This window comes from Cornus florida, unplaced genomic scaffold, assembly GCF_030987335.1.
Source record: "Cornus florida cultivar Cherokee Brave unplaced genomic scaffold, ASM3098733v1 CherokeeBrave_3.0.0_Hap2_Chr10, whole genome shotgun sequence".
Classification (NCBI taxonomy): domain Eukaryota; kingdom Viridiplantae; phylum Streptophyta; class Magnoliopsida; order Cornales; family Cornaceae; genus Cornus; species Cornus florida.
This window is the reverse complement of record NW_026775580.1, coordinates 91,108,158-91,216,774: the sequence shown is the minus strand read 5'-3', so window position 1 is coordinate 91,216,774 and position 108,617 is coordinate 91,108,158. Positions and strand designations below refer to the sequence as shown.

The window sequence follows — 108,617 nt, the reverse complement described above, 5'->3', positions numbered from 1 at the left end:
AGTGAGCATTACTGCTAGTTGAAATCACATGAATAGATATCTTAAATACAAAAGAGTGGGTTTCAAAAAGGTTGTAAGCTCTATAACAAATTGGGGCCAGGATCGAAGAATTCCAAATGTTTTTCAGTCACCGCAGTCAGAATATTGTAATAAATACTTACTTACAGTAGACATAAATTGCAAATTCAATTTGGACTATGAAGGAATTGAAAATGAACAAAACAGCAAATTCAATTGGGATAGTTTTTTTTTTTCTCAAAACATGAATTCAGAATGAAAAAACACAAAACCAGATACAAAAGGTGAAAAATACAAAGGGGCAAAATATGATTTCACAAACAAGGGACTAATCCAGCATGAATTCAGAAACTATCAAAATATAATTTCAAAAACAGTAAAGTCTAAACCCAGCTTCACAAGAAATCTATCCATGAAGAAATTAGAGACCCAACAAATTTAAAGAGCAGATACACAAGGTGGAAAATACAAAGGAGCAAAACATGATTTCACAAACAATGGACTATAAATCAAGTATCAATTAAAAAACTATCAAAATATAATTTCAAAAACCCTAAAATCTAAACCCAACTTCACAAGAAATCTATTCCTGAAGAAATTGTAGAAACTTGAATAACAGAATAGAGACCCAACAAATCATAAATGGTTTATGATTCTTAAAACCCTGAATGACTTCACCTAAATACAGATCTAAATCAAAAGCAAGATAAACAAAACACGATAACAAGAATACTTACCAAAAACAGTTCTCTCACTCCGTCTAGAGAACAAAGTGCAAAGGAGATCATTTCTTTGGCAAATGAAAGACTTCCCAATACCTACTATAATGCCTATAAAAGATATTTATACTAATATAGCCACTCTATTCTGGGATCATGTTTCTGCCCACCCTCTAGTCCCAAATAAATATTTGTCTTTAAATAAAAGATACATCACTTAAAAAGATAATCGGTATAATTACTTGCATTATAGACCATATTGCAATGCTTCGGCTGACTCCAACTAGGGTAGTTTAAAGGCTGAGAAAGGGCACTCTTTCCCTGACAAACACAAAGAACAATGCCGACCAACATAATGATAGTAGCCTGTTACTTAATCCACAAAAGCTACAGAATTGCTCTTATGGCAAAATAATCAAAATTAGGCTGAACCAACATAAAAAGCATTGACATGCTCAACTCAAAATCACACATAAAGCCCAAAATTAATATCGATATTCAACAATTCAAGTAGGATCAGCTCTATAACAGTAACTCTACATATTTGTCAGATTTAGTGAGGGCTGAGAAAATTTTGCAAGGTTTCGACCGACTCCAACTAAAGTAGTTTAAAACCTTAGAAAGACCACTCTTTCCCTGACAAACACAGAGAACAATGACTCATGAACCAACATAACGATAATAGCCCGTTACATAATCCACAAAAAATAAAGGAATAATTCCAAAAAAATGGCATGTTGGTGGTCAAATGCTAAAAAGATGGAGTCACACCCAAATTTCCAAATTAATGAAGTTTTATCAATTGCTGACTTGGACATGGAAATTTACTGTTGATTTTCTTTTAATTCCTAAACTGCCCTATTACGAAACGACCTAACTACCAATTTAATAAGAAATTTCCATGGAGCCCATAGCTGAAAATCTCAAACACGTACCTAAGACCATCCGATCATCATCACAAATCCCAATATCACATTTGCAACAACAACAACAATTTGCATCATTTCTTTAAAGCCCACACGTGTCCCTAAAAGCTAGAGTCCTTTGTGAAATTTTCAGCAGAGTTGCATTTCAACCCCTACCTGAAATTGTCAAAGAGGATATCACGCTCTCATATGGTTCTCCGATGGCTGCAGCAAGAGAGGAGGTGGTGCCAACAAGGTGATGGCAAATGATTTAGCATTGGTGTTGGGTATGTGGTGGTTTTGTTGGGCCGGCAAATCAGTGGTAATGTAGTTCTGTTGATCATTTTTTTTTTCTTTAAATTTTGATCATTTTTTAGTATTTTTTTCAATTTGACCCTAGGGTTAAGATTTTTGTGGTATACACTAGATGGTGGTGATGATGGGAAGAGAGAGAGAGAGAGAATGGGGACAGGTGGTGATAAGATAGATGGAGATAGAGTAGAGAGTGGCAGCGATAGTGGTGGAGTGACTATGTTTTGGGTTTCTCGTGATAATAAATCATTTAAGACAGTGTGTTTCTGAGAAAGAGGGAGGGGGTAGTTTAGTACTTCAAGGTCAAACCCAAATTCGCCTCAGGGCAGTTTAGGAATTAATAGAAAATCTACTGTAAACTTCCATGTCCAAGTCAGCATTTGATAAAATTCCATTAATTTGGAAAACTTGAGTTTGAAATGTTTTTTTTTTTTCTTTTTGTTATTATTATTATTATTTTTTTGAATTGATTTGTTTTATTAAAAAAATGAAATAAAAGTACACATAACATGGCATTAGCTCTCACATAACAAATAAAGCAAATACAAGAGTGAGTAGACATGGCTACTCAGATAAAAGAAAACAAAACAGAGTAATTGTTTGCTTCCTCAAGAGCGCGAAGAGGACATTCCTTTGAAAGATCAAATGCTTCCGTCCTTGAACCTCCATGCATCCTTTGGTTCCTATCGAGTCATGTAGCTTGCACAATAGTAGTAAACAGCATTTTGCTCAGCTTGTTCCTCGAAGCTTTACCTCTCAAATTACTGAAAAACCAATCAACAAATGCATGAATTTTGAATCGGAGGAACTCCATTTTATAAGATTGTTAAATCATTTCCACACCGATTTAATAAAGCTGCAATTCAAACATATTTGCCACATGTATACTGTCACTTTTTGTTTTTACTGGAAACTAGCAGTATGACCATGGATGTACGCCATTTTTGAGAAATTAATTTTTTTAATTAAATAATAATCAACATATTGTATGTATAAATTAGTATACATCATATAGAAACTCTATTCTTTTCAACAAACATAAAGAAAAACACCATAGTTGTCAATTTGAGACATTGAATGCCCTCTATTAAACAACTTCCATTGTATACAACTGAACCCTCTTGCTTAAAATCTCAACAAAATCAAATCTATGACTGGGATAGTAAATAATAATAATAATAATAATAATAATTTGAAACAAAAACCCAATTACAATATGACAAAAAAAAAAAAAAAAAAATTGAGTAAAATATCTCGATGGTTTGTTCTAGTGGGAGATGTTGATGGTCCTTGTCGGTTAAATCTGAAACCAAGGATGAACGTTGGGTGCCTGAGAGGAAAACTTCAACATATATAAGAGGCCGAACGTTGTATTGGCAGAGCAAGAGTCTTGACGTATTAGGGTTCCAAAAAAAAATTGCCTTTTATAAGGACACATTTGGAATTTATTTTCTTAGTGAGTAATAAAAAAGGTATGCTTGGAATTTTAAATGTTTTATTAAATCATCTATTTTGCTTCCCTTGTTTTTTAGGAAAAACGTTTTGGAGAAGCTGAGGGTATCAGCTTCACCAAAACGCTATTCTAAAATCCAAAAGCTCTTTTGAAAAACTAGCCAAACTCTACTCAAAATAACTTCCAATCTCAAAAAGCCAAAAGCAGCGTTTGAAAAGCCAATCCAAACAGGGCCTTAGGGTTCTTAACAGCCCTATTTAGACTTCTTTGTTGGGCGGAGATGAGATGCAGATTCAAATTCCTGTCTCAATAGCTCAGAGTATCTGTTTATTGAAGTTCATTAATCCAAATCAACGTATGCTGATATGGTTCAGGACCTACTTTTCTCTTTGCACTTGTTCAGAAAAGTGACTAGTAGTTGAAGTGAAGAAAGCTTAGGAGATGGTGAGCCATTCTTTGGCTCTTCCTCTAGGAGAGTGTAATACCCTTAGTTTTAAAAGGGTTATAATTGAAATTCTAATATTTATTTTATTGTTTTCATTATTTATTTTATTTGTTTTTGGTATTTATATACATGGCTAGGTGTTTTTGCGCATTAAATTAAGTGTTGGGTGAATTTAAATGTTTATGAATTAAATTTATTTGTTAAGTGATTTTAAATGATTTATGTGTTTATTTATTTTTCTGTAATTGAATTAAATACATTTGTAATTGTTTAAATGTTTTGTGAGTTTAGTTAAATAAGTTAGTTAGGTTTAAATTATTAGTGCATTTAAATTGTAATGTTATTAATTTAGGGTATAGTCTTTTACTACCTCATGTCGACTAAACTGGGCCTCAATTAGGTTTTCCATGGTGGATTAGGGTTTTGATTAGTGCCTATATATATACTGTAGTATGCCTTCAAAATGGGTTGAGAACCTATACACGTATAGAGAGAATAATAGAGAGTTATCAGGAGAATTACAGAGAGAGATAAAGGGAAGAAGTCTAGGGTTTTGTCTTAGGCTAGGGTTGAACCAAGGAGGAGGAGGAGCAGTGGTTGGCTCGTGGATAAAATCAAGAGTAACAGAGGTGGAACAGTCGTCGGAGAGGTCATCGAAAAATTCAAAGAAGGTTAAGGCAAGTTCTTTTCTTTCTCTCTCCCGTTGCTTGTGTTCTGTGCATCCTTAGACTATCTCTAGGGTTTTAATGGATCACTAATTAAAGTTTACATGCTTGTTATATGCCAATTCAGATATCTGTATGCATGGAATTGTTCTGTTTTAGTTCTTGTATCTTTGTGTTTTAGTCTGCGTTAAAAACATGTTAAATTGGTAACGACTTTAGTCACTGTAATTGAATTGAACTATTGTGAACAAGTCATAGGGATGTTATTGGATGTTTCTAGGACTCTTAAGACCAGGTTTAACAAGCAACAGAGGGGTAGGAAAGGGTCGGAGATGGAACAGATCGTCAGAAACGGCGAAGAAACAAACCGAGGCTCTCAAAGGAGAGAGAGCCGGCTCTCCTATGGAGAGAGCCGGCTCCCCCTTGTGGGAGAGCCGGCTCTAGGCTGATTTGAGCCTACTCCAGGATTTTAGAGCAGGTTCTGTGGTTTTGGGTGTTACAGCGTGTGTTACAGAAGCTTAAAAAACTTAGAGAAGGCTCTTGAAAACTTAGAGAAGGCTCAATCCACTTACAGAAGGCTCTTGAAAACTTAGAAAAGGCTCTCCCTTAGTTGGAGACGTCTCTAGGTAGCTTAGAGCCTTCTCCAATTTTTTTTAGAGAAGGCTCTGTGGTTTTGTGCATTACAGAAGTTTAGTTACGCACTGTTGGTTCAAACTGGGTTGTTTTCAGCTGTGTTTAGGTTACTGTGATGGTTTTAAACCTTAAGTCATGGAGTATTAAGGGCCTAGGATGCATTAATCTATCTATATACTAATGTTGTAAACTATAGGAAAATCTAAAGCAAGCCGGAGGCAGGTTACGGACTTAACGGGTCGGAAGGATGTAATTGTGCAAACTGTGTCTAGCAACCAAGAAGGGTTGGAACATGGATTCCAAACATTATATCATGATGTATTATAGCCACTTTTAATAAATTAAGGTCTTAGTACTCATGGATTTAACCGTAGGAAAGTGTACCACAGTACAGGTGGTTAACGGATGGAAGGAGTTCAATTGCCTAATTTAATTTTAGCAATTTAACGGAATATGTTTATATTTTTAAATCTTGTTTTGGTTGCTCACTAGGATTATTTAATTAACAAGTTTGGTCTGTGTATAATTGGATATTAATGGTTAAAATGCTAAATTCCTTTCTGTAATGCATGGATTTAAGCTTGGAATTTTATTTGTTGTAATATTAAGCATTACTTGGATTAGGGTTTGGCATTAGATTGACAGAACCTATTATCAGTCTAATTGGATGTTGGCTTGGAATTAATTGAAGAATTAAATATATATTTTCTGTCAATTACCTGGATGGATGCTGGAATTTAACTTGACGAATTAGTAAATTTTGTCTCGTTTAATCACATGGATGGATTCTGGATTTTTAGTGGATGACTTGTTTCAAATGCTGTGTTTATCAACTATATGGATAATGTGGACTTTATTTGGTGTACAGTATAAAATGTTGCATCATTTACGGATCATTTGTATGTATGCACTGGTATGGGACGGTGTCATACGGAGGGATGGATTAGGTCACAACGCTAATTCCTACCCATTCATACATATGGAATGGATTAACTAAAACAGTTAAATCCTACATGGTTTTATGTCCTGTCAACTAAAATTGTTGAATGACATACTGGATGGTTCTTTATATTTCTATATTAGGAAAGATAGGGATTTAATTAAAATATTTAAATCATGATTAAATGTTGTGTCTCAAGCGACGAACGGTTGAGCGGCACTACATTGGTTTGGAATAAGGGTACGGATTATAAAAACATAATTTTCCTTATATTTAAGTCTGTGCGGTTAAGTTAAACGACTTACTGGATCTCTTATATAAGTCTGTGCGGTTGAATAAGCTGAACGACTTACTGGATTTCCTATGGATGGATAGGAATGGATTTAAAATATATTATTATGGTACCGCGAAATCTGAGCTTGAGTCTCATAGTCGACGGTTAGGGTGTGTATATGCAGTAAGATGCTTAGCTAGTTATGTTGGTTGAGGTATACCCTGTTAGGCTTAGGTAGTCATGCCCACTCAGGTGCGTATTGCATGTTGCCTTCTATTCAGGTTGAGACCCTCAATATAGTTTAGTGAGAGTCCTGTAGTGTGGATATATATTTATCTATTACGGACTATATAGATATGGTTGAGATATCTAGGATGTATCTGCGTATCAGGTCTCTGTTTGGATTGTAGTTAGGATAGAACTTGTTTGTGGGCCTGACCTACTATTATTTTTCAGGTAACGGACGGTTCCAGGTCTTAGAGCTGGTTTGTGCTGAGCAGAGACGACTACTCATTCTACCGACGACGTAGGAGGTTTCTTCATGGTTTAGCAGTGGACTTCTTTTCAGTTGTTCGTTTTCCAGTATTTGCTTTGATTAGGGATCCACCAGATAGATTCCCGAGTTGTATTAGAATTGGAAAAGTTGGATGTATCAAATTAATACTTTATTTATAAAATTTTATTTTGAGGTTTTCAGTTTTGGATTATCATTCTAGTTTCTTTTCAGCAGTTTTATTTATTCCTGTTTCCTTAATTGTATTCTGTGTTCGTTTCTTACTAATTGGTTTGATATCCTCGGGTAATCGGGCGTGGGCCTGGCCAACCCGCATCCGGAAATCCGGGGGTATCACAGAGAGGTTGTTTCCCCTGCTAGTATTATAGTGTGAAGCATACAGTTTCACTTTTATCGGACAGTCCAGGGACTATTGCTGAGGAACAGAAGACACTTTTTGACTTTGAAGTGGAATTTGACAAAATACTGGTTGCCTTTCAGTTTGGCCAAGATTAAATCCATCCCTGTTGATGTGTGTCAAAATATACCACTCGCAATAGTACGAATCTTTGTAGGATAAGACTATATAGAGGGTGTTGATCCCACAGAGAAATGAGTATTACTTGTTCTATTTATAATTAATCTGATTTTAATTCAAAGATAACTGATGTTTTGATTGATTATTTGTCACGAATATAAAATAAAATAAAATAAAACTAAATTAAGATAAAGAGATCAGAGAGAAAGAGTCTTAGGGCTTGACTTCACCACAAACCTTATACTATTGTCAACCATTCAACCTTGGGATTTCAACAATTTATATATCATATGAATTGAACTCAATAACATTCATTTAATTCGGTTTTAAAGAAAGATATATCATAAATTTCAATTAATTATAACTTATCTGCGGTTAGCATGAACTATCCACCTACCCACTTCTAACTAATTTTGCAATATAATCCATCTTTCCTAAGCGTAGCCTATAAAAATATTCAGTAATGAAAAACGTTGGAACACCATTGTATGATCTTCATTCTTATGTCTGGTAGGCCTCCACCAAATTCCATCCAATAAGAATGGGTTAAAAATAATTTAAGAACGATTATATCTAAGACAAGGTAATAATTACTCAAAAATTATTATTTCATTAAAATACCAATTGATGTGACTCAATTGCTCATCATTATGCAATCAAAATATATAAATTATTAAATTCCTGAAGTTAGAACAATTAAACTATAGTACTTAGATCGGGTTACATCAATGCCATAAGAGATGAATTAACTACTTATGACGACATAAGTTATCATCTGTGTTGTTGTGGTCTTCATCGTCACAGACTGCACTTCTCTTCTCGGGATCTTCACCTTTTAGCACTACAGAAACCTTAAAAGCCGCCACTACAATATGAGAGGTTTCAGAATAAATTGAGAGAGAGTTTTTATGTAGCCTTGTGCCTTCTTTTATAGAAAATTTAACCTTTATAAAGGTTCTGACAGGCTTTTAGGTCTTTTGGTATCATATAGGCCCACCTTGGATGAAATAAGATTAATAAAGACAAATCCCGCATCTAAAAAATCCAATTTGTCATTGAGAGCTCGAGCTTAAAAGCTTAGGTTAGAGCTTTTTGGAACAGGGCTCGAGCTTTCAGGTAGAGGGCTCGAGCCTTAACTTCTATACTTAGCCAAATTCCTTCAAATATTTTCCGAAGCGTCTTTTTCATCAACACTTAGAATATTTTTGGATTTCTTCTTTAACAGTGCTCGATCATTCCTTCATGGTGCTCGAGCCCTAAGTTTGGAGCTTGAGCTTCTTAAATGTGGGCTCGAGCTCTGTGGAACAGTGCTCGATCCCTTGGCACGAGGTCCTGGAAGCATGGTTTTTCTGAAACAACCTTTCACATTCCAACGCCTAATGTGCTTGAGCTTTTAGGTAAAGGCTCGAGCACTCTAAGGTTGGGCTTGAGCTATGAAGATCAGGGCTTGAGCTTTCAGATAGAGGGCTCGAGCTTTGCTACCTTAGTGGTTTTTTTTTTTTTTTTTTTTTTTTTTTTTTTTTTTTTTTTTTTTTTTTGTGCTCGAGCCATGGAACTGAAGCTCGAGCCTTGGCACTTGAATTCTTCCAAGTTTCACCATTTTGACTCTCGGCTTGCTTTAGATGATCGGCAACGACTCTGTAAGCTTCGATATCAGTCTTTTCATCTTAAAGTCTTGATTTTAACCGTTTCTTTGGGAAAGTACCTATAAACACGAAATAAACATAAATCAGTTTAAAACTGGATAGAATTATCACTTAAGTTCTTAATATACGTATATTTAGGGGCTCAAATATGCAATATTCAGCGCTCATCACTTGTGAAGAAGATAACGAAGAGGTAGAGTAGCTTTATATCGGTGATAAAGAAAAGTGGAAAACAGTTCATGAAGTTCTGTCTCATTCTTTACTCAAGCCGAACAAACAAATTGATGGGAATTTGGATCGAACCCGTGCAAATCCCAAAAGTTCAAGCTGTTGGGTAGTGTACATACATACCATTTATACACCTTTCAATTATATCTAATGTGGAACACACTTGTAACATTATTTACCACTCGAACCTACGCAACGCTTTAGTTGCGGTCGGGCCACCCTGTTTACTCAGGGAGCATACTTGGGATAAGTCTCATTTGTAACATTTTTTCCCACTTGAACCCGCGCAATGCCCTAGTTGGGTCGGCCACCCTGCCTACTCGTGGGGCAGACTTGGGACAAGTCCCACTTGTAACATTTTCCCCCACCTAAACTTGCGCAGCGCCCTCATTGCTGTCAGGCCACTGTATCTACTCAGGGAGCAGACTCGGACGCCTCCAAGCCGAGCGCTTGGCGTGACTCCTGATCAAGAATCGGGTCTAGCTTTAATACCAACTGTAACGGGTGGACGCTTGCCCATCTACCAAAAAACTCAAGTTATTGGGTAGTGCTGCATACTCACCCATTTATACACCTTTCAATTCCCATTTCCATCCGGATTCGATGTGGGACAAGTCCCACTTGTAACACTTATATATTATACACATCTTATAGTAATCACGTGTTAGCTTTTTTACTTTGTCCGATACAAGGCACATGCACAAGGGGAATGCCACTCCCAAAAAGAGGTTTGTGGAGCCTATCGGCAGCCATGAAGGTATTCAGGAAGGTTGTTAACATGCCTTGGGTATGCATAGAGACATTTTCGTAAATATGCCGAAAAAATGAAGTTTGCCTCTGTACAGTTGGCTTTGTTTTTATAAAATTTCACTTTCCCAAAAAAAAGAAGATATATATATATATATATATATATATATATATATATATATATTAATGAGTAATGCTTTTAAGAAGCCATTTTTATGATAAGAGTCATGATTCTTCTTATTTAATTATTAGATAAAATCATTTTTTGAGATGTATGAAAAGTTAAATCAACAATTTAATACATCTGAGTTAAAAAAAAAAAAAAGAGTAGCTCGTAGATTTTCTCACCAGAGAGTCCCTTTGAGAGTATTACTATTTGTTTGATAACATTACATAAAAGTAAATGCTCTAGAATTATAAAATTCAGTGAATGTAACACATAATTCAATCCAATTGTAGTAAATGTAATGAACCGAATTGAAACTTGTGAAAACACTTTTGTGAAATGATTAAAATAAATATTATATCCAAATGACAAAAAAATAAATATTTAAATTTGAAGCAACTCACCATTCTTTTTACCATGACAAGTCTTATTTTATGGTCGTAAGATTTGTTTGATTTCGTTTGTTAAATGCTAACACCATTCTAATTATTTATGAACATCATGTGTGATGCTTTCAAAAAGCCGTTCACATTTTGTAAATATATTTAAGATTTGTGTGGCTCTTTATATTTGTGACCAACATAGTCAGTCGGGACAGAGTCAGCCCCCGCCCCATGCCCATTAGAATTTTTTAGTTTTTATATATGTGTTTAGTAAATTATAGAAAATGCTCTTCCTAAATTTTCTTGCTAAAAACTATAGTTTTTAGTTTTTATATCTATAGTTTTGTAAATTATAAAAAACTAATTTGGATAATCCATTGCCTTGTTACTTGTTTCACCATCCCTAGCAAGACTTTAAAAAGTAAACACAGAACTATTATGTGGTGAGTTCCACAAAAAAAAAAAAAAAAAAAATTTGTAATTGAAAAAGTATCATGTTAATTTAATTTATTTTTTATATTTTTAACTTTGTTGTTTTGGGATAAAGAAGAATTACAAACTTGGAGCAACTTACCTCTGCTCCATCTCATTTTCATTTATTGAATGCATTGTCAAAAAATAATACAACGCTCTCAAGTTACAATTAAATTATCATAAATATTGATGAATCAAAACTTGCTAAAAACTTAATAAAATGAATTAAGCAAATCAGTCAATTACCTTTTCTGTTTTTTAAAAAATAAAAAAAGGACATACTGAGTAAATTTTGGCATCTTTCATAAATTAAATTCTGAACATTTTTTTTTTTTTTTTCAGAAATTCTGAACATTCACCACCAAAATCAATCAATTTGATAAAAAAAAAAAATTTAATTTACCAAATGCTTGATATATTTTTAAGTTTACTAGTAATATTTAAAAAAAAAAAAAAAAAAAAAAAAAAAAGAAAAAAAAAAGGAGGTTAATCGTTATAGAATTCCCGGCCAATGAAAAAACCTAGTTCTGTTTTCCTTCAACCCGGGTATATGTCCATTGAACTTATTCATGACCACTTCCTAATCATCATCTGACATGGACTGATATGCTGACATGGTGCATACCTGGATGGGTGGGTCCCAAAGACATCGTCTTCTCTCCACCTGTTCTTCATTCGTCATCTTCTCTCTTTTTCGAGCCATTGTTGTTCAATTTGTGGGTGTAGTATATATGAGTATATATCATGTTGTATAGAATGGTAAAATTCCCAATTCTCTTGAGTTCTTAATTTTAAGTTGATGATTAATATCGGATTAGGTTAGAGGTATCGCCAAATCAACATGGGAGGTTTCGATTCGTTGCTAGCTAAAATCTTAGAGTTCCTCTGTTGTTACCGATTCTGAGAAGTTAATGCAATTGCCTTTTCAAATTAGGGTTTCGGTCTGTGATGAAATTTTCCCTCTTTAGATGGCTTCGTTGTCTTCAAATGCTTTTCATTTCTTAGTCATTCAAATTCTCAACCTCTTACTAATAAACCCTAATTACTTCCCCCAATTAGGGTTTGTTTCGGCCTCAGTTGACCAATTTTTGATTGTCAATTTCGATTCCGATTATGCTTCCTATTCATTTCAAGGTGATTATTCCCCGCCATCCCCACCACCTCCGTCTCCGCCACCGCATCCGCCCTCAGTATCGTGCGAGGAGGATTTGAAGGGAATTGGGTCGCTTGACACTTCCTGTGAGCTAAATTATAGTTTGAATTTCACGGATGATGTGTACATAGAGGGAAATGGAAGCTTGTATATACTTGGAGGTGCAAGATTGAGTTGCCCAATAGCGGGATGTTCTATTTTGGTTAATATCAATGGTGAATTCAGGTTGGGGAGGAATTCGGAGATTGTAGCGGGGACAGTGTCTGTAACAGCAAGGAATGCGAGTTTGTTTGATGGGTCTGTGATCAATGTTACAGCGTTGGCAGGTTTGCCTCCTGAGCAGACGAGTGGAACACCTGGTGGTGTACAGGGTGCAGGTGGAGGGCATGGTGGGAGAGGTGCTAGTTGTGTAATGGACAATATGAAGCTGCCGGAGGATGTGTGGGGTGGCGATGCATACTCATGGTCATCATTGGGTGAGCCGTGGAGTTATGGTAGTAAGGGTGGGACGACCAATAGAGAAGAGGATTATGGTGGGAAAGGAGGTGGGAGGATTCGGTTCGATGTAGAAGGTGATATTGAGGTTCGTGGGAATCTTTTCGCTGATGGAGGTGATGGTGGTACCAAAGGAGGAGGAGGTTCTGGTGGCAGCATCTTCATCAAGTCCCATAAAATGTAATCTCGTTTTGATTGTAATGTTATGCGCTTCATATGTTCCTCATGTTATAATTTTCCATGTCTTATTGTGTGTGCATGTGTGTTTCATCTTTAAGCTACAAATGCTAATTTTCCTCGACATGTCTTTGTGCAATGTATAACATGTAATTGCCTTTCACCTTTTAAACTGCTGCATTTATGCATAATTGCATGTGACATAAGACATTTACATGTGCTTAATTTCCACTGGTTTGCATGTTATGGAACAAATAAGGTTGGTACTACGAAGCTTTTTCAGGGAATGTCAAGTAAACATTAAGATGTAAATGGAAAAACGCTCCTCATAGACACTAGAATATATCTGGAATTGTGGAGTAAAATTTTGGTGCAACCTAATAAGAAAAGAGTCTGAAGTGAGCATGCATGATAAAACCTTAAATTGACTGGCGTCACTTTGAGTGAAGCAAGTGAATTTTTAGCCATTCTGGAGGGTTCGAGTTTGAGGCCCTATATGATGGGTTTGACTCGTGGTTATAGGATGTTCTGTGATTCAAGTAAATAGTACTGATATTTTCTTCCCTTGATAGAAAAGAAAGATAGGTTATAGAGGTGAGGAAGAAGTACACAGTAAGGACAAGTTATCCTTCAACGGACAAAATGGAAAACGAAAAAAAAATAAACTTACTAAACATAGACAAAAGAAACCAAACAAGCATAATCAAGGTGACTTGGAATTTTGTTTAAAGTTCTCATGTACATGGGCCTTGTCTGTCAGAAAATCTGCCTGACTATTTTTGGAACAATTCACCAAAGAGAATTTAATCCACATCTCAATAGAAGTTAGCCCCTATGTCATGTAATGGCAAAACTTCCAACTAATATGACTGCTTGACTTTTCTGCTTAATTACCATTAAGAATCTCTTTCAACCAAAAGATTCGTATAACCATTCTGCTTGACATACTGGAAACCATATAAGAGAGCACAAAATGCTGCCTAATTAACATCACCTCGCCCAAAAACACTGGAAAAAAATTGAAGATAGCTCTTTCACCATTTTGAAAATTACTCTGAATCCTAATGCCACAAAAATCACCCGATGAGCACCTGCCGAAGGTGTGTCTAGTTCTTCCCAACAGGGAGAATACCAAATTTTCTAGCTTGTCCTTTTACTCTGGAGGAGCATGCTTGATCAAAAAAGAGGAATACCTCCATTTTTCTTGGTTAGGAAATCCCACAAAGGGGCCATGACATGAACTATATAAGGAAATACTGTCAACATTTTTTTTTTTTTTTTTGATAAGTAAAATTGTATAAATACTGTCAACATTTTTATCTTCAAAAACTCTCGCATTTCTCTCCAAACAAATATCCACCTCTTGCAATTCTTCAAATACATCACCATGTGTTTGGGGTTAAAGCCTTATAGGGCTTCCTCCTTCTGAACATGCAGAAGGTATTCATTAGACTCTTAAGATCTAGAAACTTGCCATTTTGGTACCAGAAGAATGAACTATTTGGCATTCAGATGAAATAACTGAAATTAAGCAAAACGGCTCAGAAGTTCTAAATGGACCATAATAGCAAGTGCCATGGATTGAGGTGTCACTCGTACCATTTTCTTAGTGAAAAGAAATATTTCTGGCTTGTTTTGCCTGAAATGGAAATTGGATTCAAGTTTTATTGTTTATACCTTATAAATTATCACCTCTCTATAAAGATTCAAGTTTACTTTCTATAAATACAGTGTGTTTCTCATGCAACCAAATATATTTGCTGAGTATGTATTCCACACTGTTATCCACATTTGATAAAAACTGATAGACTACAAGAATAGCTGAGGAAGTTTTTAGATTTTGGTTTATGCCCGACGGTTGATCACTTAACAATATGGAACTTCTAATGAAATTTAATGCCAGTCTACTGGCTACCAGGCCTTGTAAATTGTGTATGCAGATCTTTCCTTGACATACCTAAATATATGGATGTTGATTTATTCACGTGCTGCTGCATTTATGATGAAATTTATGAATATTGACCTGCTTTTTGTTATTCCATACATCCTTTAAGTCATGTTTTTAAGGCAGTGTACTGGCTGGAAACGTTTTTTAACTATAGTGATTCCTCTGTGAACAACAGGATAGGCAGTGGCAGAATAAGCGCTTCTGGAGGTAATGGATTTGCTGGGGGTGGTGGTGGAAGAGTTTCTGTCAATGTTTTCAGTAGGCATGATGATCCCAAATTCTTGGTTCATGGTAGGACTTCTTCTTATAAGCAAAGTCTTTCATCTAGTGTTCTGATATCTTAAACACGCATGGTGACTGATGTTTTAAAATTTTTGCATGTGCTGATAAGTTTGCCATATGTTTGCTTATACTTTCTGTTCTTACCTCTACATTTTCTCTTCTAAGACCCACCACCAACCAACCAATTGCCCAAGTGCACAGATGACAGCTTGTCATTGCCATTCAACATTACCTTGTTGTTATGTTCCTCTCCATCAATTGTCTTTCCTCTCTCTAATCATAAAAACCTCATAGCCACTGTCAAACCACCATTTACCCACCAGTACCCATTGACTACCTCTAAACCCTACAAGTCCAGTTCTGTCTATACCATAAACCCTGGTTCCACCAGGTTGAACTCGAGCCATCATCTCTCCTTTCTTATCTCCCTCTCTCATGATCTCATCAGAGCAAATTGCTGAATCACCATCAACTTCTTCCATTTATTCTCCTCTATGCTAAACGACCCATTGACCAGGTAATCACGGATCAGAACAGCCTCTTAACATCGACCAAACATTTCTTAACAGCCCCAAAACCCTGCAATATATTATATACAAATTTTATGTTTTAGTAACTTATTATTCTATAATGCAGCTAATCTATAAATAATTATACACGTTGATGAGTTGTTTCTTTGTACTAGTTTTACGGCTTTGTCCATTTGGTAATTCTTGTTAGGTAGTATCAGTAGTCATCCTGTCCAAAAGTGTATAGCTATCTTCATGGCTGAGTATATTTTGACACCTTAATGTTTTGACTCTTGTTTGACAAGTGGTAGGTTGAAGGCTGTCATATTTGTTGGCAGTTGATATTGCCTTACCAGCACATTCTATATCCTCTTTTTCTGGAATTCTTTTTCAATTCAGTTTTAGCTTCTTCCCTTGAGGAACTCAATATGATGTTTCATATTCCATTTCTTAATGCTTTTGATCAGAACTTTGTCAGGTTTTGTTTTTTACTAGATAGCTAAGACAATGTTGGGTGATGGAACTACTTCAACTTTTCCTTCAGGAGTCTGTCACTGTTGAATTTGTGACCATTTGATTGTACTTGGATGTAAACATGTTAAGTGACCACATGCTTGTCCTCCTGTTTGCAGGGGGAAGGAGTTTCGGTTGTCCTGGAAATTCAGGTGCTGCAGGGACATTTTATGATGCCGTTCCTCGGAGGCTCGTTGTCAGCAATCACAATATGTCTACTGATACTGATACACTTCTTTTAGACTTTCCTAATCAGCCGCTTTGGACAAATGTTTATATTCGAAATCATGCAAAAGCTACTGTTCCTTTGCTTTGGAGTCGGGTGCAGGTTGGTGAATTAATAGTATGGAGTCTTCCTGCTTTAATTTGTTCTTTGCTTATCATTTTCTATGCAATGATTAGTCTATTATTGAGGCAAAATATCTTCTGTTGGAAAGTGATATCCTAATCATGCATCAAAATGTTCTCTTTTCCCCAAATTTATCATCCTTTTCAGGTCCTATATCTGGTCAGTGATACATTTTATTTGGGAAATATGTTCCAATAACCTTAGTGAGTGCAAGTAGAGGTGTTAACACAAGTAATTTGTTGGAACTACTGGATATGTCATGTGTGCTGGATGGTAAGTGTTGATGCACAAATCTGCATGGTCTAGAGCCAGGGGCATTTCTTGCAAGACAAAAGAAGTGACGACCGGGATGGTGCCGGCCGGGTGCACTCCGACGGTCAAGTTAGTACTTGTCGATAAATGGGGAGAAGAAACGACACTTTAATGAGAATTGTGTCATACCTTAATGAGTTGACTGACTCCTCCTTTAATAGGGGGTCTAGGTAGTAGTGTCCTCTTACGGAATTAGTCCCCTGGACTTCTTAACCAGACAAATATGCCACATCAGTTAGTGATGTAGGACATCTCTTTCTCTCTCTATTGATGGTCAATATAGTAGAAATTTCTCAACATGGGTTGAAACCAGTTTGGGACACTTTCAAGGATTTCCAACTATCGCTAATGGATTCTATAAATTTTGTTAATTGGTACCAAAAAGTGAACATTTTTTGTTACCTAGGCTTGATTATGCATAGAGAGGGGAGAAATTTGAGATGGTTTAATTATAGAATTAAAGCATGATCGGTGAAATTGCGGAGTGCTTCTGGCATCTCATGTGATCAGCATCTACCTCTAAAATTGAAAGGTAAAATAATAAAATTTATTAAAAAAAGGTATCAAACTACCCATACTTTTTGGGATAGAATTTTGGGCAGCTAGCAAACAACACCCCCCTCATAAACTAAGGTGCTGTTTAACAACCCAATTCAGCACTTAATTCTGAACAGATTAATTTTTTTGTAATTAAGTGTGTTTGATAGCTCAATTTGACTATCACTTTAAAAGTTAAGCGCCGCTTTTAATGGGGAAACAAATTGAAGTGACTGTGATGTCACTTATCACTAAATGTGGAACACTTAAAATTTAAAAAAGATATCTAAAAAAATCTCATTTTTTATTACCACTTAAAAATTTCAGCACTTAAAATTCAGCTTTTAAAATTTTCAGTTTATTAAACAGCACCTAAGTGAAATGTGAATGTTGAGATGGATGTGTGGTATTCTGAGATGGTTGAAGTAGCACCAATTGGAGGTAAAATGATAGAGAATCGATTAAGAGGGCTATGTGCAACAACGCCCAATAGATGCATGGTTAGGGAAAGTGATGTGGTTCTTATGAAGAATAATGTTACGGGAGGGAATGACCAAAAGTGATGTGGGTTGAGATAGTTGAGAAATATATGATAGCATGTGGTTTACTTGAGACTATGACATTAGGTAGAATAAAATGGCGAAGAAGGATTCATGTAGCAGACTTTGAATAGTCGGGGAAAAGATTTGTTAAGTTGAGTTGAGAACTAATGGAATTTCGTTCTGGACTAATAAGTACGCCGTGCTTCATTATTTAATAAGTCATCATGATATGATGCTTGGGATTACATATGGTTCATGTTGGGGCCAGGTTTTTTGGGAGTTAATTATCAAGGACAACTGCCTATGTATGGTTCTCTTTTACACATGTCACTTATGAACATATAGATAAAAAAGTTTTCTGTAGTTGAACATAGAAAGCTAATTCTTTTGGCCTAGGTCCATATCCAGCTTTGGCATGTGACACATTTTGGGAATGTGAGGATTAAATGAATGTAAACTGCAAAAAATAGATCACGGGATAAGCAGAGCCAGAAGGAATGTAGTAATCAATATATTGATTATCTGTAATGGTGGAATGACTGATTCAAATTTTAGGGGCTTCTAAGGAGAAGATACCATGTAAATTCAGGACTTGTCCTACATTTGATAGCTAATCAACTAGGGGTTTCCTTTGCCTCCCCTTCCCTTTTATTGGTGAGCCTTTCCCCCTACCCTTTACCGGAAAAATTAAAAGAGAAAAAACTGTTGTAGGACAGTAAAGAATGGTTCAGGACACATTTGGGTCTTCATCTTTCCTGTGTTTAAGCTGGTATTTTAAGTCTTATGTTGTCGAGTTTTGTTTTCCCCTTCCTAAAAGAGCAAGTATCCTCTTTTCCATTTTTTCTTCTGTTTGTTATGCTCTTATTCAGCCTTTGACGCCTCCCCTCCTTTCTTTTTTATGTGTTTTATTATTCGTTTTGATGGAAGCCTATACAACTATCATCTCTTCTATTATTGCAGGTGTATTTGTTCATCATATGCTCTTATAAATGAACTTTTCTTGTTAGAAGTAGTTAATTCTTTTTGTTACATCTCTTGTTAGTTAAAATTTGAATTTTGTTTTTCTCAGATGTTTTTCTTTAGAAACTTTTACCTCAGTTGCTTTTTAATTTTAATTATGTTCTCCCTGAGTTCACGGCTTTCTTCTCTCTGCAACTGTTACCAATTCTGTTATATTACTCATGATGTGTCAAGATGATCTATTTATTCCAGATCTTAATATGCTAATTCAATATATAGGTTCAAGGACAACTTAGTTTATCATGTGGCGCAGTTTTAAGCTTTGGGCTTGCTCATTACGCCTTATCTGAGTTTGAGCTAATGGCAGAAGAGCTTTTAATGAGTGACTCTGTGATCAAGGCAAGTGTGATGGATCATTATCCGTGTGTATTTTCATTTCCATTCTTTTGGTTGTAACCTGTTGCGCTGTGAATTTTCTTGTATATTTTGGCTTTGCAGTTTGATTCTTATTCAATTAAAAGAGCTTTCTTATACAAGCTGAATTATTTTTACAATGGGGGTTAATAGATGAACCTATGCTTCGAATGTTTCATAAATATGCCAAAACATCTCATCCTCTGTTCAATGGCCTCTCACCTGACAAATAATAAACTTTTGGAACCTCTAGAGGGTGTCACTTTGAAAACCTGACATTCAGACTTTGACTAAATATTATTCTATATAATTTCAATGCAAACAAACTGCTCCAGGGTATGAAGTCCATACAAATTACTCTAGGATGTGGAGAATACATAATTTACAGTCACTTTCACAAGTCTGTATCATCACAAATATCTGATTATTCTTGCTCCAATCACTTGAGAAAAATGTTATATATATATATATATTTGTTCCAAAGGATGTGGCTGTCCAAGGTAGTTACTGTAATGTTAATTTTTTTTCGGAGTTAAAATTTATTTATTTTTGCGTAAGTCTGAAATAAATAATTTTATCTCTATGTTCTTTGATTGCCTTGCTTGATTGTTCATATATGTTTTTCCCAATTTTCACTTTACCATGATCAGTTGTTCAGTTTTTACCATGATTTTGAAACATGCTGACTATGCCCTTACAATAAGGTTGTGTTGATACACACTCTTGTGGTGATGCTATTTCATTTGCCTGCTGAATTAATGAGCCGCCTTGAGTCATTAGTAATTTTTACTTAACGTGTTTTAAAAATTGCCTATTCCCATTGTCATATGTAATAAGTGCAATTTAATTCTACCTTTTTGTGTATTTTTATGTTTCTTACTGTTTAATTTTTTTTTCTTAATTGGTACTCACACACTCATGCTTCCACCGAGGCTCGAACTCCTGACCTCCCTTTGGGAAGTTGAGCCTGGTAGGAGCCTGTTTCTTACTGTTTTAGTGGTAACTCGTGTATTATGCCCTTGTTACTATTTTTCCAATTTAGGTATATGGGGCTTTGCGGATGGCCGTCAAAATCCTTTTGATGTGGAATTCCAAAATGGTTATAGATGGTGATGGTGATGCAATTGTTGCAACTTCCTTGCTTGAGGCCAGCAATTTAGTGGTTCTCAGAGTAAATCACTCTACTCACTTCTATCTGCAATTTTTGAACTTCAGTTCATGTTGCTTTCTTGTGTGACATGGTTGACGGTTTTTGGTTGTCAGGAATCATCTGTGATACATTCGAATACCAATCTGGGAGTTCATGGACAAGGTTCGTTGAACTTGTCTGGACCAGGAGATATGATTGAAGCTCAACGTTTGGTTTTATCATTGTTTTACAGTATCAGTGTAAGCCAAAGAGTTCTCACTTACTTAAGGTTGCTTTTTTCTTCAAAGGCTACAGCTGACAAGGATTTTGCTTTCTTTTATGTATATAGTTATAGGTTATTGGCAATTTAATTTCTTCCTGGAAACTAATGTGATTAATCAAGAACGAAATAAATACATTTTTGTTTTTCAAAGTATTAAGTTTGTCTCTCTTACTAGCTTTTGTTAGTGGGATTATCAAGATTCAGGACGATAATATGCAATCAACATGCAAATTTTTGCATCTAATGAAAGGATTCCCCTTTAAATTGTATCAAATTGCTATTTTGCTTATTTCTAATTACTCAATGAGAATTGGGATTTTCTACCCATCAAATACTGTCTATAGTGAGCACATATATATATATATTCCTAATTGATACTCACACACCCTCCCCTCAAGGAATTGTTTGCACCCAAGAGGGTCGGTTTGTTTCAGTTCCGTTTCAGATGGTCAGTCTTAATCTGGTTGTGGGTTGCAGAAAGAAAAACTGACCTGTGGTTCGTTAAGTTCTATTTTTAGGCTAAATCCATCCCATTCAGACAGAGTCTCACCTTTAGAGTCTTGTTTTCATCTCCATGAGAATTTTGGAATCCGTTGGCAGCTATGATCATAGGGCTGTGAAAAGAGGAAAGGGTGTTAACCCTGGACAGGAGTTGAGAACCATGAGTGGATTGGAGTGCCTTTTCAGTCTCCGATTCGTTTGGGATAGACTATCCTTATTTGGAACAGTGCATAACAACACATTTTAGTGCTGTTCTTCCGATCCTGGTGTGGAATAACTATTCTACTTTACTAGTTTAGTGCATAGAGTAGAGAAAAAGCTTTAATATTTGCTCTTCTCTATGAATTGTGCTTGCTGAGACCACAGAATACACCATAGCTGTCAATATATTCATCAGTCTTCATGTTTCAATCACGACGACTCCAGAATACACCGTAGATATTTGTTGACTTCTTCTTCTTCTTCATTACTCTGTTTACTAATCACATTTCCTAAATTTTTAATTTTGTTGACATGATGTATTGACTGATTTTAAGTTTTAAGCTTATCATTTGGCATTATTGATTTGTTTGGTTACAGTGTGAATCTGTTCATTTTTACCTGCAGGTTGGGCATGGGTCAATTTTGAGAGGTCCCTTGAAGAATGCAAGTAACAATTATGTGTAAGATTGATTATACAATATTTGAATCGTGATTTGTGCTCATGTTACAATTGTTTGTTCAGTTCATTATAATTTGATAAATGGTAGGACACCAAGGCTCTACTGTGAACTCCAGGATTGTCCTAAGGAACTGCTTCATCCACCTGAAGATTGCAATCTGAACTCTTCATTGTCCTTCACTCTTCAGGTTTTCCACTGTTAATATCAAACACTCAGAAGATTTTTCTATTTTATATTTTTGTTAACAGTTTCTTATCTTGGCCAGAGCAGTGCATGTTTGAGTGTGTCGTGATACACTTTGCCTTTCTTTGTAAATGGTCGAATTGGTTTGCTTCTGCAGATCTGTCGAGTTGAAGATATAGTTGTTGAAGGAGTTGTAGAAGGATCTGTTGTTCATTTACACTGGGTTAGGACTGTAGTAGTCCGACCCTCTGGATCAATAAGTGCATCTGGGCTGGGTATGCTTCTTTTTTCTTTGTCCCTGTTAAAAAAATTCATAACAAATAGCAAACAGCAAAATCGAGGTTGAAATGGGGTAATGAACAGTGGATATGATATATTTCCTTCAATCATATTTCTCTAGTTCCATATTTTCTTTTATTATTAAAGCTTGTTAAAGTGAATTTTACAATGATACAAAACACATACTCTGGCTTTAAATAATGTTTTTTTAAATTTTCATTCGGTATGTATACAGGCTGCAATGGTGGGGTGGGCAGAGGAAAACTTTTAAGCAATGGTTTTGGTGGAGGTGGTGGACATGGCGGCAAAGGTGGGGATGGATACTATAATGGCAGTTTGATTGAGGGTGGTGTTGCATATGGGAATGCTGATTTGCCTTGTGAACTTGGCAGTGGAAGTGGAAACAGTAGTCTAGCTGGTGCAACTGCAGGTGGTGGTGTCATTGGTAAGATTTTTAATATAATGAGTTGAATTATATATATTTTGTCTCTTATTTATTTGTCGTACACTTAGACAAGAAGGATGAGAGAGAACCAGTTAAGATGGCTTGGAAATGTGCAGCAATGGCCAATAGTTGCACCGGTTAGACAGGTGACATAGTCCTTATTGAGGGCAATGATAGGGGAAATGGAAGATTAAAACTAATATGGGTTGAAATACTTACGAAAAATGATAGCATGTGGTTTAGTTGAGGCTATAGCCTTAGACAGTACGGAATGGTGAATCAGGATTCATGTAGCTGACCCCTATTGAGAAAAGCCTTTGTTGAGTTGAGTACTTAGACAAGGCTGAAAGAAAACAACAAGAGGTGCAGCCTTAAGGCTCAGGTTGTTTCTCAAATTTAATGAAGGAAAGGGGAAAAAAATGGTAAAGATAAAGGAATGGGAAAATGATTTTTCCTCACATCCTCTTTCATGCTTAAAATGAGATTAGAAATTAAAATGTTCTCAAAATGGTTGATAATAAAGAAAAAAAAAAAGAAAAGGAAATAGACATGTATAATTAAATACTTCTCTCTTACTCCCTGACATTTTCTTTTCCTCTATTTTGCATAATAGCTGAACAAGGAAATAATATTTCCTTTCTATTTTCTTTTCTTTTCCCACACTAAATTTGGAAAAGCAAATGGAGCTTTGTGGTTCAAATCCTTTGAGGCTGTACCTTAAAGCGTGTCGTGTCACTCATTGGGCACATGATCTCATGTTGCGAGGTTGGACCATGATGATTAATTCTATGACAAAATGGCAGAAAATTTAGTTAAAGGTTCATAAAAGAATTCCGTTCTCTTTTGGATTTTTTGTTAATATTCTGCTCTTTTGTTTAAAAATAAAAAATAATGAAAAAGAAAAAAGTGCATATATGGAAGAATGGTTTGGCCGCCTCATATTCAGTTCTCTTTCCTTTTTCTTATGGGCTAGTTATAAATTGACATGTGTGCTATGCTTGACAGTTGAAAATGGCGCTTCATCTCGTGGAAGAGTTCTAACATTTTGCCTCTTCCTCTTGCATTTAAAACCATGGTCTTTGCCTCATTGTGATACTCAATGCTCCAATTTTTTGTTCTATTATTTTATCTATGCATTTATCATAGTAATGAATCTTTAATGATTGTCATCTTGGATTTGAAGTTGCTAAAAACCTTTTATATATATCTATATATATTCCGGACTTTTTGTCTGTAAGTAGCTCTATTCCTTATAATGAGGGACAGGTGTTGCTAAGTCCTTGAGTGTGATGCTGCTGGAGAATTTGTGGCATAACGAATTGTTGTGATTTTTATTGTTCCCAAGCTCTTATACTGGAGAATTGACTGTTTCATTCACCATCTTTTATCTTTTGAGCATTTTTTTGGAGCCGTCATCTCAATGACCCTGTCCAATTTTATATTTTGGTTTTACATCATTCTGAATTGATGGCTTTTCTGGAACAGTGATGGGTTCATTGGAGCACTCATTGTCAAGTTTGTCAATCAGTGGTTCTCTTAGAGCTGATGGAGAAAGCTTTGAAGAAAATATCGGAAAGCAAGGTGGTAGGGTTATTTTAGGCGCAGGTCCTGGGGGTGGATCTGGTGGAACTATTCTTTTGTTCCTTCATACACTGGCCCTTGGTGAGTCTTCTATTATCTCAACGATTGGGGGACATGGTAGTTCTGATGGTGGTGGTGGCGGCGGTGGAAGGGTTCACTTCCATTGGGCAGACATACCCATTGGGGATGAGTACCTGCCCTTAGCAAGTATCAGAGGAACTGTCCACATTGGGTTTGTATCTAACCTAATGTATAAAGTTTTTCACTATCGTGATGAACCAGCTTCGCATATGCAATTTTTATATAATTCTGTTTATTAGGGTCATTTTCTATTCTAGTACTGCACTTGACATGAAAATTGATGGACAAGGTTTTCATATTGGATGATCGTAGTTATTTGATCATGAATCTTGGTATAGAATAATCTCTTGCATATAATATCTTCAAGTCCATTTTTAATGGCTTTCTTTTTTCTGATGCAATTTTTTAACTTCCTTTATTATAATGTTAAATATGAAAACTCAAAGGTTTGGAAAATGTTATCATCATGTGATAGGTCAAAGGGAATAATAAATGTCCTAGTAGTATCCTTGCATCATTCAAAGTGCTTGCTTTTAGGATACCACTAGTTAAACTAGTTTTTTTTTTTTAACTTGCAATTCCCCTCTAGGATGCCTTGGGCTTGGATAAAGTATTTTATGTAAACACATTGTTCTTTTAAATTGATCTTCCTTGAATTATCTTCACAAAAATTGAGAATGCCCCATGTAAACCATCCATGTCTCTTTCATACATGCTTTGAGTTACAATGCTTAGTCACTCCATGATTTAGGGGAACTATATTTCCTTCTAGAGCTAAAAGCTTCTCATTCGAAGGCAAAAAGGATTAAAAAAAATTCTCTTTGTTGCCACTCGAAGGAAGAAAGTAGTCGAATTTCATGAAGACAAGTATTTATCAGTCTTGAGGCTGGTGGTGTTATCAGACATGGAATTAATATCAGAGGATACATTGTCAAGATTTTTTTTTATTTTCATAAATATAACTGGCACTTTTACAAAACAAATACATAGGTGTACTTTCAAATAGATCAGCCTATGGTTGTCTGTCCTCAGGATACTGTGGAATTATTTCATCACAAGGAACTAGTTACTTGAGAGCCTTATAAAACTTGCATTGCCATCTGCATATATCTAACAAATAAAATGCAGATTTCTGCAATACTTTAAAAAGCTTTTGTTAAATAAGCAAATGCTGCCATTAAAGCTTGCTTTATCCTAAGGGGCTGTTTATTTAGACTGAATGTTTAGCACTGAACTTTCGTTTTGAATTTGTTGCACTGGAACTATTGTAATAGTATTTGAGAATAAATTTCAAGTTAATCTAAAATCTACCTTTCACTGAGTTTGTTCAGTGATAAGTCAGGGATGTAAGTCAAATATCGCTGGCTCAAGACCCTTATCGGAGATGAAATGTTTTAAGTGTTAACTAATTTTGCAATAGGAAACACTTAATGGAGAAACAACTGACATATTTCACAATTATGCGCTCAACACCCAACTAGGGTTATTAAACAGTTCTAACTCATAAATCAATCAAGGCTTTCCAAATAATGCATTAAATTGGATGTTGAATTTCAACTTGGGAGCATCGTATTTATTAGTTTCAAACTACACCTGGCTACTTGAGCATGATGGCAAACTTGTACATGTGTGGCATGGCAGGATTCACCACTGAAGGGCAAACTATTGTTTAAAATTTTCCGTATCAAATGATTCCCGAAGTCGCCACACATTGTCTTTGGCCTACTTCAAACTGTGGGGACAAGGGTATAGTTACCAAATATGCAACACCCTAGTAATTTTTGCACTGGAACACGCATTCCAATACATGGGCACTTATATTTAGAATTGATAAAACTGAAAATGAAGTGCTAAAAATTTTAAGAGCTAAATGTAAGTGTGTAAAATTTAAGCTCCAATGATAAATTGAGATTTATTTTTTAATATTTTATTTTATACATATATATATCTATTTGTGTCTTAAGTATTCAGTGATAAGTGAAGTCTCTTCCACTTAAAATTTTAAGTGGAATTTACCATTTTAAATGGTATCTAAATTGTGTTGTCATAGGCACTTAGTTGAGTAATGCTTGATTGAGTTATCAAAACAATACCTAAGATTGGTGTTGGAAAAAAAATTTACTTCATCCTTTAGTTTTCTTTTTAGGGGAATAATAAAATGAAATGAAATAACTCTATGTCCAATGTTTTTGCTTGTAATATTCCAATATAGAATCACTTCTACAAGTAAATGGATGACTAATGCATCTTAATAATTCTAAGTTTCAATATTCATAATTCAGTTAAATGAAAATAACTCCCATGATTTGAACTACCTAACATATTCCAACTATGTTGTCTGGACTTCCAAGTACCCAACTAGTTATATTACAAGTTAGAACACTAAAGTGGTCTGAACTTCCAACAGTCGAACTTGACATCACAAATGCTTCTGCTTCTACCTTCTCAACTCCCACAGAAAATTTTGAATTGATATTTCTCTTGATCCTGTGGTTGCCTAAGCGAATCACCGGTTGTAAAAGATGAGACAGAGTGCTTCTTTGTTGTTTTCCACCTAAACTTTCCTCATGTTTTTTGGCATGGTTCTTTTTTTTTTTTTTTTTTTGTTGTCATTCACTTCATTGTTGGGACTCATTGTGCTTTTTCATAATTGATGGGATCTAATGTCATTGAGATTTCAGTGTTGGATTTTGAGCGCTTTTAACCTTTTTTCCCCCCTTTTTTTTGGCAGGGGAGGAATAGGCAGAGGTCAGGGTCATGCTGGTGAAAATGGAACTGTCACTGGAAAAGCTTGTCCGAAAGGACTTTATGGAGTCTTTTGTCAGGTACTGTTGCTCTTTTATCATATTATGAAATTGTTTAGACCTCTTTTAGGGACTAAAAGGTTAACAGGCATTGTATAATATATAAAACAGAGTAAAAGCATCAAAAAGGTGCGTGTAGCATTAGGGTTAAAAAAATTTAGTTGACCTCTTTCTCTAACTGATTTGTTTGTTAGATTTTTTGTTAGTACACGTGTGGCTTCTTAAGAAACAAATTATGACAACTCTGAATTATGTATTGGTGTGTGTGTCAGTTAGAAGCTAGAAAATTTTTAGGTAGCAAGTTTCATGTTTTGTTCCTGGCTTAAGTTGGCTGAGATTTTTTGATGGTTTGTTTCTTAGATTTTATTCATAAAATCCTTATAATTACCATATGAGCATACTGTAATACAGGAATGCCCAGTTGGGACTTTCAAGAATGGCAGTGGATCTGACAGAGCACTTTGTCGTAATTGCCCATCTCACGAGCTTCCGAGTCGTGCTTCATATATTGCTGTTCGAGGTACTTGTAGTTCTAATTTTGTTTGTTTCTCAGTGCTGAATCGATTTCTGGTGCTTTTATTTCATGCTGAAAATTTTCTCTGCAATAATGGGACACGCCACTGGATTGTTCTTTCTTTTCCTTTTTTCCCGGTTTGCATTTGGGAGGTGGGAAGGTGATATACTTCCAATTGTATGACTGCATGATTGCTTTTAACAGGTGGTGTTGCTGATACTCCTTGTCCTTACAAGTGCATTTCTGAGAGATACCACATGCCACACTGTTATACAGCCCTTGAAGAGTTGATATACACTTTTGGTGGGCCATGGTTATTTGGTTTTATTCTCTTAAGTCTCCTTGTCCTTTTAGCTCTGGTGCTTAGTGTTGCTCGGATGAAATTTGTCAATGCTGATGAATTACCAAGCTTGGTGCCAACTCGACGTGGGTTGCAAATAGACCGCTCGTTCCCTTTCTTGGAGTCATTGAACGAGGTTCTTTCTCTGTTATACTCTGGCACATTTTCATGTTTTCTCCAGGCTCCATTAACTTCTGAAGCACGCTGCTTTTTTTTTTTTTTTTTTTCTTTCATTCTTTTTTTAAATAATATGTATTTTTTTTCAAAATTATATGTATACATGTTCTTTGTGAGTGATGACTCTTTTCCTTCAGGTTTTGGAAACAAATAGAACTGAGGAGTCCCAAAGTCATGTGTATAGAATGTATTTTATGGGGCCTAACACTTTCAGTGAGCCTTGGCATCTACCTCACTCTCCTCCAGAGCAAGTAATGGAAATTGTGTAAGCTCTCTTTCTCTCTATGTGCGTGTGTGTGTGTGTCCAGTGTGATGATCTGGAAGTTAGATGTCTGCTCTGACGGTTATTCCTATTTCTTGTTTTCTGCAATCTTCTGTGCATGAGGATGTTTGGAATCAAACTTTTGAAATGATATTGTTCATTGATACACTTGTTATTTCAACAATCGCAAGTGGTAAAAATAATTTTCAGAAAAGAAAGGGGTAAACTGTGGTAGATGAAGCCGGAAAAACTTCCTCTCTTTCATACGTAATATAGATTCTTTCTTAAATCAATTGTTTCTATGGCAGATATGAGGATGCATTCAACAGATTCGTGGATGAGATCAATGGTTTAGCTGCTTATCAGTGGTGGGAAGGATCAGTCTACAGCATCCTTTCTGTTCTTTCGTATCCACTTGCATGGTCATGGCTGCAATGGCGCAGAAAAAGGAAAATACAACGACTGCGCGAATTTGTTCGATCAGAATATGACCATGCTTGCTTGCGCTCTTGCCGTTCACGTGCTCTTTATGAAGGGCTTAAGGTTCTCTCTCTCTCTCTCTCTGTTTTTTTTTTTTCCTTCCATGTATTGTCCATTAATTTGTCCAACAGCTTAGAATGTGGCTTTATTGTTGAAATGTCTTCCTAATTTTCGAGTTTTAACTTCAAGGGAGGAGGTGGTGGGGGATTTTTCAATGGTGCCAACCTTAGTTGAAGTTTTGTATATTGAAGCCAGTGAAAAGTTCCTTTGGTTCTTAAATTAGAGAGAAGAAAGTGCAGAGAGGAGTAACTGAAGGAAATAGAAAATCTTAAATTTTCTGCATTTTATATACTGGAAAAATCAGATAAGAAGTTAGTAAAGTAGAAAATTAGAGAGTTTGTTGCTCTTTGTTTCTACGTGAATGTCTACAACTTTGGGAGAATTCATAGATTGAAAGGAGAAATTGCTAAATGTTATTTTCCCTTTTATTTCCTCTTTGCCTCTTTATACATAACAAAATGAGAGGATTGAGAAGAATCTAGATAGAGTTTCTCCTTTCCTTCTTGCCTCGAATAAACCACACTCTCGTAATTATTCCCTAACTTGGTCCGTAATGTGATGATCAAATGCTATAGATGTACCTGTCACAGTATCATGATGCTATCCTTCCTTTTTGGTTTCAATAAAGTCAAAATCTTTTAAATTTGGCTTTAATGTTTGTTGTGTTTCATTGCAGGTGGCTGCAACATCTGATCTCATGCTTGCATATGTGGATTTTTTCCTTGGTGGAGATGAAAAGAGAGTTAATCTTCCTTCTCGCCTTCATCAAAGATTTCCAATGCCGTTAGTTTTTGGGGGAGATGGAAGTTATATGGCTCCTTTCTCTCTACATAGCGACAATATTCTTACTTGCCTCATGAGTCAGGTTTGATATTTGTTAGTTGTCAATATAATTGAATTTGATTCATTTGAATATGTCTCATGAATTATAATACCTTATAGCTTCTTATGGCATGCTGGTGTCTTCCATCGAAATTCTCTTGATTTTTCTCTTTTTATAACCTTGCAGTCTATCCCACCTTCCATTTGGTACCGATTAGTGGCTGGTCTAAATGCTCAAATGCGTTTGGTTCGCCGTGGACATCTAAGAACAACTCTTTGTCTAGTTATCAGCTGGCTTGAAACACATGCAAATCCTACTTTAAGTGCCCATGGTGTACGTGTAGATCTGGCTTGCTTTCCTCCTAGTGCTTGTGGTTATCGCCAGTTTGGACTCATTGTTTGTGCTGTTGAAGATGAAACTGTGCAACCATCAGTTGAAGGGCCGGATGGTTCTTTGTTATCCGAGCAACAGTCACGGTAAAATTTGCATGTGAAATTGTTCTAGATTTTTTTGTGTTAGTTTGATAGAGACAATAGTGGCTTGATTGTCTTTCCCTGTAAATTTGCAGGTTGCTCAGTACTCATCAGGGCAAAGCACTGAATCATTTAAGAGTTAGCGAACATCTAATGACAAATAAAAGGATATTCAGAGGGATTTCACATATTAAGAGCTTACAAAAACTTGGAGAGAACAAGAATATATTTTATCCTCTCTCTTTTATAATTCATAATACTAAACCAATTGGTCATCAGGTAAGCATAATTCTTGTACAACATTCATTGAATATACTAATCGATGCCACTGGTATCTGATAGAAATTTGAAAATGCTACCTCTCTGTCTCCCTCTTAACATATATATTTTTTTTAATTATTGCAGGATCTTGTTGGTTTGGTCATCTCAATACTACTTTTAGGAGATTTTAGCTTAGTCTTGCTTACGTTGCTTCAGCTATACTCTATTTCGCTGCTTTGTTTCCTTTTAGTTTTGATTATTCTTCCTCTTGGCATTCTATTTCCATTCCCAGCCGGAATCAATGCTTTGTTTAGTCATGGACCTAGGCGATCAGCAGGTCTTGCACGTGTATATGCTCTGTGGAATATCCTGTCTTTGATAAATGTTGTAAGTTATTCTGTACCCTTGCTCAATTGTCACCAAATCAGACGGACCCCATCTGGATTCCCTAATATTCCTCTTCCCCCCCCAAAAAAAAAAATTGAATCCCTATATTTCATTACAAGCTCCAAAATTTTATGACGCTACATTCAAAAAAATTGAAATGGAGGATATCTCTTGACTTAATTTATTTCTCCAATTAATCCCAAATTCCTAATACTCACAGAAGTATACAAGATTTGGTTCAAATAGTCATTATGAAGATGAAATTTTTTATTAAAAGAAAAAGAGTGACGAACCATCAGCATTACAAAAAGTGGTAGCTGAAGCCCCTCAGGCTCTATCCCGTCTCGCCCGAACCATCAGCATTACAAAAAGTGGTAGCTGAAGCCCCTCAGGCTCTATCCCGTCTCACTCCACCATGCTTAACCATAAACAAAAAGCGAACTATTTTTTTAAACATATTTTGGGTTATTCAAAGGTCACACCTCATGCCTTTGTTGCCCTGTGGGAGTGGCGAAGGTGAATGAAGGAACAAGTAGGTGCAATAAACTCAACCTTGTTTTCTTGGAGGACATTATGAGTTACTTGTCTAAATTATGCATGAGCAATGAGTTTGTTTTTACAAGACCACATGCTTGGGAGGAATTTTGTTTTTCTAGTGAAAGTTGAAAGAAATTTAAATTTATGAAATATTTCTTGGATCTTTTTGTTGTTTAATAAGTTCAGTTTTTGTGGGAAAGAAAATCAGGGGGGTGGTGTTGTTTTGTCCGAGAGAGAGATTGACAGGCAAATAGAGTCACCAGTTAATGAGTTTTTTTTTCCCCCTCTAATTAGACACATTCATAGACGCACTTTGTTCCGATTGGAATTTGAACCCTCAACCTCCTATCTGGAGATGGAGGAGATAGCAGACAAAGGCTAATGCTTGGTGGTCAGTTCCTGAGTTAGTGGATGAACATAGTTTTTTTGCTGCTAGTTATACCTATTATATGGTAAGTAGAGTTACCAGTTAATGAATTTTCTACCCCCAATAAGACACGTTCATATATGCACTTTGTCCCAATTAGAACTTGAACCCTCAACCTCCTATCTGGAGATGGAGGAGATAGCAGGCAAAGGCTAATGCTTGGTGGTCAGTTCATGAGTTAGTGGATGAACATAGTCTTTGAGCTGCTAGTTATACCTATTCTATTTACGGGATGATGTCCACTGGCCATTGCAACTAGAACTGATTGCACCTTTTCTTGATCTACTTTTCTATTTGGACTCTTTATCATTTCCTGCTTTTCAACTGCTTTTGGCACTCTTTATATACTGTAATGATGATTCAAAATATGTTTTTTCCCCTTAACTATGAACACTGAAGTATCCTCTCTAATTATTATTATTATTAGAATTATTTTATTGTTTTTTGGTGACAGGTGGTTGCTTTCATATGTGGATTTGTTCATTATAAGACTCAATCCTCACCGAATAAAAAACATATAAACTTTCAATCCTGGAACTTTAGCATGTAAGGAGCTTCTATTTTCTGCAATGGCAATTGTCATTGAATGGCAGTATTACTTGCTGTAGGTGTGATGAAATTGCTAATACTGTCACAATCTAACATTTTATTTGTGTATATGTTATGGTGATTGTGGCTGCAGGGATGAGAGTGGTTGGTGGATGCTTCCTTCCGGGCTAGTGTTGTGTAAAATTATCCAAGCAAGACTCATTGATTATCATGTTGCTAACCTAGAGATTCAGGACCGCACATTGTATAGTGACGACCCTGATGTGTTCTGGCAGTCCTGAAAGTTGAAACACATCCATTGACTAGGTTTGGGACCCCTCTTTTTGATCCACATTTGTATAGTATTGATCTCGTGTTTTTGTAGAGATAGCAAGTCAGTGAGTGGTGCATGAGAGAGGGTGTTGTTTTCGGTTACATGTGCATCACCAAGTTCTACTCCAATATATAGAAAAGTGGGTTTTTTTTTTTTTTTTTTTTTTTTTTTTTTTTTTTAACAGAATTTATTTGCATAATTCAGCAGTGGGTGTTGGTATAAGTTATAACCAATTCAATACCTGTTTGTTCTTTTCCTTACTGCTTGAGAAAATCATAGTGAATAGTTTCTGAAAGGTTATTGGCTGGAATCGATTATAAGAGCCCATCCATTTCCATATTTGTGAATTCAGAAATTCTTCCAAGCCAGAAGTTGCTATTATTGTGATATTGCTGCAAGTTACTAATTAGCCAACAGAGGTAGATCTCATGGGTTGATTTTGGTTACCCTTCACCTGTCGGTCTCTTCTGTATTCTGAATCTATAAATGTTGTTTTCTCAGAAATAGTTTGTCCCTGATTTATAAACCTTCTTTTGTCATCACTATGTGTGTGAAAAACTCATGTTGCCTGTGGGCATATGTTTCATATTTCATTTTTCCAATTTTTGACAATCATTTATGTTTGATTTGCAATGTTATCATATGTTAGGTTGGGTTCAAATGAATGCAATTAAAGTGACGTTATGTTCAATTGCGTGAAATTGGTAATTGGTGTTTTGAAATTGAATTTAATGGTTTAAGTAATAATTGTTCTTGTTAGTTGGAACTTCGTACCAACTTAAAAAGTGGTCCGAGCATAAGTGTGGTGGCATATTAATATATATGCGTTGTGCCGACAAATTACTTTCACGGAAGATAGCCAATTAAGAACCGAATCATAAAGGTCCATTCTGTATAATGGGTCCCAGTTACGATTGAAAAATCAACGTCATTTGCTTGTACGCATCTATCTTGGAATCTCAGTAAATGCCAAATGTGTGAATTTTTCAAATTGATGGTCATTTTTTAAATTAAAGTCGAATTTCATGACTAATCTAAATGATCTGATGGAAGCCAAGTCCATCCTTATATTTTGAACGTCATCAAATTTTACCCACATTTAGTAGGAATTCTAATTCCATTTTTCACTTTCTTTCCCTAAAATCAACGGTGGTGCCTGCGTTTGCGATGACGAATTCGGAGTTGTGTAAAAAACCACACACCTATAGAGTTGAATGATTGATCGTTTTTGGTCTCTCCTCTACCGTGCACGTGATCCTCTCAAATACTAACGTTCCTTAGAATTCAAGTCTTCGTTCGTGTGCCTGCTGAATGTTCACTGGAATAAGTTATCTTCGGGTCCCACCTTCATGGAGGAAAAAGGAAAAACCAAAACAAAATACTATAGTAGGCTGCTAAAACAAAACACATTAGTGGGGCTTCTCTGTTCCTGACAACCTGACTTTAGACCCACTATTCAATTACCACGTTTATACTTTATATACCCTTATATATATAATATATACACAAACATATATATATATGTGTGTGTGTGTCTGCACAACATAATTGGTGAGGAGGAGACATATATAGTCCACCTGATGCATATTTTGTCAGATAGATTCCTTTCATATTTGAGGCCTTGAAAACAAACCAACCAACCACATAAGACTCCACTACTTATAAAACTTAGCGTCCTCTCTCTCTCTCTCTCTCTCCTGTGTGTGTGTGTGTGTGTGAGAGAGAGAGATGGGGCAGCAGAGCATAGAAGCTCCTCTTTTGGGCAACGATGGGGAGGCCAAGAAGAAGAATTGGCGCAGAATTCTGCTGACCATCCTAGCATTCTTAACCATTAAATGTGAGTGTTCTGTTTTCTTACGGGTTTGATCTAATTTTACTTGTCATGTTTTTGTTTCAAAGCACCGTAATTGTTGACTGTGTGTGTCTGGGTTTTTATGATCGGTTTATTTGGCTCCCTTTTCCATCGCAAATCGACACTGTTATGGTGAACTCGAACTCGGGTGAGCTTAATCAAAATTGAAGTGAAGGAATAGAACTGAAATGGAAGGAATTGCTTTCAATTTGCAATATTTTGAGGGGATTTTTGTTGTCCACCCTAATTTGAACTCATCTGGATTGCGATTCACAATATGACCTAGGACATGCATATGTTTAGTGTTAGTTTATCTCTCTCAAAATTTTAAAGATACTATAAAAATTACAAATCCTTGCAAGCCTGTTTGGGTTAGTGAAGAAGGAAATCCGGGACTTAATTCGATTTTGATTCTAGAATCCTTAGTAGTTACCTTTGGGGTTTTATTGATCATTCTTTTTTTAAGTTCAGGTAATGATATACTGTTTTTTGAGCTGAAGATTTGTTTTGGATGAAAATGGTGTTTAATGACCTTTCAAGGACATGTATTAATTTAATAGGACTTAAATCTAAATTATGCTGAATTTTTTTAAATTGAATAAAATTTACTTGGGTCTAGGTGAGCGCGGAACTGGTAGATTATGAATCAATTCTTTTCCCAAATTGAATTCAATATACTAGGATGCGTCGTATACATATTCTCTTCATGAGTATTGTCCGTAATCCATATTTCCGTGTAGGGATTCATGGATTCTCTGTAACTCCGTTTGTTTGTAGAAAATGTCATCTCCATCGGCACTTGTTATATGCTTATTATTTTATTGAAATTTATTTTTGGTCTTTTATAGTTTATGCTCTTGCGAATTCATTTTAATTCAATGATGTCATATTGTTTGCATTACAGATGTTGTCATTCTTACAATAGATGGCAACTTCAGCTTTTTAGTACTGAGAGGTGTGAACAAGTATGAGACAAGAGTGCAGATTGAGGATGATTTCATCGTTGAGTCAGAGCGGGCGGTTGTTGCAGCTGACGATGCTAGGTGCTCTGAAATTGGTGCATCAATGCTTAGACAAGGTGGGCATGCAGTTGATGCTGCTGTGGCAACTGCACTGTGCCTTGGTGTCGTCAATCCGATGGCAAGTGGAATAGGAGGTGGGAGTTTCATGGTTGTTCGATCTTCATCAACATCAGAAACTCAAGCTTTTGACATGAGGGAAACTGCTCCTCTCGCAGCTTCACAGGTTCACAATTCTTTCTTTCAGATCAAAAATCTACAACAAATTCTCATTTTTCAGAATATTACATGAAGCAAGAAAAATAAAAAAGTTGCGTATGCTTATATTAGACCGTTTTCCCTCAGAAAAAGTGACATCATTTCGTTTAAATATCTTGGCTGTTCCATGATCATGTAATTGTTAATCAACAGAACATGTATGCAAAGAATCCCGAGGCCAAGTATGTAGGTGCACTCGCTATGGGCGTTCCAGGTGAGCTGGCTGGCCTTCATGAAGCTTGGTTGAAATACGGGCGACTGCCTTGGAGGACTTTGTTGCTACCGGCCGTTAAACTTGCCAAAGAAGGGTTTGTAGTTGCTCCCTATCTTGGATTAGCCATTGCAAAAGGTGCAAAGATGATCCTGGCTGACCCTGGCTTAAGACAAGTGTTTGCACCGCATGGGAAATTGTTACAAGCTGGTGAGACATGCTACAATGTGGAGCTTGGCCACAGCTTAGAGGCAGTAGCAGAACAAGGTCCACAAATCTTCTATAATGGAACAGTAGGTGAAAAGTTAGTCAAGGATGTGAGAGAGGCTGGAGGTATTTTGACAATGGAGGATTTGAGGAATTACAAAGTGGTGGTAACCGATGCACTCTCTGTGAATGTGATGGGCTACACTATTCTAGGAATGCCATCTCCATCAAGTGGAATACTAGGGCTTTCTCTGGTGCGTGTTTTTCCTTTCTTTGGCATCGATTAGTACGTTACAAATATATGCACACGTGACACTGCACATATGCTAATCACTCAAACCAACTTGGCTAGATCTGGCTAGTAGAATGTCAGACGTTAAAACTGCTTCATATCTTAATTTGGGTGCTATTACTGCCCCAGATTTCTTTAACTAGCGGTATCTGGAATTCATATCTGTAAACGTTGGTGAGATGCAGGTACTAAACATCTTAGATAGCTACGGGAATACCAATGCTGCCAAGGGACCTCTGGGTTTACATCGCCTAATTGAAGCACTGAAACACATGTTTGCTCTCCGAATGAACCTTGGTGACCCCAACTTTGTAAATATTAGCAAAACTATGTCTGAAATGCTTTCCCCTTCTTTTGCTAAGAAGCTTCAGCAAAAGATATTTGACAACGCCACTTTCCCTCCTGAATACTATATGCACAGGTTAAACTGTGTACCTTAATTATTTCACTAAAATTTAGCAATATGCTTAATTATACTCTTGGCGTTGTCACTGAAATGATGACTCTGAGGCTTTTTTTCCTTAATTTTTAGATGGAGTCAGCTTAGAGACCATGGAACCAGCCATTTCTGCATTGTAGATGCTGATCGAAATGCTGTATCGATGACAACTACAGTAAATTATGGTTTTGGAGGTGGGGTGCTCTCCCCATCTACTGGTATTGTTCTCAATAACGAAATGGATGACTTCTCGACACCAACTGAAATATCGCCTGACAGACTCCCTCCTGCTCCAAGTAATTTTATCAAACCAAACAAGAGACCCTTGTCCTCCATGAGCCCAATCATCGTTCTCAAGGTACAGAATGATAAAAACTTTTCTTTCTTTCTTTGTTTTTTTTTTTTTCCAAAGAGATTTTTCTTAAAGAGATTTTACTTAACCTTTTGATAATGTATCCTTCTTTAAGTAGTATTCTTCATTTTGCTCCCTATACAGGATAATCAGCTGGCTGGGGTCCTTGGTGGTAGTGGTGGTTTATACATAATCCCGGCGGTCATCCAGGTTTTTCTTAACCATTTTATCTTTGGGATGGAACCATTGTCTGCCGTTCAGTATCCAAGAGTCTACCACAAGGTTAGTGGCTTGATGTAATTGATTTGACATTAAACCACTGAACATATATATATAATACATTGGTATAAGTTGAACCACCACATACTAATTTGGTCTCAATCTTGTGCAGCTAATTCCAAATGTGGTTTTGTATGAAAACTGGACTGTGATCGATGGCGATCACATAGAGCTCCCAGAGGAGAGACAGCATTTCTTGGAAGAGCGGGGCCATCAACTGCAGGCTAAGAGTGGGGGAGCCATCTGCCAGCTTGTTGTTCAAACCCTTCAGCCCCCCATTGACATGGGTCGGAAAAAGGGAAAGGATTCTAAAGACCAAGTGTTCCGGGGAACTCTTACCGCTGTTAGTGACCCTAGGAAAGACGGGAGGCCTGCGACCACCTGATACTCTGATCCCTAGTTTTATTCAACAAATCTCTCTACAACTTATTGTATCATTGAACATTTTTTTGTATATATCAGTTGGGACCATGGTTGTTAGTATCATAGGGTCTATAATGATCAGTGCTTGTATTCAACTAGTTAGATATATTAATATCCAAAATTCCAAGCTATCCAGAAAATGACTCTTTGCCCTGCCTCGATTAAGCCCAAGTTGCCATGTATTTTTTGTTTTCTTCTCTGAAAGTCAGTGGCCACCATGGAGCCACTTATTGAAAGCTATTCTAAATTGTTGCAAAGAATTTCTCAACCAGAACAGGAACGATACTACTACTAACTTATCAGACACAGTCACAAAATGCAGGGAACGTATATTCAATCAACCACCAGTTTTTTCCATTGAACAAAATGTGGATGGAGGTTTGTTGTTTGTACATAAGGAAATAAAAACAGATGCGAAGCGGTCCTACTGTGTCTCAGAAGAATTCCCAGTGCAAGCTTGGCACCTTTGAAGGATGGACCTGGTTATGATGCTTTGTCCATCAGCTGTATTGGAGTTAGAATGTCCGACTTGCTTGTGTCGATAATACAAACCATTCATGAACATTTCCTCTAGCATAAAATGTGCTTTCTCCATATGGAAAATTATATCGAGCTGACACTGCACAATTAAGCACACGGGATACTTTAAAAAAAAGCACAAACTACCATGTTTTTGTAATTATATGAACCTGAGGGGAATTGTGTGTGTGTGTAAGAGAGAGAGAGAGAGAGATTAGTACAAGGATCAGGATTTCAGTTGCAATCCTGATCCATAACAAGCTTGGTAGAAAATTAAAAGCAGTGTTTTTTTTTCTCCCAAATATCATATACATAGGGAGGGCATAGCAGTAGTCATTTTAACTTCAAAACAGGCGTCAGTATCTGAAAATGGTGCATTAGATGAACTCAAGATTGCGCAAATAATGACACTACCATTAACTTTTCATTTCTTTTTATTCAGCATCCAACAAGAACTCAGTGGTATTACACTAATAACCATTAAGCTTATCATAAGGATTCAAATTCAACTTTAACTTCACCACGTCAGTGTCTGAAAATCATGCATCACATGTACTCAAGCTGCCATTGAAATGAGTGGACCTACATGGGGTTTAGGGTAGGGGCCATGCCAATCCGTGCCTTAAAAAAAAAAAAAAAAAAAAAAAATTTAAATTTAAATTTAATGTGTGGTCCCCTCAAAGTCTATAAAGAAACCTAAATATGGGGTTTAGAATGAAGTTTCATTTTTGATCTTTGCCAATTCTATTTGAAAGCAGATACTTATAGTAGGGTATAAGAATAAATACATGTCATTACATATCACGTTTAATTAGTTGGTGTTATTATGTCATCAAAATTATAGAAAATTCTCCTCTTATAGAAGCAAATGAATATGTGTTATTGAAGAGAGATAAAAAAAAAAAAAAAACAGAAGTAATTTTATACAGTAAGCATAAGTTAATTGTAAATATTGTGAGCACAGTATAGACAATGGAGTTGACTTGATGCAAGACTCTTTTCATTTTGCATCGATTCTGACCCTACCACGACGGGGCGGCTTTACCATCTTTCTTGGATAACTTGGATTGCTCAAAGTTGCTTTATAATAGTTGTTGGTTAATTTGACTGTTTTTTTGTTTGAATGTAAAATATTTTTTTTAATTTTTGGTGTTTGATTGTTTTAAAATATTCAGGAAAAAAAATTTAATTTAATAAAAAAAATTTACTCAGCAGGTTATTTTTTACTACTGACGGCATGATAAACTTCATCTCAATCTCAATCTAAACCTTAACCAATCGCCGAAAATGTAAAAAATTAAAAAATGTGTTTTACCTAAAAAATAAAAATCTTTCCCGAGAAAATTATTTTAATATGGGAACTACCCATATACAAGTCCAGATATAAATAATAACTAAATAAAGAGAGAAAAAGGAAAACAAACTGTATTTTCCTTTTGCTTTCTCTCTCTCACATTGCCAACCAAGGATGGAACATGAACTGCATAACATAAGCATATATAAAACAGACAAATTGATTGTTCCCAACCATTCTCATTACAACAATACACCATATTCCCGGAGATGAAGATTCAAATAAGTGAACTTTCTGCATGAACTTTAAAAGGAGCAAACGACGGTTTAATATACCTTACATACTAGAAAACAACAAGAATCAAGGCACATGGAATGAACTTAAAGCGAGATGGCCACTGATATTGTAGGCTAAATAATAACAGTAGCAAGAATAACAATGTCACCCTCATAGCAACTTAATCTCTTCGACCGACTTGTCATCCGAAGGACCATCGTCCAGCAATTGAGTTGCTGGGGCTACCGCTTTGTTGAATTCAATAACATCTTTTTGACTCAAAAAGCTGGGTTGATTAGTGGAGGAGAGGAGCCTAGCCCACATCCTGTCTGTGATCACAACGTAGTTCTGTTTCTCATTAATTCGCTGTTCACACACCATCAAACAATCAGCCGGTGTTAACAACATGAAATGTAAAAATAAGGGATTTATTAAAGAATGCTTAGTAAAAATAATCATATGGATTCATTGTGCTAAGATGTTACATGAAAAGTCACAAGCGCAACACAATCCTTTTTCAACAGAATCACTTTATATTAAGTTGTAAGCAGATACAGGAAACAGAAAAGATGGAAAGTGGTTGATGGAAGCCCGTGAGTAATTAATGAGAACTGCTCCGCTATGACAGTGGAGCAATGTGATCATGACTAAAGAAAATTACTTTTCTGAAAAAATAATAATAATAATAACAAATAAGAAAGATAGCACCCAGGAATCCAGAGTTAACATTTCACATAAAACCACCTGAGCATACATCTCAGGGTCTGCAAATGACCAACCATTGGCCAAAAAACAAGGACTGCTTCTTGTCATTTTAGACATACTCTTACCTCTACATGACATGGTGATAATGAAACAATTTAGGGACTGAATTGATGCTCTCATGCAAATCGCTTTTCAAATAAAAGAAAATTATGAAAATTAGTCCTAACTATTCTGCAATAAATTGATTTTTTTTTTTTTTTTATGTAATGAACCGACTTACATAGAAAGGTATGTAAGTCTGTCTGCCATTGACAAGTCCACTTGTATATCCTGTGTATCCTGCCATTGCTCCATGAACAGCACTTTGAGCCAGAAGTGTGCAGTACACGTTGTCAGATGCATTGCTTGGAATAGCACGGATCATGTATGTAGGATCTGTCAGACAATAATATACAAGACTTGGTTAGATCAGCCATTTCCTAATTTCCATATGACGATGTAGCATAATATTGTACATCACTAACCTATATATTTGAGATTGATGGGTATCTTTCGTTTTGAGAAATGATCCTGCAAAATCAAACCCACGAATTTACCACCAAGTAGAATTTACATTAATCACTAACATGCAATTGGCAAAAATTCAAGCATCTTATGCTTGTGAGTTGTACAGTTAGTGAATCCATGATGTGATTCTTCTGGTTAACGGATACCAAAAGAACCACATATCAAGTTCTTACAGTCATAAATAATAAATAAAATCAAATGAGAATTTTTCCATTACACATTTTCTTTCCCCCTCTTCTGGTAAATTCTCTTAAATTCTTCTTCAGTTGGAAGTGTCTACCAATACAACAGAATGGAAATAAAAACAAAAAGTAAGCATTTATAATGCTAATCAGTACAAAATTGTATCAGCATTATTGCACAACATGGGTAAAACATAATCAATATAGTTCCAAAATGAACAGGAACGCAGTAACAAGTTCATCAGAAATACTAATTAACATCAGATGAGGGTTTAAAAACTCATTTTCAAAGCACACATCCCCACAACTGCATAAATATGGCTGCATAAACAAGCATATGCTTGTTCAAACAATAACAGCACGCACCAGCATATCAAGCAAATGCATAGGCATAAGAATTTAGATCAGAATCAATACCTTGATTCTTTGAGATATCCACAGCCCAACATCTTGGAGAACCTTATTTCCGGAAGCATCCTCCTTGTCACTAGAACGCAAACTCTCAGAAAGAAGTTCCTGCCCTGCACCTTCAGCAATGACAAGAACCATATGACCATTTTCTTTGAATCGATTCTCTATATATTCAAAAAGTCCGCCTGGTCCTTCGAGAAAAAAAGGTGACTCTGGAATCAAGCAGCAGTCGACATCTCGGCTAGCAAGAGTAGCATGCATTGCAATAAACCCTGCAACATGAAGTCCAAATTTAGTTCATAGAAAGATCAGGTAAACATAGGAATAACAAAACCACAATTGATGATTCTCTCACTGACAAAAATATAACACCTTTGCGCCCACCAAGAAATTAATATCAAAGAAATTGAGGAAATAGCTAGTAGAAATAATTATTGACCAAGTTTGTTAAAAATTAGCATATGCATGACCTTACAGGGAGTGTGTTTAATCCATGAGCAATAAAGGCAAACCTGGGGGTGCCAGAGCATTTTACCCTAATAATTAATAAAGTTTCATATAGATAACACCGAAAAAATTATCATACGGTCATGACATTTAAAATATTGTTTAGAACTTCCCCAACCACTAAGACAATTTAGAACTAATTTACAATGCAACCCATATCCTATGTATTTTTATCAATTCTAACAAAATATACCAAAACAATGACATGGATAAAAGACAAGACACCTACTTGAAGAAGTTGGACAGGTTAATAAACAGAGGAGGATAGCATATTCTAATGTATAGCTTACCACTGTAGCGACCCATTAGTTTCACAAGACCAAGGCCATTCTCAATACTTGTGGCTTCAACATGCGCTGCGTTAATGGCACGTTGGGCTTCCTCAACAGCCGTATCAAAGCCAAATGACCTGTCAATAACCTGTACCAACGAAAGACTATATTTTGAAGAAACAAATTTTAAGAATTGTGATTTGTTGTTTTATACTAATTAGGGGTGATAAGAACTATATTAGAATTGTTCCAGCCATGAGATTACCGGAATGTCATTATCAATAGTTTTGGGTATTCCAACAACTGCAACTTTCAAATTGCGCCTCCTAATTTCCTGCATGATATGACAAGAGTTAAATGGATGGTAATTAGTTTTATACTCCATTTGGTTCCTTATTTTAAAGAAAGAAAAGAAGATAAATTAGAGAGAAGAAGACAAGAATACAAGAAAGTATTTAAATTTTTGGTAATAAAAAAAATGGAGAGGAAAAAAAAAAAGAAAGGGATCGGTTGAATCCATTTCTTTTTCAATTGATTACACCCCAAGCATAAATGTTGTACTTTTTTCTGAATCACCTCACTCTTAAGGTCATAGTTTTTGATGGCCCAAAGAGAGAAAGAGAGTTTATCTTCTAAAGGGTCATTACCAAGTGTGTTGCCCATTAATCAAGGAAGCTGGGAAGGGTGGACTCGATAAAAACCTAACATTTACCATTATTTAAACAAAGGGGCCGTTCTCAGGATTCGAACTATGTTGTCACCCACGATAGCTTGAACATGCACCAAACAATGGATGCTAGATAGTTTCTCTCCTAGTCATCCTATTTCTTTTAAATCTTTCCTCAAGAAGAAAAGAGAATACAAAACAAACAAAAAAATTATAAAAAAAAATTAAAAATTAAGAAGAGGATCTCTCCTCTTCCCTCAAGATATGTATTTTACAGATTTCAACCAAGGAAGTCAGAATTAGGATCTCAAAGAATTATTTACACTTATGCAGTAAATATAGACTAGCAATGAATGATAAATTTTCTTCAACCAAATATACCTCATAGATAACAGATGCTCCTTTCTGAGTTCCATCTCCTCCAATAATGTAAACCTGACATGTAGAAAGCCATAAATGCAATATTAATGCATTGAAGGTTAGGTGATAACAAATGCAGAAAAGGAAAGCATGACCAATGATTCTGGCATCTCAAATTGAAAAGTGTACAGTTGCATCTTCAACATACCTGATTAATACCCCGGTCCTGAATGCTGTCGACTATTTTTATAGTATCATGGCCACCTCGTGACGTCCCAAGTATTGTTCCACCACGTTTGTGAATATCATTCACAACCTTGGGTGTTAAGTTGATGGTATTTCGAGAGTAGAAACCCTTGTATCCTCCCTACAGAGTACAGATCCACCAATTACATTAACTGGGTGATGAGACCATAAATATAGTAGACTCATTGGTGCATCTCTTCACAAAATAAATAAATTAATTAATTAAATATAATATATAGACCCAAAATAAAATTGTCCTAAATTGTATGACCCAAAATAAAATTACTCTTTCAGGCCATAAGTACCCACAGTGGTTCACTTTAATCTGATAATATGCAAACAGAAATCTAAAGAATTTGCGTTTAACATAATTAAGTTTAATGGCCACTTAGAAAAAATATTTGAAAACCACCAAACATTTTCTTGTTGAACTGTTGAAGTACAGTTTATAGATATCTAGACATGGTTGTCTAGGGATGCTGGTTCAAATCAACAATATCATTATATACTTGTGGTATCATTTGGAGAAAACCATGCAGATAGTTCCTGCATTAGCAGTTCCCTATGCATCGAATTCTCACATACTATTCAACTAATTAACGAATGCAATTCTTAAAAATATACAGAGTGGTGAGAATAAGCATTAATCTAAGGCATTGTTTGGCTGGCATTCTAAACAACTTAATTCCTTTTTCAAGAAAAATTCCTTTGCTTTTTTGCTCTCAAAAGCAAGAGAAGTAGCCAAAATTCCAACAAGCCAGTGACTAATGATCCCCATCAACTCAATTTTTAAACAAGGGGAGTGCACCCATAAATATATTATCTGAAAATTAACTGCATGAAAGATATAGGATTGGAATGGTAATGTACTAGTCACTTACATCTATCCCCAGAACCTTTTTTACACCATACATATGGTACAGGCCACATACTAGTTCCCTAATTACTGTGTTGAGACCAGGGCATAAGCCCCCACATGTCACGATGCATGCATGTACTTCATCCGAATCAAAATACACCTGAAAGAACATCAAAGAGAGTAAATCAAAATGAGCCATTTGGTTCCTCATTTTATGAATATCACAAATAAAGCAAATTATATACGTACCTTTTGACGTGGTCCGGCACGTCGGAAATGAATTCCTCTTGGACTATTCATTTGAACAACGACCTACAAATGAAGGAAGAACTTAAAAACATATTAAAAGAGATAAATTGTGGCCAGATTATGTCAATAAGGGCCCATACAACCTGCTCCAATTCATGGAAAAAATGTGGTTGTAGAAAATGCATCTTTAAACAATCTTGTTTCTGGTTGTAGGAATCAAAGGACAACCAGTCCTTGTATTTGAAATGCAGGCACCAACTTCTTTGTGTAAAATTTAGACATTAAGACTAATCTTTTGGTACCACTCTACCAACAGAAATGTCAAGGCAGACCTTCTTGAGGCACATCCACTCTCACAAAATGCATTTCTAAATCTATGATGAAATTAATTACAAAAAGATCTAATTTTTCTTGTTAAAAAGGTCATGAGGGAAAAAAAAAAATAGAACTAACCTTTTGCGGAACAGTGTCATCAACATCGACAAAATATTGCCTGGGAAACAAAAAATCATTTCATTGATCCATCAATGCTAACCAACCTTGCTCTAAAGCATGTGAAACAGTAAATAAGGGGGAAAAAAAAATAAAAAGTCACCAGGTGCAAGGGACTCTAAATCAACTTACTTAACAACCGAGTATGCAGGATTGTCTTGCAATGGATTGGGATAAGTCTGCAACAAAAACACAGATGAGTAAAATTAGGGATACCTACTTCAGAACAAGACAGTATCAACAAGAATGATATTGAATGTAACTCAATTCTCGACTACTATCAATGACCTAATAGTAAAATTTTCATGGTCGTATAAATGATATAACTTTAATGCTACACTTGATTGCTGAAGGAATGTCCAAGGAAACGAATTTCACAATGTTCTGGAAATTACAGCAGAATACTGAAATTTTTCTTTTTATTCCCTAATTTCTTGCTCCTGTTATCATGATATGAAAGCAACCTAATGACTACTCGAACTCCTGACCTCCCTTTGGAAAGTAGGAGCTATAAAACCTTTGGAATGGAAAATTTTAAAATCCAGAATTACACTTGCACAAAAAAAATATATATATATATAAAAAAAAAAAAAAAAAAAAAAAAAGAAGAAGAAAAAATCTGGAAACAAAGACAACAAGCAAAGAACACACATATAAACACCAATATATATAAGATGTCAGGTTAACCCCAATAAAGTTAGGGAATTTATAATTAGGGGTAAAAATTACTTTTCAATTTTTCTTAATTATTAGAGGAGACGTAGATGAACATGAAAGAAAACTCAGCTGTTTAAGACAGAAAATAACTAAACAACTTCAATTGTAATTATAGCCAAAACGCACAATACTTAAATTCTGTGATCAAGTCCAATCAAACTTTAACCTCATATAAACAAAATGATACAGGAAAAAACACACAATTACACACAGAGAGGGATAGAGAGAGCATACAGGAAGATCAGCAATGTAATCAGTGAAATGAGGAACGTCTTGAAGAACATAACCGGCGTCACCGGTAAGGATCTTCTTCTGAGAATTGACAGAGAGTGCCATTCCGTTTTGCGAAGCGAAACTCACAAGACCGGTCCTTGAATTCGAACTGGTTGACTTCGAATTAGAACGATCAGAGCCACGCAACCTGAGAGTTGAGATCGTAGAAGAACTACACACTGAATCCATTCAACAACACAAAATGAGTTGTTTCGTTTATCTGACTAAGATACATAACTTCCATTATATATATATATATATATATATATACACAAATAATATATATGTATCTATGTATATTTGTAGGAATGGTAAAAGAGATAGTGTTGACCAAAGATGAAGACACGACCACGGAAGCGTTGATCCTTGCCCAAGTTTTTGTAAAATTCGTAGGATTTGTTTTGTTTATATATGTGTGTTTGTGTGTGTTTTTATATGTATGCGTGTGGTTTTTGTATGTATAGAAACAGGTGGCTTGAATTTTCTTGCGTTTCGTTTCCTGTTATTGACGGATCTTAAGCTTAGAAAGTTTTGGTCAGGTTCATGGAAACTTGGAGAAGAAAAGGAAGGAAAGTAGAAGGACAGAGAGGGAAAACAAGGACATTTAAGAAATTTCCACCTTCTAGATTCTTCGGATTATTCTACTACGTATTAGTTAAAATATTTAGTTCAAAGTACAATAATGCCCTTATAATAATTTCTGATTAAAATTTTAAATTTAATTGAATATATTTTTATTGAATAAAAATAAGAATAATGATGCTCTTATAATAGTTAAGGGGTATTTTAGAGAACTGCGAACTACGGTTCAAAAATATTTAGATTTTTTTAAATAATATATAAGATATATGAGTAATTTTAAAAGTTTACCATATCGCATAAAAAATTACCAGATTAAAAAAGACAGTTTCCTTTTAGAAAAAAAAAAAAAGAAAAAAAAAGAAAAGAATAGATGCTCTCTACTTTTTGTGATGATTTGATTTGCAATTTCCTTCTTTTTTTTTTTTCTTTTTTTTTTTTCAACCCTTTTTTGCTATTCATTTTACAAAACTATGGACTCTGAACATGGGATTGCAAAAACCGTCATAGCCGGGAGCCATGGGAATCAAAGCAACCATGTAAGAAGGTTCCACATGTCATTTATTTATGGGTGCACGTGTGTGGCTTTGAATGGTCAAATTTGAGCAAATTTTTACTCTACCGACTATATTTTTACTGACCCAATGCTATTAAGACAGGTTTAATTACTCCACCTCCTTCAATTATTATTATTATTATTATTATTTATTTATTTATTTAATACCTTGAATTTATCCAGAATTAGACTTTTCTTCCACAAAAGTATGAATGGTCATGGTAGCCCTTGGCAAATACTTTTTTTTTTTTGACAGACGGTGAGATAATTTAATCCATATTCATTTAAACTTTCTTTATATTTTTTTTACTTACATTTTTACATCATTCTACCCAATCATAATTTGACATCCAAATAAATGTATCAATTTTATTAAATATATTTTTGCTACAACTTTTAACTTTTGGTTCACTTGAGGGAGATTTTCTTTTTATTTATTATTATTATTATTATTATTGTCATTTTGGTAATTTTTCAAATTAAAATTTTCTACAATTAGTTAAGTTGGGACCAGCTGGCATTGCTACTTAAATTTTGTTGTTTGTTTTATTTCAGTTATGTTTTGTGTGGGGTATAGTTATTGACAGATATTTTAGCTTCATTTAAAGTTATTTTCTTGTGCCGCAAGTAGATAATATTTAGACATATATTAAGCATTTAATATAAATCTTATTAATAAATGAAAGAAATGGTAAAATTCAAATTTGATTGGATATTATTAAAAAGGCTATAAAACAAAAGACAATTCAAATCATGATTAGAAAATAATTCTTGCATCGAATAATTGCAATGAATTGTTAAATTTACTTTTTTAATTAGTTAATTATGTAACAAATAAGAAAGTGGAACCCTCTATTTGGTTGTATTTGGTATAACTAATCGATTAAAAATTATTCGGTTGACCTACTCTTTTAATTGGTTAATTATGTAACAAATAAGGAAGTGTAGTCATCCCACCTAATTATATTTGGTATAAATAGCCAATTAAAAATTAATATTCGGTTGACTTACTATTTTAATTTGTTAATTATGTAACAAATAAGGAAGTGTAGCTGTCCATTTAGTTGTATTTGATAATTAAAAATTTTTTAGTTGACCTATTCTTTTAATTGATTAATTATGTAACAAATAAGAAAGTATAACTCTACTGTATTTGATATAAATAGTCAACTAAAAATTATTCATTACAAATATTCCTGTGAATACAGTGAGGCCCAATTTAATCAACCTAATTGCCTATTTATTCGTGACTTAATTTGCTGGTAATTTATCTATTTATATATGAATTGATTGTCAAATGTTAGGTCATGCATGTGGTCAGATATTTTATATATACATATATTCCCGATATATTTAGAAGCCTAAAAAGTCATGAGAAATGAATGAGTTCATGCGGAAGGTTGGTGGGCTGATGTAGCTTCGTGTACTTTCTAGAAGAACGACGTCGACTTTGAATTATTAATCTCTTTCTAGAAGGTTACTATTCATTTGTGTTGTTTTTAGCAAATAAAAGAAGCAGTGTACCTCATCTATCAAACTGAAATACAATTCTATTTTTAATTTAATTTTTATGTAAATCAATCATTCCATCTGAACTGAGGACTATTGTCTATGTATCTAAATGTTATTTGTATCATTATAATACAAGTAGGACAATTTTCCATCCAATTTGGAGATCAACTGATGAGCAATGAATCCACTATAATGTCTTTTGTACGTTGCCAAACAAATATCGATGACCCTTTGCATCATTTGATCTTCTTGGTAAAATGGTTGTCCAAATAATTCCTCCAGAGACATCCACTGCAAGTAACAGAATCAAATGATTTAGTAATAAAAAAGAGATGGTATAATTTTTAAGAAAAAAAAATTGTAATTATGCTATATTTACGACCACCAAATCAGCCCTATAAACTTAAAATCAAAGAAAATTTCATTTAAAATTTAAATTAAATTTCTTTCAATTTTAAATTTTAAAGTGTCATCGGTTTGATTGGATTCTCCCAAATAAATGCAACGTTATTGAATATCTTATGCCTAAACTGTAAATTCAAAAGATTAATTACCTTGGCAGCTTGAATCTCCTTCTCGTCGATCGTGATCTCGGAGGACAATGGCTTAAGCATGCACACAAACAGCAAGTCTGACTTCTCAAAAGCCACAAGATGGGCATGTCTGCCAGGTTTACAACCCCAAAACCAAAAATGTAAACAGAAAAGCAAATAGATATATAGAATCAAACTATGTTCGTCACCGATGCTCTGTTTGTTCCAAAGTAAAATATTTTACTTGAAATTATTTCTTTTAAAGTAAAATATATATTATTTTATTTTTATTTTTCGATATTTGACAAAAATTTATGTCCAGATTGAAGTTGAATCTGTCGGATGAAACGTGTAAAATAACTTGTCGAATTTTTTTTTTTTTAGCTTTTAATTTTTTTTTTTTTTTTTCGAGAGGGGGGAATTGAAGTTGACATGAGAGAGGGGAATTGAAGTTGACATGACAAGTTGTCTGCGTGCTTGCCCCACCCCTCCACCTTCGAACTACGAAATGAGAGAGAGGGGAATTGAAGTTGACATGACAAGTTGTTTGCCTGCTTGCCCCACCCCTCCACCTTCGAACTACGGAATGAGAGAGAGGGGAATTGAAATTGACATGACAAAACAAACAAACAAACAAACAAACAGAATCTGAATATATCACAATTTGTTATACAGAGTGTTATGGGCCATTCTGTTAGAGCTGTAATTAAGTAATGTCCAAATGTATATATAGGTTTGACAATTGCTCTAGCCAAGGTTTTATACTCAAGACAAGACTTCATTTGATTTTGATTCACACTGTTATGTATCGGAAATTGGTTAAATAGAAAGAGCTTCAAAAACTGTTTCATTCCTTTATCCCATTTCTTCCCTCCATTTTTCTCTAGACCATAAACCTAAGAAGAGAGAAAATGTCCCACCCAACACATTTTGCGGGCCAGACCTAGCAACCGAAAGACATCTCACCTGAAAGCGACCATTTCCAAGAAAATTGTGTCAATCTGAAAATGAGATAAAGAACAGAAACAACTCCAATTTAGTTGCATCTAATAGCAATAAAAACAATAATAATGACAATGGTGATGATGACTGAAATTGAATACATTCTTACACCAGTTTCTTCTTTCACTTCTCTTATCGCTCCAGAGAAAATTTCTTCAGACTGAAATGTAACAAACGAACCATACTTTAGTAGTTTCCATGGAAAGCAGAAGAAATTGTAGAAGAAATATCAAAATTAACAAAATTGAATCATATATATATTTTAAAGCAGAGAACAAGCACCTTATTGATATAACCAGTAGGCAACTTCCACACCCCCGAGCCATAGCAAGGACAATTTTCTTTCACTACAAGAACCTAGATGCCATAATAATTGCAAATACAAGTTATTTTGCAGCATTACAGAAAATTAGAACCAGTAACTCTAAATAGTAACATGCTTGCCTCTTCTTTATCATTGATCACGAATCCGGCAATGCCTATTTGATGCGAAGGGCCATCAGGGAGCATGCAAGAGTCATTAGGAATCCAATACGTTAGCATAACGTATCCAGGCTCTGCGTGATGGTAGTTAAACCCCTCCTAAAGATCAACAAGGAGACAAGTTGAATAGAACAATTGTTTGCAAGTTGTAGAACTGTATGTCAAATATATATCAGTGCAATGATATGCAGAACATTTACCTGAATTGCAATGGGAATAAGGTCAGCTTGCTCTAGTAGTATCTTCAACCACACCCCCTTTTTTCCCTGCTTTACAAATGAATACGAAAACAAAATATCTGTTAAAACAACTTCATGGAATTGATCTTCTACTCAGACTTATTGTATCTAAGCGCGCCTTCTGATATTTAGGCCATGTTCGGTTTTATTTATAGCTTCAAAAAGAAAATTGTGAAAGAAAGCAATTCCAAGAACAAGTGGTACAACTTTGCATTCCATGAAGAGTCATGAGAGGATGTTACCATACATTGTATATCAGCTGCTTAAATTCTTTTAGGTCTTGTAATATTGGTCTATGTGTCTATGATGTAGCATGTAATTCCTTTCAGAACCATAAATTCATGATCAGGTTATTTGTAAAATATGTTTGTATGTCGCGAGCATTTATCAAACCTTTAGCTTCCAATTGGACAGAGAAGCCCTAAGTGCAGATGCAAAAGCATTTGCACTCGTGGGTAAGCTTTGTGGATCGATTATGACCCCATCGTATTCATCATCCTGTGCATCAAGGAATTCGACTGTCCAGCTCGGGGTCCCTATGTTTGGAGACACAACTTGAATTCCTTCTTTTTTGGGCACATAGCTGCCCCCTAGTTTAAGTAATTTGGCGGGAAACAGGGGGTTCCATGAGAAACCTGTATAACAACAGAATGAAAATTTTATTTAAGGTCATTTGCTATTTGCATAATAGTATAGTACACCAAATTGTCACATAACTCAAAGGCAAGTAATAATAACTCACTCCTTGACACCCCATGAGGATTGCAATTTTTGGTCCATGTAATTCTAGGGGGCTCGAGAGAATGCTGGCAGTAAAAACCTGACAACTGCATGACCCCTGTCGTTGCTGCCATTGTTGTTGTTGTTGTTGTTGTTGCAACGAGTAATGGCAAATCGTAGCTTCAATTCTAATATATATATATATATATATATATATATATATATAGTGGTCGAGAAAGGATGCATGTAGAATAAAAGATGGTGAATATAAGAGGGAATATATAACATCATGTAGGACAAGTAGGATGAAAGATATGGCGATTTCAGTTTGCAGTAAAGTATGATGTAGTGAGGTACGGAGGTCCATTTCTTGAATCATTATCGACACACAAATGCTGATGAACATGGAATGTTTCACATCAAAAAACTCCAGAATTTGACAGCAACTAGTGGAAAATGTCCACTATTGTGCTACTTATGTCCATATTCTGCAAAGAAGGGATCAGAATATTCTCTTATTTCAGAGGGTACGTACACTTAATCCCTTGAAAACTTTGTGTTTGTCATGAAATTAAAAACTTGGACCAGGAAAAAATGCTGAACATTTTGGGACTCTTAAAGAGTATTAATTCTCTCATTTTAGAATTTTGGGAATTGGAGGTTTATATTTGGCCAACCATTTGCATCATCCATAGAACTGTTCTTATTCTTTGGCTTGTTGAATCATTCCATCCACCTGCTATTGTTCTTTTTATCTTCAACTTTACGATTTGGAACCTGCTATAACACTTGTATAATGTGTATATTGCTATAACGTTACATTTCATGAAAATAAGTTGTTAGCACTTGTCTGTTTTGAAAGCAACAAACATGGAGAGTATGCAAAGGCAGAAGATATCTACGCAGGAGCCAGTCCGAATCCTAACATACTCACTCGTGAATTTATAATTATTTCTTAAGAAAATAAGTTTATTGTTAAAAACATCAATTTTAATACTTATGGAACAATTGAATGGCTGAATTGGGACCAATATGAACTTTCTTTTGAATCTCCATATTTTAAACAGGAAAAAAAAAAAAAAAAACCTTTGTGTTATGTCATTATGCTTCTATAATTAAAATTAATAATTAAATAAATACACTATAAAGAAAAAAAAAAAAAAAAAAAGCTATGATGAGCTTGAGTGAGACGCCCTCGTCATAATCCTAAAATAAAAAGGAAAAAAAAAAAATAAATCCATATTAATCATTCCAATCTATCAAACATTCAGTGCATGTCTAATATTTTTGTGCGTGAATATGAGCGTGTGGATATTTATAATAAATTAAAATTTGAATTTGATTGAAGTGTTTTTTTTTTTTCAAAAAAATTGTTAACTAGGCGATATACAACAATTATTCCCAGGCTAGGACCAGTTTGATTCAATTTTTAAATTTTCAGATAATTTTACAGTATTTTATATAGCTGATGTCACCACTGCTACAGTGATATGATATAAGTTTGATATTCGATTGGACCTGTTATTTCCGCTAGAGTGTCAAAATATAACAATATTATCAATTTGGTAGTATAATTTTCATTATTTTGTACTTACTGTTCAATACCACGTCAACCGAGAAAAAACAAAAAAATGCCACATCAATCCGTCCCAAACTGATATGGGCCCAAAATGCAAAACCAAAATACCCAAAACAATAACATACCACGTCCTAAACAGGGCCTAACTTTTTGAAAACTATTTTTATTAAACTGAAGCCCATAATCTAATTCAAACTGATTGTCATTGAATTTTTTTTTTTCCACTCGCCGTGAGGCCCCATGGTAATAACTCTCCGCAAGTGTATGGGTCACTGTCTGTGGGCCTCCTCTAATTAAACCCCAATAGGCCCAACTCAACAGAACGGAGTCCTTTTTTCTGGGGAAACTCATTGGCCTTTCTAGGCTTCCTCTGACCCCAATAGGCCCAATATATCAATCTTTAAAACAATCTCTCTCTCGCATTTAGGGTTTCTCGACAGTGATCGATCATCGCCATGTACAGAAACGCAGCTTCACGACTTAAGGCTCTCAAGGTCAGGAAACATATCAGTCTTCGTAACCCTAGTTTGAAATATATATTTTTATATATCCGTCTATATATATATGAATTTTACTAGATTTAATCTAGGGACTGCATGTTCGTTTAGTTTATATATTTGTTCGAAGTATGATAGATACGCGTGTGCTTGTTCTGGTGGCTGATATATCATGCAAAAAGGCTCGTTGGTGGACTTGTATGTGCTTGTTCTGTTAAGTGTTTACATTGTGAAACAAAACTCTTTTTGGTTGCTCAGAAAATGTTGGAAAGCAAAAGAATTTAAATTTTGATCGCAGTTTAGTGGTAAATTACACGCGACACGTGTTGTATCATGCATTTGAACAATGCTGGCTTGCGGAGAGACTTGGAGATGAGAAGAACTTGAAAAAAAGTTTTTTCCCTTCTCTTTTCCTCGCCTGAAAAATCAATAAATCAACCCCTCATGCAAAATTTTGGCTTGGTGAAGTTTTTTCCATCTTAAGAATTACAATTCATTAAAAAATATGACTCAAAAACTTTTTTTTCTTTTCGTCTTGGTCCCTTCACTCGACAACAAAATGAAGTGAAAAAATAATTTTAGTAGTTCAAATATTTGGATGTATTCTAGTTCAGAGTTTCTTGTAATATGGGAAAAATGTAGTGTTTTTTTTGGCAGAATGGTGCTAGTATAAACTTTTCAGAAGGATATATCCTTAGGGATAAGTTACCCTAACTACAGCCATTGAATTTTACGGAAATGGCGTTATGATGAAATTAGCATTTAATATTTTTCCTTAACCTATAATTGTGTGGTAGAGCATTTGTTAATGTTATTTTCATGTATTATATGTGGTTAGCCTGATAAGCGGAAATGGTTTTTGTTCTGATACTGAACTACGAGAACAGGGCCCTGCGGGCAATAGGGTACTAGCAAGGTTTGCAACTTCGACTGCTGTTGCCACGAAATCACCCTCTTCAGATAGTTTGTTTAGTTGGCTCACGGGGGAACGTTCTAGGACTCTCCCTTCCCTGAGCTACCCACTTAAAGGTGTTACCTTGCCACCTTCACTTCCTGATCATGTTGAACCGGGTAAGACCAGGATAACAACTCTTCCGAATGGTGTCAAAGTAGCCTCAGAAACTTCTGCTGTACGTATGGATCTTACATTCTTCTCTTTGATCCTTCCTCTTGAATTATATAAGTTCCTCTTTTAACAAAGTTGTTGATTTGGTTGGTTGAACAGAATCCTGCATGCTCAATTGGGTTATATGTTGATTGTGGCTCAATCTATGAGACGCCAGTTACATTTGGAGCCACACACGTCCTGGAACGAATGGCTTTCAAGAGCACAATGAACCGCAGTCACTTGCGCATTGTTAGAGAAGTTGAGGCAATTGGTGGCAATGTGACTGCCTCAGCTTCTCGGGAGCAGATGGGATACACCTATGATGCTCTGAAGACATATGTTCCTGAAATGGTAGAGCTGCTAGTTGACTGTGTGAGGAATCCTGTGTTCCTGGATTGGGAGGTCAATGAGCAGGTAAATTTTTTCATCTTTTCATTGATCTGCTTCCCTTTGTCATGCCATGTCAGATGCTATACTTGTACTGAAGTGATATTCTACCTTCTATAGCTTCAGAAGGTGAAGGATGAGATTGGAGAAGCTTCTAACAATCCTCAAGGCTTGCTGCTCGAGGCACTTCACTCTGCTGGCTTTTCTGGTGCATTGGCTAATCCTCTTTTGGCCCCAGAGTCTGCAATAAACAGGTTGAATAGTACAATGCTGGAGTATTTTGTTGCTGTGAGTCTAAAAAACTTCATATTTATTTTCTATACCTATTTGTAATATAATTGTGTCAATACCCAATTCATTTAATTTGTTATGCTTTTGTAAATTTTTACGTGTTTTTGATTAAACTGTTGTTTTTTCTGAAAATTTCAGGAAAATTATACGGCTTCTCGGATGGTACTCGCAGCTTCTGGAATTGAACACGAGGAGTTGTTAAAAATTGCAGAACCACTTCTTTCTGACTTACCCAGTGTGCCTCGCCCTGAGGAGCCAAAATCTGTGTACGTTGGTGGTGATTATCGCTGTCAAACTGATCCAGGGGTATGCATTTAAAATGCTGCATATAAATCTCCTCTTACACATTCTATGTCCATCTATGATTGTTAGTTCCGATTTCCTGACTAGGCTCTCTTATATTTCTGTGTTGCCAGCAAACTCATTTTGCTCTTGCCTTTGAAGCTCCTGGTGGCTGGCTTAAAGAGAAGGAAGCTGTGACATTGACTGTTCTTCAAGTAATTAGTCCCATCATTGGGTTTCTATAGTGATTCTGTTTGTTCCATGTACTTGTTCCTTACTTAGATACAATTATGATAGTGGATAGGTGTAACGGGTCGTACGCTTGCCTTCTGACCCAAAATCTTAAGTTGTTGGGTAGTGTTACATACCCACCCATATATGCCCAAGTCCTTCTCCATCTGGATCCGATGTGGGACAAGCCCCCTCTAACATTCTCCCCCACCCGAACTCGCAACTCTCTTGTTGCTGTGGACCACCTTGCCTACCCGTTCCCCCAACAATGGGAGGGCCCCGTAACGATCGAGACCATTACTCCACCCGGGTGGGTGCTTGGCGATACACCGGATCAAGAACTAGGTCTGGTACTATACCACTTGTAACGGGTCGGATACTTGCCTTCTGACCCCAAAGCTTCAGGTATTGGGTAGTGTTGCATGCTCTCCCATATATGCTCAAGCCCTTCACCATCCAGATCCAATGTGGGATAAGTTCCCTCTTAACAATAAGATTGCGTATCTTTCTTGGGTCTTTGCTTCTTCGTTTTTCCTGCTAGTGCTTCTTATTCTGATTCTGCTTGGATGCAATAACAAACCAATATTTCTTGTAGATGCTAATGGGAGGAGGTGGATCTTTCTCTGCTGGAGGTCCTGGAAAAGGAATGTACTCGCGGTTATGTAAGTTGTACATAAATACATATGCACACTGGTATCCATTTGGTCTATAACTGAACTTGAGATACAAATGTGCTTCAGTATATGCATACTTACATCATAGTAAGGTAAAATGATTTGTCATTATTGCATAAGTAGTACGCAGGTATACCTATGATCATTTGTTGGTATCAGATCTCACATATAACCATTTTTCTTTTTTCTTTTTCAGTCCTGTCATTCTTGTTTCGGTTCTTAATTAGATTTATGAATACAACTTTTCTCCTTTTTTCTGACTGAGACTCAAATTTTACACTGATATGATGAGCAGATCTCCGTGTCTTGAATGAGTACCCGCAAGTGCAGTCATTTTCTGCGTTTAACAGCATTTACAATAACACTGGCATATTCGGAATTCAAGCTACCACTGTAAGCCACCTCTTCTGAACCTGTTGTAATTTGGATAGATATGGTACTTTCTTTTATACAAAGAGAAGTTCTCTGACATATGAAACCATCAACTCACCATTATTAATTTATTTTGAATGATTTTTGAAAAATGCTGCCAATGTGAGCTTCTTAACACTTCAATATAAAGTATAAGGTATGGACACCACATTCTAATTATCTTCTTGGGTTGCTTGACATATGAATCACATCTATAGAAAATGCAATGACCCACACATGCTTGAATCAACGAGGAATGATGAAGCAAAATGCTAAAAAGATTAATTTATAAGCACTGTAAAGAAATTCCAAAAGCAGATAATTCATATACGCTTCTTTATTCAACCTTGGTCTTTTTTCCCTCATGTTGGTGCTGTAGAATTGGAGTTCAATTTCTAGATGGTCCACAAAACCATGTTATCTCTCTCTTAGAGAGGAGGGGGAATGGGCAGTCTTGGGTGGGTTTTGAATGGGCAGGTCAGTGGGTCAGTAACTTGGTATCAACCCATTTATGGTGGGTCATAAACGGGTTGGGTGTTAAATAGGTGAGTCAACTCACACCTAACCCAATGACCCGAATATTTTTTGAAACAAATTGTTAAAAAAAAAAGTGTTGCTTTTAGAACAATTCCTATAAATGGAAATGCATACCATATATATATATATATATATATATCCGAAAAGCCGCGTGTTAAGATTCTTACACTGCCAGTAATATTAATAATATATAATATTTTGTTTTAGAAAAAAGGAGCCTTGACTGATTTGCGGTGGAAGTTTTATCATTTATTTTATGAATGAGAAGAGAGAGAAACGGAGAGAGAGAGAGAGACCGAAGAGAGAGAAAGCAGAGGAGTGAGAAATAGGAAAGAGGGGAAAGAAAGAAAAGGAGAGAGAGTGAAGTTGTATTTGGGTGATAGTAAAGTAAATTTTTTATTTTTTTTGGAAAGGGTCATGTCTGGTGTGTTGGGAGTGGGTACCCACTCTTAACCCACTAATAACCCGCTAAATACACTATGCTTTTGTGATTGACCCATCACTGACACGCTTAACTAAACTATTCATCCAATAATCATTAATTATTGGGTTTGGGTATATTTTGCCAGCCCTAATTACAAGCAACGTGTTGCATTTGCCAAAGGCAAAATCTCTTTGGGATTGACTAAATCTTTTTGTTTTTTATTGTTATTATTTTTACATAATATGCATTAAAGTGTGGAAGGTATTAATTGTTTGAATTTGGTATATTAATGGAGATCACACTGATGATTTCTAGAGCTTCTATTTTATAATAAACACTCACAACCTATTTATTTTTCTCTCTTTGGAGAATTATGAATTAAACAATTTATATAAATCCGGGTATTTAACTTGGCAAGATTATGGGCATGCAATTACTTTGCCATATAATACCTTCTTTGTGAATCATATTTTTGTCTGCATCATTTATGCGTCCTAAGTCTGAGGATGCTAAAAATTTTGATTCAGGGCTCTGATTTTGTATCGAATGCCATTGATATAGCAGTTAAAGAGCTTATTTCAGTTGCTACACCCGGGGAAGGTTTGCTATCATACCTGTTACGTTTGCCACTATCCGTGCCTCCACATTCCCAATCCTGATTCCATCTTTTCTTCCTTTTTCCCATTTTCTTTTCCCTTTCAGTTGACCAGGTACAACTAGATCGTGCTAAACAGTCAACGAAGTCTGCCATTCTTATGAACCTGGAATCCAGAGTATGCAATTTATTTTGGTTTTTTTGTTGGCTCTAATTTATTTTTATTTTTTTGGATTCAGGACACTCTTTTTTCTGCATCACATATTAGATAATGGGAATTGTGTCTTGCAGATGGTTGCATCAGAAGATATTGGTAGACAAATTTTGACATATGGAGAGAGGTATGACTTGAGTAATAGCTGTTTATTTCTCTGTAGTGACTGATCAATTTCATTTTCAATGCAATATGCATCTATGCACTGTGATCTCTGGTATTTTTTGTCTGCAAGTGTCTGGTATTTTATTTTGTCATTATATGTAGGCACCAGGTAGATAGTCTTGAACGTAAAATATGAACAAGACTTTTTGTGGTTTAGGATGCTGATTGTGGGCCTGCTTCTTTTATACCGAGAATAAAATACTGAGATATGGACCCGAAATGGATTTTGAGTCTGCCATTTTGTTAACAGATACGTACCATTTGTTTTGCTGACTTTTATAATCTAGCACACAAACTTTCTTTTTTTTCAAGAATCCTGAGAAACCCTTTCTAAAATTTCTTCTGAGAGCATGACAAGGCAATGGAGTCCTATTCTTGTTGTGCGAGTAGTTACCAAATTGAAATACATATCACCTATCATGAACCGATATTCTAGTTCTTTATAATATAAATCACAGATTGTATTATGTTGGACACAATAAAAATCAATAGGAAATTGTGAGTTTTCATTTGGATATCAAAATTACATTTCAAAAACGAAGGATGTAGTATGGGCTTTTGATTATATTCCAAAGCATGGGCATAGAAGAATCTAGAGATTTTTTGAATAACAGATTCCTATGTCTTCATAATAAATATATTTTTGCTTCACCCTATTCAAAATTCTCTTTCTATTGTATCATGCATCCATACTTTCCTTTTCTGCACCATCATTCTTATGTTACTCAAAATTTTCTATATCTGATCACGGTTTCCTCCATTCTTCTGTTTCATTTCATCAAAAGTTTATGAAGAACTTACTAAATAATTGGAAACATTACTTTCTTTTTTTTTGAGTTTCAGCTAAGTGATGTTTCATCTGATTAGTACAACCCTATATACATTATGACAAAATACATTTTAAGTGCATTCTTCTTACCAATGAGATTGTCTAAAGACAGGTTGGGTTAATAGGATATCATGGAGAAAACATATACTCTATTCAATTGGTTAACCATTTACAACAAGGGGGCTGAAAATGTCTAATGGAAGAAGAGGATGAATTGAGAAGATATTGTGGAGTAAGCATGAACTCTTAAATTTTTGACCAATTACCCTTATGGAATTCTAGCAAAAATTACCTGCATTTGTTAGTTCAAGCTAGGAATCAGTTTGTAATCTGCCTGAAACAATTTAATCAGTTTGTAATCGGCCTGAAATAATTAAATTCAAATAGAAGTGATCTTTTTCTTAAAATGAACATAGCTATATACTCGTAGAGATGGAGAAACAAAGATGTTGTCTTATGTACACACACGTGTTGAGTGAGACACAAAGAAGTGATCTTTTAGAAGAATATACATATATATAATTATTCAGGAAAAAAATGCATATATGTAATTATATATATATATATATATATATATAGAGAGAGAGAGAGAGAGAGAGAGTTAGAGTTTGTGTTTAAAATTGGAATTACGTGTTTTTTACATAGTTGGGAAATATGGCCATTGTATTCTTTTAGATATACTGGTGTAAATAAGACTAGTTGCATAGGATTTTATTATTATTATTTTTATACTATTCCCATAAATTTACAGGATCAATTGAGGGTTCAAGTCCCAAAGGGACAAAAGTGGTTGTGTGAGTGTGTCCTACCTACAGTAAAGGTGGATATGCACTTGTGAAGTTAATCAGTTCCTCTCCCTCTAATAAAATAGTACATAATTCAAAAGAATGTATGATTAGATCGTAGTGCTAATGTGACTGATGCTTCTGCTTTCATTCCTCACTAATGACAGGGATGGCACAATGTAGTTTCATTATAACCTTTGGTAAATTTGATTTTCGGTATTAGTGCCAATCTCAATCTTGCTTGTGTACCTGAATTCCTTTTGTTCATGAAGAAGTCTGTTGTTTTCTTTTTTCCTAAAACATATGTTTCCCATTTCTTATTCTCAGGAAACCTGTGGAGCACTTCTTGAAGGCGGTGGACGAAGTTGGACTGAAAGACATTGCTTCCCTTTCACAAAAGCTTATTTCTTCTCCTCTCACAATGGCATCTATTGGAGACGGTAATTGCTCCTTTTCATGAGAAAACACTCCTGCTTATGATTTCATCAGCATTTCATATTGATTTACTTTCCTTGTCTTGTCTACCATGTCTGGCAGTTACTTCTGTCCCAACCTATGATTCAGTCAGCGGCAAGCTCCAATTGAAATGAAAATGAATTGTGGGCGGACGCCTTGCTTCTTGTCATCAATTTTGGGGCAAATGCAAGCCTTTACATCCAATAGCTATGGAAAATGCAAGTCTTCACACCCAATAACTATAGAAGAACAAGGAATTTTGATGCTCTCCAGTTTAACAATAATATGTTGTATCCCTTTCAAAGTTAGCTTATTTATTTTTATCCTTTTCTTAAGGCCTACTTTTTGTTACTTTCCATTATCATTGAATATTTTCTGCCTATTCTCTAGTTTCATTTTGCCATATATACACCGAATTCATGTTTCAGTCCAGTTTTTGGGCAAATGCAAATCTTTACACCCTGATAGCAATGGAAATTTAAGAAGGAATTTAGATGCTCTCTATTCTGGAAAAGCATCTGTTTTGAATTTTTGATTCTCAATGTGTTTTTGCATTACTTGTAAATATATATGCAAAAAATGTATCTGATTTTTATTTTTTATTTTTTATTTTTTGTCCTTTCAAGAAACTTAAGCTTGTTCTTAAATTTTTATTGCTCCATGGAGAAATAGCAAACCTTGGTAGCTAGGGCAGGTGGCCAACCCTCATGGTAGAAAAGCTTAGGACCTTTTGTAATTTCATGAATGTAAACACCGACACCAACTGACCCATGGAATATAACCATGGAAGTTATACAATCTTTTCTATCTGAGATGGAACCTTTTTTTTGACATTTTGCTGCTGGTGTGAACCGTTGATGCATTGAAACTCGACAATCGATACGAGTTCAACAGAGGTGCCCAAATTGATGCATTAATCTTATTAATGCATTATGAGGGTGAAAAAATATATATATATACACATTATCAGGGAAAGAGAATGGACTGGTTTGACAAAATGTCAAAACATGTAAAAATGAAGTAAATTAGAAGCAAGGTCCAACATTAGATGAACCTAACATGATATTTCTCCCGTGCTAGGGTTTATTATTCTTGAGTCATACCCAATTCACATTACAAAACCTATTAGTCCCAACTTCTAAGCTACCTACTGCTTTCAACTTGGTCAAATGGCTGGATTTTCTTATGTTTTTTCATGGTGTGTGTGTTTGTGTGTGTTCCTGGAACTAGATTCTTGTTGATGGTACCTAATAAGATGCCTATCCAGATTTACCAAGAAAATGAACCAATTTGAGATTGTCACAACACGGGTCATATGACACATGACATGTGCCCAAATATGCTGAAGTATAAAGCAATTTTTCATTGCCCAAGTCTCATGAAAGTTTTGTCCTTATATATGTATCTTAGCATCATTATTGCATTAAATGCCATGCTAAGTTTCCAGAGGCCTTCAAATGTGGTTTCTAAGCTTCTCATATTAATATATAGAGGTTCCTTTGTAGACACATCTTGGAAAAAAGTATACGGAAAATGGCCAAATATTATTTTACCCTAATCCAAAACTACTAGCAGAGGAAAGTAAAGCAACACGTCTTCCACACACGATGACAAATATGATGGGTCAATTTTTCTCCAAAACTTCCTTTTGAATGCCATCTGAATACATAATCATTGCTATAATAGACCCTGTTAAATGCTTTGAATACTGAAATATGTTTTTTTAACTACTATTTGGTACAACATTCTTTATCATACAAACTGAAAATATGCATTTCAGAATAATAATAATAATAATAATAATAATAATAATAAAAAAAGACGTAGAAATATGCTTATCTAAGTCAATACTCAAAATACCATTTTTATGGAATATTTGGAGTAGCCAGACCAATCAAAACAAAGTTAAGATATGTGGGTTCCACCAATGGGATTAGTCAATTGTCAACAATGGGATCGTCTCAACCAATTTGATCCTCTCATGCATTCCATTGGACAAATAGAAAAATCTAATCAAAGAATGTCTACAAGTTAATTGTTTGTGGCCATGCCATTTGATTCAATTGATGTTTCACATATATATATATATATATATGGTCTTCTATCTATGCTATAGTATATTATATATTCTCTACTGTGAATCATACTCAAGAATTGAAGGAAAAGAATATCAGACAAATGGGCTACCCTTTAACTAAAAAAACAAAAAAAAAAAAAATATCAGACAAATGGGCATTGAGCAATCATGTCCATCTGTTTCTGCAAACAGTTTTCTGGACCCTTCATCATTTGTTCTTGACCATTTAAAAGGAGGAATGGTATAAACGTGAATGCTTAACCATCATCTGATGGGATTACTTTTGGGATATATAAGATCTCCAAGTCGGGTCCACATAATAGTGGGCCGGCCTACTTCTTTTTTATGTGCACACTACATTAATGTTTGTATAGTCTCAAGTACAATGATTAGTCCCCAAATTAGAAAATACATACAAGTCCAAAGCCAAAAGAGAAAACATATATATAGAATGACCTGATCTATACATAAATAAAAGCAACCAAATATTGACAATAAATAAATTTTGTCCAGAATTCAGCTTTTAGATGAGCTAATTTATTTGGTGCTTCTTGTTGAAGTTTTGTTGATTTTTATATGATGATACACACACACACACATGAGATTTAATTAGCTAGGAGTGGTGGTGGTCCATCAAGTACACTGCTCATTTGCCTTGCATATCAAGCAACCCTCTCTCTCTCTTGTGTGCAACATTCATGGCAAAAGAATCATGATCAGCACTCCAACTCAAAACCCATGTGAATCGTCCTATCATATATTTATTCTTGTATTTTTCAAATAATCTCTCTCTAAGTCTCATCCGTATATGAGAAATTTTGAGTGCTGTAAACATCTAATTATATTTTTAGTTGAACAAATTTCACATAATTTTAGCTACACCACCACCTCTAACTATTATGTCATGTCAAATCACCAAAATGAAGAATTTATTGGGTTTCATTTGTGAGTTGTCCTTTTCACAATTTTTTTTTTAATGATATTACCTTTTTGCCTATGAAAAAAATTACAGACATTAAATAACTATATACTGTGCTTGTGTATTATTATAGTATATACTGATATATATGGTATGGTATGGATAAATAATAAATTAAGTATAATAGTACAGATGGGTTGCTGTGCTTTTGAGTATGCCCCTTAGTAACAGCTGTGAAGTAGGCCGTTTCGTAGCTTTTGCTTTAGTAGTCAAGAGAGAGCTAGACAGACTCAAAACAAAGGTGAGATGAGGCCGCCTTAGAGCCTTTAGAAAAACACCAACAACTGGGTCTCTCTCTCTCTCTCTCTATCTCTCTCTCTCTCTCTCTCACACACACACACAGAAAACCGTCTACATAAATAAATATATGCTTCTTCTACTTAAATTAGCAAAGAGAGAGTTAAAGGTGGAATATAGGGTATGAGACACCTTTTCCTTTATCTCACTGGCTAGCTTCAGTTAAAGTGGAGAGGGAATTCCGTGTTTTCCATGGTTAAAGCCAAGGTTTTATAGCTCAACTCTCCCTACTCTCAAAGCTTCTTCTTCTTTCTCTCTCCCTCTCCCTCTCTCTCTCTCTCTCTCTCTCACTCCCCTTCTAATCGTTTCCTCACCTCTTCTCTCCTCTCTTCTCTTCCCTCTCTCTTTGGCTTTACCAGTTCCTCTTAAGGAAGAATATTTCTTCTTCTGGTAATTAATCTCTCCCTTGGGTTTTGATCAATTTTTTGTTTTGAAATTGAAATTTCATGGAAAATACAAGGTTTTAATTAAGAACTTATTAGTATTCTCGTTTATATATATCTTTTCAGAATTTCATGTTCTTATCTAAGAATTATGGGTTAAGTTCTCTCTCTCTCTCTATATATATATATATCTGTTGATATGCATCTCTTGAAATCAGATCATAAGAGCTAAAATATTTTAAATTTGAGTTTCAAAATTTCATGGACCTTAACATAACCATGAATTTTTTTTTGTTGTTTGGTTGACAGAAGAAGATCATCGATCAGATCTCTAGCTATCAAAATTATGAGCACTAGTCTTGCAGAAGGGTATTGCCTGATATTGAAGTTTTAACTTTAAAGAGGTTGATTGGGATCTATATGTGAGAATATATTAGTGGTATTTAATTATATGATCAGATAGAGTGAGAGTTTTATGGAATATATATTTCAATTAATAATAAGTTGATAGAAAGAAAGTTTTGTGGGTTGGAGTGAAAGAAAGAAAGAAGCATGAATAAGGGTCAGTTGGGCTCCATCAGCAGCTCTGATCTCATTGATGCAAAGCTTGAAGAGCATCAACTCTGTGGATCCAAACACTGCCCAGGTTGTGGCCACAAGCTCGAAGGAAAGCCAGTACGTATATACCCATTATTATTACTAAATATATATTCTTAAGCTCTTGATTCTTAATTTTGTTGATCCAGCTTAATATTTGTTGACAGTATTGCCTTTTCAACAAAATCAAATTCAAATTTAGATTATAGGTTTTTTTTTTTTTTTTTTTAATTATGTCTTCATTTTCATTGAATTTGAATATTGGATTTTGATTTTTCAGGACTGGGTAGGTTTACCTGCAGGAGTGAAATTTGATCCAACAGACCAAGAATTGATTGAACATCTTGAAGCAAAGGTAGAAGCTAAAGATTCAAAATCTCACCCTTTGATAGATGAGTTCATCCCTACTATTGAAGGAGAAGATGGGATTTGTTATACTCATCCAGAAAAACTTCCAGGTCTCTCTCTCTTTCTCTAAATTTGTAGGTTTCACCGTATATGTTCTCTCTATGATTCAAAATATTCATGGGTTAATTAGGGTTTGTTATGACTTTCACGACTTGTATAAATTTTTGTCTTCACAGTTTGTTACACCTAAGTCAACCTAACTTTGATTTTGCCAACACTTCACTTCACTTTACTTTTTCAGGAGTTACAAGAGATGGGTTGAGTAGACATTTCTTCCACAGACCTTCCAAGGCTTACACAACTGGTACAAGAAAGAGGAGAAAAATCCAAACCGAATGCGACTTGCAAGGCGGCGAGACCAGGTGGCACAAGACCGGCAAGACCCGGCCCGTCATGGCGAATGGCAAGCAGAAAGGGTGCAAGAAAATCCTAGTCCTCTACACAAACTTTGGAAAGAACCGAAAACCCGAAAAAACCAACTGGGTCATGCACCAATATCACTTGGGTCAGCATGAAGAAGAGAAAGAAGGTGAGCTTGTGGTTTCAAAGATATTCTATCAGACTCAACCTAGGCAATGCAATTGGTCTGACCGGAACGCTACCACCGGCGGCGGCGAAGGAAATAGTGACCCTAATAGCAGAAGAGATAGTGGCAGTGGCAGCTGTTCTTCTAAGGAATTAATCAACCAGAGAGATGAACTGTCCGCGACCGCGGTCGGTGCTGCAATATCAAGTTACAATGCTATGGACATTCAGCAATTGAAAGCTGACCATTTTAGCTTTGCCCCGTTTAGAAAAAGCTTTGATGAGGTATATAGCTTGTTCTTTAATTAATATAAGAGTGACACATTTTGGTCATTGAAGTTGATAGTATTAATTGATTCTAATATCTTAGCTTAACACAATTTAGATAAATTCAATCTTTATGGTTGGTACATTTTGCTTAATTTCCCTTTTTTGATAAGCCATATATGATTTTTTTTTTTTTTTGGTTAAAATATAAGCCACATATGTTGTTGTTTAATATTATGAAGTTTTATTTCACACCAATTTGAGCCATATTTTGGCATATGGTCAAGGAATGAAAAAATTAAACAAAAAGTTCAAGGGTTGCTTTTAATTCTCATATTTCTTGCTTGCATATACAGCATGAAAACTCTTTGGAACTCACTTGATAATAACTGTCATCTAACCCAAACAGACTTTGGTCATCACCCACCAAAAAAATTACACTACTATATTGTGCACACACACACACACACACATATATAAACAAACTGAAAGAGAGAACTAAATGCAAGAAAGATAAAGAGAAAAAGAAAAAGATAGGAAAAGGAGTGAAGGGGTTTGAAAACGGACTAGCTAGCTCGCAAGCAAACTGTTTTTGTGGGTGGTTTGTTGTTGCAGGTGGGAATAGGAGAGGCTTCAACTGCAAGGGAGGTTCCGGCGACAGGCACGTGCGAAGGGCGTGACATCCACGAGCACCACCAAAGGCCGCACCATGTGGCCCACGAACATCAAAAACACCACCACCACCACCATCATCAGATGGCAACAACAGCTTTCCACATCAGCAGGCCTTCACACCCCATCTCCACCATCATCTCTCCACCTCCCCTCCATCACGCCTCCATTATTCTTGACGAAGACTCCTTCCATGTCTCTGGAATTATGCTCCAAAATGACAATTTCCAGGTAACCAAACAACCCACGTACCCCATTTTCTTCATATACGTGCATAGAATACTTTGTGTGTGTATGTATACATATTCCGTACATGTTTTAGTGTCAGCTAAGATGTAAAAAGATAATTATGTTTTTACTTTTCAATTCTTGTTTGCAGACAATACGTGATCATATATAGATGATTATGTTTTGTTTTGGTTCTAAATGCATGGCTATATATATATATATCTTTCGGCAGCAACAGCAACAACATCAGCAGCAGCAGCAGCAGCAACAACATCATAAAATGGGAGGGAGGTCTACATCTGGTTTGGAGGAACTCATAATGGGCTGCACATCAACTAATGATATAAAAGAAGTGAGTGAACTTTTGACCCTAAAATTTATGTGTCATAATATCAATTAAGCATAGCATGCATGGAATGGAAGAAAGAAAAGGTAACACAAAATTAAGGAGGATAAATAAAGGAAAATCTACTCCATAAATTAAAGAGAATAATTTGAATCCTTTTCTTTTTCTCTTTATCTCTTTTCTCTTTTTCAATTTTTATATTTTGATGATTTTGACATGATATCAAAACTGTGATAATAAGTAGACTTGAGATTAGTTAGGGTAGATTTTTTAAAATTTCTTTGTTTCTTCTTCTTTTTTCTTTTTTCTTTTTTTTTTTTCAGTGTTATCCATGTACAAATTAAGTATTTAGAACATCAATTTGAAAGGTAAAACTGAGAAACAAAAGAAGTGTGTCCATGAAATTAGAGTTTTCCCAAGGATGTTCAAATTAGAAAGCACAAAATGTGAAACCAGAAGCCGTCAATTGTGGAATTTCAATCAAGACCTTTTTTGTTGTTCTAAAAGAAGTATAAAGAAAAGAAGAAGATGACAGGAGCAGAAACTTTTTCTAATGCTGATGGAACTTTCTGCTAATAATCGAGAGTTATAACCTAGTGATGTTACCTTCTAGAACCCAAGATCAAGAGTTCAAATTTACACGGGATAAATTGAGTGAATGAGTCTCAATTTTGAAAATAGTAACAAGAATAATAATTATTATAATAATAATAATAATACCAATAACATTCTGGTTATAAGTGCAATCTCAGTAGGTTTTTTTGAGTCCCTTAGTCGTTTTATTATCCTGGTGACGTAGGACGTCACAATTACCCCATCCTAAAAGTTTTCATTACCTAATACTCATGAGTCATGGGCTTGTTCACCATCTGTCAACTACCTGCTCATCTATGTAGATATTATTAGTTTTGCACTATTTGCATTTACGATTTTCAAAACACGTCTACACTCGTAATTAAAAGATATCAACATCTCCCGAAGCAACATGAGGCTTCACACTCACAACGAGCGTGATTGGCATCTCGGGATAATCTCTACCATTTCCTGTGCATAACACCAGGTGTGCACTTATAGCACCGGCTATGCACAGATTCCTTTTTCCTAAACATAAAAAAAGATTGAAATACAAATTGATAAAAAGAAAGGTTTTTACAAAGAAAAGAAGGATAGTGACCCAAAAACTTTTTCTATGTGTGGACCCAAAAAGAAAGAAAAAAACATGAAGATATTGAAAAAACAGCAAGAAACAAATTGATTGCAGGGAAAAGGACGAAATAGGCAGTTTTTTCTGTTGTGTGTTTAATAGGTGTTTTGTTCAAACCCTAACCACAAATTTCACATGCTTGAATTGTTGTTATTATTGCAGGAGTCATCCATCACAAACCCACAAGAAGCAGAATGGTTGAAATACTCCACCTTCTGGCCTGACCCTGACAACCCGGATCATCATGGGTAGGAGAGAGAGAGAATAAACAAAACCCTAGACAGACAACATCATACTCATCATCATTAGTACTTGAAGCCTTCTTGAACTTCTTTTTTCAACAAGAGGCCAAGAAGCCACCCTATGTTTTGCTCTTTTCTTGTGTGGACCTGACTCCGACTCAGTTATGATGGTTCAACTGAACCATTTGTACAACAACTCTCATGTTGGGGAAGAAAGGAAAGAAAAGAACAGAAAAGGAAAAAGAAAGGAAAGAAAGGAAAAGAAAGCAAGAAAGGCTGCTCTCTGCTGACAAATAGAAGGAGAAACGAAGACCCAAAGCAAATCCCGTCCTGCATGAAAATCATCACCATTATCATTACAATATCATCTTTATGTGACAATTCTTATTATTTGTTTATTTTTAGTTGTTTGTATAATTTTTTTTTATTATTATTTCTTTCTTTTCTTTTACAGCAAAAAACACCAAAGAGTGTGTGCAAATTGCAACAGAAACTTTGTTAAATGTGTTGTGGGTAGTCACTTTTTAGAATAGAAAATGTATTAGGGTTCAAATGATTTCCCTTTATAGAAATGAAATTGTTTACTGAATTACTATAATGCAATTGGTGCCTCACTTTTCCATTGCTTTTGATAGTTTCAAAAATCTAAAGAATAAACATGGCTTAGCCTTGCTGCATATGCATGCAAAATAAGAATCTTTTGATGGCTTTTCAATAGTATATTAAATGTTCAAAGCTTCAAAGTTAGCCCATTTCATCGATATGAACTCCACAAGATTGGTGATCGGGACATGTCGGTTCCCTATTCGTATTCCTTTCAAGAAAATAGAATAAAAGCTACGGACAGAAATTGCATCACATTGAACACTCACCCATTCATTATGGAACTCGAACCCTTCACCTCTCCTTTGAGGAAGGAGAAGTTATACCATTTGGGGTTGACGTTGCTGGTATAATAGAGAGGGTAACCCACATGATTGAAAGAATATTAAGAGAGTGAGCTTTCTATATTCAATCACGTGATTGAAAAATATATTAAGTAATTCATTCCATCGACTTTGCAACCTTTCAAGTAAATTACAATTGAGACATAGTTTAGAGAAATTAATTGCAATATGTTTTATCCTAATAATTAAATATAGTATTCTAAGGATAAGAGTTAGTCATCAATCTAATGGATAACGTAATATGTGTAATGATGGTGACTTTTCTCCTCTGTATCATAAGCTAGCATTCTAAGAAATGGTCCATCAATAATGGTGTGCATCTGTTATTTTAAAATTAACTGTGGTTTTAGGTCCCAACCAGAGGACCCCTAGTATCATAAGTAGGATAGATCTGTTACATTTAGATTGTATCCTCGAATCATATCAGCTTCAGTCTAATCCGATCAAAATCTTTGTGAAGCATATATAATAAGATACTAATGTAAGCCCTAAATATTAAATATATATATATATACACACATATACATATACATTTATTGGAAACGTACGACACACACACATTCCTACTTTAAGGGTGACAGCCAAGGGGCGGAGCCAGGGGGGGGCCAGCAGGGGCCATGGCCCCTCCCCCCTCAAACAAAATTTTTTCCAAATTCTTATTATACCCCCATTTAAATTATTATGTTATATGAATACCCTTAATTATAACCTCTAAAATTGATATAAAATTTTAATTGGCCCCCCCAAAATTTTTAAATCACTTATTTATTGTCCCACTGAAATAAGTATAACTTGTGTTACCTAAAAGCTCATATAAAATTATATTTCGAATTTTTTAGCTTACTTTGAAAGCTTAAATTTGGTAAAATAAATATATAAGTTCATTGTTGGGAGAAGTTTATAGCAATAAATCATTGTTTTATTTACATGTACATATATATATACACAAGTATAATATCTATTATATGAATTCAAGAGAGAGAAGAAAAAATTATTCTAAAGTCTCCTCGTATATAATAAAAATACATGAACCTTCCTTGTGAATCAGTTCATAAGAAGTAGTAAAAACAAAAATATTTAAGATATTGTGATAAATCATTATCAAAAAATATAATCACATAATGCTAATATTGGTTGTCACGTGTTAGACAACAAATTCTATAGCAACTCCTTGTATAACTTATTAAAGCACTTCTATTTTGTGCTTGCTAACTGTTTGTTTCAAAGTGGAAAAAAAAAAACAATTGTGAAATAAAATTTAATTCTTGAACAATGTTTTTTTTTTTTACAACTTCTTCAATCTCCAAGTTTGTAATGAGAGGAATCTCATGCACTAGATTGACCCCCCTTTTTATATTTTTTTTTAGTTCAGCCCCCCCAAACTATAATTCCTGCCTCGGCCCCTGGTGATAGGAAAAACAAAAAGCCCTTGAACCCACCTCCCTATTATAAGGGTGATAGGAAATATTACTTAAAGCTAGATGGTATTAGTGGAGGTCCATAGGCCATAATTAAGGATGCATAGCAATGCAGATGCAACTATTGAAGTACTCATATACTATAACGTATTCTGTGATACTTCGTCATCTTTCAAAATTTCAGTTCACATAGAAGTGAGGCTTGATTTATTCAATTTTTTAAAAACAGTTCTCAATAATTTACAAAATTGTTTTTATAGAATAACCGTTCTCTAAAAACAAACTACTTGTTTTACTTTGTTTTCAAAAAACACTCAATAAAACAAATTTTTATACCGTTTTCAAAAAACTGAAAACTGAACCAAGCGAATTTTAGGTCGCTCTTTAATTTTTTCCCTTGAGCATCATAGGAAGGACTTCCGACAAATAGAGTATCGCCACATGGATAGAATGCACTCGAAAAAGGTAGTTAGATTTTAGCTAAACTACATGTACATGATTGTCCAAAAAATTTTCTACAAAGTGGTTGCCACAGCCATACTCTTGAAGTGCATGCATTGTTGGCCGGTGTGGTTTGGGTGTGGCAGGCATAAAGGAGAGAGAGAAGCAATTAGGTGGGCTTGCTTGGTTAAAATCTCTTTTTTGGCAATTTGGAATCTTACCATAATATATAGTAACAGAATTCACATTTTAAGTCACTCAAAATTTGTTTTCTGTTACTTATGAGACCTCTCTTTATTGCTTTATTATATTCCCTATGCTAGCTTTTTGTGCTGTATTAGAATAGAAGAAGATATGTATAACCATGAGAGAGAGTAACGTGCATGGTGTCTTTCTTTTTAAGGGACGTGCATGAAATAAAGCTAAAACTCAACATGGAGGTGAGGCAACTTCATCGTAGTTTCTGAAGGGGAATAAAGACAATAAGGAATGAGGGGACAAGAATAATCTTTTTAAGTCTTGAAATGACCAACATCTCTTGCCTGGCAATATCGAACTATATATATATATAGATAGATGAGGGGGAAAAAGAAATTCAATGCCAACATTAAATTGTAATTATATACTCATTTAAAAAATTGTAATCTCTCTTGTGAACATTTGTATGAAGTTCATATATACATGGAATATTTTTATATAGAAGTACATAAATGAAGTCACATGCGTGCTTCTTTCAAGATACTATGTGAAGGGAAGTTTACACTAGAGCTATAGATCTTCTCTCTTTAATTATTACATTAATTAGTCAATACATCTTTAAGTTGAATAGCTTTTAAATTACAATGGATATCAAAATATCTTCTAGATACATACACTAGAAAAAGTTTTACCTCAATTTATATATATATTAGAAGAACCATGCACTACTTAATATAATATGATATATTGTTATTTTCTTCTGTCAATTTCATATCACATTCCCCTTGTTTATTTTGTTTTTAATTAATCACAATTCTATATATATATATAATATGTCCTACAAGCCATCCAATTATGGTTTAGACTTTAGAGTGACCAATGGAGCAAGAAAGAGTTGGATAGAGACACATTTTTATGTATAATAATATGCAAATGAAAAGTACCCACTGATATTTGTCAACTTTCAATATGATTTCCATCAATGACAATAATATATATATATATATATATTTATATATAGATATATATAATGTAAGGGAGATTTGAGTAATTTGACAAGTTAATGAAGAATCACATCACTAAGGTGCAGAGATGCTTTGGGTTAGTATATATATTTTGCAAAAATAAACAGAAAGAAGAGAAAATCCTACAAGTAAGGTTTGGTGTGGGAAGAGGGAAGTGTCACTTTCCACATGCAATACGAAAAAAAGGAAATGACATTCAACCTAAAAAGGTGACATTCAATTCTTTCACTTTATAGGAAGATTTTGGATGCTTTTAAAGAGGGAAGTGTTAGAGCAGTGAAGTGCTAGGGTTTCTGAGAGAGAGTACAGATTCGGTCCCGTAAAGAAGTTGCAGAAGGAATTAATTTTTTAGTGCAATGGGGAATATAACAACATGACCCATAACCCACCTTTTTTTTTTATTCTTCAACAAAGCTCTTTCAAATCTATTATTCTCTATTTGAAACACTAGGGCTTTTCAATGTTCAAGTGATACAGTACAATTGTATTGTTTCAGTTTTTGTGCATTTTGAATTTACTTAGAGGTAGTAGGGGTGGTTGTATATCCTTTGTAATTTCTTTTCTTTTTTCAGTTCTAATTAATTATTCAAAAAAACTGTGATTGGTCCATATTCATATCACAAACCAATTAAATTGGTAAGAGCAGCAGCTCGAGTTTGGCAACGATATCTACTTTCTTTTTCTACCAAAAAACAAATGGCAGAATTGTCTCTCGAAAACACTTGCATTCCCTTGTTCTGTTCAGAGAGAGACAGAGACAAATGCATCATTAAAATCAGGTGAATATCATATCTTATTTTTTACATCTATTTTTTATGGAAGAAATAAGTCAAGCACCAGATCTCAGGATCCCGCGGACAGAGTTCGAGCTTAGTTCGAGCTTTACCCGCTCTATGTGGAGGGCGCCTATCACGGATTTCGTGGATTAATCGGGGCCAACTCCCCAGACACCCCTGTTATTGAAAAAATATATATACAGGCGAGTGTCAAACAAAAAAACTAGAGGGAAAAACTGTTATCGCGATCTGTTGAGAACTTGAGACCTACCACTTTATGCAAATACACCCAAATTAATGGCAGTGTTCAATGCACTATTATCTTTCATACAAAAGCAAAGCAGTAAAGGCGACCAATTACAAATAACGAAAACTGACGCAAGATTTATGTACAAGTAGAACTGCGAGTCATACCTCATCGATGCCTATATACAATACATTGATGAGCTCTTTGATTACCTTTTTTTTATTCTCATTATTCTTTATTTCTCTCACCCTTTAATGCACAAGACCACCGGAAGCATAGGAAATTGATCAAACTTCTAAACCAATCCCTATAATGCTCCTCTGTACAAACCTCCACCATAATACAATGGGGCAGCTTAACAAGCACGTGCCTCCGTCAGCTGACCAGCAACTGGTCCAAAGCCACTAGAAACTCTCAATGACGCAAAGAGGCAGGAAAGCCTTGCTATCATTGGCTTAACCCTTGCCACGCTATGGACAATTGCCAGCACCTTATCAGCATCATCACTAGTGTCGCGATACCCTTCCAAATCCGCTTTTGTAATCAAAACTGCATCTGCTGAGGGAGAGAGTGCACTAGAAGCCATTCGGCACTTCTTAAATTCTTGAACTGCCTGCTTAATACAAGTGCATATTAAAGACCTTGGTTGCAAACCAACATAGTAAGCCAAGTGATCGGCAAGTGATAATTCTCATTGGAAAAAAACTAATGCCATTATCGATTTAAAAACAGATAACGGACTCTGAAAAGGCAGAGGTCAAAATGTAAGTTTTAGCTTAGATTGTAAAAGGACGAGAGTTTTAAAGGTCAGATACTTCATCTTGTTCCATGAAAGTAGGAATAAGGAGATTCTACACAAAGCTTCAAATGAAAATCTTAGGGAAAATGTCTTCTCTTTCTAGCTGTCATGCTCAAAGTTGGCTGACATAACAAAAGACATGTTGATCAGGTCCTAGAGACAATTCAGCTGATGCATATTGAGGGCACAAAACATGGGATTCAAGGGATAAAATATTCCATTGTCTGACAATAATTGGCTGAGATGGGGATGCATCGTAGCCACAAAATGCAGAAAGACTCATGGAAGAGAATTGCAAGCACCTTCGGTACCCTTCAGACCTTTACTACAGAAAAAGAAGTGACACGATGAAACCCCATTTTCTTCTTCTCCTTCTTGTTTTTTTTTTTTACAACTACTTTTACTTTTAGCAGGTAAACTACTCAAACATTGCACTTACCTTCCATTGCGAGGGAGCCAAGAGCACTCGAGGTCTTTTAGCCCGCACATATTCCAAGGCAGCAACAGGAGACATGTGCTTATACTCCACCTGCACAAAGTGTAAAGATCAACACAAACCTATAAATTCTAAATATAAGGCAAAATGGCACAAAATATAAGATCAATGTTGTAACGACCCACTCCACCACATGGTATGATATTATCCGCTTTGGGCCTGAGCCCGCACGGTTTTACTCTTGAGTTTCACCCCAAAAAGCCTCATACCAATTAGAGGTGACACACTTACATATAAGCACTTCACATTTCCTCTACAGGTTATCACAATCCACCCCCCTTGGAGACCCGACGTCCCCGTCGGCACACTTCCGGCTGGGTCAGGCTCTAATACCATTTGTAACGACTCACTCCACCACATGGTATGATATTATCCGCTTTGGGCCTGAGCCCGCACGGTTTTACTCTTGGATTTCACCCCAAAGGCCTCATACCAATTGGAGGTGACACACTTACATATAAGCACTTCACATTTCCTCTACCCAGGCGATGTGGGACTGTGCACCTGTAACTCGCCAATGTGGTAGTCTGTCAGTGCCTCTCGCACCCGCCCACGACACACCCGCCCACAAGGTCATCACAATCCACCCACCTTGGAGACCCGACGTCCCCGTCGGCACACTTCCGGCTGGGTCAGGCTCTGATACCATTTGTAACGACCCACTTCACCACATGGTATGATATTATTCGCTTTGGGCCTGAACCCGCACGGTTTTACTCTTGAGCTTCACCCCAAAAGGCCTCATACCAATTGGAGGTGACACACTTACATATAAGCACTTCATATTACCTCTACCCAGGCGATGTGGGACTGTGCACCCGTAGCTCGCCAATGTGGTAGCCTGTCAGTGTCTCTCGCACCCGCCCACGACAAACCCGCCCACAAGGTCATCACAAATGGCTACCTATCAGAATCTTTTTTGGAGCATGCCCTATTACTAGCCTTTATTATCAGATATGTAGGAACAATTAACAACTTCCTGTGCAGGTAAATCTACATTACCAGATAGCATAGCACAATGGTTGTGCTCCTTCCCCTTCCAGCTTTGCAATGTACATAAGTAGTCCTACCGCAAGATGCATTCTCTACACAAAAAGAGAAAGAAAGCAAAAACATTGCACATGAACAATGGCACAGATATTCTGCAAACAGAACTTTAGCGTAAATGAAGTGAAAGAAGATTAACTCACTGTGAATAAAGTCTACAGCTCGGTTAATATCCACAAATGAAGGAGCAAAGAGGTAATCTCTTGTCGGAATAACCAGATGGTCTATTCCATGGGCCTGAAACCCATATTAGTAAGATAAATATAATGTCAAATTACAAGCGAGACCCAGAAAAGCAACAATATTAAAGCTTTACAATACATTTCTTTCAAAAAAATATATATTTACTTCATGGAGAGGTTTTTCATCTGACAGATAAAGAACACTCTTCAAGGGATCATTTATCTATATGGGCATTTAATGGTGAAGCTTATGTTAAAATATTCATGTCTATTGAATTTAGCATAAGAAAAAATCTCAATACTTCATTGCAAGAAATGAAGAGCAAGAGAAATATATAAATATAAATATATATATATATATATATATTGATAAATAAGAACAAGAGAAAAAGAAAAATAACATCACATTTTAATACTTACACCAAAACAAACAGCAAGGAATATCTTCAAGGACTCAGAGAATTACTGAACAAACATCAGATATTGGCGGGTTGAACTCAAATTATTTTCAAATGATTATTCACTTTGGAACTTCAGAGCCTAAGTTATCAAATCTAAATTCCTTAAACTCGGAGAATAACTACACAAATCCTAAAATAAAACCACATCTTACAAAGAAGGAAACTCTTACAGCCCTATCAAAAGAAGTATGGCACTAGATTTTATTGTATATATCTCAAGCCACATCTTTGAGAATTTAATTTTCAAAAGAAAATAAAAAAATCATTTTAGGAAAACTGAAAAGTAAGGGCAAGCTTCAGACTAAGAATTAGTATAACCAATCACCAAGGAAAATTAGGATCCAACACCTGCTATTGTGCAAAGGGCAAGATCGCATTTTTTGCATAAATAATCAAAATCCATGTCATAGTTATTGCTCTGGATATTATAGATTCAAAGTCAAGCACAAAATTTAGAAAATGCGAATGCAAATCTGTACATTGTTATTGTTCGCATCAAATTTCCACAAAACAAGTATATAAAATGTAAAATGACTCACGTGATATAAGGACGTTGGAACCAAAGTTTCATAAGGCTCATTGAGGGTGATGACACCACCAACACCAAGCTGCTTCAATCGAGGAACATCCTTAGGAAATGGAACCGCACCCAATAAAAGGTACTGAAATAAAATAAAAGATGTGTTAACTAATTGTATTTCAGCTAAGTTCACCCTCCATTCAGCTAGCAAGAAAACTAAGAAAAATAAAGTGAGACAAACAAGGATCCTCTCCATTACTTTTCTCTCTTATACTCAGTGATCCACGACCCAGTAGCTCACAACACGCCACTTTAGTTGATCAATTTATATTTTGATTTTCTCGAAATAATGAATAGGTTAGTTAGCATGGCGTTTTATCAACCATTAAATTGTGCATATCATGGAGTACAAGAGAGAAGAAGTAATAGAGAGGATCCTTGTCCACTTTGGTTGCATTCTATGTAGCAGAGTTTCTGAGTTTCTCTAATCCAAGCAATTAGAACCGTATGAACAAAGATCCCATTATCCTTCCAACATCCAAACAGAAAGTCAAGAACAATTCAAAAATCAAACAATCTATCCAAAATAGTCAACATTCTATCTTCGTCTCTGTTCCTACAATTTTCTCAATACCAGAAGAAAAATTAGGAACAACCAAGAAAACCTCTAAAACACAATCCCATCAAAACTGCACAGCATTCGAATTGAAATTTTCTATTCCTGCATATTTCAGCAACCAATCAGATTGAAACAAACTATTCAGAAAGGTGTACAATCTAAAGCATATAAATTTGATAAAATCTGCAATAAGAAATGAACAGGCACATATATATGGAAATGCCTATGCTACACATACATTAAAAAAAATCAGAACAACAAAAAAAAAAAAAAAAAAAAAAACCTGGTCAACTTCGTCCCACCATCTGAACTCGGCTTGAATCTTGTTGCGGAACACATTGTACAGAAGGGTCGGGTAGAATAGGATCCGAGCCCCCGCTCCGACTAACGCTCTCTTCGCATCGACCCGAACAATCTGTCCTCCTCCACCAACACGATCGTGATCGTATTTTCCATCGTCGTCCAACTCTTCGATCTTCATGTCACCGATCGCAACCAGAATTCGAACAAAACCAAAACCCTAACACCAATACGAATCAGAACACTCGAATAATCGCAAAAACCTGACACGATTTGATGGTAAGGGATCGAATTTAAAGCACAATCGAAACTGTAGAATGGTATAACAAGCTGTGGATTCGAATTTGTTACCGAATGGAGTGAAATACACACCGATCGAAAGAGGAAAAGATGGATTCGAATGTAAGGACATGGAAATTCGGCATTTTTTGTGATTATTCGCGGAGAAATGGACACTCCGTTCACTGGGATTCTCAGTATCTACGTTGAATAAGGTGGGGGAAAATGAACGGAACAGAGTCAAATACTCAAATGCGTGGAAAAGATAAATGTAGGAAATATGTGCCCTCGAAATTGGACTTAATTACAAAATAAACCTTACTTAACAAAGAAGATGTGATGGCAATGACCCACGAACCACTTATAATGATGCTTTGCCACATTTTGTATATCGGATAAATTATTATTTTTTTTCGTTCTTCTAAAACTTTATATCGGATAATAAAAATATAAAAAAGGTTATCGAAAGAAAGGTTAGATTTTTTTTTCCTTCGAGACCAAGGAAACGTTATTTTCTCTTTTTAACGTCTTTCCTCTTTACACATATCTCTAAATTTTTTTAATCTAACAACTATAAAATGGAGAGCTCAGCAATATATCCAAGAGAGTTCTCTCTCAATAACTTTACTCTATTATTATTCAAATAATTCATAAAATAATAAAATATTATCCTATTTTAATTCGGAAACGATATTAGCACTCCACTTTTTTACACTTACATTACATTTTTATTTTTTTAAATAAATGTAAAAAAAAACCCCTAAACTAATTAATGTATCATCTCTTATTTCGTTATACCCTAACTACCATTTGCACTATAAACTTTCTTGTTTTACTTCTTTACTTACTTTAATGTTTTTTTTTTTTTTTTTTTTTTTTTAAGAAAATTATACTTAATTGACTACTTTTTTATTTATTTTTTAGGGAGCCGAAAACCATCTCTTGCCACTCTCTACCAATTTGTTGATAACACAAGCTCTCTTTTCCTCCCTTATTACTTTTCATTAAATTTTTTAAAGAGATGATATGATTTCCTTGGATACGGTCTATAGTATTTTTTTTTTTTTTTTTTTAGCTCTCAAATACACATCTACTAAACCACATTACCATTAGGGTTTTGTTTTCAAATATTTTCTTACTTCCATTTTTTTTATTTTTTTTATTTCCACATCATATTACTTACGCTTTAAATAAGGCGGCCTATGTGAGGAGAATATGAAGTGGAAATTGAAAAAAAAAATATATGTATCTCCAAATGACATTCTTGAACTTTAGTGACCCAATTTTTAACAACCAAAGGTAAGAACAGAATCTCCAAGCTTTCTTTGAAGATGGACATCTGAAGCCTTTCAACCTCGTCCTCCACCTAAGTTACTCCGTCTTGATTTCGGTGAAGTAAGGCCTTGTTGAGATCGTCAAGGCTTGACGAGTACTTAATTAAAACTAACAGACTTGTGGCCTAGCGGTACCAAGTCCCTACTTCCTAAAAGGAGGTCAGGGTTAGGGATTCGAATCTCAATAAAGGCATGTGTATGTGAGTACCAACTAAAAAAAAAAAAAAGTAAGTACTTAATGAAAGCACTCTGAGCAGCCTCCTTAATTCCATGAGAAGAGAATTTACACAACTAAAATTATTAGTTGTGTAAATTCAGTGACAGAATGGTGAAAATTATTGACTAAAAAAGATAGTAAGACATCGTGCGTGTATGGCGGAGACTAATAAGAGAAGAAAATGAAAAAAGAAAAAATATTGACACACCACTCCAATTCAATAGTAATGAGTGTAACATCTATTTCTTCCACATATTATATGTATTTTATTATTTGCAACTTATTTTTTTCCTGTCTTTAGGTTGCTATTATAAGTCTCTTTTTTTTCTTTTTTTTTTTCCCTTTTTGAAATTGATATTTAGTCCGTGACCATGTGGCTACATAATTTTACAGTGCCTAAATTGAATGAAGAAGATAAAAACATTATTTTTTTTGGTGGGGGGGTTTTTTTTTGGGGGGGAGGGGAGGGGGGGGGGGGGGGGGATCTTTTCATAATTGAAAGAGTAATTGTGGTATTCTAAAAAAAAATAAAATTATTTATTTATAAAATTAGGGATATAAATGTTATTTCCTTTAAGAAAGTAGTATAAGTGTAGAGAAGTGGAGTGCGAACATCCCCTCTCTTTTAATTTCGTCATATTCGGTGTAACGGTTTGATCACTAACCTAGATGAATGATTTGATCACTAACCTAGATGAATGTTTAATGTAACATTAAATTAAATACTAAATTAATTTGATATCAAATATAACATATTTAGTGGTTGTCATTCTTACCAAAAATTAAAATTGTTAATCCGAACTATTTATCTATTCTTATAAGTCAAAGACCTTGACATTTTCCTACCACTCTATGTGAGTCAAGAACTCTATAACCTTTGTTTTGGCCAAAGGCCCATGTAATTTTTCATCAATTAATACAATTTGTTTAATATTTCGAAAAAAGAAAATTTAGCAAGCTCAAACTCCATTCAATGACACCGATGTCACGGAACACCCTCTAGTAACCCATCTCCATTCAATGTAAACATGTGGTGTCCAATCTGCATTTTTTTTCCAAATTTTAGGACATTCCTAAACCTGTCCAACACCTTTAAAGAAGTATTGTGGCTTCCTAAATTATGTGATTTATTAATTTTTCATGTTAGTTTATGTAATTTTACTTTTCAATAATGATTTTGCAATAAATCTTCAATTTTACATATCATTTACCATGAATGCTTGATGTCAGCCATTTTGTGTAGAAAAATACTTGGTTCCAACCAGATAATCTTAAATTGATACAATTAAGCAACGTTGTTGAAAATCCAGTTGGGGAATTAATTGAGAGTTGAGAAATTATTGGATTCATTGGTGGAGGAATCTAATGCTAAATTTGATTGGTCCATGTAAAAATAAAAATGCTCCCTTAGTCATTTTCTGAAACATCTTTTTAGCGACTCTGTACATTTGATTAATAATCTTGATTCAAAAGAGAACATTTCTTATCACAAATTATTTTATTTTAAAAGAGACTATATGCTGATTCTTATTAATCATGCCTCCGATGGAGGCTTTGACTAATTTAATGCCTTAGTCATTGCTGGAACATTTTTTTGATACATTTTGATTGATTAATCTTGATTCAACAGAGATCATTTCTTTTCACAAATTATTTTAATATGCTTATTCTTGTGAATAATGCCAGGGTCTAATCAGATGGAAGCTTCGATAAATTTGAGGAATCGAGACAATTTGGTCTGTCTTTGATGATGACAGATTGGCCACCACTTTAGTATTTGATGCTACCTTAATTTTAGGAAGTACGGAGCTGTTTAAAGGTTAAATCGGTATTGGATGAAATCTTAGAGATGCTCGAGAAGAAAATGATTGGAGAGAATCTAAATCCCAATTTTGTTAGATTACATTTCCGATATTTTGTTACATGCAAAGGTTTGTCACTCTATTCCTAGTTTTGCTACATCTGGCCTTCGTTTGGTTTTAAAAAATTAGTTATTTTTTATTCTTTTCTATCAAACCTCATAAGAACATAGGTTATGCAACTCGGCAAATTCACTTCTTTCAAGTAATCTGAAAAATAACCCAACATTAGAGCTTTTTTTTCTTTTTTATCCCACCAGGAACACTCCATCAATGACAAACAATTTGAATAAAAGGCTTTTATTATAGTAATAAAGTTGAGTCATGTAACCGATTCTTTCGCTTCTATGGGCCATCCGCCGGAGTTTCGGGTTTAATACCGGTATTTTACAATAAATCTAAGCATAGTGCTTGGTGTATTGATCTTTTTGGAAAATGAATTGTGTGCTAGTTGTTTATTTCAAGAATAGGCTGGATCCGATCAACTGTACTTTTTCCGCTATAACTAGGAAAGAAAGGTGCATGATCTCGGCGAATTACCCCAAAACAGTAGTAGCATATCCAAAAAATAAATAAATCAATGAATAATATGAAAACAATATAACACATTATGACTAATTCAGTTCATGCCACGGACTAGAGCCAATTTTTTTCCTGATCTAGAGAGTCAGTTAATTGGAGTCAAACATTAACAAAGTCCATGAATACACATGCACACCACCAAACACTTGGCCAAAGTGATATCTCCTCTTTCAAATGAAAAATTGAATTCGAATACGATTTACCTACTGAAAAAGAATAAATATATAAACAGGGACCCCCTACCCTATTGTTCTGTGTCCGTCCATATATAAACGGGGAACCCCTGTCCAATTATTCTGGGTCCATCCCTATATATAAATACACGCATGCATAGTAAACCTCTGAAACTAGTCATAACATTAATGAGCCCTGGAAATTGTTCAAAAGAATCATGGCGAGCAGGTTAAGCCCTCATTATTAAAGGGGGGAAAAAAAGAAAAGAAAGGCTTTACGACATTCTATTTTTTTTAATCAAGCAATGTAATACATTGGATTTGGGAGTTTAAAAGATCGTGTGGCCACTGCAAAGCCCAACAAGTCACTCCACTGATCCCCAGAGCTTCCATGGATCCTATAACCTTCACCTTCTAAGTCCTTTCTCTTCTCAGATTTGTAGACAATGGCCGGTTCGCCCACGTTCGAAGTTCCCCTGTTTCATCCACCATAGATTACCTCTCTCACTAAGTTACTAACCCACGTAATGTTGAAAATATATTTGTATTAAATAGCTTCTCGTTTTTTTTTTTTCAAATCACACAAGGTCAATAAATCAAAGAGCAGCAAGAGCTTAACTTGAAAAGGTAACCTATGTTTTATCCTTTCTTTTGTAGTTTGAAGCAAAAGTGATAACTTAATGTGACTAGTAAAATTGATTATGTACCTCAAGATAAGCTTTTCCCAATTGCTGTACCCAGCATTTTGTAGGTTTTTCACTGTAGCGTTTCTTTCGGACTCATCCCTTCCGGTTAACAGAAATATCGTAAATCCCAGCTGTTTGAGCTCCTTGTACAACCGAAAGCTTGCTGGTAAGGCAGGGGCCTCAGCCAAATCCACCCACTCATCAAAAGTGGTTTCGTCAAATACCTCTGATCTATGTCCAAAACAAGATAGTTTTAATCATTTACAAGGCGGCTTCAAAGCATAAATATCATTATTCTGGATAAATAAGACACGAACCAAATGAATTGTCAATTGGGATCGGGAGCGGGTGCAAGTGTGAGAGCTGGAATGCCGCAGAACAGGAGTGCAGCATCACTTTAGAAGAATTGTGTGACTGCTAATATAACTATGATGTACAGATGTGGAATTCAAAAAAATTTACATTTCAAAAAAATGCCATCACCAGATTCACCGCATGATGCAGTTCGGTTGTATCTCCTCTATATTAAAAAGAAAAAGGTTTTAAAAAGAAAAAGGTTGAGCATTGAAGAACCACAGGGACAAGGTAGATATTTGCCATATTTTTAAATAAATAAAATGCAACCCAAATTATGAAAGACAATTCCATCCAGATTCCAGACTATGTATGGTTGGCCATATCAAGGTAGGGGATAAAATCACACATCCAAATTATTGAAATATAGTTTTTCTCACATTCTTGCAATTAAGATTATGATTAAGTAATGAAAAATATATATATTGGATCCCACTTCAACAATCCAATGGATGGGGAGCATTCGGCTCCCCTACAGATGATTTCTTTCAATGAAGTAATCATTTAAATTTATGACATAAATATTTGACCTCTAACATTTTTTCTTACCCAAACTGGGCTCACCTAGGCTAGCGCTTAGTGTGAAACCAAATCAAAGATTAGGTGTGGCTCTAATATCAGCTATAACAGGTTTGGCACTTACCCTCTAATAACTCACAAGCTTAAACTACTATGTAATGTTACACGCCCACTCATATATATTCATTTCAATATGGAACACCTTTAAGAGTTGGCCAATATAATTCAAGTTTTGAGTAGGAAATTTAGCCATCAGTGATTATCCCTTTTGCCTCTATTTTGAATCTTCCATCTTTTCTACTCCTGCACATTACTCTTTCTCTGTTCACTATATTACCCAAACAAACAAAAAAAATATAGTATATATTCCTAACATTTATCCATTCTAAACTCACTCAATCATGTTTACTATCAAGTTGTCAAATCTGAATAATGAGTGAATCGAGTACAACTGAGTGACTATGCAGCACTATTTAATAACTTAAAATTTTAGTCATTAACCAATATTATCCTCAATCGGTATTACTCCAAACATCAAACCTTGCAAATGCACTACAAGATAAAGAAGAATTTGAAAGAGAATTTCAATTTTTATGGTGCAAGTATGAGTGGGCGGAATCCACGACTTGTGTCCCATTCCATTATGATACAAATAACATTATAACTTGTTGAGATATCAATGGAACAAACATTCGTTTGGTGCAATGGGACCCAGTGAGGCAATGATGAAGATATCACTAATGTCACATGCGATCCACCGTTATTGATCAGGACGAAACCAAACAAGGTACAGAAAGTATACCCAATCAAACTTCAATCCAACGGCTAAAAATAATGTGACTTACCCAAACCCGTGTTGCGCGTAGTACGGCACGTTGCACAGCAAAGTCTCATCGATATCGAATACCCAAGCATCCTTGCCGTCTCCGGCGATCTTGACCGTCTTCGCGAACGCCAGCGAGTCGTCCGCCACGAACTCTGAGTCCGACCGGTACGCATCGCCGGTCATGTACTTGCCCACGTAGTCTGCACACTTCGCCGGAACCTGAATCCATTTCCCGGCGTCGTTGGTCTCGACGGAGAATCTCCAGCTTTCGCAGTACAAATTATCGTCCCTCAGAACTTTCCGGCCCGCGGAGATCAGATCGGCGGCGATGGAGTTGTGGTTTTCTGGCCTGATTTGGATTACCGATTGAGAAAACGATTTAGAGATGAGGATTAAGATGAATAGTATAAAGACATATAGGGCAGAGTCCATACTCTCTTATCGGTATAAGAACTTTCTATTTTTGTGGATTGAGAAGATGAGAATCTAGCGAAGTGATTCGGGCTTTTATTCATGTATGGTCCATATATATATATAGTCCAGGGCAGTTGTTACATTTTCCACTTAACGCTCACATATTAAACTATATTATATATATCCGGATCCTATGCCGTACGGGTCCCGTGGAAATTTTCAAACCGGTTAAATCACGTTTAATGTGTTGAACAGAGTTAAACACATTCTCAAATTTTTTTTGTTAATAAAAATAAAAATTGTTCAAATACATATAAGTTGGGATTTGAATTAAATTTTCTAGCATGCTTCGATAGTCCAGTTAATTAGTATCTTTGGTGGATTTTGAAATATCAGACTGATTCTCTACACCTACTAATATAATTTTTAACCCTTCTTACCTTGTAAAAAAAAATCTAAATTTTTTTAAATTTTAATTCCAGACTAAAAGAGAAAAAGAGCATTATGCCTTAGTTCATAGATTAATCACAAAATAAATCCTTCAAAGTTCTTAACTTGTGCCATGTTTTGTGGTAAAGAAGAATCCGGGAGGGATTAAAGAGAGAAATGATGGAAGAAACTTCTTTTGGATGGAAGAAACTTCTTTTGGGAGGAAGAGGAAGTAAGGAAAGATGAAACATACAAACTCTTGTTTTTTTAAAAGATTTTTATTTGTTGAGAAAAGATATAAAAGATTACTCTACAAACATATAATATCAATTTTAACTTTTAACTAATTACTTACAAAATCGCTTATTTAACTCTACTAAAATTTTCTCACACGAGTAATAAAAGTATTTTGATAAATTATATATTTATATAGAAGATCACATTCCTTCTTTCTAAATTTGCAATCCATCTATCTTTTTATATTATCTATTACATTCGTTCAAACAAAAGTGACAAAAACACTTTCCCTCTTTAGACGAAATATATATCTTTTTAAAATGTTATTCTCATTGTAGGTTTAAAAGAGAGTATGCTTGTTCTTATGAATAATGCCAGGGGTCTGATCCGATGGAAGCTTTGATTAATGTGAGAAATAGAGACCATTTGAACTGGTTGTAAACAACAATAGTCCTACGCGATGCCTTTGATGATGACAAATTAACCACCATAATAGTATTTGATGCTACCTTAATTTTAGGAAATAAAGAGTCTTTTAAAGCTTAAAATGGTGGGTAATATAAATAATGATATGACACATTATGAAGTCTAACAAATGCTTGAAAAATAAAATTAAGAGTAAAGTACAGTAATATTTCCTGAAGCTTGTCAAAAAGACACTAAGAGGAAAGTTTGTTTATTTTGGGACAATGATACCCCTAAAATTTGATACATTTACCAAAGACACCCCAATAGTAATAAATTGACATTTTTACCATTTTACTTTTATATTGACTAATTTAAATATTGAAATGACATTTCTAACCTCATACCCTTAATAATTTTTTTCCTTCTCTCCTTTCTTTTTTCTCTTCCTCAATCCCCCAACACCAACACACTGTCACACATATACACACATACTGTCACACAATATGGATTTTGGTTGAATTGTAATTACCCATAAAAAAAAATCAAGTAATTGAAAATATTTGGGTAGAGAAAATAAGATATGGGTCCATCACTGTGTTTGTTTGTTAAACTTTCTAATAAATGGTGGAGAGAATAGGTATGATGATTTATAACCATTTCTCAAACTGAATTAACATTAGAGTCAAATGAAACCCAGTCAAGTAACATCACGAGGTCAAATTAACATATAGGTTTAAAAAAAAATTCTTGTAACAGTTTTTCAAAACTCTCAGTAATTACTGTTAACGACAGACAAAAAAAATTATATGAGAGGGCCGATTTAAATAACAAAAATATAGAGTAAGATATTTTTTTAAATTGAGTGGGTCATTTTTAAGATTTTAATTTTTATTAATGTAATTTTATAAATATAAATAATCAGTGATCTTTGTACAAATTTATCTTCAACTTATTTTAAAATTAAAATAAATTTTGAATTGGGTAAGGTCAAATTTGCTCTATTTTTATGGATCATGATCCTATGTTGTAGTGTATATGTGTGCAGGGCTGGCCTGAGGCTCTCAAAATTTTGAGAGGGCCTAGGCGAATTCTTACATTTGATGTCCTTTACAAATAAAATTTCACATGCACAAAATATATATATATATATATATATATATATATATATATATATATATATAATATATTCACACAGTGTTTTCAATTTCTACAAGTAATACATTCAACCAAAACTTAACACACTATAATATAATTGTGTCTATCATCAATAAATAATTGTGCGCATCTGCAATGTACATAAGACAACTGACTAATAATTATAAATTTATCACCACTAACAAATAATTGTGTGCCAGTACAGTTTGCATATGACAACTAACCAATAATAATAAATTTATCACCACCAATAAATAGTGTGCATATTCAATATTATTAGAAAAAATAAATCAAATTGAGTAAGTTAGAAGAAGAAAAAAAAAGAATAATTAGATGAAGAACTTGTACCATGACTTTGATTTTCTAGTTTCAACAATACCACTTCCTATCTCTCTTCATGGAATAAGATTTAGTTTGTTGTTAATCATACTCAAAGATATATTTGACAATATTTCATGAAATATATTATAACAAAAAGAAGCATCGTGTGGTATAATATATATAATTTTTTCATCTTTCTTCTTCTTTATGGAGTGTCTGTGGACGGGGTCAATGGTTGGTGCTGGAAATCACCACAATGTTGACTACTTTTGGTATGTCATTGGTTTTCTTTTATATTTTCTTTACTCTTTTTTTTAATCTAATTCAATTAACTGTTTTTTTTTTTTATTGGAAAGGCTAATTCCATTAATTGTTTCTTTGGTTGTTAGTTTGATTATTATTTATTTATTTAATTGAATAACAAAGTAGTATATGTCAAATTTATATAATCTGATAACTGTATTTGTTTTAATTAATATGTATTAGATTCCGTATTAGTAATTAGTGTCACATGTGACAAAATAAAATAAAAAATTTAGTGTCACACTGTCGCATTAACTTTACATACTACTATCTTTTCTTTTCTTTTCTTTTTTTTTTTCTTTTTTTTTTTTTTATTGTTCAATTATTACCGCATGATATACAAGTCTGGTGGGCTCAAGTGTGGCTTTTCAAGTTTTGGGCCTTAGTAATTTTATTTTTCATGAAGCCTGAGTAAAATTGGGCCAAATCGGAGGCCCTAGGCAACTGCCTTGGTCGCCTGCCCCCAGGGCCGGCCCTGTATGTGTGATAGTATGTGTGTATATGTGTGATAGTGTGTGTTCGTGTTGAGGGTTGAGGAAGAGAAAATAGAGAGGAGAGAAAGAAAAAAATTGTTTTAGGTATGAGGTTAGAAATGTCATTTCAGCATTTAAATTAGTCAATATAAAAGTCAAAGGGTAAAAATGTCAATTTATTACCATTGGGGTATCTTTGGTAGATGTATCATACTTCAGAAGGTGTCATTGTCCCAAAATGGATAAACTTTTTCCTAAGTGTCCTTTTGGCAAACTTTAGAAGGTGTTACTGTACTTTACCCTAAAATTAATGAAGAGGATTCAAATCGCAATTTAGTTAGATGTTTTGCTACGTGCAAGAGTTTGTCACCATGTTCCTAGTTTTGCTACATTTGGCTTTAGTTTGGTTTACAAATTTAGTTATGTTTTATTATATTTTATCGGCCCCCCCAAACACTATATGAGTTCCCAAAATATATACCATGCCCCCCTAGCCCCCTCTGTGTTTTCTCCATCAACCTTTTCTTCTTGTTGTCAGAGCTTTTCTTTCATCCTCGCCTAGCCCTTATCCGTTTGCTTCTCTCTTCAGTCATCTTCTGTTATTATTCCACAACTTTGGTCTTTGTTCTCTCAACTTTCATACTGCAAATTGAAGGTACGTCAACTGATCTTCTTCTTTTTTTATTGGTTCTCAAGAATGGATTATTTGCTCGATTTTGGTTGATTTATGTGTTAGATTTCTGTTCGAAATGAGAATTGATGATTCGTTTTCAGCTTGTAATCTGAATTCGTATGTTGTTTATTGCTTAATCGTTCTTGATTTTCTACTATGAATATCATGAAGAACCGATTATGCAACAAAATGGGAGATGAATGGATGAGTGATAGCTTGATAGTATATATTAAAAAGGAGATATCTAGTGGCATAAATAATGAAGTTATCATACGACGTTTTCAAAATATGAAAAGTCGTCGAGGACAATTGTGAATGTGCTCAATGATTCAATGAACAAAAAAAATATTTTTGCTTATTATGATGATTTGAATTGTAAATGTGTTCAATGGGATCCTTTTTGCTGTTTTTGGGACGTGTTCTTCTCTTGAACGCCTTTAATGAATTTGCTTAATTATCAATATATATATATATATATATATATATTATTAAAAGGTCGCCCCGACATAATTTCCTGGGTCCGTCACTGCTAAGAAGAACAAAGGTTATGCAACACCGCAAATTTTCTTCTTTCAAGTAATGTGGAAAAATAAGCCAACAGTAGAGTTTTTTTTCCCACCAGGAACACTACTTATGGAATGGAAAACTTTTCATTATTGAATATATAAGAGAGAATTCTAGGCCTGCATAGTAAAACCACAGAAACCAGACATAACATTAAGCCCCCATTATTGAAAAAAACAAGACATGTGGAGAAATGTTTGTCCAATTATTATGGTTTATGTTCTTAGAATCAAGCAGTGTAATACATTGGATTTGGGAGTTTAAAAGATCGTGTGGCCGCTGCAAAGCCCAACAAGTCACTCCACTGATCCCCAGAGCTTCCATGGATCCTATAACCTTCGGCTTCTAACTCCTTTCTCGCCCAAGATTTGTAGACGATGGCGGGTTTGCCCGCATTTGGACTTCCCCTGTTTAATCCACCACAGAAATGTTGAAAAGATTAAGTAGTTTGAATTTCTTTTTCCAAAAAAAAATATATACATTGTAGTTTTAATTTTTTTAATGATTGAAGTAAAAGGGATAATAGGAGTAGAAAAAAAAGATTATGTACCTCAAGATAAGTCTTTCCCAACTGGTGTACCCAGCACTTTGAAGATTTGTCTCTGTAGCGTTTCCGTAGGTCTCATCCCTTCCGGTTAACAGGAATAGCTTAAATCCCAGCTGTTGGAGCTCCTTGTACAAAACTAGAAAGCTCTTATAAGTGCACGGCCCAACACCATAGGGCGCGATTTATTACGTTAAAAAAAAAAAGAAGAAGGAACAGTGCTCAACTTAAGAAAATTACCAGTTACTCAAAAAATTATAAAAAATTCAATTATTATCGAAATAAAGCAAACTAAAATTATTTAATAATTAGACTCAAATTACAATGTGACCGAGCCACTCCCGGATGCTGGAAAAACACCAATGAACAGTTTTTGGAAGGAAGAAGGCTCTCACAGTTTGTGTTGAATTGGAACGAAGTGCAAAACTTTAGCCTGCTTAGTCTTTTAGAAAGCCAATAAAAATTTGGGGCCTTAACCTTTAGAAACTAGACACATGCAATAATAAAACTGGAAATTTTCATAATTTATTGATGTCGGGGAGTCCGTCAAACTCTTTTCTCAAATTCAGTTTCCAAACTGTGACCAGAAACCAAACAGCAAATAATATAAGATTTAAAAAAATATATATTCACCAATCGAAAAATTATAAAATTTTTGTGAGAGACTTTATACACATAGGGGAACATATGGTAAAAATTTCACAGCGTTTGAAGCACGACCTCTAATTAAACTTCGTTTCCAAGCAAGAACTAGAGGAATTTTAAAACAAATTTGTTTTTTTCTTGAAAAAAAAAAAACAAAAACAAAAACCCTCTAACAGAAAATTCAAAGCTTACCCATGAACAACTTAAATAATACATAGGCGTAACAAAGTTCTAAAGACGCTAATAATATATACATTGCATAAAGTCATCTAGGGGTAAATAATTTCAGTCCAAAATAATTTGGACACCCAAAATAAAGAGTCACAGCTCTAATACCCAGATAACTAAGTACATATGTTACCCATTGCAAACTATACACAAAACATCTAAGTACGGTACCCAGACCTAAAGAAACACATAGAAGGGAGCATGCTGTCATCTTTACTTTAGCATAGCAACCATGGCCTTAAAATGGTTTCATAAGGCATTAACATGAACAAAACAGTACTTAAGGCTAATAATACTACACAAAAATAGCAAGCATAATATGCACCACAAAATGATCCCATCTAAGGGAACTCAAGCTCGGGTCTAGCATCGCCGTCCTGAGCACCAAGACCTGAAAAATAAAAAGGGTGAGACAATGCCTAGTAGGAAAGCCTTTAACAAATGGCTCCATGAGGTTTTTAGGTACATGATCTGATTTACACGAGAAATCATTGGCCAAGTTTCTACCAAAACCAATTATAACATGATGAAATTTGAAAAATACAGTAGCTAAACAAAAAAAATTCCAGTTCCAAAACCATTTAAGAGTTAAGGTGAGTTAGTAAAGAGCTATTCTTCATTTGGGCCTTTTGTCATACAACTTTACTTCAATTAGAGTGATCCCAACTATCTCTCCCACTTCGACTAGTAGGGATTCAACTCTGAATACCCATCTAGGGTCTACCGCTGCGGGTTTATAGTCTTTCACCAACAGGTAGCTCATACTCAATTGCTCACCCCTTTCGCCCGGGACATCACCCTCCTAGTCCCAAAGTTAAGTAATAACATAATTCAACCCAAACATTTAAAGACAACTCAATTACAACATTCTAGAATCTAAGTAGAATTATTTTGGCGTAGAATTGGTAATATACATCAGTCTATTAACATGCTAAGGTCTGATTGGAAAACATTACTCATGGAGAGTTCTGAAATAAAATCATAAGTAATACTTGTATGTAACAAAACTCAGATCATGAACAATCATATGTATAATATTTTAGCTAAAATCAAGCATTTGACTACAAGAAAATCATGTACTTGCAGCAAGCAAAACTAGAATTTCATAGTAACAATTAATCTTTTTTTTTTTTTGTAAACTTAACAGAGATGAAATATGAAATTGGTGAGGAACATTAAATTGGGAAACAGAACTTTAAAAATAACTCTCAAGGCTGCAAGAGTTAAAGAGAATCCCGGCCTACCTAATTGAAGGTAACAACTGAAGGTGGTGAGATTAGATAGTGTGAGGGTAAAGTGCCTACATTTCAGCCTTAGTCCAAACCCTTCTTCTTCTTCTTCACTTTCTGTTCTTCTTTCTCTCTGTCAGACAACCCATGGCTGGGAGTTTTCTTTTTGGTTTGGCATGTAACAACTATAAAGGAACTAGTTACAAGTGTAGTGCTAAATGATTAAACGTGTCTCCAAGCTTTGCATATGAATGACACCTAGTTCTGGACCCCCTACATGTTGCCACATTCAAACCCACTAAACCACCTTCATCAATATCTCAATATTCCCTCATTTCCAAAAGTAATTACTCAATGGCCCTACCAATTTTATTTGTTTATTTATTTATTTATTTTTTACAACTAAATTCACCCCATGAGTAAAATAGAAAAATTAAATGAAACTCATGACTGTAAATTAAATACTATATCAAAAAAATTATATACTAGGCAATTAAAGAATTATAAATTGCCAACGAACCATGTACAATAGTTAGAAATAAAGTTAATGTTGACTCGGTCATTTTTCATCCTTTCTTTTTTTCAGATTTTCACGAATATATATTTTTTTTTCCATTGTCTTTTCCTTTCTGAGTTCGGTTTCTCGTCACCTAGTGTCATCTTGAGTGATCAAGAATGGTTTTCTATACTCTTTCCTTAGGATTGACGACTTCCTTTGAGAACCGAGTCGTTTTCACATTTTCACTTTTGTGACATTATTCACTTTACGTCTTTTTCTCGGTTGTCACATTATTGGCACAACCTCACTTTTCGTGTTCGGATTTGATTCCGATTTTGCATGCATCCACGAAATTTAAATTTCATGCCATGTGTAATTTTACTTTTGTAGAGAAGTATGCTTGTTGTGTGCTTTCTTCCTTAGGGGTGTGGATGCACACTTCTTTGGAATTTTTCTTTCTTTTGGGGTCATTTGTGTAATTACTGTAAAGTAATTATTTTTCGTCTTAAGGACCATTTTATAATTTAATTTAGAAGATAGTTTCAAAAAGGACCTTTTTGCAATTTTTGAAAAAATGTGACAAGTGTCACATTCTCATTAGTCCATTTGTTGACATTTGTGTGGGGACACCTTGATGACTTAGATGATGACATGTGGAGGGTGCAGATTCAATCACTTGTTGACCTAAGATAGGTGCACTTGTTGGCTTGGATGGTTGACAAGTGTAGGTTTAGGATTAAGCTTACAATGGATGCTTGGATGGGTGACAAGTGTATGCTCCAAATTAAGTCTTGCAATTATTTTTGGGTTACTTTAGAATTATGGTTTTAAAAAAGGGTTCTTGTGCAATTGACCAAACTTGTATGTGTTGACCTTGGTGTAAAACCACATAGTGAGTGGAGGATTTCTATTTCCTCCACTCACATTCTTTCAGACTTCATTTTATTATTTCCCTCTTTTGTAAAGAAAACCCTAGCCTCCATGGATGGAGCTTGAAGCCTTAGGCCTTGACCTTGATTTTTGAGGGCCTTCCATTGATTTCCAAGCTTGACCTTGGAAATACTTTTTATTCCCCCCATCTTCTTCTTCGTAACCCTTGAAGGGTTTGCCAGTTTGTGTTGATTTGCCTTGGATTCTAGAGAGACTCTTCTCAAGTGAGGTAAGGGGTGTTATAATTTACTTTCCAAGTAGTTTTACTTGTTTTTGTATGAAATACAAGTTGTATGTATATTTTATATCAATTTGAGAAATTAATGATGTATCATAGCTTACATATAACTCATTTTAGACTTGATATATGGCATGGCCATGACTTGATCTTTGTTGTATATTAATTTAGGGTGATTTAAAAGAGTTTTCAAATCTAGAGATTAATGAATTTAATTTGATTTAAATTCTAATTGATTGTGTTTTGCTTGTATTCCATTTTAGACTTGATATATGGCATGGCCATCAATTAGTCCTTGTTATATATTAATTTGGGATTGTTTGAACAACTTTTGAAAATTAGAAATTTAAATTAATTAAATTCTATATAATGATGTCTTACTCATTTTGCTCTTTTGATTAGATATATGTAATGAGCATACTATGTTGTTTAACATATAATAATTTGAGATTATTTAAAATTGATTTGAAATCTAGAGAATTTATGTGATACCCCCAAATTTTCGTGCGTGGGTTGATCAAGTCCACACCCAAAAATACGGGGATATAAAAAAAAATTGATAATAAATAAGTACATAATACAACATAAATAGAAACTGAATGGATAAATTAAGCAAAAGGGAAGTGTGATACCCCCGGATTTCCGGATGCGGGTTGGCCAGACCCACGCCCGATTACCCGAGAATATCAAAACAATTAGCAATTAACGAACACAGAATACAATTTAGATAGCAGGAATGAATAAAAATTTACTGAAAGAAACTAAAATGAAAATCCTTTATAGAAAAAAACCTCAGAATAAAAATTTTATAAATAAATAATTAGTCTGATACATCCAACTTCTCCAATTCTAATACAACTCGGGAGTCCATCTCTAATGGATCCCTAATAATAATCCAAACTGAAATGAAAGCAACTTAAAGAACATCCAGAGTAAACCATGGATAAAAGTCCTACATCATCAGAAGAGTGAGTAGTAGTCTCTGCTCAGCACGATCAAGTCTAAACCTGGAATTGACGAATACTTGAAAAATAGAGGTGGGTCAGGCCCACGAACAAGTTCTAACCTATTACAATCCAAGTAGAGCCTCGATACGCATATACACTCTAACCAACTCAACAATAACTATATAAGTCGTGTATATATATATATCCACACTATAGACTCTCGCTGGACTATGATACGAGTCTCAATCTGAGTAGAAGGCAACATGAAAAACGCACCTGAGTGGGCATGACTACCTAAGCCTAACAGGGTACACCACAACCAGCATAGCCAGCTACGCGTCCTACTGCATATACGCACCCTAACCAACGAGTTTGAGACTCAAGCTCATCTCGTGGTACCATAAAAATATATTTAAAATCCATTCATATCCATCCATAGAAAATCCAATAAGTCGTTCAGCTTATTCAACCGCCCAGACTTATATAAGAGATCCAATAAGTCGTTCAACTTATTCAACTGCACAGACTTAAATATAAGGAGAATTATGTTTTTATAATTCGTACCCTTATTCCAAAATACGTAGGACTGAGTATTTTGAATCAGTCTGTCCCTAGTATGTAACCGTCCCATACCGGCTGCATACAATCCACAAAATTCATATAATTGATAGAACAGGTAAAGCTGTTCCCCAATTAAAATCCATAAGGTAGGAATTAGGTTTTGAGCTAAACCATACCTAGTATATCACCGTCCCATACCGGTGCATACAATCCTCCATATTCATGTAAATTACAATATATAAATAATAAGTAAGTAATTTACAGTCCAAAACAAAATATCCATATCATTGCAGAACGGTGACTAAAGTTTCAGTAATCTAAATCCAAAAATCTAAACCATGTAATTGCAAGAAATGGTTTAATAATTCAACAACCAGCATCCAGAGCATGCATAGATCAGTTTTAATAAATCAACAACCCTATCATGCATTTAAATAAGTTTTATAATCATGTTATAGTCCAAACAATTGCTAAATTAATTTAAGCAATTTAGTTTCTTTCCATCCGGTAACCTGATTCTCCAATAAGATTAAAATACAGAGAAAAAATATAATCCATTCTGTAATCCATTATGAGCATAAAATTAACAATATCAGAATTAACATGCTCACTTAAAACTGTTCCACGATATCCGGTAAATTGATAAAATACAATACTGTATAATTGTATAGTTAACAACCAAGTTCCCATTAAGCATAACAACGAATTAATACAATTGACATGCTTAATTTTATAACACTGTGACATGATCTAAACCATAAACTCCTTAAGTCTGTTGCTAATTTAAACATGAGCAACCTGAATCATCCACATCCAAACCAACACTAACTGAAACAAGTTAAATTCTATACGTCAATTAATCTGCAGCTAGCAGTAGTTAAAGTTTAAGCATACTTGTTCCTACCCCTGTTCCATGATCAACATGGTGTAACCATCCATAGTAATCTGCTAAATTAGATCATAGGCAATTAAACCTCTACATCTCCAAAAACAGTAACCAGATTTGCATCCAACAATTTACGCATTGTTTTACTATAAACACCAGTGTTTTAATCCACGTTAACCAACCTTTGAAAACTTTAATATGACGTTAGAACATACTAAAAACCCCAATTATACCCTCTAACAGGATCTGAAATCTCCAAAATCCAACCTTCGTAGCCCAAACGGTCGCCGAAACATCAAAACTGGGAAAAACCTTGAAGGAGCCGCCTCCAAACAAGTTGGAGCCACCTCCAAACAAGATGGACCCGGCTCCAACTCACTTGGAGCCGCCTCCAAACAACTTTGAGCCGGCTCCAAAATATTTTGGAGCCACTTCCTTCCTCCTCTCCTCCGTTCTGCTTGCTTCCTTCAACTGTGTCCTCTCCGGCGACGTCCAGTTCATCCGTCCTAAATTACTAAGGCTACTACTAGTTTAAGTTATGTCTCAGTATGATCCAGAAATAGTTTAATGCCTTAGACATTCACCGTCAACAATCGGAACAAAAATTATGCAACGAGAGGTTAAAGCGAGCAGTTTATAATTCAAGAACACACACTGTTCTAAATAATTCAATCATGTGAACCAGAGTATTATTAAGGCTTCTCCAAGTATTATAAACCAGTTCAACTCTCTGTACATCAGTTTACATGACTTAGATTAAGAATTTCATAGGAAAGTATGCAAATCCACAGTACACAACCCACGTCCACAATCAGTTTAAAAAACATCAAAGACATGGACACCAGTTTAAGTTTAATCCTTATTTATTCCTGGAGTTGAATTAGACATGCAAAGAACACAAGTCAACGGGATAGAGTTATGATTAGAACTTGCCTTTGAGATTTCGGTTCAAAAATCCCAACGTCTTCTTCTAAGTTTCTCCGGCGAACTAGGAAATCCTCCTCTGTTCCTTCCCTGCCTCCATTGTCGTGAATAGGGTTCTAAAACCCTAGGCAGAACTCCATTCCTATATTTATAGGTTTACACAAGACCTAGGTTCAATTCAAACCCTACACTAAATCCTAGTCGGCCCATAGAAAACCCTATTTAAAATCTACGTCGGCCAACATACTTGACTCCTCAAAACCCTAAGTACTAAACGTATTTTAAAAAAAACTCATTTAACTTAATTACCTAATTAAACAATTCCTTACAACAGTGAGATTAAAATAAAACAAAACAGTGAGATCAAAATAAAACAAATAAACAAGTAAGCCAATTAAATACAAATTAAACATATAATTAAATTAAACCAACCAGTCAATTCTCACATCACGTAATTCAAATTTTCACACGTAGCCACATAAGCACCTAAAAATAATAAAATAAATACTGAAAACAATAAAATAAATAATAAAATTCCGATTATATCCCTTTCAAAACCAGGGGTATTACAGGAAGTCTAAGTGATAATATGATTACAGTCATTCGATACAAAATAAAAGTTCCAAAATACAACTTGGGAATCTCATAAAGAAGACCCCTAAATTCGAAACCAACTACATAACTGAAATGGACAAGTCTAATATCTAAATGGATAGAACTCCTACCCTGGAATAAATAGTAAGAGTAGATGTAAGGTAAATGCGACGAACAGCTAAAACCTTAGCCCTGCGGATGAAACTGACGAGGGCCTGAAATGTTTCAACAAAAGGTGGGTTAGACCCACAAGCAAGTCCTCTCTACTACATCCTAACAGAGAACCGATAAAATAATCATCTCAAATCAAAAACCATACCAATAATAATATCGTAGAAATATACACCACTAAAATATAAATTATTAATCACTGATATGCAAATAAATAAATAAATAAATGTGCAATGAATTCTACAAATGATAAGTGTAAAAACACAATAGCAAGAAACTCAATAATAATCAACCACATACGCAACAGCCATAAAATCTGTCCTGGTAAAGTGAGTCTAAACTTATTAGCCAGCTCACGTGGTTCCATACATGCATATAAATAACCAACCACATAATGATAAGTGTAAAAACAAAATAGCAAGAAACTCAATAATAATCAACCACATACCCAACAGCCATAAAATATGTCCCAGTAAAGTAAGTCTAAACTTATTAGCCAGCTCACGTGATTCCATACTTGCATATAAAAGTAATAATGATTGCAATTGAAATGACATAATAATTTCCATAAGATGCACACATTATAAAATATGTTAATGATTAATATCATCAATGGCTTATAAGCTAATTAAATTTCAAATAACATTCGTTATATTTTAATAACAACTATGGCATGATTAGTATCATAAAAAAAATTACAGTTTTAAAAATAGTCCATTATGAAAATATCCGAATACTCATAGTGATTAAAATCACTTAATAAAATACTAATAATGATTTATATCATTAATTAAAATAATACTACATTTATGATTAAATAATAATCACAAAGATCATAAAACTACTTAACACTTAACAAAATTTACCAAGCAAAACATCACCCAATTAATTTTAAATACCAACATTAGCATAATAAAATATTTTCCATAAATAATTCATCTCGGTTTAACTAATTTTCATGATGCTATCTCACTAAAATAGAAATATCTCTTAGTAGGATAGGAATCTGAAAAGAAATTGGTGCCATTGGAAAGCTAACGAAAAATCCTTAAATTTTAACTCAAGAATGACCCAATTTGGAATTAAAACAACTAAGTTATGACCGTTTCAATTTCGTGTCACAAAACAGGCAAAATAATGGGTTGAGCTCAAACGCTACTATGAGCGCGCCCACACCGGATCAAAAGCTAAGCTCCTGACACATGGCGCATTCTGATTCGCTACTATATCAACTCTGATGGTGCGCGCCGTACCAGATCATTTCTCGCGGCTGCATGGGTGCATTCATGCGCATGCACCGCACCTTATCGAAGCCTTGTAAATCATCAAGATTGATGGTTTGGATCCGCGTGCATAGTGTTTCATGTAGCCGCGCCGCACTGGATCACAGACCCTCCTTCTCTAACAATCGTCTCCGTCGGTGGCCGGAAAACTTCGCCGGAAGTTGCAGAATGCATAAAATGGCCAGAAAATACAAAAAAATTCTTAAAAAATTCCAGAAAAATCTATAAAATTCCTAAAAATTATAGAAGCCTTGTTTAACCATTTTAAAGTCATAAATACAACAATTGGTCCCATAAAAATTCTAAAACACCTCAAACTCATTTTAATTCTAAAATTCATCATAAAAATAAAAATATAATTAATCACCTAAACTAGCATGATTCTTGATCATAAAATTGCATAAGCACAAAGGTGAAAACTTTATAAATTCAAAGGGGAAGAAAAGAGCTTGGACTTGCCTTTGATTTTCGTACAGAAATCAATTTGCAAGTCTCCTCCAGCCTCCTCCTCAAAACTTCTTCTCCAAATCCTACAGTCCTATCTGGTTCTCTCCGTCGTCATTCTCCAGACCAAGGTAAGCATAGTATATATAAATATACCAACTTTCTCTCTCTCTCTCTTCATAAATACTCATTCTCTCTCTAATAAATTCTTTGGAGTCTTTCTCATGAAGTCTTTAAAATAGACTATGTACAACACACTAAAGTCCTCCATCCATTAACTATCGGAGCAGATATCAGCCCATTTGTCTTATGTTTTACAACCCCAACATAAGATAGTCAAAAGCAATTCAGAAGCTAATTACCTAGTGCTACACAATCTCCCTTAAAGATACGAAACTTACCAAAATCAAACTATTAAATGTAGTTCCCAACCCACCAGTAAATACTAACTTAAAGTTCTAAAAAAAAATCATATAAATAATTCTTAACATTAAATAATTTAAATACACATAAATAACTAACTAACATTAAATAATTAAAAGCACAAAATAATAATAATAATAAAAATAAAATATATATAGATAATTTAATTTAATCCAATTTAATCAAATAAAACTCATGTAATAATTTCCTTCAAATTACGGGGTATTACAATTTAATTATTTTTGTTTAATTAAATTATATCTAATGGCTCCATGGATCTAATTGTGTTTTAGAAGTTGTTTATATGTTTAAATCATGGGCTTGGACTTGTTGTATATTCATTTGGTTATGTTTTGAGTATAGGATAACATTTATAATTATATTCATGAGAGTATGTTTTCCTTATGGAATATATTGTTGCCTTGTGTAATGAGTTGCACACCTTATATTTGACATCTTTCGTGTCATAGTAGTTATGGGCTTAGAGCATGTATTATATGTATTTCCAAATTTAGTTGTGCGTGGTAGATAGTTGATTATCTTGTATATACATGTTGCTATATATGTTGTTGCACAACTTGTTGATTTTGGAAACTTGGGGATATCGTTGTTTGACTACGGCTAGGACATGGTTCTAGTACGGGGGAATGTCCTCCTATAGTCTAGTGCGCACATAGGGCAGTTACCCGTGGGCTAGTAACCCTAAAGTAACTATGGTGTCGGTCTGATCCGGCGTGATGTCTAAGTATCCACCTTGTTTGATTTCGCATTTTATTTCAAGTTGAAAACTATATGATGTTATAACTTGTTGTTCCTTATTTGATTTCCCATTTTAAGTTACAAGATGTTAACTTTGAGAATTCGTCCTTTATGCGTTGTATTGGAAGTTCCAATGCTGGTTAAATTGCATCGGTATTGTGATTTGTGTTTTGTTATTCTAATGTAACCTATGACGATTCCTTAGACTCATTTGGAACATAGACGCTAGGTGGCATGAACCACTTTAGTTGATTTCGTATCTTGGATTTCAAGTTAATAATTTTGAGGATCTATATCTTGTTGTTTCGTATAGCATGCTCCTATATTGTTACTTACATAGATATTGTGAATTATGTTAGAAATGATCTAAGGTAGCTAAGGATACTCCCTGAGTCTCACCTGTGATATAGACGTTAGGTGGCATGATCCTTTTGAATTTTTTCAAGTTAATGTAAAAATGTTTAAAGAAATCGAGTCTATGCATGCTCATTCTCTACGAGTAAACTTGTTTACTCACCTCGAAATTACTAGGGGTTTTGATCAGGTACGAAGACTTGGTTCGTGATGTTCATCATTGCTTGGATGATTGTAGATTTGAAGGTTTCAATTCTTGTAAAGGTTGGCTTGAAATGACACTTGTAGCCTTAATTGTCAAAATATGTACTTTTGATTCCATTTATGTAATGTGTACGTAAGTACACCCTTTACAATGTATTTGACATGTATAAGATGAGGCCGGAGACCAATGACAGGTATTTTGTATCCTATGTAAATTTTGACTTCATGAAATAATATGAGAATATTGAAAAATGATAAGTTATTGTTTCACCATGGGTGCATCGGATGTGGGAATTCCATTTTCATTCTTTCATAGGGTCTTATTAATTATGTATGAAGTGTGGCCAAGGGCCAAACGGTCATTTAAAAACATTTTATAATTTTAGTTTTCAAAATTTCCATTTCAAGTTCATTTTCGCCTTTTTGGCCGTCGGGGGATCGGATTTTGACTCGGCCATATTCGGGAGCCGCGAACCATTCCCGCGTGCTCAAAATCACCATTTACGTTTGCGTGCATGATCGTTTTCATGAAAAACCTCTTCCGTGGTGAAATGAGCCTCCGGTGGACTCGTTTAACACTTTTTTTGAAAAATCTGGTTAAGGGCATTTTGGGATTTTTCTTTAAAAAATAAATTCCATTCTCGACTCCATCGCGTAGAAAATGTGATTTTAGGGGGAGTTTCTTCACGACATTTTTCCGAAAAATGCCATCTTGGTCTCGAAAACCGCGCTTCAAACTTGTTTTTTTTTTGCTATTTTACTGTTTCTATTGCATTTCCTCCATTCTGTTCAAGTTGAACCGGTTCAAGATGGTTGAACCGGTTCAAGATGTTAAAATTGGTCCAGCATGGGCGTACTGCCCACGTTGAACCGGTTCAAGTCCTCCAGAGATTTCAGTTTTGGTTATCCAACTTCAAACTGATGTAACTTTTTTGTTTTAACTCCGAATTGGTCCATTCTTGAGTCTAAACTAACCGTGTCGAAACAAGCTTTCCAATGGTACCAATTTTAGTTTCAGATTCTTTTCCTAACTCAAGATATTCTTATTTTAGTGAGAGGGTGTCGGATTTGGTTCGAACCGGCATAGAGTTTATTTGGGATTTCACTTCCTTTGGCCTTGGAACTTCATGTGAAGTTACCAAAGAATGTTTTTGGATGTTTTTGATCTCATTTGACTTGTTGGAAGTCAAATTCCTTCCTCTTAGGGTAAAATGACCATTTTACCCTTGGTCCTTCTTTTGGTAGGGTTTTGATACCCTTGTCTTCATTTTGCTTCCGCTAAGTCTCAAAATTCCTTGAAGGGCCATTCTTGTGTCCTAGGGATGATGTACATCTCTAAGGTCTTGTTTTTGTTTTGCTTTTGCATTTTGGATCCGCTTCGGATCATCACAGAACACAATGGGTTGAAAAATCCAGGGTCATCACAGTTAATGACTTTCGATACATTTAAATAAAGTCCAAGCGATTAGAAATGTACTAATGTTGAAAATGTAACACATGAAATAGGTAGAAAGAAATTAAATCGAAAATCAAGTAATTCAGGTCCTAAATTAGGGAAGACTTAATTAAACTTTAAGGTTGTCACATTAATCTATACTATATAATCCATCTGTAGATATAAACATCGGATTCTCTGTCGAATGGGGATGCTCAAATATTAAACTATATTTTATCTATTTGTCACGGATAATTAAACTAGCTATTCTATTCGGATCCTATGCGGCACGGGGGATCCTCGCATATTAAACTATAGTTCATCCATGATCCATCTGTCACATATTATTAAACTAGCTCTATTCTGTCCGGATCGTACACGGACATCTAAATCCTCACATATTTATAGTATATCTGTCACATATTATTAAACTAGGTATCCTGTCGAGATCCTATGCGTCACGTGAATCACATTGGGAAAAGAGCCATTTCATGGCCCAAGAAGGGATAAGTTTGGGTCACATGGTGTCAAAAAGGGGCATTGTGGTCGATAAAGCCAAGGTAGAACTCATTTCTGACCCATACGCCCTTAGGCAACCCTATACCCGTCGTCCTAATAGTTTGCGAACTATTGCTCTGATACTAAATTTGTGACGACCCAAACCCGACACCCAAAACCTTAACCGGGTCATTACTCGATTGATGATGTAAAAACAACAAAGAAGCGGATGTTCACCACAAGGAAATGCCAAAAACGATACATGCCCATGAATTAAACACCCCTACCTCAAATGAAATCCTAATCCCACCAAAACCAAAATGCCTCCCTCACGAAACCAACTTTGTAGAATGAAAAAGAAGTGAAAGAAAGCAACTAATCCTTCTACGACACCTCCAAAATCTGAACTTGGGCCTCACTAAAAATACCAAAGTACTCCAAATCAAAATCCGAAATAATAGGCGCGTACTTCTCAACCCTGTAGCCAATATTCAAATGTTAAACCTCTAAGAAAAACGTGTTTCTTTCAAACAATTTCTTGAATCCACAAAAGCAACTAAGTTCGTGAATTCTAACTACATTTCTCAACAGTCAAATATTGTCAAATCAAAGAACATTAGATTGTGTCATTTGGGTGGAGGTGGGATTTCATTTTTTCTTCCCAACCTACTAACACCCACTTTATCTTTTGGGAACTCGAATTCTCACCATTTATTTTAAGAGAGGAAAAATACCACTAAACCACAAGGTCTTCGTGTTGAAATATAAAATAAATATGATAATTGGTGTTAAAATATAGAATAAATGTAATATATAATACCTTATAGGGTAATTATTTACTATTGTTCTCAAATTTTTATGTTAATAACATCAATCAAAATTGTTCAAACACATATAAGTTGGGATTTTAACTTATTTTTTTCAAATTTTAATTTCCGACTAAGAGAGAAAATTTGTATGTTTGTCATTTGTGTGTGTATGTTGAGATACCCCTCGGATTCGAGACACGGGTTGATCAAGCCCAGGCCCAAACCCGAGGGATATCGAATAATTAAAGTATTTTAAATCGAACACGGAATACAAAGTGAAATAAGAAATAAAATTGAATAGCTGGAAGAAACTAAATTAATAAACGTTGAATTTTAAATATTTTAAATCCGATAATCCAAACCACCAATCCATACAACTTGGGAATTCTTCTAGAGGACCCCTAATAAAAAGTCTCGATCTAAAAATAAAACATAAAGCTAAACATAGAGAGTGGTCCTACGTAGTCGGTGGAATGAAAGTCTGTATCTGCTCTGCACGATCAACCTCTAATTCTGGAACTGCCGAGCACCTGAAAAATAAAGGAGTGGGTCAGGCCCACATGCAAGTCGTGATCTATTACGATCCAAACAGTAATCCGATACGCAGATACATCCTAAAAAGATTCAACAATATCTAAAGTAGTCCATATATGTATATATAGTACACACTATAGGACGCTCGCTAGTCTAGTAGATTTGTCTCAGCCTGAATAGAAGGCAACATGCGAATACGCACCCTAAGGTGGGCATGAGTACCTAGACCTACCAGGGAACAACACCTATGTCCAGTTATCCATCCTAGGCGATATACACGCCCTAACCATGGTCCTGAGACTCAAGCTCATACCATAGCACATATAATAAATATATAAAGTCTGTATTCCTAATACAAAATATCATCCATCTGTATAGTGGTCTGATATATGTATAACAAATCCATCCTGAAACCATAATAGGTCATTCAATTTATTTGATTGACATGACACAAGTAGGTGATGGACTTAACCTTTATGGTTAATCCATACCTTAATCCAAATTAGGTAGGACTTAGTATTTTAAACTAATCCATTCCCAATATAGGTAGGTCCTAGTGTTTTGAACTAAGCCATCCCTAATATGACACCGTCCCATACCAGTTCATATATATCCATATAAGTAGAACTTAACTTTTTTATGGTTAATCCAACTCATTCCAAATTAGGTAGGATTTAATGCTTAAACTAATATATACCTAGTATGTCACCATTCCATACCGGTACATACAATCCTCCAATTAACATAGTTGACAAAACAATATTAAATAGTCATCAACTACATTCCACAGTATGCACACGATAAGTTAATCTATATATATAAATATTAGGCATTCAATACATGGCCTAAAATCATATCCAATGTTGTAAACTGCTATAACATATGCAACCATTTACCTCCTCCAACAAGATCCATGAATTGATACAATTTTATACAATTGAAGTACCAATTAAGTCCATACTAAGTATAGTTGATTTAAATTAATTCACCATACCTATAACACTTGAAAAAAAATATGATTATATATAATTAGATCATATTTAAAAGCCTTGATAAGTTCCAGTATATAAACCTAGCAAAACAGTTGCAATAGTACAAGTTTTCTCAAACTGTATGCTACTTCATTTCCTAATACCATACTGTACCAATGTTTTCCAATAGTTTTATAAGTTCCTAGCAGTTAATTACATCAAAGAAAATCAATTAAACAATTTAAGAAAAGTCTGTATAGCCCAAACAGTCCCCAAACAAGAAAAAAAAAACTCGTTTCTGTGCGTTTTAAGAAGGAGCAGGCTCTCAAAATTGGGAGCCTGCTCTACTTTTTATCTAGAGTCGGCTCCAAGAACACCAAGAGCCGGCTCCACCTCTTTGGGAGCCGGCTTTAAGGAAATTGGGAGCCTGCTCTCCCTCTTCTTAGCAGCCGTTGTCCGTTTCAACTTCATCTTCTCCAATTCCGGTGATTACAGAACCTCTGTAATGTGTTCTAATTCTTGTTCTAGGTTCAATCTCAGTCCTAGATAAATTTTAAACCACTGATAATCAATCCTGATATGTATTGAACACCCGTTTTAAAGCAACGAATTACAGAATCTCAGCTATAACCTTAAATGATTCAAAATAGATTTCTTATGTAAAAATTGAATACTGTTTTTAATACTTATTTCAGAGTTCAATCTTAACCCCAGATTAATGTCTAGTCCTTAATACATAATCATGATCCCCATTTAATCAAAGCTTAACATAAACACCGAGAAGAAACAAATAACAGAAACATCAAGGATTAGGCAAACCAGATTATCAACGAGACTAAATAAAAATCATATATGCATAAAAGACTTGTTATTACTTTTATTTAAGTCTGTTTTAATCTTTATTTAAATTCCTGGAGTCCAACTAGGCATGCACAGAACACGAATTAACGGGAAAGAGAAGAACAGAGACTTGCCTTGAGTTTCAGATTTGAAACTCTAATTCCACCGTCTCTGAATGTTCCGGTAATGTCCTAGACTACAGTTCCACCTCTGTTGCTATTGGTTTTACCTATGAGCAACCTCTCCTTCCTCCTCCTTGGTCCATGTTGGTTTCCTTGATGGAGTCGCCACAACCAACAAAGCTTGAAGAGTTGTGTGAGAATTTAGGAGGTGGCCAAGTTTTACATTTATAGAAAGCCACT

General features: G+C 35.0%; 9 protein-coding genes across 12 annotated transcripts; 4 read left to right on the top strand and 5 right to left on the bottom strand.

Moving 5' to 3' along the window:
* Nucleotides 1-11,734: 11,734 nt before the first annotated feature.
* LOC132280165 (uncharacterized) lies at nucleotides 11,735-32,938 on the top strand. 2 transcript variants are annotated; one of them, XM_059782298.1, is made up of 22 exons: nucleotides 11,735-12,867; nucleotides 14,988-15,103; nucleotides 16,236-16,444; nucleotides 19,096-19,215; nucleotides 20,273-20,401; nucleotides 20,494-20,619; nucleotides 21,750-21,805; nucleotides 21,902-21,992; nucleotides 22,146-22,263; nucleotides 22,503-22,712; nucleotides 24,198-24,525; nucleotides 27,106-27,199; nucleotides 27,590-27,698; nucleotides 27,897-28,168; nucleotides 28,347-28,474; nucleotides 28,780-29,014; nucleotides 29,688-29,876; nucleotides 30,021-30,310; nucleotides 30,403-30,586; nucleotides 30,713-30,955; nucleotides 32,374-32,465; nucleotides 32,602-32,938. In XM_059782298.1, exons 1-22 carry the CDS (start codon nucleotides 12,008-12,010, stop codon nucleotides 32,747-32,749), a joined length of 4,347 nt encoding a protein of 1,448 aa, XP_059638281.1. In that variant the 5' UTR covers nucleotides 11,735-12,007; the 3' UTR covers nucleotides 32,750-32,938. The 2 variants fall into 2 exon arrangements, with proteins under 2 accessions (XP_059638281.1, XP_059638280.1); XM_059782297.1 differs by having other exon boundaries at nucleotides 21,893-21,992.
* Nucleotides 32,939-34,360: 1,422 nt separating this feature from the next.
* Nucleotides 34,361-38,454, top strand: LOC132280164 (glutathione hydrolase 3). Its single transcript, XM_059782296.1, has 7 exons — nucleotides 34,361-34,618; nucleotides 35,538-35,878; nucleotides 36,064-36,582; nucleotides 36,806-37,041; nucleotides 37,153-37,417; nucleotides 37,556-37,693; nucleotides 37,803-38,454. Exons 1-7 carry the CDS (start codon nucleotides 34,510-34,512, stop codon nucleotides 38,073-38,075), a joined length of 1,881 nt encoding a protein of 626 aa, XP_059638279.1. The 5' UTR covers nucleotides 34,361-34,509; the 3' UTR covers nucleotides 38,076-38,454.
* Nucleotides 38,455-40,113: 1,659 nt separating this feature from the next.
* On the bottom strand, nucleotides 40,114-47,300 carry LOC132280163 (ATP-dependent 6-phosphofructokinase 3-like). Of its 3 annotated transcripts, none has more exons than XM_059782294.1 (14): nucleotides 47,041-47,300; nucleotides 46,671-46,888; nucleotides 45,852-45,898; nucleotides 45,681-45,720; nucleotides 45,228-45,290; nucleotides 45,001-45,138; nucleotides 44,082-44,240; nucleotides 43,895-43,948; nucleotides 43,112-43,180; nucleotides 42,865-42,994; nucleotides 42,074-42,339; nucleotides 41,432-41,477; nucleotides 41,188-41,342; nucleotides 40,114-40,568 (listed from the first exon to the last, which is right to left on the bottom strand). In XM_059782294.1, exons 2-14 carry the CDS (start codon nucleotides 46,770-46,772, stop codon nucleotides 40,374-40,376), a joined length of 1,464 nt encoding a protein of 487 aa, XP_059638277.1. In that variant the 5' UTR covers nucleotides 46,773-46,888; nucleotides 47,041-47,300; the 3' UTR covers nucleotides 40,114-40,373. The 3 variants fall into 3 exon arrangements, with proteins under 3 accessions (XP_059638277.1, XP_059638278.1, XP_059638276.1); XM_059782295.1 differs by having other exon boundaries at nucleotides 47,059-47,300; XM_059782293.1 differs by having other exon boundaries at nucleotides 46,671-47,300.
* A 2,072-nt stretch (nucleotides 47,301-49,372) lies between these two features.
* LOC132280162 (nudix hydrolase 8-like) lies at nucleotides 49,373-52,528 on the bottom strand. The gene is made up of 9 exons (XM_059782292.1): nucleotides 52,356-52,528; nucleotides 52,007-52,248; nucleotides 51,575-51,640; nucleotides 51,336-51,473; nucleotides 51,174-51,248; nucleotides 51,001-51,051; nucleotides 50,856-50,890; nucleotides 49,911-50,019; nucleotides 49,373-49,647 (listed from the first exon to the last, which is right to left on the bottom strand). The coding sequence occupies exons 1-9, from the start codon at nucleotides 52,465-52,467 to the stop codon at nucleotides 49,462-49,464; spliced, it is 1,014 nt and encodes a 337-aa protein (XP_059638275.1). The 5' UTR covers nucleotides 52,468-52,528; the 3' UTR covers nucleotides 49,373-49,461.
* Nucleotides 52,529-54,286: 1,758 nt separating this feature from the next.
* LOC132280161 (mitochondrial-processing peptidase subunit alpha-like) lies at nucleotides 54,287-62,326 on the top strand. Its single transcript, XM_059782290.1, has 13 exons — nucleotides 54,287-54,406; nucleotides 55,297-55,539; nucleotides 55,635-55,931; nucleotides 56,025-56,192; nucleotides 56,334-56,501; nucleotides 56,612-56,692; nucleotides 57,304-57,370; nucleotides 57,678-57,775; nucleotides 59,282-59,354; nucleotides 59,457-59,527; nucleotides 59,641-59,690; nucleotides 61,670-61,782; nucleotides 61,880-62,326. The coding sequence occupies exons 1-13, from the start codon at nucleotides 54,368-54,370 to the stop codon at nucleotides 61,930-61,932; spliced, it is 1,521 nt and encodes a 506-aa protein (XP_059638273.1). The 5' UTR covers nucleotides 54,287-54,367; the 3' UTR covers nucleotides 61,933-62,326.
* A 2,857-nt stretch (nucleotides 62,327-65,183) lies between these two features.
* Nucleotides 65,184-70,612, top strand: LOC132280160 (NAC domain-containing protein 75-like). Its single transcript, XM_059782289.1, has 7 exons — nucleotides 65,184-65,541; nucleotides 65,844-66,209; nucleotides 66,412-66,589; nucleotides 66,781-67,349; nucleotides 67,947-68,234; nucleotides 68,464-68,583; nucleotides 69,944-70,612. The coding sequence occupies exons 2-7, from the start codon at nucleotides 66,087-66,089 to the stop codon at nucleotides 70,031-70,033; spliced, it is 1,368 nt and encodes a 455-aa protein (XP_059638272.1). The 5' UTR covers nucleotides 65,184-65,541; nucleotides 65,844-66,086; the 3' UTR covers nucleotides 70,034-70,612.
* Nucleotides 70,613-75,052: 4,440 nt separating this feature from the next.
* LOC132280159 (phosphatidylglycerophosphate phosphatase PTPMT2) lies at nucleotides 75,053-80,015 on the bottom strand. Its single transcript, XM_059782288.1, has 6 exons — nucleotides 79,483-80,015; nucleotides 78,600-78,722; nucleotides 77,561-77,654; nucleotides 77,373-77,455; nucleotides 76,314-76,403; nucleotides 75,053-75,688 (listed from the first exon to the last, which is right to left on the bottom strand). The coding sequence occupies exons 1-6, from the start codon at nucleotides 79,678-79,680 to the stop codon at nucleotides 75,431-75,433; spliced, it is 846 nt and encodes a 281-aa protein (XP_059638271.1). The 5' UTR covers nucleotides 79,681-80,015; the 3' UTR covers nucleotides 75,053-75,430.
* Nucleotides 80,016-84,101: 4,086 nt separating this feature from the next.
* Nucleotides 84,102-86,866, bottom strand: LOC132280157 (acid phosphatase 1-like). The gene is made up of 3 exons (XM_059782287.1): nucleotides 86,348-86,866; nucleotides 84,651-84,860; nucleotides 84,102-84,419 (listed from the first exon to the last, which is right to left on the bottom strand). The coding sequence occupies exons 1-3, from the start codon at nucleotides 86,758-86,760 to the stop codon at nucleotides 84,242-84,244; spliced, it is 801 nt and encodes a 266-aa protein (XP_059638270.1). The 5' UTR covers nucleotides 86,761-86,866; the 3' UTR covers nucleotides 84,102-84,241.
* Nucleotides 86,867-91,531: 4,665 nt separating this feature from the next.
* Nucleotides 91,532-92,034, bottom strand: LOC132278123 (acid phosphatase 1-like; the record flags this gene model as incomplete). The annotated part of the gene is made up of 2 exons (XM_059779942.1): nucleotides 91,532-91,712; nucleotides 91,856-92,034. Coding segments are annotated over 2 exons (357 nt in total), but the record flags the coding sequence as incomplete, so codon positions are not given.
* Nucleotides 92,035-108,617: the final 16,583 nt, after the last annotated feature.

Coding starts and splice junctions, on each gene's coding strand:
- LOC132280165 (XM_059782297.1), top strand. CDS start 12,008: ATGGCTTCGTTGTCTTCAAATGCTTTTCATTTCTTAGTCATTCAAATT. Junction 15,104..16,235: donor TCCCAAATTCTTGGTTCATG/GTAGGACTTCTT, acceptor TCCTGTTTGCAG/GGGGAAGGAGTTTCGGTTGT. Junction 30,956..32,373: donor TCCTGTCTTTGATAAATGTT/GTAAGTTATTCT, acceptor TTTTGGTGACAG/GTGGTTGCTTTCATATGTGG.
- LOC132280164 (XM_059782296.1), top strand. CDS start 34,510: ATGGGGCAGCAGAGCATAGAAGCTCCTCTTTTGGGCAACGATGGGGAG. Junction 34,619..35,537: donor AGCATTCTTAACCATTAAAT/GTGAGTGTTCTG, acceptor TTTGCATTACAG/ATGTTGTCATTCTTACAATA. Junction 36,583..36,805: donor GAATACTAGGGCTTTCTCTG/GTGCGTGTTTTT, acceptor GGTGAGATGCAG/GTACTAAACATCTTAGATAG.
- LOC132280163 (XM_059782293.1), bottom strand. CDS start 46,898: ATGGATTCAGTGTGTAGTTCTTCTACGATCTCAACTCTCAGGTTGCGT. Junction 43,181..43,894: donor GAGCATCTGTTATCTATGAG/GTATATTTGGTT, acceptor CATATCATGCAG/GAAATTAGGAGGCGCAATTT. Junction 41,343..41,431: donor CATCAATCTCAAATATATAG/GTTAGTGATGTA, acceptor ATTGTCTGACAG/ATCCTACATACATGATCCGT.
- LOC132280162 (XM_059782292.1), bottom strand. CDS start 52,467: ATGGCAGCAACGACAGGGGTCATGCAGTTGTCAGGTTTTTACTGCCAG. Junction 51,474..51,574: donor TTATTCCCATTGCAATTCAG/GTAAATGTTCTG, acceptor GTTGATCTTTAG/GAGGGGTTTAACTACCATCA. Junction 50,020..50,855: donor TTGGAAATGGTCGCTTTCAG/GTGAGATGTCTT, acceptor TAAACCTGGCAG/ACATGCCCATCTTGTGGCTT.
- LOC132280161 (XM_059782290.1), top strand. CDS start 54,368: ATGTACAGAAACGCAGCTTCACGACTTAAGGCTCTCAAG. Junction 55,932..56,024: donor ATTGGGAGGTCAATGAGCAG/GTAAATTTTTTC, acceptor TACCTTCTATAG/CTTCAGAAGGTGAAGGATGA. Junction 59,691..61,669: donor ATTTTGACATATGGAGAGAG/GTATGACTTGAG, acceptor TCTTATTCTCAG/GAAACCTGTGGAGCACTTCT.
- LOC132280160 (XM_059782289.1), top strand. CDS start 66,087: ATGAATAAGGGTCAGTTGGGCTCCATCAGCAGCTCTGATCTCATTGAT. Junction 66,210..66,411: donor ACAAGCTCGAAGGAAAGCCA/GTACGTATATAC, acceptor TTGATTTTTCAG/GACTGGGTAGGTTTACCTGC. Junction 68,235..68,463: donor TCCAAAATGACAATTTCCAG/GTAACCAAACAA, acceptor ATCTTTCGGCAG/CAACAGCAACAACATCAGCA.
- LOC132280159 (XM_059782288.1), bottom strand. CDS start 79,680: ATGAAGATCGAAGAGTTGGACGACGATGGAAAATACGATCACGATCGT. Junction 77,655..78,599: donor TTCCAACGTCCTTATATCAC/GTGAGTCATTTT, acceptor TATGGGTTTCAG/GCCCATGGAATAGACCATCT. Junction 77,456..77,560: donor AGCTGTAGACTTTATTCACA/GTGAGTTAATCT, acceptor CTTTTTGTGTAG/AGAATGCATCTTGCGGTAGG.
- LOC132280157 (XM_059782287.1), bottom strand. CDS start 86,760: ATGGACTCTGCCCTATATGTCTTTATACTATTCATCTTAATCCTCATC. Junction 84,861..86,347: donor TACGCGCAACACGGGTTTGG/GTAAGTCACATT, acceptor TTTTGGACATAG/ATCAGAGGTATTTGACGAAA. Junction 84,420..84,650: donor TGGGAAAAGCTTATCTTGAG/GTACATAATCAA, acceptor TGGATGAAACAG/GGGAACTTCGAACGTGGGCG.